The following is a 116,678-nucleotide window of genomic DNA, read 5'->3' on the forward strand; positions in this document are numbered from 1 at the left end:
ATCAGGGGATTTAATCTTTAAAGATGATTGTGTGATTCCCCCTAAGGCGCTTCGCCCCAATATTATTAAGTTAGCTCACGCAGGACACTTAGGGGAAACCTTAACTAAAAATAAAATAAGAGAAATGTTTTGGTGGCCTTATATGGATAGGCAAATTTCAGGATTTGTCAAACAATGTGTCATTTGCTCTAATTCTGATAAGACTCTTGTCACCAGTAAATGTGTACCTGTTAAATCTGAGTTTCCATCAAGACCATGGAACAAAGTAGCATTGGATATTTTGGGACCATATGATAATCTAGCTAGGTGCAAGATGTATATCATTGTACTTATTGATTACTTTTCTAAATGGGCAGAGGTCAAATGGATTGTCCAACCCACCACTGACAGTGTTATAAGATTTTTAAAAGAATGTTTTTTAAGGAGGGGTTACCATCTAGCATTGTCACCGACAATGGTAAACAGTTCACATCCTTTAAGTTTCAGGAATTAATGAAAGTCAATAATATTTTGCATTTAAAAACTTCGCTTTATGCTCCAAATATGAATGGCCTTGTGGAAAGATTTAATAGGGTTATTGTGGAGGCTGTACAATCGGCCATAATCAATAGGTTTAATGTCAAAGAATTTGTTGAAGAAAAGATTTGGGCATATCATTCGTCCCCCAATTTGACAACTGGGTTTTCACCATTTTCCATGCTCAAAGGGCGTGTTCCACGCACCACTTTATCCCCTTCTTGGTTGAGAAAAGAATTACCCATTACTGAACTTAGAAAAATGTATTTTGAGGCTAAAAGAAAAGTTGAGAAGAAAAATAAGGGAGAATTAGACAAAAATAATATTGATAATACTAAGGTGAAAATTGGGGATTTTGTCAGGATCAAACTTCCTTATCGAGTGAGAAAGGGTGAGTCAAAGTTTTCAAAAGCATTCAAGGTTGTATGTGTGGGAAAAACCTCAGTCAAGTTGAATAATGATTCATGGTGGAGTCTAAGCAGAGTTGCTAAAGTCACTAATAGTACTGAAAACCATGATCCTAATTCATATATGGATTTGTCCTCAGGGGTGATGAAGAACATTTGTATGGATAAATCGCAATACTTTTCTCTTTCAGATTTTGAACGTGACAGTAACACAGAAAGATCTCAGTTGACACCTGGTATTGTGGGTAATGAGGAGACTCCTATTGATTGCAATGAGGACTTTGAGATTATTGATTCCACTTTTGTGCCTATTGTGCTAAATGTCAATCAGCAGGATAATGTACAAGTCAAAGATTATGTCCATGAAAGAGTCAACAATGATAGTGTAGATCTTCCTAAAAGAGTATCTGTACTACCCAAAAAATATGCTCATTTTGTTTTGTGCTAAGTTATTTATTAATTAATTATGTTTATTATAATATTGAAGAGAGGAGATATGTAGTAGTTTGTAAAGTAGGCATGTTTTAAACAGTTCATAGGAATGTTATATTTATCCACATTTGTTTCATTTCCTTTTGTTTTATTTCCTCGTGCGTGCGTCTGTGCACGAGATCATTCCTTTGTATTCTATTTGGAATGCATTGTTTGATTTACGAGTCAGTTGCTTCTCTATGCTTGCTCCTGTCAACCAGCCTCTCCGTTGCTGGGAACTTTACTAAGAATAAACAAAACCTTTTTCCACCTTGCTTTTGGAATCTCATTACAACACTCTAGTCTCTTCTCAGCATCCTGCGATTCTGGTCAAAACACGTAATCTCCCTATTGCATAGATGACAAGTTTCCGAGGTCCATGCTTCATGTGCCGCTCCACTCCAGGTTTGTTCCTTTGAATTCTGGGACTTGAAGTCCTGTTTTATAATGTAATAAACAAGACTACGAGTCCCAGAATTCAAAGAAAAAAAATGGAATGGGTCAGTACATCACACATGGACCTGGGAAATTTGGAATAGCTGCTATTGCCTACAAAAACAAGAATGTGTCCTTGTGTAATGTAACTGGTGCTCATGTACATTACTCCAATACTTGCTGGTGGAGCTTGTGCTGTATAAAACTGCAAAAGGTAAAACATACTTTAAAGAGTAAATCCAAGAAGAAAGTATTTTAAAATGTGCTGTAGATACCGTAATGATCCCAAAGTTAAAATCAAAGTGCAGAAAGGCTGTGTTTAAAACGACTACATCAGATTTTCTATAAAGTTATTTTTAAGTATCATACCCAAAACTTAAAAAGTGAGCAAAGAGCCAGCATTTTTCTCTAGGGGAGGTATCAATCCTACTTGTGCCTACTGGAATAAATACACACTACATGCACTAGAACATATTTCTAATTAAACAACAGTTTTATTTATTATCAAGTCATTCTCAATCTCGGAAAGATTATTCACTCCAAGATGGCGGCGCCGCACAGTAGCGATTTACAGACGCGTCTTCGTCTCTACTTTCTGTCTTTATTGGCTAGCCTGATTCAAGTCCGCTTTCTTCCTCAATGGCGGCGTTGGAGGGAGTTGCACAAACACAAGACAGCCATGGCTGCTTTACTGCTGGGTGGATCAGAAAAGGGCAGTACGAAGGAGAGGCTGTTGTCCACGCTGGATGATCTGGAGGTGCTGTGTAGGTGAGTCACAACTGTTGTCTCAAGTTCAGAGATGAATGTATGGCTCCCCTTCTATGCAAGCATTTTCATTGTCTGCCATGAGATGCACTCACTGTAAAGTAGGCTTTGTCTGATGTATGGTTTGCCCCTGCTTAATAAACATACCTTAACGTTTACGCATACAGAGAAATAATTCAACTACGTAGTGTAATATTTGATATAATTAACATGCGTTTTACTCTTTTTAACTTTATAATTTGGCCACAATAGTTTTAGTGTATATTTTAATTGCACCCAGTGTAGATAATACCACTTATATTTAAACACAGTAACATCATATGTAGTCAAATTGTATTTTCCCTTCATTGTACGACGCAAAACTATTTATCCCGTTGTTTGGCAATGTCTTATGCGTTTGTTTTTTCTTTCGAGTCGATGTGTTAGTTGTGTGCTGTCTGGCTGCAAAATTTACTCTGTCGCGGATCAGTCGTCTTTTTGGGGCTAAATGGATCGCTGAAAGGGGTTGAATGAGAACAAATGTAAGATTTGTTTTCTCCTTCTCCTTCACCCTGCTCATTCGTTTTCCCTCGCTTGAGTATGGTGTCCTTGGCGAGCAGCACTTAGTGTGATACGGTTTCTAATACTTCACCTCACCTGTGTTCTCTGCTCCAGAGGTTGACTGCAGTCAAAATATCCTGGTGTTACCAAACTATTCACACATCTTTTGTCCAGTGCAAATTCTCGTACCGTCCCAGCACATTGACTAAATCTGGAGGCAATGTGCTGGGGCTCTCGTTGGTCACTAAGGTGCTGAATATCTATTAAAATCTTTAAGGTCAAATGGGTTTCTGACAATTTCATAACCGGCTTTCACTTAGGTTTCAGCTTGTCTGACGAAAACTTTGAAATGGAAATTGTTTCGCCAACTACGGGCTTAACTGGCGCTTATAATTGGATCTATCCTTCGGGAAAGCGTAACAGTTCCCTCAGAAGGTGTGTGTTTTTTTTTATTTTTTTTTTATCGTGCACCATTTGAACGGTGACCATGGTAATTTGTGTGTGTGTGTGTTTTTTTTTTCTATGCCATATGTAAGACGCCAAAGCCCCTCTTGAAGGTGATGTGCTGAATCATTCTAGGGTCTTCATTAAGGCCAGATTCAGAACTGCCAAGTCACCACATACGTATAGCATGTTTTGCATTTGTCAGTTTGTGACACTTTATCACAACATGAGCAAAGCATGTAATACTAATTATTGTTTTTGTTTTTTAATTTAATTACTGAGTCCCGGAAGGATGACTGCCTCGAACACGGCTGGGGTGACAGAAACCTAGCAAGAGGTACCCATGTTGGTGAGGCACAATGCTGTGGACATGTCTGGATTAACAAAAGCCTGGCCATAGGGCTGAGGAAACAGACAGCCTCCGACAAGACTTGTGTCCCACACTGGTCATTGGAGTTTGGGTCAAACAAGCGGTTGCAGGGTGTCTGTAACGGCTATGATAGCTCACTTGCAGATTCAAAAGGCTAATATTTATGCCTCAGTTCAGACAGTTCTCATGTAAGTTGTACTTTTTAAAACCAGAACCCTCTTGTAAAGGCAGTAGTTGAGTTGACAACCGCTTCTTCCTCACAGTCTCTTATTCCTTGGGGCCAGCGATACCATGCCCTCTTGGAGTCTACAGTCAACTTAAGAAGCACCAGGAATTCACCACCCTGCATTTAGGATGTCTCCATCTCCTTGACTTTAATTCTCAGTTTGGTTTTATGCGCTATTAATGGATGAATGGCGTACATGCTGTAGGTGCATTACATCCATAAAGATAACATTAAATGATGAGACTGCACAATTCTTGTCCCTCCCCTGTCAGTTACTGCACATTATCTAGTAAAAGTATATGTGAAAAAATGGTTACAAAAAGTTATGTTGGAATAGCATTTAGGTGGGAAGGTTAGCAAACTATTTCAAGGGGTAAACATTTTTTCTATAAAAATGAATGCTCTGCTTACTTTGTCATTTATGCTGTAACTTAACTGATCTGATAAATGCTAATCCTTATCAAAGTTGTGGCATGCCATATCCAGTTTCTACATGTATAGTTTATTTTTACCTCAATCAGACTGGTTTCCTCATATTTTACATCTTCAAGACCTCTGATACTGGAGAGTTTCCTGTTGGTCTGTTAAGCAGAGCTCATGCTGCTGGTGATTGAGTCGGCGCAGGGCTGGTATTGAATCTGAACTCCACTCCCCCCCCCCCCCAACCCCTTCCCTACGTTGCTTACCCAAGTATGAGCTGTTAATTTAGTCTGAGGTCTCTTGGAAGACCCGTCATTGTAATATTAAGTCTCTAATCGTAGCTGTAAAGTCCACTAATACTAGCATTACAATAATGTTTATCACATTGAAAGCGCATGGAGAAAACATCAAACTCCTGATGCACTATATGCTCTGAAAGAGCAACGAAGATACAAATATCAAGTTCTACTAACGTAGGCCAAATAATAAAAGCAAACATTACAAGGATTCAAAGAATCCAAAAACACTTTCAAATTATCAGACTTTTTTTTTTTTTAACAAACTTTATTGATTTTCCAGCATTCTGGTAATATAAAGGTAAAGACATTTCCTCACATTTAGGCGAGGCTAAGATATCAAATCAATTATCCGTAGCATCAGACATAATAATCACAACATAAGATATACAATCTTAGAAGTAGGATTGATGCCGTAAGAGATGTAGCACATCACCATATGTGACATCATTAAAGTATGTCTGTTGTGAACTATAATCTGAAGGTTTTTATTACCCCCACCCTCCTTGAACTAGACATCTCCCCTATGTGCACACCTCTGTAAAATGTATGCATCATGTAAAATAGACTTAGTAGTATCCAGTTATATCTCTGAGGTCCAGGAGCATCATGGTGTATAGATAGTTCCAGTATTAAACAATATGGTTCGTTCCCCCTGAGGTGTGACAGTCAGCGCTCCAGGAGTACAGTAATGTTGTGTATGCTAGGGTGTGTCCGTGTGCTAAAAGTTCATTTGCCATTAGAATCTTGAGCTTTAAAGAATTCCAGTAATGGTAATGGGGAATTCAAGGAGAAAGGCCTGTTCCTTTGTCTTGAAGCTCCTGGCCCAGATCCTCCTCCCATTTGACTCGTGGAGGTGTTAATGAGATCGATAGGTGCTCTTGGAAACCTCAATACAGCCGTCTGATCAGGTATCTACCATGGTATGCGTTAGCTGTAAAAACTCTTGTGTAGGTGGTTGCGCACCATTAGGATCTTAGTGTTGTTTGACGTATCATGTAATACTAGCGTGTGATAGAAATAAGGAGACTGGTAAGCAGTGGGTGTTAATAAAATCTGTATAGCTTATTAGGTTGTTTTCTCCAAATCATGCTCCAACTGTCATGACTCCACCCAGCTTCCTGGAGTACAGTCTTCTCATTGTAGCTATACCAGCGTATCAATAGGGGTATGTTTGGTGCATACGGTGTTGTTGATGCAGTGTATCATATGGCCACTTTCCAGTATGTGAGAGTGACTAGTAGCAATCGAGGGGCTGAGGGGGGCATGTCAGAGCCAGGGCAGATCATGGTGTGTTGCTTGCCTTGGTCTCACATAGCCTTTGTGTAGACAGTTTCTTGGAGGTTGCGTGCTGCTAGCCAGTAGGTGAGCCACTGTAACTGACCTGCTAGGAAACTGAATTTGAAGTCTGGAGCACCCATCCCTCCCCTGTCAGAGGGCAACTGTAATTTGGGGAGGCTAACCCTTCTACCATTACCCACACAAGGTCTGTCAGGAGAGTTCATAAAATAATTAAAAAAAAAAAAAAGCACATCACCATTTTAGCTAGTGCCAGCCAGCCTGCTACCGATAATGGTAGTGTGATCCAGAAATTAATTTGTGATCTAAAGGATGTAATCGCCCTTTGTAGGTTCCCCTAGGTTAGCTCTATTAGCATTCTACAAACCTGTAGTGGGTGCTCCTTGTATGGTTGCATCTCCAGAAGGTACGGTTGGTCCTGCATATGTATCCCCGAATGACAAAGCACATGACTTATCAGCATTGATGTGAAGGTTTGACAGTGTCACATAATCAGAAAATATCTGAACCACAGCAATTAGGTTAATGTGGAGATCCCTTGAATACAGGATCATATTATCAGCAAGTACTGATATGACATGCATCACAGGCCCTGTAGGTATCCTCCAATCAGGAGCTTCCTGCCTAATTCGCTGCACTAGCAATTCCAGAATTACAAATAATAACAGTGGGCAAACTTGCTTTGTGCAGCAAAATATGGGGTAGGAATCCAAAATGTATGCAGTGGTTCGTGCCCTTACTGTGGGAGAGGTATATAACGGTTTTACCCCTGTATGTAATTTGTAGGGATCCCAAGTCTGCCACAGGTTGCAAACATGTAGTCCCAATCCAATGCAACAGAAGCCTGACGGAGGTCTAAGGAGAGACATCCGGCCCATGGATAATGACCTCGAGCGGTATCCATGATGTGGTGTAGCCGACATATATTAGGGGGGTGTTACAGTTGGGGACAAATCCACATTGGTCCATATTTATAATTTTATGGAGCGGGGTAGGAGCCTGCGTGCAAGGATCTTACTCAAGATCTTGTGCTTGGTTCTTAGGATTGACCCTATTCTAAAGGGGGGCATATCTGTTGGGGCTTTACTGGGTTTCAATGTAGAGGTTACCAAGGCCTGTCTGGTAGTAAGTGGTGTACCCAAGGAGGTCTTATATAACCATTCCAATTGTAGGATCAGTCGATTAGTGTAAGTAGTGTGAAATTCAGGGAGACCATCCGTTCCCGGAGTTTTATTGTGTGCAAGGTCTTCAATGGCTTTGCAGATCCCACCAGTAGTCGGTGGGGCTCCGATGGTCTCTCTGACCGTGGCTTGTATCAGTGGCAGTCCTTTTAAGAAAGAGTGGATCACAAGGGAGCCAGGTGGAGGGGTGGCTTGGGGGAGCGGGGGCAGGGGGGGCGAGTACAGGTCTGCTTAAAAATCATAGAATGCTGTATTTATTCCGAGCTCTGTATTGAAGTTGGTCGTCTGTGGGGTGATAATATGGAGGATAGGAGTGGATAGGGCTGACTCTCTAAGTATTTGAGTTGCACGTATGCTCTATATTCTGAGACGCAGATGCTTGGGGAGCTCTGCATGATCGATTCTGGCTGCTTGTAACTCCAAGGAACACCACTCGTCCACTGCTGCTGCCCCCTTAGAGGGCCCAAGCTGTCCTTGACGCAAGCAAGCCCGAGGAGACTGTCTGACAGCCAACCACCATTGAGCCTATAGATGCCCCTCCTATCACCACTTTGAACGCCTCCCACTCCACTAATGGAGAGGATGCCGAATAGAATTTTCTGCAAAGTGAGTAGCTATTGCAGTAGTCAGGGTGTCTCGGAATGCTCCATCCTCCAAGAGCTGTGGTTGGCACCATGTGGGTATGTGTGTTGGCTCACGGCCCCAGAGCAGTGTCACCTCTAATGGGGTATGATCGAATAAGGTTTTCCTTGGGTACGTTGCATTTGTAATGTGGGTTTGGGGTGAGGTGTTGCATAGAATTCAGTTGAGTCGCAAATGTATAGCATTCCGGGGAGAGGAAAATAAAAAGTTTGTGCATGCCTTCGTTACGGTTACTCCAGACATCTGATAATTTCCAACTCTGTACCCGGTGCTGTGAAGCTTTAGCTTGTTTGATTGAACTGGTACCCTGAGGGTCGTGAGCGGTGTAGGTCCATGTCAAGGACTGCGTTAAAGTTTCCACCCGAGGATCAAGGGATATGCGTCCAGTCCACTAGGACAGAGGACAAGTGGGCTCGTAATATGACCGGGCATATATCCTTCCCAGCACCATAGGCATCCCATCCAGAGTAACCAGAGACGGGTTTAGCGGCCATGCACCTCAATTCGAGTATGTTGGGCCATAAACGGGACCCTTGGAGCAGACCCTCACCCCAACTTCTCACGCAAAGGCACAGTACGTGGTATGGAACATTTGACCTCCATTTTTTGGCACAACTTCAGGGCTTTATAAGTGGTGTGGTGAGCATCCTGTAGGTATACTATGCAAGTTTGTTGCCATTGTAGTTGGGCAAGTATCCTATATCATTTGTTTGGATCCCATACCCCAGACATTTCAGGTGAGTATGTTATAGTGGGGTGTAACAGACATTTCTGCTTAACATGTGAAAGTACAAGACATCATATATGTGCCAGCAGAGAGTAGCATAATATGCAATACATCAGCTGGGTCAATGTCACATTCAGTTAAACCTTATTAATCCTCAGTACAAGGTCCAGCGAGGGATACTTGTTCAACCAAACCGGTTTAAAAAAAAAAGTGCAAACATAACAATTCATGCGCTCACCTGTGGGGTGCTAAGGTTCGCCCAAGGCTCTGTATCCAAAAAAAAGCTAAACATATCTTGATAAGGGGGGGTGGGGTGGAAGAGGGCACCTAGTGTATGCTGGTCAGTAGTGGGGGGTCAACACAATAACAGCCTAGTAGCAAAGGAAGTAAATTACTCGTGCATTTGTTTCTCTGCGTGTAAGGCATCCTTGCAGTCCTGCATGTGGGAGTTCTCTCATTAGGGTGCCATGTCTTGCAGTCTTCAAGAAGGTGAAACTTCCCCCACCCCAGCAATCGAGGAGCTTCCATGGTTGTGGTTTTTACAAAGTCTCTATCCCAGTAGTTCCATGGCTGTTTGTGGAGTAATTGAAGGGAACAGCGCCATGCTGCCCTCCAAATCAGGGTTGGAAATACTGCTTGATGAGGAGGCAGTGCTGGCAGATGATTGATTATCCTTTAGGGAAGTCGCTGAAATGAGCTCAGGTTTCTGACCCTCCAAAACCTGTTGCAGCGCTAGGGCCACGCTCCCCACAACTGCTGGTCCAGTCAGCTTCATCTCATACGAGACAGTCACTGCGTCTTAGGCAGTGGGGACTGCAAATGTCCAGGTCTACGCAAATCTGGAAAATGTTGTTCCAACCAGTCCCATACTTCTTTCGGTACTTCAAACAAAGTTACTCCTTTGTTCATGGAGCTCCTTCAGTCTAGCTGTGAACATCAGGGCATAGGAGAAGCCCACCATGCGTAGCTGACTTTTCACTGCTTGGAAAGAGGGCCTCTGACTCTGGACTGAGATCATGTAGTCTGGAAACAGTGATTTTCTGAAGTTGTCCACCAGAATAGGCGCAGCTTCTTGCACACTGCTGAGAAAGGCATCTCAATTGCTGTAATTCAGGATCCAGGCCACTACCAGTCTCTGTGGTGATTTAGTAGGGAGAAGTGCCCTTTGTACTGCAAACAGCTCTGATAGACCAGACGGCGCCATTGTCGTTCCCTGCCAGTCCTCAATGTACTGTGTGGCACTGGGGCCTTCAATTCCCCTCAGCAGTCCGATAATCCGAACATTATTTTGGCATGCCCTTCCTCCAGCATCCTTTTCGTAGTCCTGTAAGATGTTAATTTATTGTTGGAGTTGCACGACAATGGAGGTGCATTCTGATTGCCAGGGTACAATGGTGGTATGGGTAGTCTCATTATTTTTAACTCTGTCCATTTGTGGTCATGTCTGAGGAGGCTGAGATCAGTAGTAATTGTTCCTATGCGTGGTACTGTGACCACTCTGGAAGTGCGTATTTCCTACAAGATGAAATCCAACTTGTCCTGCAGAGGACCCACACTTGTGGGGGGGTATACGGTCCCCTGTTGCCAACATGGAGGAGCCTTCTGAGGGGGTGGACTGAGATCTAGTATGATCTTAAGGGTCAGTAGATTTTCCTCTTGTGTGACCTATTTTGCTGAAGAATCTGTGGTTTTAGTTAAAGTGGCCATGGAATGTATTAATGGACTGTTTGCTTGTAGGACCGGCCTGGTCAGGGTTGGTTTGAATGTGGCCTCAGCACTGTCCAGTGTCCAAGTAGGAAAAGTGTTAATTAGTTCAAGCATATAGCAGTTCTGTGGGGTAAGCTTCACATGAGGGGATTCTCCAAAGTTGGTCCCAGTGAGATCCACCTGTGTTAATCAAGTGACACACTGGGCTGAGAGGGGGATAATCAAATGCCTCATCCACCACTCAGTGGTATTGTCACAGAGGGTAGTCTTCTTGGTTGTAGGATAAAATCTTTCGCTTGGGGTAAGGATGGCAGTAAATCTACCCTTCACCAGTCCCTTTTAATTATTACCAGCACATGTATGACATCCAAAGACTGTCTGAGCAAGGGAGGGCTCAGACTAGTTTCATAATTCCAGAAGGATAGGTGCTCACTGGAGCTGTTCTGCACTATGATGAGAGCATTGAGATAATATGGGACAGTGCCTTCTAGTCACTGTGTCCACAACAGGTATGTTCATCCCAGGGACATAAATCGTACTTTGTCGCGAGTTCTGGCTTCACCAGGGATTTTTCACGTGTTGGCAACTCCTCATTCTGTAGCTCGCATAGGTCCCAGCGAGCTCTCTGCCACAGCATGCTGTCCGTCTCTTACAGGAAGCCTCCAGGAGGTTCCTGATCATCGCTTTTGAGTCCCACTGTCACTCCTTCCCAGCTCGCAGAGGCCTCTTGCCTCCCTCTTGCCGCTCTGCGCTCCTCCCTCCACCACGCCGGTCACTCAGGCTCACCGCGGCGGTGCAGGTGAAGCATCATCTATTGTTCCTCTTGGAGGTGCTGTCTCAGCTCCACATTTCATTTCCCGCAGGTGAGAGCTCTAATCCACGGCAGCGTACAGGGTCAATGTTCAGTCCCCGGCCAGCCCCATAACTACAGCTGTCATTTTCTCGCTCCTTTTTTTCCGGGGCCAGCATCCCTCCAGGGACGCTCGGAAGAGTTCTTCCGCAGCGAGCAAAACTTTGGCATAGGTGGTAGCGCCTAGGGCTGGTACCAGACTGCTGCGGTGCCTTGGCTCGGTTTCACCATCACCAGCCTGTTGATCTTGAGTCCAGTCAGGGCGCAGGCAGGCCCATCGAGGTTGGCGTCTTCCCTGGTGGCATGCTGGGGGGCCGGTATCAGAAGTCCAATCTCATCTCTCCTGTTGTAATCAGTATTCAGGGTGCTCCTCTGTAGGTGGATTGTCCCCGTCAATGTCGGATATATGAGGATAGTCAGCCCCAGGCCTAGGAGCCTTCCGATTATATGGCTGCCATCTTCGGCTGTTGACCACGCCCCCTCAAACTATCAGACTTGGCATTAACCAACTTCTGAAGTGGATAATCTCAAGTTATAGTACAATAGCAACAAACTTTGCCAACTTATTTTGTGAAAGGACTCCACATGAGTATGTCACTTTGAAAAGGCACTGATTCATCTTCTCATTTGTCCATACGAAAAATAAACATTCCAAAATGTTAATCATTAAAGTTCCTCTTACAAATCTTAGTTCATTAAAACCCTCACCATGTGCTGATTACTGCATTCCATTACATCTGAATAAATCATAGGCCCAGGTTAAAGCCACCCTAATTCTCCATTCCCCAGTGGTAAAAAGCAAGTACCCTTTGTATAACTTGGGAAGATCACCCTTCTCTTAAAAACATATCTTTTTGACTTCGAAAATGTAAGACCTTAAGGCTTTCATTCCCTGGAAAGACCTTAGAAGAAGTTGTCTGATTAAACTTCTCTCATATTTTGGCCAGTAACTTAATGAAAATTTCCAGTTTGGACTTTGTCTTATGTTAGATCAAAACAGCACACCTCCGAAGACACTCTTTAATTACTAAATGAATGGGGTATCTGGTTTGTGGTGGTATTGGACTAATTGGCATCATTCAACACAATTGACTACTCATCCCTACGTCTTTTAATCCCTTTTCGCAGAATAGGGTGAAAGGCCACATTCTGACATGGTTCTGGTCATACTTAAAATCAAGATCACGCTTTGTAACAAGCATTGGCAATGCCAATAGGTCTTGGCTATTTGAGGTCTATTGGCTTTGTCAATTTTTTTATTTTAGCCATGTTGTATAGCAGCACAGTTGCTTGGCAGGAAAAAAAGTTCTTGTATGGCCTGCCGTGGTATGATTTGTCATTGTATGGTATGTTATTGTAAATTTTGGTATGGCTTGTCATTGTATAATGTAGTATGACCCAGCATTGTATAAAATGCTATGGCCTGTCGGTGCATGTTATGCTATGGCCTGTTAATGTTTATGTAAGAAAATTACTCTCTTTGCATGACCAACCCCAAAGTTTGGAACCAATGCTACTAGGCTTTTGACCGAGAGTGCAATGAAGCCAGTTAACCAGACCTCAGTGCTAGTGTTCTAACCATCTTAAAAAATATATGTTGACCTCGCTACCCCCAATTAGCATAACGTGACTTACTGCTAAGTCCCTAGTATATGGTAACGACGATACAGAGGGAATGTAAGTTATTGTCCATCCAGGGCTGAAGCAGTGATTGTGCCACCCTGTGTGTGACAAAGTACAAAATGGCTCCCAGCCTGCCACTGCAGCCTGGAAGAGCAGTTTTAACACTGCTAGTTAACGTGACCATTTAAACCAATAACAAAGCACCAACTTCCCTTAACAATATATTTCTCTCCTAAGAAGATATATCGAGCGTTAAGGCAGGAAGCTGTAAATTATTAGGTGGGGCGCATACTGTTATATGTCCTAACAGTAAAATGTCCAAATTGTTCTCTTACTTTGTCAAAGCTAGTAGCTCCATTGGCTAGTACAGAGTTACTGGATGAGATCTCAGTCCTGCTAACTTTTGAATGGGACTTCTAAAATAGGTACTTCAAGGTATCAAATTAATAGTGGCATTAAACATGACTCGATGACCAAGTCATATTAAATGTCACTTTTAAGGAAAAACAACTTTTAGAAAGCTGCACTCTGTTGCCCAGTTTAACCGGCAACCTTTCACAGTTACTGGCCACTAGATATCCTTCTGGGAGTAGTGTGAGCAACTGCGAGGCTCAGGAGCAATAGAGGCCTGCCACAGAGGAGGTGTTTCCTTCCCCCTGGAGGAAGCCACAAAAGGTGAGCAAAAGCAGAGCCTCAAAGGGGAAGCTGCCTTGGGTGGACAAATAGTGATCACACTAGAGTAGGTCTGCCCCTTTGTTCTGGTGATTGAGCTGGAGGCGGTAACAGAGAGGGAAAAACTGTTGAGTTGCCAAACAGTTTTTATTTTATTTTTCTCCTTCCTGTTGCGGTGTAGCCCAAATATAGCCATACCTCTAGGGTGAGCTACCAAGCTCCTAACAGCAAGGAAGGGGTCCGACATCTTGAGAGTGGGCAGAATAGTGCAGTGGGCATACATCTGGCACTTTGAACTCCAGATCATTTCTGGGCTAGAGAGAGGACTGAAGGACTGCCTTGCTGACCCCTGGACCTGGCAAGAGAGGCTCTGTGAACCGCTGGACTTTAACTGCCTCTCCTTGGGATAGCAAAGAGAGGATTGTGCCTGTGGTGCCTGGCTCATGAAAAAGTTGCTCTTGAGCCCCAGACCAAAGTAGTGATTGCAAGGGTCAATCATTTGACCCCCTGTTTAGAGCACCAGGGCCATAAAAGCTGAAGTTGCCCGTCCTGGCCAGTCAGTAGCCATTCACAAGCAATCACCGTTGACCACTGACCTGCAGCCTAGAAGACCTCCATTCCAGATTCAAAAGTTCATCTTTGTCTGACAGACTTGGAAGAGTTGCCAGAATGTTAATTGGTTGCCAAAGACAGACACTAGTTCTCTCTAAAGAATATCGCTGGATCTGATGTGACCAGAGATCAGTAGCCCATCTGCTTCTGGGCTTCTGCTGGCACTAAGAGGACTTTAAGGAACTCCAACCCCTGTGGCCAAAGTGACCCCACCTTACCAGTGGACCGAGTTACAACCTCCGAAACATCCCTGTCACCTGCACACCACTCAGCACATCTTTTATCATCTTGTAAGCTCTGCATTAGGACCGCTCCACTGAAATCTATGGCACTTTTTTATGTAAAGTGTGGGACCGGACTTGAGACTGCTTTGGTCACCAGGTAACTGTCCAATTACTCATTATTGCTCCCCTGACCTTCTCCCTGACGGAATGGTCACCTAACCCAGACCAGAGTAGTCAGACAGCGCTTTCAAGCTTTTCAAAAGTTTTCATACTTTACAATTACCAATGCTTGTTTGTGCTATGAGCTAAGGTTTTGGTTTTACGTTTTACTTAAAAATATATGTCCAGAACCCTCCATTGGATTTTTCCTCAGCATGGTGTCTAAAAAAAATAAATAAAATAAAAATAAAATCATAAAATATTGCCTATTTTTATAAATTAGTGTCTGATTTCTTTCATGTTGTAGGACTTTATTTTGTTGTTGTTTGGTGCTTCTAAATGCTTTACACTAGTTCATTTGCTTATGCCTTGCTACTCTAAGCCCCAGCTACCCAGGATTGAACAAGAGGTTTTACAAATGAACCTGAGTGGACCCAGACGGTTTTGTCGGTGTATTACATACTAAGGACGTACCACTGCACCATGTAATGCTCCATAATTCTCACAGTATAGTAAGAAACGTTATGATCTTTGTCATACTGTACACTTTTAGCTATGGGGAGAAGTCCTAGTGGTGCAGCCAAATGAGCTATGTACAATGTTATTTTTATACTAGAATGTTCTATCCAACCTGTAATTGTGCAAACATAAACCAAATCACATCCTGTGTTTTTTTTTTTTTTTTTTGCATAACACAGTTTAATTATGTCGAAAGCATCCTATAAATCATTAAATGTACCAAATATGCACTTTGTCACACACTAAATGATTTGTCCAAAGCCATTAATGTATTTTAAAATCATTGTTAAAAAGTTATGCTAGCAACCTGTGGGCTGCTGGTAGTGTTATGCTGCACCAGAGAATAGAAGGGGAGGGGATGAAACAAACACGAATGAGCACTGGAAACAAGGGGGAGATAGCAACAGGGCAGAGCAAAACCAGGAGCAAGTCAACCTAACAACGTATAGAACTTAAAATAAATAAATAAATAAAATGCTGCAGAAACAGAGCGGAATTGGAGAAAGGACACTCCCAAAAAAATAGGAGGCTGTACTTGGTCTGTGTTCAGGGGTGTGGAATTTAATAAATATCTACTTGTCCATGGGACAGGTTGCTTCTTAAATCTACTTGTCCCATTGGTGCCCTACAGTGCGGTGACAAAATATGGCAGCCATCTCATTATGTCAGTGCTCTGATAATAGCCTCTCTGATTATGCTAGGGCTACTACTATAGTTAGGCTTATATACTTTCAATTTCAATCCCTACTAAAGCAATTTCCTTATTTTGCCAACTTTCAGCAGATCTACATACAGGGGCTGGAGGAAGCAATAAGCAATCGTTTTAGGGCTGGCATGCCTTTGAGTCTGCAAACCTACTAACTTGAATGTTTTAAGGATTTTCACCAACTCTTCTCTAATCTTTTCCCATAATGAGAGAGGTTGGAAATGTACTCCTGACAAGGGCAGAAGTAGAAGTTCTTCCAGGGTTGGGAAAAAGTGGTTGGAGGGAAAGTGGGCTTGTAAACTCTCAATAGATTTTCACATGAGCAAATCTACACATGCATATTTGCTTGTGCTAAAATACAGTTCACAAACATTTTCTAGTAGTAGGATTTTGTGGTCTACTTCTGTAAGTTCTTGTGAATTTTCATGAAAGCCACTAATCAAGACATATACCATGGGTGCACTTTTGTGATTTTCTTTAAGATTGGGTCCCTAATTAGGTCTGGGGTTAACAAAGACATTTTGTTTTTATTAAACTTCTATTTCTCACTATCGTCTGGCTTACTATCAGCAATTGCATTCTTCTCTTCCACAAGGAGCATATTGGTACACAAAGCAGTTTTGTTCAGTGCCAGAAACCACTGTGGCAATCAGTGACGTAGCAAACTGCAGGTGTCTCCCCTTCAGAGATTAAGGAGGACCTCTCCTCCAGACTCACTCAGGGCAGGTGCTGTGCTGAGGGACTCACCGGAAGGGGGCTGCGGGGCCTTTGTTACTCCACTGGTTGCAATGTGTGCTTTTTGAGACCAAAGCTTTTTTTTTGCCAGAGTTTACCATAGTGAGGGCCTGGCAGCTCCCACAACATTTAAGTGTTACAAAAGCTATGTCAAAACAAGACATGCATTGGTGAAACCAAATAACTCACAAAAAAAATGTAGGATTGGTTGGCTTTGCCACTGCTTGTCTATTTTCATGCTTCTCATAATCTTGATGACAATGGTTACAGTGATTTTCCATTAGGAATATTTTTTGGAAATACTAGCTTCCATCAACACATATTACTAAATGACTCTTCAAAGAAATAGCACCTAAAATGTCATACTAGCAAAAGTGTGTGTGTGTGTGTGTGTGTGTGTGTGTGTGTTTTTTTTTGTGTTTTTTTTTTTTTTCCTGCTTGCATTTTTTCTGAACATTTTATTTTGAAAGCAAAGAATCATCACTCTAGCTCACAAGCTTCTGCCAACATTTGCATTTAATCAGAAAGCGTTCTGGGAGCATTATACGCAGACTCATATTGTTGAACTTCTCAAACCTGCGTACACTTTTTTTTTTTCTGGAACCACTGTTAGTAGTGCAGTGTGATCTTAAAACATTTATATACAGCACTCACCCTAATAATGAAGGCTTTTAATTAATGAACCATAAATGTAAGTTCAAACAGCATTAACATACAGACACACGTTACCTCAACTGCAGACAGTTCCGTTCTCTGCTGGCAGCCAAAGGGTTTGTGCTGCAGGGGGTTGGGCCTACGTGTCCAAGGACAAAACAAACTAGAAAACCTGTTACCCTTGACCCCAAACAATATGTCCTGGGCACCGGGCAATAGGAATTCCACGTCCCTGTATGCTCCAGGCATGGTGGAAAAACAGAAAGTGAAGCCAGCACACGTTGACCAAACAAGAGTCAGCAAATAAGACTGACATTGAAGCTAACCAATGGTACGCAATAGACAGGCTATAAGCCCCGTGTAAGTAAACAAAATGTCTTGCAAGTGATAGCTATGCGCTGTCAAGTGAAACCTGAAAATAGTCCTTCATTTCAGCCACATACCTACTAATTTGCAGTGCACCACAGGGTTCTGTGCTTTCCTCCATTAATTTATATGCTTACATTGAACCACTCGGTCACAAACAATACCAATTAATTCCTCACATTATCTGATCCATCTGGCATAATATATACTCTGAAAATCATTGTGAATAAGCAAATATAATGGATCATCTAATTGAACATGTTAAAACTAAAGTTGATCGTTTTGTAGGCCAAGGACCATGTAAGGGCGGGGTTCCAAACTGGGATCAAAATGTCTGTCCATGGCATCTTAGCCACACTCGAGCCCTCTACTGTCTTGTCTCTTGGCTTCATAATTGATCAAAAGTTAAAACAAGATTCAGCCCTTCTCCATCCTTAATAAACCTGCCTCGTTTTAAGACCACATTGGTAATATCAATCAACCTGTTTCTTTCCGTGGTACCAGAATTAATGTGCAAGCATTGGTAATATCACATCTAGGTGGCAGGAATGCACTGCTAGTTGCCTTCCAAAATCAGTCTTGCCATCTACAAAGGGATTCTCCTTACTGCTTGTCAAGTGTGAAAGTCACTAAGACATCGGACTATATCGCTCCCATTAGGTTGAACTATTTTGGCTTGAAGCCAGAATACACTTCAAAATGGCTTGTATTACCCAGAGTTCCTCTTCTCGGTTTACCCAGCAACTTGAATGACCAGCTCCACATTACAAGAGGAAATACAAAGACGCGAAATAAAGCAAACCTATTACTAGAAACCCATAATTACAAAAGATCCAAAACACTGAACCTACCTTTTTTTTTTTTTGTACATTTTTTTTTAAGCCTACAGTGCAATACTATGGAACCACCTATCGGCTGACATCAGCCTCGACCCTAATTTACTCTCTTTTCAGAAACATTTCTTTAAACTTATGGGTTCGTTTCCTGTGACTGTCAATGTCTGTTTTAAGTGCTACTTAGTAATCTTGCTTAGTCTTTGCTATGTAAATAACAAAGCAAATATTGTATGGTATGCTGAATGTAGAAAATAACCCTTAAGATCTCAAAATATTGGGTGTTTGTAGCCACCTCATTGCTGCTTAATATATGAACCATGAGTGTCTGAGTTTGTCCACCCATGATGCAAACTAGTTGCCTACCAATTTTTGTTCGGGCACACAGCTGGTTTACTTTTTTTTTTTTTTAAACCAGGTTTGTATTGCTCACTGTAACAAAAGGAAGTAGCTGACGACTTCATTTTTTGATGTGCGTATGCCTACCTGAATTAGATGATCCAATAACTTGGGGCCAGTGAAAGAGTGTTTACGGTCCAAAAAAGTGATTTTTTTGTTTTTGTTTTTTGAGGAGGTGAAGTATGGACAAATGAGGGGCTATTTTGCAAATGTTACATTTGGATTAGTGTACTTATGTGCTTCTGTGCACAAGAACCTTTCTGAACAGAATTGTTTGCCTAATATTTTCATATTGTTTTAAATCACTTTACTAATATATAGCATGGACATTATATTTTAGAGAACTCATTGAGATGTTGGCGCTTTCCAGAAACCAGAAATTGCCACAGTCTGGGGAGGAGAACCAGGTACTTTTGTAATGTGCATTTGAATATGATGGACCACAATCCCTCGTAGTTTAGCACGGTTTGTTCCTTCATGCAAACGGAAGCTAGCATTAGTTGATAAAATAATGTTTACAACGTTGAGTGGGGATTGTGAAATGCTTGTCGCCACCATTCTAGCACTACTACACATTCAAAAAAGAGATGTAACCCCTATGATGTGTACACACTGTTGTATTTATACACTACATGAGATGTTTTGCCCATGTTGGGGGAGTTAGGGGTAGAGGGTTGTCTTCTGTGATATGCCCATTAATGTGCCCCATCAGTCAAAACATTGAATTGCACGAGAAACCGCTCGGTGGGTTTGTGTTCAAGAGGTTGATTTGTGCATGCATCTAAAAAGATGTTTGTTAAATATAACCTGCTGTTGCTTTAGTAAAATGAAAAATTGTAAAGGGAGCCAACATACAACTCTTGAGTGGTACCATGTCCTTGAAGGAACAATGAATTGTTAAATGTTTGATACCATTTCTAGGTCCTAGAAATTGTGAAATTGGTTGTTGAAACAAAAACGTAGGAGAGGGTGTAAGTAGTTGGGATGGATGAAGTGTTGAATTACATAGTTGGTTAGGAAGTATTGAGACTGGGAGTGTATTTGTACTAATGTAAAAAAAGATCCATTATTAAATGTTGGAGTTTCAGAATGTTCGAGCAATCTGAATAATTGTGCATGTGGTTAAAAGGCAGGACGTGAATATTGTCCTAATGGTGTGTTGCAATTACGTAGTGCATTATGCAGTATTCTAATTATATCTGCAATTATTTACTATTATGATCACTGGTGGCATTATCTTTAAAGGAATAATTGGAGAAACCACAAAGATATTTTATGAAAAGTAGTGGCATACACATCATGATGTACCTAGAATGGAGTGGAATGTATTAAACTTTTTTAAAGTTGTTTGAACCTTTTAAATGAATTCCTAGATTGCACAAATCCTCTTACTTTTTTTTAAAATTAAGTTGGTAGTTATATAGATCCGTTTATAAATATATAATTATTTTTACTGGAAGGTTAGGTGTTGTGGAACGATTTCATTCTGGAGAACTTTTTCAACCCAGATGTTTGGTTTGTGTAAGAAACCAATCCAGATATTATGTTGATTAACCATAGTTTGTTGTACGACAGATCCTGGATTTACTTATTCAAAGAGATGGAGAGTTTCAAGAGTTAATGAAGTTGGCTTTTGAGCAAGGAAAAGTGCACGAGGAGATGCAGCTCTTACACAAAGAAGTGGAGAAGAGGGACAGTGACATTCAGCAGCTGCAGAAACAATTGAAAGATGCAGAGCACATGCTGGTAAGTTGAGCACAAGTGCCTATTGTATTTACTCTTTTTAACAAAAGTGAGATTTATTTTTAGGAAGGAGAAAGAATTTGTGAAATATCAATTTTTATGTTCAAAGTGTGATCCTTCTAAACAGGAGGAGTCTGCCAGTGCATCCCTATTCAGAGGTACTAAACTGTTCCATCCTCTTTCTGTGGTACCACAGAACATTGGTGCTGATATGAGACAAAACTTTGGAAAACAATTGTTTAGGAATGCAATACTATATATAAAAAGAACTTTACCTTTCCAGATGCAGGATTTATTTAAAGCCCGAAAGGCACAGATGCGCACTTTGAATCGAGCCTTAAGAGAATAAAGTTGAGCTCCCAAGGGCAGGCTCACAAAAGCCAGGAGCTTTTCCTCATCAAGTAACATGAAGGTGCTTTGGACAAACATGGTGTTGTATAATAGCATCTGTAGACAAATGTCCGTAAACAGATTGCTTTTCTGAAGTAAGTTGATAACTTGGCATCTACCATTGCTTGATAATAAAAAAAAAAGCTAGCTGCAGAATCACGTTTTGATATGCAGGGCTTGGACTAATTCACAAATAAATATTAGACAGACACATTTGTTTTCTTTTGCTGTAGTGGCTGCACATTTTTTCTTATAGTTGCACTAGTACCGCGCATTCATCATTTGAGCAGTGAATGGAGCACCCTTTTTCATGGTGTTTATTTTGTTCTCCTTTCAACCTCCAAAATGAGACCAGACCTCCTATAATAGATTGAATTTTCTCCTCTGTCTTTACTACTCCCAAGTGCCCCTTATGGGCTGTATCACTCTTAATGTGTGAACTACAAGGAGCCACCAGTCTACTGCCTCCTAAGACTAGACCGTCCACGGACAATTTCTTCTTTGACTGCCAACATGACTGAAGAACCTCTTCCATCTGTCCCTAGTATAGTGGAAGCAAGAGACCAAACCCTTGTTCTGAGCAACCTCATTTTGTATGCCTAGTCTGAGATTGTGTCTTCAGGTAAAAGGCTAACACCTCCAGCCAAACTGTATTCTCTTCATAAACACCCTCATTAAACTCCTCTCTACCTAATTTGATAAGTAGCACTATTTCGGACTCCAGTAGTGTGTTATGTATTGAATGTGTATACCTGCAACTCCACCACCTACTTCCTGATCCTGGATGAGACCAAACCAAACCTTTCACGGAAGAAAAAACTCTCTCAAAGGTTTATGATCTGTCCAAAAGGAGAAAACAGTATCTTAAAGAAAAACACTAAATTTCTGGGTGGCTCAGCAGACCGGCAATGCTTCCTTCTTCATTACAGAATAATTGACTTCTGCACACTGTAAGGCATATGTAGTAGTGCTTTTCTCACCCACATCCACTTGCAACAACACTGCACCCAACCCTTTAATGCTGTCATCCATAACTACCTTTGCCTCTTTCTGGAGAAATGGCCTTTATATCGGGTACCTCTCTGGTCAGATTTAACCATTTCAAATTCAATCATGTACTCCTTGCTTCACAAACAATCTTTGATGCACAAACAACTCCATATCTTATTGATCTTCCCTGTTAAGCTATGCAGAAAACAACGTTAAAATTCAACTGTGCCAAGAGACAAATTATCTCCTCTCCGTTGCTCAAAGTGCATAAACAACAAATGGGGGTCTACTAAATCCTGCTTGAATTTCATAACTTGCTTCATCACAGTATGAGCTTGCTACAATATTTTCTCTTTGCCAAAGAAATACTTGTCCATGTTTAGTATCAGTCTTCATCACCTTCTTAAGTTTTTCAAGCGCGCTCACTGTGCTTACGTCTGTTCGGGTCAAATACAAGATCTTCATCCTAGAAGCAGTGCACACCTTAATATTTCCCAAGACCGAAAACATGACTCTGGAAAACTGAGGTGACTGAAACAAGCAGAAAAGGCATCCTCACAAACTTGTACATCCCCCATGAGTGTTGCAAAAGCAATGAGATCTTGAGAATCAGGATGTATTCTAATGTGATGGTAGGCGGATGCCAGATCAAAGATAGTGAAATACCTTGCATTGGCTAATGTTGACCACATTTCAATGATTTTTGGCACAGTAAACTTATGAATAACAACCTCTTATTCAGGGTCCTGAGATCCCCCGCAGAGGTGTATTGGCGCACTATCCTTCCTAGGCAAATCAACCTGAACCAACTATTTAGTAACCTAAACAGGTAAGATCATACCAACCAACTCCAGTTTCTCCAACTTATCTGCACACTGCATCCTGAATGCTCAAAGGCATCCTTCTAACTCTAGAAATTAAGGGAATGGATCCAGCTTTTAGTATTATGTGGTGAACAACATTCTTTACACATTCTAATTTCCTACTGAAAATATCCGTAAACCTACTGCCAAAATCTTCACAACCTTCCACTATTTGTCACACAGTCACTTGTGTTTGACCATTAGGAGCAAGGGAAAACACCCAGATCCTTTTAACAGTGACAATCCAAAATGTTATCATCTTTGACACTTTATCCAAATTGTTATCATCTTTGACACTTTATCCAAATTACTCTTCCTGTACTCAATTGAACCCCAAAGTTAGCTCCAAAATGAAAAAGTCTGTACACAACCTCTGAATAACTTAGACTAGAGCAAGAGTTGAACATCTTGCTTAACAGTTTGTCCACCAACACAACATCTGTGGAATTGCCTGGATTTGTTTCACTCATTTACTAAACTATATCCTTGTGAGTCTCCTTCACTCCAAAATGTTTCAGCTTTCCATCTATGTTTGTTTCTGCAGCATTTCAAGAAGCGGCCTGTGCATCCACATGCTTCATACTGCACACTAAGCCAGACACTCCTTTCTGCTGGCCACATGAGCCACCTGGTCACATCAATAGCACTGATCCCTAAGCTTCACCATAGGCTTATAATAGAACTCGCTTCAGCCTTCACCAATTTCTTCCCTCAGTTCATCCACATAAAACTTTGTGTGCTCTTTCATTTTTGCTGTTGATCTAACCTTTTCTACTGGAAACTCCTGTCTTGATCCAAAGCTCTTTATGAATTCTGTGACTTTTGCATTTCAAGAGAAACTGGTTTCTAATGTGTTACTTGTGTAGCCCTCTAAATTTGCAGAAAGCTGTCAACTCTTGACCACTGTGATGTATTCTTCAGCTGACTCATTCTCACTTTGAATGCTGTGACCAAAAAGTAAACCTCTAAGGTAGTGCAGAAGAGTTTTTCTGAGTGCCCTTCTCATTGAGCCCTGACCTTCTTACTGGGTCAACTATGACAAGTTTTCCACAACGTCCTGGGTCTCTACACCTAGATGTGTAACAACAGTCCCAACCTCCTTTCTGTACTCCAGTTAGTATCACAGACTCTTGAATAATATTTTTTTTAAATTCTTCCACTTTGCCCGCCTAATGGGGGACCTGCCAGAATGGACCAAGAAGAATGGAGTGTCACATTCTGCATGTTGACTTACACTGAAAACTGCTGTGCCAACAGGAAAACTAGCTGAAGACAAACTAGAGCAGAAAGAAATGTAAATGGACTAAAATGGACAGTGGTCTAAACCCTTAAATATCCTTCATGCAGATGCCTTAAAAACAAATACTGGTGTCATCCACCCACACCCCCATCTCACCTCCCCAACCAACCACACTCTTTAGACCCCACACAGGCCACCGTAATTTGAGATTTTGTGATGCAACATGTTAGAACATAGATGGAGTAGTAAAATCTGAGACTGGTCGTATAAATGTCAATGTGCAATTTGAAGCTACTTTTTGTGACTTTTTTTTTTTTTTTTTTTTTTTTTTAGTACATCAGGTCTTAAATTCACTTCGTGTTGGAGCTTTAGGCACAGTTTGGCTAGTCAAATGTCATACAGTGTTACTAGTGGATCTGTTTGGGGCAACCCAAGAAACCTTCAAGTTCTGCTGCAGGGATCTCAGGACCTTTTGGTTTTCTTGTTGATGGAGGAAGCAATAGTTGCTGTTTTGAGAAGCTAAAGGATGGTCTCTGATATTTTCTGGGAGGAGAGGGCAAACACTTGGTGCCGTTCCTCAGAGGAGACTGAACTCTTTTTACTTTGGGAAACTCTTTGAGAATTGGTAATTATCCTTTGCCGTTAAAAGGATCATATTTTGATTCCGTTTGTCAAATACAGGAATTCTAGCTGTTCGAAGTTTGGGGCCTGTTCATTTTTGGGTTGGTCCCATCTGAGGGACCCAGTTCTAAACAGTTTTTGCATACCATGTTATTGTTTGCCAAACCGCCAGAATGTTTTGTAAATCTACTGCCTCTCTACTTGGTGCCATGAGAGCATATATAATTGAGCACCCTAGAGTAAAAACCCTATTGATTTCCTGGTACTTAATAAGTGGCTAGATAGATGGATTTCAGGGAGATTCCAAGCCTAGCTTCAGATGGGTGCCCGCAATGGGGTGAGGGGGTCTGGAATGGATGTTGGGGGTTCGGTGGTGGGGTTAGGGAGTTGGGGGAGGGAGTTGGAGTTGGAGTGGGTGAGGGATGGGGGTTGGAGAGGGTGTGGAGGTTTGGTAGGGTTGAGGGGGTTGGATGGCAGGGAGTTTTGGGGGTGAGGGGGAGTAGGGGTGAAGGGGTTGGGGGTATTTTCTGATGTTTGATAGTCCGACTGTGACATGAAAATCACAACATAGTTATCTATAACAAGGGCAGCCAACACGCCAACTATCAAGCTGTATTTGGAGAAATTAGGATAAATGATATTTAGTGTCTGCACTGTGTGAGACCCAATGGCTGTGGAATTAAATTCTTTCATCGTTATGTGAGACCAAATGGTAAACCAGATGACAGTAGAAGACAAGGAATAGTTAGACTGTGCATTTCCAACCAGAGTCTGATTCCTGGTTGGGTAACATGGAGAAATTTCAGCTACAAGATTTATTATCTGACTTTTCTTGCTTAGTCCACCATAGATCCCTCTATATTGTTTCAATAGTTGGTCACTTCTTCCATGTTGTCATACATTTGAAATATCAACTTTTTGTGGTAGTGTTAAGGGAAGGTAAAAGGGCTGTTGATATGCTGCCATAGTTGGAGTTCAGTGCTTACTGTTGCTCGTAGATCATTTCTCACTGACTTGGACAAAAGTCCTAACAAACATTAGGTAATTTTACATTTTGAGAACAAGGCATGAGCATTGTATTTGGAAGACCAATTCATCATTGTTTTTGTATTGTTGCTACAGTAGTTATGAAGTGGTAAATTGACAGTTCGCATTACTAATAATTAAACACATCTATACTAATTAAAGATTTTTTTGTTACTAGGCAACAGCTGTATACCAAGCGAAGGAGAAACTAAAATCAATAGATAAGGCAAGAAAAGGTCAGTGTCTTCTGTTTCAATTCCTAAACAAATGTTCAACTCTAAAGTATTTTTATTGCAATGTTCGCAGTGTTAAACATTCACTGACCATAATAATAAAACATTGTCCTATCCATCATGCCCACAGAGAGGGGTACAATATAAGGCCTGCCGCTGAGTTCCAAATCAGACTATATACAAACTAGTGTTCACTTTCCCACCCTGTTCTCCTGTCAACTGGGTGTATAAAGAGATTAAGTTCAGCACAGATTTCTTTAATATGAGAGTAGAAAGATAGACATACTGAAAACAAAGGATCAAAATAAACAATTTCGAACAGGAGGTTCCAGGTGGGCTAGCATAAAGCACATCTAACAGGTGGGAGGTCAGGTGACAGGAGCCGGGGAGTCGCCCCATTTCAGAGTATAGGTATGCAAACTGGGGCTCATTCACATCCACTGTACTAGGCAGCAGCACAACCAGGGCACGTCCAGTCACAATTGCAGGCAGCCAATTTCAGTGGCAATCACTTCCTAAAGCTTCTACGATATTAACAAGCCTTCTCTAGCAAGCCACTCCATCTTCATCTCCAGACCCTGAGCTACCAGAGGGTGAGCTGCTCTTGCTTTCGGGATGCTCAAATACATCCACCACTTCTGCCCAAAGAGGCACTATCGCTCTACTCTACAACCCCCGAACCTCCACCCTGCGGAGTGCTTGGTCCTCTGCGCGGGCTCGTCCCCTGACAGTGGCCTCCCACCAAGATACCACTGGACCAGCTGCTGACTTCCACGTTATAGCAATCTGCCTACTGGCCAGTATATGTGCTAAATCTAGAAAATGATTCCCCACTTTCTTGGGTTTTGTATGAGGAAGGATCCCAATAAGCATACTCCCAAGGTGCACGGCATAGTGCTGCTGAGCATCACATTCAACCTCTGCACCACAGAGGCCCAAAATTCCCCCGCATGAGCGAAGGTTCAGGTCATGTGACAAAATGTTGCCACTGCCAGCACAGAACAGGGGCAGCATTTAGTATTTCCCCCCCTTCTCCACCTCCCTCCTCCATATATTGCAGTGAGTTTCTTTGGGGTGAGGTAGGTCTGATGAAAGTCATTAAACTGAATGACTTTAAAACGAATATTCCACATGACTCTTCGGGTAAGCCAGTATCCTTTCCCATTCCTGGTTTGAAATGTCCCTTCCATTTACTCCACACCATTTCCATCTAAGGCTAACCAAAGACTTCCGTACCATCCTATTGAGGGTGCTATAAAGCCATTTCACGAGATGTCTACCCACTCCAAAAGACGACAAGAAATGCAAGATATGCATATGGGGATTGTCCACTCCTGCCTTCCAGAGTGCCGCAAGGTCTGAGATAATGCCTTGTATGTAAGGAACTGTCAGGGGGGTAAGCCATGCACCTCAATAAGTACATCCAAAGGCATCAGTGTGGAGGCCTCGTAACAGGCTGCCACTGTCACCAGCCCCTCTTCCATCCAAGTCACCAGCAATGCTGCCGAGAAAGCCGTGGGAGGGTCCCCATGTGGAAGCCCCATCAGTGGGAGTGTGTGTGTGGGAGGTATACAACGGACTTCTCAGTGTCAACCAGACACATCGACCCCAGTAGCAGAGCGCTGTGGCCAGGAGTGGGCCATCTCTCATCCCCTTACCAGGCACCTGCTGCAAAAACTGGGCCAGTAGTGATCCCTGGTTAGGCACACGACCTAAGGAGTTTTCTCAGTTCAGCCAAGTTCGCACCGTCCAGCCACTGTGTGATCCCTCTGCCCGGTAATGATCCAGACACTCTCAAGCATCTGCGTGGTTCAGGAAGATGTGGGTGTTTTTCTTCCAACAAAACCTGCAGCTTAGCAGGGGACAAGAGGGTGTACCTCAGTCCCGCCTCCCGCAGCTCCTGTTTAAACTACTGTCAACCTCCAAGGAGGATGCTCTTTTAGCCTGCATTGTCGCGGTGAACTCCAAGAACATGGTCGCAATATCAATTCGGAAGGGACTGCCTGTAAATGCCTTCTGAGCAGCGTTTTAGTCATGATGATGTAGCATATTGGCCACCACTGCTGTCGGTGGCTGTACGTTTGAGGGCAAAGAATGAACTAAGTTCAGCAGGGGCCACCTGGGTTTTAATCCAGTTTTCCAAATAGGCAACCATATTGCTGCCTTCTGGACCCTTGAGCAGCTCCATGCTCCACATATTGTTGGGCTGATTGTGACCCTCGGAGTCCTCCACTCTAGTTTCCAGGATCTTCGTCTCCTTTGTGAAATCTGCCATTTGTTACTGTAGGGACTTATGCGCTGGCCGGAGCTCCCAAACAGTCACAGCTGTCTCCTTGACCTTGCCCTCCAGAATCTTGTCCAATGTCCTCTGTACTGCAGGAGAAACCTGTCTCTTACGAGTCCCAGGCAGTGGGCCCTCTGATGGGGCCACTGCCTGTGGCCATGCCAGGGTCTTTCAATCTCAATTTGACCATCCCCAAACCCACCACAGGCCTCCTCTCAGGAAACCGCTGGTCAGTTCACTCCTCAGGGGCCCAGGTTTGGCCTTCAGCCAAGGGGTAGTGGGGAGTGGTCCCCACAGTCCTCATTCACAGCTGACCAGGTCCTTAGTCGTCCGTGCCACCTCTAAGGTGCCAATAGCAACCTGCCACTTGGTAGCCATATTGGGTAGCAGGCTTCGTTTTCCAGTCCATTGCTGGTCGTTGATCCACGCCCCAAACTCTCCCTGATGCCCCTTCAAAGCACCAACATGGTTCGGGGGGGAGTGAGTGAACATTTTCGCAGGTACGCACAAGACCCCATCGGGCTCAGCCCTTCATCCAGACCTTAGGCCCCATATTTACCATCTCAAGGCTCCTGGGTGCTGAACTGCACCCTGCAAATCACTGAAATCAAGCCTCCCTCACTTTTCACAGGCAAACAGGGCCCCCAGGGCATCCCCAGGTCAGGAAGCGCGAAGACTAAGCCAACAAAGTCACTGCCGGTCCCGGCTCGCCTTCCAAGCTCAAGCCACAGGAGCTGTATCAACTGTATCTGCACCCAGGTGCCGAACCACACCCCTTTAAACACCTTGAGCAAGCCTGTCTCCCCCAACAGACAAACGGGCCCCCCAGGGTGCTCCCAAGCTGGCCATCACTCAGAAAACACCATCAGAGGTACCGCTGGGCACTACCCTCTGATCTTCTGCCATATACTGCTCAGGAAATGGACCCCAAACTCCTCTTGTTGGGCCTTACTCATGGGCCGCACCTCACTGACCCGGTGTGCTGCACCAAGCCTTGCAGCACAAGCCGGGTGAGCCTACCACTTCTGTGGGGCTGCTGATTACTGCCGCACAGCTTCTTGTGGTGGCTGCCAGACTCCAAGCTCGTTGAGCCGGGCGCTCAGTGCACAGTGTGTCCGCCCTAAGGCCCCTCCTGTAGCTGCTTTTTAGTTGGGCAACCCAACCGCTATATCACTGCAGCAAAAAATGTCATGTAAACTGAGTGGCCACTCATTTATCATTTTTAATGTGTTGCTAAATAAAAGTACAGCAGATGTTTGAACGGGCATGCTTGCTTTGAAGAGCAACCATGTTCTACATTTTTTGAAGTTTTTGTTACAGCTCACTCTGCCAAAGTGCAAGACCTCTTATTTTACAGTGGTACAAAACTTTACCCTACTGGTAAAGTGCAATAATGCTATCATTTTCTGAGCTAAAGGCCTAACTAGTTTACCTTGTTTGTTTTGCCAGTGGGAACGATGGAAAATGGTGTTTAAAATTTTCATTCACTATTATCATGATTCCTTCTTAGTCAGATGAAATTAATACTTTTTTTCAGGAAAGCTATATTTAATTGTTCAATGGCTATGCAGTAATTGTACTTTTGATGCTTAGTCTTTGTTTACAGATGTGGGATCCAGGCTGGGAACTCTGCTAAAATGTTGCCACCTTTTGCTTTTTTGTGCATCATAGATCTCGATCATGTGCTTGCAGTTTTATTTTTGTAATTCTAGCATCCCTAAAATGAGTACAGATTTTGAGATGCTTGCAGTATTCTACTTCTGAATTTTTAATGTATTGGCAGCTACCTGCAATTACATTTTTATATTTTAGTTTTGAAATACATTTTTTTTTTTTTCCCCCAGCTTAATGGGTACAGGGGCGTTGACTTTGTAGGCGCTAAGGAGGAAAGACAGTTGTTTACAAAAGCAATTTTCTTGGCCTTGTGGGCATGCTACTTATTGGTTTATATTATGAGTAAATCTGCACTTAGCATATAAAGTAAGATTTGTGTCGAGAGAGCAGATGGATCTAAATGCCAAAAAGGCATGTCCTTGTTTTGACTTCATTAAAACTCATTCTTCCACTCGCCGAACAATGTCATCTCAAAGCTTCTCTTTAATAAAATAATATACCTAGCTTTCCAACTTTTCTGTCATGTTGTATGTGAATACAGGTGACAGTTTAAGAGGACCAGTGATTGGGCTTCACCTCTTCTAATCTTCGAGAAGCTCTTGGCTTGCTTTTATTTGCTGCACAAACTGCTGAACATTTCCCAAACTAGTTCACCTCTCTAGCTTCCGTCCAAGACTGATGGCCCCCCATGATCCTGTTGCCAAGTAATTTGGCCTGATCATGAATTAGGTTCCCCACTTGTTTTAGATTTGTTTGACACTTTCTCCAGGTGGTAGTTGAAGATGGTTGTAAATGTACGATACGCACCTATAGGAAGCACTTTTCATATTGTGGGATATCTCATTTGGCAAAATCAGTCTTGCCTCTGCATCTTGGATGAGACCAGCTGAAGTGGCAAAGATATAGAGGGAAATTCTTGATTTAATAGATCTGAAGACTTCTGAAATGCATTAATACTAAATGCAGTCTGTTAATTGAACATAAAGCATTCATGGTGTTAATTACCTTACGGGATAAGGCATTCGATTCACAATAAATCACTTGAGCCTTATAGTAGATACCTTTTCTGTATAAAAATGTTTAATCTTTTTTTTTCTTCCCCCAGGGGCTATTTCTTCTGAAGAACTAATCAAATATGCTCATCGAATTAGTGCAAGCAACGCTGTGTGTGCTCCTCTAACATGGGTACCAGGTAACGTTCATACTCTTACTACAACATTCTGTTTAAAGTATTGGTGGATTGCTTCACAAAACATTAATGGATTCTGGTGGTAGTGCAAACCAGGAATGTTCTTTAAGTTGAGCACAAAAAACTGCTTATTTCTTCCTTTGTAAGGCATGAAAGGGGGGGGGGGTTGAGAATAGATTCTTGGTGTTAAGATTGTTTTGTAGTCTTCACCTCAAAGTGACACTTGCCTCTCAATGTCTGTATTTCAAGACTGCCTTAAAAAGGAGGTAAGAGGACCATGATGACCCTTCCAGTAACATGCTGTTTGATAAATGGTTAAGAAGGTACTGGTCCTTAACTACTATGCTGCAAACAAGTTCAGCACTTTGTACTTGCTATGCTTCACTAAAGACTTCCTTAAGAGTGAAACTTGTGTTTTGAGGTTAAGAAAATGAAACATTGAAGAAATTAATCCTTATCAAGCTATGTTCACATGAAGAATTGCTACCTGTAAAGATGGATCACTTTGACCAGAATGCATTGGAAGGGCTATTCAGTTGTGTTTTACTTGAACCCACAAATGAACGCTAATGGCAAATGGCCGTCCTGTTTTGATTGAGGCATTATGGAGGTTGTTGAAATTTTACTTCTATTACCAAAGCTGCCCTGCTATCAGCATTGCATGTAGGATGAGCATCACTCTGATGGTACCAGGAACCCCATCTGTACTTCACCTTCGAAAGTGGCACTTGCACACAATGTCTTTGCACAGTTGTCTGTGTCTACACCTATTGGAGTGGGACTGCCATTTTGGTTAACAGTTTAGTCGTTGGGGAAAGAAATAAAAAGGAGGGCTGGCACTACCACACTGATGGCGCGCCAAAGGCAAGCCCGTCTGCGCCCCTCCACGTTCCGGTCACACTCAGTGCAACCCATGCTGCCTGTAATGCCATAGATACCAAGATCACTTACACTAAGGATCATGTGGTAAGATTGAGTAAGATCATGCTTGACTACCCTTCTTTCTTTAACATTAGTGATATAAGATCAGGGTTGTGGGCTTTAGAAGTGCTTGCCAATACAAAGCAATCTGATTTTTCTTTTCAAAATGATGAAACAAAACCTATGTCACAGGCACCTGAGAAGTTGCTTGAAACGTACAATGAGCAAAACCTATTGAGTCAGTAAGGCTGATTTAGTCAACATGGATAAACTATCATTTGTAAAAAAAAAAGTGGGAAGCAAGACTCCCCAGATTCCCTTGAAGTAAGCATTAGACATGCCTTTCTCAAATGTGGTCTAGTCAACGCTAGATCTCTGGTAAAACACTCTACAGAAATTAGCCTGCTATTGGAGTCAGAAGAATTAGATTATTTGTTTATTACAGAGACCTGGACCACCACAGAATCTGTGGCAGATTTAGATAAGGCCTGTCCAGTAGGCTTTAAAGCTATACATAAACCACGTTGGACCAAAAAGGGAGAGGGAGTAGTCCTTCTCTATCACAGGTGAGACTTTTGTGACAATGGTGGATAATACGGAGAGTATAGCAGTAATCGGCCTTCTTTCTTAGATCAAAGAGAGGTAGTGTTTTTGCCAGGGCACTAGGCTACAGGCCCCCCTGACTCACCGATTCCCGCGCCTCCATTCTTTTTACAGAGGTCATATCCGACTTGGCCCTGGCGCATGCCAACTTTGTTATGTTAAGTGATTTTAACCTTTGGACTGATGAGGAACGATCTGTCTTGGGAAAAGAGCTGTGAACTGTGAGTGAGATTGCAGGTCTCTAACAATTTGTCCACGGTCCTACTCATCAAGGTGGTTGTACACTGGATCTTATTTTTGCTACTGAAAATGTAATCACGGTTAATAATATTTCTCCATTGTGTTGGACTAATTAATTTCCTTCCACCTATTTATGCATGAACCCGGTCATCTGCTGAAGGCATCTAGCTCAGTCACTCAACTGAGCCTCGCAGAAATTAGTGAAAGCTCAACAGGGTTTGATTTTTCAAACACTTGATTCTAAGGATTCTATTGAGATTACCTGTAAAACATTTAATGACGAAATCACTATTAAATTGGATGAATGTATTCCCTTTGCCCAACTAACACCCAGGAAGTGACCTACTGCACCATGGTTCAATGAGTCGTTACAGGCTGCTACACTGATTTGTATGCAAATTAAAAGAAAATGGAAAGGTTACACAGGTGTGGATAAGCTAGAGCTGAAGACAGCTTTGAGCAAATATAAAAAGGAGAAAAGGGAGGTGAGGGCAGAATAGTACACCAATTCTATTCTAACAGCACCCAACAGTGCAAAAAAGAGGTTTAATACACTACATGAGATATCCAAGCCCCAATGCTTGAATAATAATAATATTGTCCCTTTGCAGAGTTATGTGAGAGTAAGATTGCATAAATTATAGAGGATATTGCTTCTAAATCGGACAAGGAAAAATCTTGTTTGTGAGGTACCTTCTTTGCCATCATTTCCTGTGCTGAGGATATGGCATTGCAACAGTAGAAAAAGATGGTAGTAAGAACGGATTGTCAACTGGACTGTTTTGAACCAATCTCAGAGGAAAACTTCCTTAATATTGCCATGACCACTATGTCAGGATTCCCTTTAGACCTGCTGCTTTCCAGACAGTGGAAGAAATGGGCTGAAGAGCTTTTTCCGCCATTGAGGGCACTTTGTAATTTATTGCCAAGAACAGAAGAGGTTCCTAGAATTTGGGAAAAGGCTATGGTCTCTTCTCTATTGGAAAAAAACTTCAGCAGATCCTGCCATTTTGAGTAATTTTAGGCCTGTGTCTCTCCTTCTCTTCCCAGTGAGGATTCTGGAGCGGTACGTTGGCGTTCTGTCACGCTATTTGGAAGATCACTCTATTTTGGAGGCAGAACAATTCTGCTTTAGGCCCAGTCATGGTACTGAGACAGCCCTTCTAAGTGCAATGGACGAGCTATGTAGGAGAGAAGATAATGATCAGGCTGTCATTGGTGTTTGACCTGTCTGTGGCGTTTGATAAATTAACCATGAGACTCTTCCAACAAGGATAGAGTCCTGTGGCTTAAGTGGTATGGTACTAAGATGGATGCGCTCTTATTTACAGGAACGGAGGCAGGTGGTACCTTGCCCCCGTATTTCTTGGAATTTAGAAGGCTTTAACAAGGGGTACCACAAGGGTCGCCATTAAGTCCAATCCTATTTAATGTTTACATGAAGCCTATAATCACTTTAATGAAAACCCACAGCATTTTGGTTATAAATTAAGCTGATGAGACAATTGATCTTGTCACTTAAACAACAGGATGCGATTTCCTCCTTTCAATCCTGCATGCTTAATATTGTGGAATGGATGGATGGATGCTAACTCTTCAGAACTAAATGGGGAGAAAACAGAATTTCTTTGTGCCCCAGGCAAGGGTTCAATTCCACTACCCTCAAACTTCTGGCCTCTTCCTACGGAAATTGAGATGAGTTCCTCGGAAGCTGTGCGAAATTTGGAAGTTATGTTTGCCCATCTCTTTTTGGAGAAGCATGTGACTAAAGTGGCAGGTTGTTGCTTTGCCGTACTGCGCGGTCTCAAAGATATTTTCAGTACTACCGATACAAGCCAGGTCTTCAATCACCAGAAGTATCATACTCTGCCGTTTCGACTATTGTAATGCCATCCTTTTGGGTGCACCAGATTTTATGGTTAAACTCCTGAGTTCAGTCGGGTGCCGCTAAATTAGAACTAAATAGACCCCGTAGATCCTCAACATCTAGTGCTCTTAAGGAGTTGCACTGGCTCCCCATAGACCAGATGTGTTTTCTTAAAGCAATGTGCCTGGTGTTTAAGGCACTACAGGGGAAGGGCCCAGTACCCCTTCAAAGCAAACTGCAAAGGAGCATTTCTTTGCAGTTTGCTTTGAAGGGGTATTCAGAGCAAACTGCAAAGATATGTTCCAGCTAGAATGCTGTGCTCTGCTACGGCCAACTTGGTGTAGCCTTTTAAATTCTGAAGAGCTTGTAATGGGGATGGGGTTGAGCTTTCTCTTTTAAAGTCGCTCAACTGCAGAATTTGCTGCCAGCTACTCTGAGAGCGGAGTCTGAGCTGCTGGAATTTCGAAAAGCTCTGAGGACTTAGCTGTTTCCTAATTAGACCTTGTCTCGGACCTGGCTTTTCTTTGATGTTGCTGACCTTTTTCCTCCTTTCCCCTTTGTTCTTCAGTTAGTCACTTCAGTGCCAGGATACCAGTCATGGTCACAGATGTGCTTTACAAATATTAGAAATTAATAAATGTCTGTTGTTTGGGACATATTTTCAAAGGTGATAAGAGAGGTATGATGCCCAGCTTTTCCAACACCTAGGAGTCATGGGCAAATGCATTGTGACCCATTCTGCTGAAAAAGCACACACTGCACATCCAAATATGTGGTTTTGAATGCACAGACGTGGCTTATGAGTATCTTTTCTGAGGAGTGTGTATTGCATGTTTTTTTCCTGAGTCACTTGTGAGACATTATTTTAACCTCTCAGGCGCAATACAAAAGTATTATTCATTCGATAATTAAATGTTCTAAAACAGTCTTTGTCACATTAGAAAGAATTACTACATAAAAAGGTACAACTTGTATAATAAAAATGCCTCTGCACACGCACCCAAAATCATAATTTCGTTTTACATTGAAACATGTTTTTTTTAAATGTTGTCAAATGAGTGGCGGTGGGAGGACGGCGCGATAGCTGTATCTATCTCTGTGATACCAGTTTCTCCCTGCTTTAAGGGCTTAAGATCAAAATAACACAAACACCAGCTTAGAAATAAGCATTTCTATGCTGTGCACACATCAATAAGGGCAGCTGTATACCCGCAATTTACCCACCAATACTCCAGCTGTTTAAAACATTCAGTCTATATTAATATTTTACACATATCATTGTTAAAGAGACCAATCTGACCATTATAAGTCACATGAAGAGTTAATTTAGAACACAAATAGCAAATGTCGCTCAAAATCTAATACTAGCAGCAACATTAAGAAGCCATCATGTGAAGGCATTCTGATCTCACAGTATCATAAAGTAAGTGAAACGACAAATGGCACTCAACCAACAGACCATAAACTAGTATTGAGAATAACCAAAACCATCTTAGACATTAACAAATAAAATGTAGGCAATAGCATCCTGTTTGTTTTAGGTGAATTACAGGATTGAAACTCAAACAGAAGAGGAATCGCAGGGCATTCCTGGAGGGATACTTTACTTGCCTCACTGTCTTTAATTAAATCTCAGATTTTCTCTTTACTGAAGCTAGGAAAATCCCTATTTTATTAAAGGACAATGAGACAGTACAGTGCCTACAGAGGACTTAGGCTGACTTATTCACAAGTGGTTTAATGTACAAGATACTCCAGTTCGCTCCCAGAGACCATTTGTATCCCTAAGAAAATCCTCTAGCTTTGAAGCAGCAAGCAGAGCCTCTGGAGGCCATAGCTCCGGCAGAGAAATTGTATCTGAAACTAAGCCAGGGTAGTGCAAAGACTGGTATATGGGGGCTTCTAAAAGGGAAGAAGGAGCTGGAGTGAAGAAAAGAAGTACCAGAAATTCTTGAAGACAGGAGACACGACGCGTTCCGCGAGGCTTCCGAACGTGGACAGAGTGGGCTATAATAGAAACCCCAACATTTCCTTGGATATAGCTAAAATCGAGTAGCACGACTAATTAGGAGTAGAACCAACAAAGGAAGAGGACATTAATTCGGAAGGTTGGATATTAATCATAGCGTTAAAGTGTTGCCAGTGCCCCCTGACAGTCCTGAAGAGGCCTTGAGTGCTAGGCCGAAACACGTCGACATCTCTTTAATGGAATCAAGGGCTTGGAATTATAATGTATTGAGACGCATAAATGGGTGAACACTACACAATACCTATCCAAAAAAACATCTAGGTATTGTTCAGCTGGGTGTAAGTTCCTTGGTTACCATTTGATATTAGATCACATTGTGAATTGTGTTATAGTGACTATTTGTTCAAGCTTTTAAGACGGGCACACCTTTTTTTGTATTTTTTGTATTATTTGTTTGTATCATTGTCATGATTTTTGTTATATGAGAATGCTTTATGAACATGTATTTATGTTTTATATGTCAGATGTAAATATTTGTATGTAGACTTGTGTATAGAGATAGAGACAGATTTCTCTCCAATGAGTCTGATGCCGCATTGCTGTGAATTGATTAAATAAATAAGGGCAAATAATTTACCCCCTGTAACCAAGAGTTAATATTGGGTATTAGAAATTAGGATTGAATTCGTCCCTTGCCTGCTAACTGTTGTGAATTTCTTCCAGTCTTCAGTGGCAGACTGGGAGCCATGTTTCACCTTGTCCCACTCAAGGTGGCACAGCAAGTGTTGCAATCCCTGAGGGAACATTCTAACTTACAGGTCTTGGGTACCTATAAGTATGATCATTTATGCCAATTGGGTATAAGCCATACACTACTTGAGGGTCAGCACATATGCACTGAGTCCTAATTAGCAGGCTCATTACTTAAGTATCTAGAACTCAAAATGGGGGTGGGTGGAGTGGAGTATGACGAGGGGTAAATCTACAGAAGTCTATTTCCTTACACCTGGGATGAAGGGCAAATGGTGTGAGCCATAAGGATAAAATGGGGACCAGTTCTGAAGGAAGGCATCTGTCACTGAAGCTTCTAGGTCCTGGTGCCAACTCAAAAAGTCTGGAAGCTTGAGAGTTCAGATGGGAAGCTAAGAGGGCTGTCTAGAAGACCCAGAAGGGTGAGACAGTGAAAAATATTTTGGTCCAGCATCCAATTGGATAATTACTAGAGATGTCTGGAGAAGCAGTCTGCAATGGAGTAGGAGGGGGGAATTTACTCTATTGTGTCTTAGAGGTTGTTGTGGAGCCAGTGTTCTCAGAGATTGCTGAAGAGATCTGTGGTTGATGAGACTTTTGATAACGAAGGTGCCAGTGAGGAGCTGTAGAGCATTAAAGCGAAGCACTTTCTCTGAAGTTGAACGAAAGCCTCCAGTCAAAGTGCCAGATTTGGCATCCCAGACCGATCAACTGGTGTCTGAGTTGATGATCAAATCTGGGGAAGAACCAAAGATGGGATTGCTATTCCAGGCTTCATGATGAGCAGCCACCACTTAAGTTGTGCACAGGATTCAGTATCTTAACGAGATGTGGTCTGAGATCCTGTGAACAAGGTGGGAGTCAAACATTTAAAAGGTCAATAGTGAAGAGGGACTGCAAAAAAATGCCTTGGATCGAGGTAGCAAAAAGCTGATCAAGTCCTAGGGATTGTCTGAGGTAAGGAACATGCTGCCACAGTCGACCTTAGTTCCCTATTGAGGCATATTTACTTTCTGGGAAATTTGAGCCCACAAGAGACGGTCTGTTCTGAACCACAGTCTTCTACCTGGGCAGAAGACTTCTCAAAATGTATGAAAAAGCCGAGGTTGTGAAGGGGAAAAAGTAACTGGCAATTGGTGCTTTACCAGGATGGTGTCTAGATAGATAATGAGATAAACCACTAAACACCCCTCTGCCCCAGACTCACCGCGGTCCCATGTGAGTCAGGAAAATTGAACTTATGAAAGATGCGAGCAAGGGGGTTGCACCTTGTGAACCACATCTGCAACTTCTTGTTCTACCATGGGAGATTCTGCTGAGGGAAGAGGAAGGGGCGGTGGGAGGATCCTAAAAGTCTGTGGTAGGAGGAGGCGGTCTGTAGGATCCAAAGGGCGGAAGGTATTTTGCACCAGTGTGTGTGTAGAATTCGGCAATATTATCCCCAATGGGAGGAAGAGGAAAGAAAGATGGAGGAGATGCACCTACCTTGGTTTGGCAGAGGTTGGCTTGATTGATCACCTGCACAGGACTGTCATGGGCTCTGGCAAACAGGTTGAAGGTAAAATATAGGAGGAGTTATAGTGTGTGTAAAGTACGATGGCTGGAAAACTGATCCCTGTTGCAGCTGGACTATCACCCCCAAACATCATCGTTTGAGGAAATAAGGGGATGTTGAAAAAACTGTCCGCATGTTGAACTGGGGAGGTAATGATTAAGACTCATTTAGAGCTAGACTTGCTAGAAATCTCTCCAAAGAGAAGGCCGCCTGTGAGATTTGGAATAGGATCAGCTCTCAATTCTGTCAATTTAGGATCAATACCAAATGGATTGCACAGAATCATTCTGAAGGGATGAAAGCATGAGTGTTCCCCAGAAAATTCATGGGCCACCCAGAGAAAACGTTCAGATTCACATCTGACAAATGCCACAGCTGTTCAGGGACATCTAGGAGTCGGATTAGCAGGTCCTTCTTACTCAAGGTGTGGTCTTAGCAATGCCTAAAGGCACATCTGAAGTGGAAAATATCTTGCCTGAAATGAAAGGGTGGGGGCATTCTAACATAGGGTCTGAAAAAGTTGTTTTCTCTAGTATGATGGAGAATCATTGGCAGAATAAGTTGGCCATGTGTGGAGAGGAGAACCGGTTCTCGGAATCTGGATTTCTGTTTGGTGGGGTCAAACGTGTTTCCCCAAAAAGGCCCTGAGTAGAGAGGTTTTGGATGTGAAAATAACGTTATAAGTCTGTAACAAGAACACAAACCCCACAGTGTCATGGGAACAAGAGCCAAAGTCAATGTTATTGTTGTTGCTAGACAGTGAAGCTGTTACAGCCATCACCATCCCTAGCTTTGGCCTGAGAAAGGTGGAAATGCTCATTTTCAAAGATGAGCGCTGTGTTGTCTAATGGAGCAGTATTCTGGAGTACAAGAAAACTTTTCTCCGTTATTTTACCCTCTGTTCTGCCCCTCTTTTAAAACACCCACTCTTTACTTTCCAGTGCACCAAGGGCAGTCACGTAGATAGGCGCTATAGGTGTTGAATCACAAAGGGGATCGCCATCCATGCCGCCGAAATGGGAAAAGGAAACAAAATAAGCAGAGACAGTGTCACAGAGCAGAGAGATGGAAAGGTGTTTGCATGTAAATAAAGCTGGACACACAGAGACCCTTGCTTTCAACTACAGCACATTGACACTGCGATTGGTGCGGCGGTCAACCTGGTACCTAGAGTCAAGATCGTGCATTCAGGAAAGAACACATGCACATAGTCACACGCCACATACACTAAGAAGAGGAAAAAACACTTACATCGATAATCACACGCAGCACTAGTTTCCTGTCCTTCCCAGGTCTGGACAGTCTTGAGAGGGACAGGCAACAAGGGGTGACCCTGTGCCTTTCACCTGAAGAGGGCTCAAGCGGATCCCTTGTAACAGGGTAGGACCCTACTATCTTGCCACTCTTAATCCCTGGTCCTCATACACATTACCTGGACCCTTCTGGCCTGCTGATTACCACTGTCCCCGGTGGGTAGGATAGAACTGTGGACTTACCGGCCTTTGTCTGTTCCCGTCACGGCAGCCCCCACAGACAGTGCACCAGGCAATCCTACTTCTGACACTAGTAAATTGTCATGGAACTGACCCTGAGTGTAATCAGAATCTCGCCGGTTCAACCTGAGCACTAGCCAATCATCTACAGGCAAAGTGTCTGTTAAAAAGCGTCATAAGTTTATTGCATTGTACAATGTGGTGTAATACACTCAGCATAGGTCTTAGAGCATCACACAGAGTGCTTCGTTGAGCATGTATTTATACACTTTTTGCAGGTTACATATGATGGGCAGGAATGTTCAAGAAGACAGTCCGAGCATAAATCAAACCTATGTTAGGAAAAAGAGTAACAGAGATGGGCTCTGGCATTTTCCTGTAACCCTTGAGAGACCCTTGAGCCTGCTATTCGTCTTATCTGATTAAACCACATTCCAAGCAGTCCTACACCTGCTGAACCCTTCGGTCCGAGGCAGGCAGAGAGGAGCACCTGCAGATGTGTGCATAGTCAAAGGCTGAATAGGTCACAGTAACAATAGTTCAGTCAAGAGTTCAACAGTCTCACTGTAACAGGGTCCAGAAGTTCATTACACAGGAGTTTGATACTTCATTTGATTTTTCCCTCTCTATGCTATGTGGGGAAAGAATATATGGAGTACACCTGATGTCTTGGACTGTTACTTTATACGTCTCTTCATAAGTCCACTAAGTTTAATTTCCTTGCCTGGTTCAGTAGTTGCTTAGTAAGAGTGTACATGGAACCCAGCTTTAGCGATATTCTGTCCAGTACCCTAGACAGAACACAGTTCATAGCACTCACCCAAATCACTGGGATATCATTGAACAGCCACATCAAATAATTCAGATGTTTCTCCTGTCTATATGCTATCCCATAACCTTTTTCATAAACAAGTGTTTTCTTGTAATCATTTTTACTGCCATTCCAGATATGGTTAATCTGTCTGTTTTTTAATTTTGTAAAGAGTGGGAGTTAAATTGGCAACCAATGCACATTTTTATCCTTGTATCTTTCAGGAGTACATAATTAGCGGTAACACAGTACCCACCTTTGGTTAGGCAGGAAAGGCGGTCTGTACAAGGACCGTTTTGTGTTCAGAGCGAGGAGTGGGTCGATGGTGAAGCATGCCATCTTGTGTGGGTGAAGGCATTTCATAATTTCAAAATAGTCTTTTGGTAGTTTAAACTCCCTACCAGCCTAAAGTTTCTCTGATATTTGTACTCTTTCTTGTAATTAGAGGGGATCTGGATTTGGTGGTGGGTACAAGGCTATGGAAGGGGAACTAGCAAAACAGCATGTGGCATATCTGAGACAATCTACCAAGAAGAGTGATAGACATTGTAAAAGCCAAATGTTAGACTGCTAATGGTCTTATCCATATCTAAATCCCAGTGGCGATTACCACTGGGTATTTATAGTCAGGATAATATTTCCATAGGAAAAGCATCTTTGGTTTTGCTAATAACTTTGGCACTGTTTTTTATCCACCTCAGCTCCTTCTTGGAAAGTGTCAGGGTGATCCATTTGGGGGGGGAAGGGAGGAGTACAACTGAACTGAACTACAGCTAAAACAGCGGAGCTGGGTTACACCAGATATTACACAACAGAACATTTGGTGTAAATCTGTTCATTAGTTTTCGAGAAACTAAGGTTTAAAAAACAAAGGTATTTCACTCTGCAGAGGATCTGCAGATCCAACAGTTTAAAAGATTTGGTCTGATTGGCTGGAGATGTGGAGGCAGCCAATTTATGATTTGGGGACTTAGTCCACTGTCCTGAGAAAAAGGGTTTAAGGGGGCAGTGTTGGGATACCCTTTCACCTTAGTCCTGGTGGGGTGGTCCTAGAGGGACACTTCTGGGACCAAAAACATAATCTTTTAAAATAGTTTTGAGCAAAGTAGAGGAGAATTGGCTGCAAAATTAATAGCCAGCTCATATAAAAAAAAAAAAAAAAAGTGGTAGGGGCGGTTGTTCTCCCTCTCCCTGAGCCTCCTTGAGGCCCTTTGGACCTGACCTCAAGGAGAGTAAATTCATTTGATAAGCAGAGGGGATGTTGGCCCCCTCTGCTTATTTTCCACCCCCCTCCAGAATCCTTGATGTCCCAGGAACTCCATTTCCTGAGGCCAAGTTAAAAATAGAGAGGGTGTGTTCCACCCTTCCCAAGTCCATCCCCTGGGACTGGAAATTTAATAATGTGGACGGGAACGTGTCCCCTCCAACCCTGCTCCCACCCCCTTTTCTTTTATTTCTTGAGCTTTGTTAAAGCCCCAGGGAACCCATGCCTGGGGTGAGTATTTTAATTAATTATATTTATCTTTAATTTTTACAGTTTTTAAATAGCGCGGACACGATCTGAAGCTATTGGAGCACTTTACATGATCACCAGTTAAATTACACAAGGACGCATTCATTTTTTTGTAAGTACAGGGTGGAATTAAGTGATTTTCACAGAATCGTAGGATGTGGAGCCGCCGCTCAGACTCTAACCTTGTTCCCCAGGTTCCAAACTCGGCATCCTCTCCATAATAAGAAAAGGTGGGGAGGGCACGTAGCCCCTCTCCCTGAGCCAGACTATGAACTTTGAGACCCTGTCCTCTGGGGCAAGCTCAGTAACAATTTCCCAGGGACCTCATCCTTTGGGACGCAAAAGCAGTGGCAGATGAGTATAATAAGCTGCCAACTCAAGCTTCTCCCTGCCCACTCTCTTGTGGGCAGGGAGACATAGAAGTGCTTTCACCTAGCAGGAACAAAAGAAAAGCTGCATCTGTAGGGTGTCAGCAATGCCAGGATGGGTGCTGGCAGGGGCGCTCCCCCTGCACCCTCAACCTGGAAAATGCTGTGGAATGTCATCATCATCACCAAACAGACTTTATTCGACTTTCAGCAAGTCATAAAAGTATCAAATAGTAACACACGATAAATAGATAAAAAATAATAATAATAAAATAAATAATAATAGAAAAAAGTTATAGTACACATCCTTAATTTATCCAAATACAAATATTTAAAACCTTGATAAATTTAAGCCAATACACCCATGAATTTCCTTACAATTAATTCTAAATAGTAAGGAATTTGCCAAAAATTCCTGACATTCCAATAAAATTAGGCCAATGCGCCCATAGACTTCCTTACAGTCAGTACTACACATAGAAAATTTGCCAAAATTCCACACATTTCAATAGAGGATAAAATCTGTAAACTAAAACACGCATCACGACACTGACGCAAATTAGTCGATCTTAAAAAAAGGCAATAAAATACATTTTCTTTGTTTATCATAGAATTTACAGAAGAGGACCACGTGCATTGTAGATTGGTCTGCCTTCACATTAGAGGCATGCTATTAGGGTTGTACTCCAGTCATTCATGGTCGGAAAGGTTACTAAACGATGGAAAGTATCTAAACGTAATCTTGTAAGGACAAATCGATGTCGAGGGTTTATCACACTTGCTAGATAAGGCTGCACCGTGTCCGTAGACAAGATTAGTTGATTAGACATGACACTAGTTTTTTTTTTTTTTGATTCAGCTTCCCGTCTCTGTTCTTCCAGGTGCTTCAATGTCAAGGCCCTCAGTTCTCTCCTGGTTATTTTTTTCCAGTGATTGTGGGTTTAAGTAATAGTCTTTGCAACCCATATTTCCAAATAAGGTCATAATGTATCTCAACCAGGGGACTCTGAGCGAGTGTTTAGCCTCATACAATCAGATAGAATGGCCTTGTTTAGTCCAGTATGCTTGGAGGTCCACACTTTGTGCCATAGTAATAATGGCTGTATCTTTATCAAGTCAACTACAAAGGGGACCCCTAATTCTGCATGGCTAATGTATGATGAAGTGCTATTTGGTACCATTAGCAAGTATCTGAGGAAATCATTCTCCACTGTCTGAATCGAATTACAATTGGTATACCCCCAAATACCTGCTCCATACATAGCAGCCGAGATGCACTTCGCTTTATAGATCTTTACCATATTCGGCGGGGTAATCCTCCCACCCCCACCCCCCCATCACCCCCCCCCCCCCCCCCCCCCCCCCCCCCCCAGCCTTTTAAAAAAAATCTTCAAGGCCGCCGTTGTTTTAATGATCTGATCTTTTTTTGTTTTCACACAGTGTGCCCAAGTACCCTGTTTATCAAACATTATACCCAAATATGAGAAAGTACAAGCTATCTCCACCTTGTCCTCATGGATAGTAGTGTAATAGGTCTTACCCAGTTTCCTGCCACAGTTCATTATAAAAGTTTTTGAACGGTTGACTAAGTCCCAAATCTGTCATGAAGATTATGCAAGTGGTTAGGAGTTTTTGAAGGGCTAACGGTGTCCTAGCCATAAGTACTGCATCGTCTGCGTAAAGGAGTGCGGGGACAGCACAATTACCTATTTGGGGAAGGTCTTTACATTTGCTTGTCAATTCACATTCTAAGTTGTTTATATATAATGAAAACGAGTGGAGCGAGAACACAGCCTTGGCGCACCCCTCTATGTATACCAAAAGGCCTAGTACATTCCCCTCTCATCCCATACCTTACTCTTGCTCTACACCCTGTATACAAGTCCCGTATAAAATGAACTATTGTTGATTCGACCCCCATGCTTGTTAAAATGTCCCATAACTTCTCATGTAAAACGCAGTCAAATGCTGAGGATAAATCTATGAAGGCTAGGTACAGATTGCCCTCTCTGATCTTTGTATACTTCCCCACTAAAATACTTAAATTCAGGCCCTGTTCCACTGTACCTAGTCCTGTGCGGAAGCCATACTGCACTGGAGATAAGATGTCGTTTCCTTCTGCCCATATTTGAAGTCTGTTTAAAATTATTCTCCCCACTAGTTTAGCTGATGTGTCAAGCAGGGAGATTGGCCTATAGCAAGCTGGATTAAGGCGGTCGCCTTTTTTGTATATAGGGATGATAATAGAATCTCGCCACGTCGATGGAGGGCCTTGTGTACAAAAGGCCCTCAATACCTGTGTCAATAGAGGGCCCCATAGATGCGCATTTACTTTGTATAAATCTATTGGGACGCCATCGGGGCCCGGTGCTTTCCCCACTTTACTTATATTTATGGCTTCCACTACCTCCTCTAAGCTAAACGGAGGTATTACAGCTAGACGTGGGCCTTCCTGGGAATCTGGAGCCTTTAAAGATCTCTGTCACTAGGTTGACAATATATCTTAGAGAAATACATGATCCAGTCCTCTTCGGAAATTGCAATTTCCATTCTAGGGGTATCTCTATTGCCTAGCACAGGAGTATTTATTATTTTCCAGAAGAGGATGTTATCTTTCGCAAGGCTAGCTTTGTGTAGGTTTTCCCATAAGTTTTCTCTCAGGGCAGATTTCCTCTTTTTTATGGCTGTCTTGTATGCCTGTTTACAGATACGTATTTCAGTCGGGCATCTTGTAGGGGCGCTTAGGGCTTTTTTTTAATCTCGTGTGAGCTTTCGTGCAATCCTGGTCAAACCAGCCGCTTTCCCTTTTTTTTTTCCCCTGCCTTTCCCGGCCTAATAGTGAGGGCTTCTTTCACGCCTTGCGTTATCTGCAGAAAAGCACTTAAGCATTTTCCTGGAGCCGTGTCCTCACTAACGCAGTCTAGGAACGCTTGATTGTGTTCACATAATAGGTGTTTTAGTAAGACCTGTGAATCTATCTGAGACCATCTCAGTGTATATCCATTACCCGGGGCTAATACAAAGTCATTTACCGTCATGGCCTTTCCATCTTTAGCCTGTATGACGGAGGTTAATGAGAGTTCCAGACTCTGAGGGAAGTGATTGCTTATTGCGATATCATGAATTGTATGGTTAATAAAATAATGTGCAAAATGGGTTGGCATTAAGACATAATCGATCACCGTGTCAGTGCCCCTTCCGTTAAAAGTTGGTTTAAACAATGGTTCTTTAAAATGTAAATCATTTACAAAAGACAGGTTGTGTTTTTGGGCCACTGAATTCATTGCATCTCCTTGGATAGTATGTGAAAAATGAGGCCTTGAGCCAGTATCTTCGGTGTCCCAACCGCACACCTTTCCCGTGAGTTCCTTACAGAGATGGACATTAAAATCACCGCCCCATATAATAAAAGTCTTGCGTCTATTATTTGCACATATTTTCTCTAGGTCCTCTCCCATCTCTCTTAACATTTTTAAAACTTCTCTGTGGAATGTCTTGGGTGGGCCTCTGCACACACAGCTCCTTTGTGGTCTATTGGGCTGCTTAAAGGGGGGAGAAATGGCTCAGGAGCTCCCCCCACAGCTGCCAATCAAAATGAAACGACTTGGGGGACACCCAAAAAATAGATTATAAAAATGAAGAAATTAATAATACATGAGCAGCAAGAGCCGCTTATTTTTGATATACTGCGCCTTGTAAGGAGCACCCCATAATGGCCTGCAAGGGCTTTTTAAACATATTTTAGAAGCCTGTTGGTGGTGTCTGTAGCAGGTTTTTATTATTATTTTATTTTTTTATTTTGTGTGTTGTGCGGGGTTGCAGTGAGTGCAGCAGCTCTCCAGGAACATAAAGGTACATCTTCCAAGCCATAAGATGGCCACAGGAGAGCCTACCATATTTTTTAAAAGCACTTGAAGCTGGAGCAGCATGCCGCTCAGCTGGATTGAAGTGCTCCTTTGTTTTGGGTTCTGTGGCTGCACTTCATGTCCTGAGAAAAGTTAAAAGAAAAACTCGGACATGTGTGATATGTGGCTTTTTTTTTTTTTTTTTTAGCCTTTTATTAATTATTTTTTATAATCCGTTATTAAATATTGCAATGCATGAATTTATATAATGTAGATTGGATCATAATTACTGGTGATTTTGTGTCAAAGATAATAGCCCTGCTTTATAAATGGTAATATGCTGCTCCCTTCATAAAGCTAATAGGTCCACTTTTTAGGGGTAAGCGCTCTGGCCCCTGTGATGATCTCTCTGTGGGCTTTTAACCATGCACATGTCATACCCATTACTTTCATTGGTTTGTGGGCTTGCCTTTAAAAAATCGCTTGATTTAATCAGTGAAAGGCATGCATACGTCATGCCTTTTCTGGTGTTTAGCCCTCCTCGACAGCACCAGTAAATGAAAAAGCCTTGTATGTTTTCAGTAGTTTAATTTCCTAAGCAGCATGATCTCGTCCGACAGTAGTCAAGCACTTTGCATGACATCGACCCTGTTAGGTAGATAATTGCACTTTTGCAGGTTACATGGATAATTGCATAACTGCTGATAAGTTTGACTGTGAGCGAACTTCTGTTTCTTTTCGTGTGCTCCTTCACACTCCTGCTCATGGCATGTCGCTTTAAATCGACTTTTTTTATAAATGCAACGCCTTTATCATGTGTGTAGGAGGCTGGACTGGCTTGTAGTGAGTACCAAGGGGTACTTGCACCTTGCACCAGGCCCAGTTATCCCTTATTAGTGTATAGGGTGTCTAGCAGCTTAGGCTGATAGATAATGGTAGCTTAGCAGAGCAGCTTAGGCTGAACTAGGAGACGTGTGAAGCTACTACAGTACCACTTAGTGTCATATGCACAATATCATAAGAAAACACAATACACAGTTATACTAAAAATAAAGGTACTTTATTTTTATGACAATATGCCAAAGTATCTTAGAGTGTACCCTCAGTGAGAGGATAGGAAATATACACAAGATATATATACACAATAGCAAAAATATGCAGTATAGTCTTAGAAAACAGTGCAAACAATGTATAGTTACAATAGGATGCAATGGGGAAACATAGGGATAGGGGCAACACAAACCATATACTCCAGAAGTGGAATGCGAACCACGAATGGACCCCAAACCTATGTGACCTTGTAGAGGGTCGCTGGGACTATTAGAAAATAGTGAGAGTTAGAAAAATAACCCTCCCCAAGACCCTGAAAAGTGAGTGCAAAGTGCACTAAAGTTCCCCTAAGGACAAAAGTCGTGTTAGAGGAATAATGCAGGAAAGACACAAACCAGCAATGCAACAACTGTGGATTTCCAATCTAGGGTACCTGTGGAACAAGGGGACCAAGTCCAAAAGTCACAAGCAAGTCGGAGATGGGCAGATGCCCAGGAAATGCCAGCTGCGGGTGCAAAGAAGCTTCTACTGGACAGAAGAAGCTGAGGTTTCTGCAGGAACGAAAAGGGCTAGAGACTTCCCCTTTGGTGGACGGATCCCTCTCGCCGTGGAGAGTCGTGCAGAAGTGTTTTCCCGCCGAAAGAACGCCAACAAGCCTTGCTAGCTGCAAATCGTGCGTTTGGCGTTTTTGGACGCTGCTGGGGCCCAGGAGGTCGCAAATTGGACCTGAAGAGAGAGGGGACGTCGAGCAAGACAAAGAGCCCTCACTGAAGCAGGTAGCACCCGGAGAAGTGCCAGAAACAGGCACTACGAGGATGCGTGAAACGGTGCTCGCCGAAGTTGCACAAAGGAGTCCCACGTCGCCGGAGACCAACTTAGAAAGTCGTGCAATGCAGGTTAGAGTGCCGTGGACCCAGGCTTGGCTGTGCACAAAGGATTTCCGCCGGAAGTGCACAGGGGCCGGAGTAGCTGCAAAGTCGCGGTTCCCAGCAATGCAGCCCAGCGAGGTGAGGCAAGGACTTACCTCCACCAAACTTGGACTGAAGAGTCACTGGACTGTGGGGGTCACTTGGACAGAGTCGCTGGATTCGAGGGACCTCGCTCGTCGTGCTGAGAGGAGACCCAAGGGACCGGTAATGCAGCTTTTTGGTGCCTGCGGTTGCAGGGGGAAGATTCCGTCGACCCACGGGAGATTTCTTCGGAGCTTCTGGTGCAGAGAGGAGGCAGGCTACCCCCACAGCATGCACAAGCAGGAAAACAGTCGAGAAGGCGGCAGGATCAGCGTTACAGAGTTGCAGTAGTCGTCTTTGCTACTATGTTGCAGGTTTGCAGGCTTCCAGCGCGGTCAGCAGTCGATTCCTTATCAGAAGGTGAGGAGGGAGATGCAGAGGAACTCGGATGAGCTCTTGCATTCGTTATCTGAAGTTTCCCCAGAGACAGAGACCCTAAATAGCCAGAAAAGAGGGTTTGGCTACCTAGGAGAGAGGATAGGCTACTAACACCTGAAGGAGCCTATCAGCAGGAGTCTCTGACGTCACCTGGTGGCACTGGCCACTCAGAGCAGTCCAGTGTGCCAGCAGCACCTCTGTTTCCAAGATGGCAGAGGTCTGGAGCACACTGGAGGAGCTCTGGACACCTCCCAGGGGAGGTGCAGGTCAGGGGAGTGGTCACTCCCCTTTCCTTTGTCCAGTTTCGCGCCAGAGCAGGGCTAAGGGGTCCCCTGAACCGGTGTAGACTGGCTTATGCAGAATTGGGCACCTCTGTGCCCAACAAAGCATTTCCCGAGGCTGGGGGAGGCTACTCCTCCCCTGCCTTCACACCATTTTCCAAAGGGAGAGGGTGTCACACCCTCTCTCAGAGGAAGTTCTTTGTTCTGCCATCCTGGGCCAGGCCTGGCTGGACCCCAGGAGGGCAGCTGCCTGTCTGAGGGGTTGGCAGCAGCAGCAGCTGCAGTGAAAACCCCAGGAAGGGCAGTTTGGCAGTACCAGGGTCTGTGCTACAGACCACTGGGATCATGGGATTGTGCCAACTATGCCAGGATGGCATAGAGGGGGCAATTCCATGATCATAGACATGTTACATGGCCATATTCGGAGTTACCATTGTGAAGCTACATATAGGTAGTGACCTATATGTAGTGCACGCGTGTAATGGTGTCCCCGCACTCACAAAGTTCAGGGAATTGGCTCTGAACAATGTGGGGGCACCTTGGCTAGTGCCAGGGTGCCCACACACTAAGTAACTTTGCACCTAACCTTTACCAGGTAAAGGTTAGACATATAGGTGACTTATAAGTTACTTAAGTGCAGTGTAAAATGGCTGTGAAATAACGTGGACGTTATTTCACTCAGGCTGCAGTGGCAGGCCTGTGTAAGAATTGTCAGAGCTCCCTATGGGTGGCAAAAGAAATGCTGCAGCCCATAGGGATCTCCTGGAACCCCAATACCCTGGGTACCTCAGTACCATATACTAGGGAATTATAAGGGTGTTCCAGTAAGCCAATGTAAATTGGTAAAAATGGTCACTAGCCTGTTAGTGACAATTTGGAAAGAAATGAGAGAGCATAACCACTGAGGTTCTGATTAGCAGAGCCTCAGTGAGACAGTTAGTCACTACACAGGTAACACATTCAGGCACACTTATGAGCACTGGGGCCCTGGGTTACCAGGGTCCCAGTGACACATACAACTAAAACAACATATATACAGTGAAAAATGGGGGTAACATGCCAGGCAAGATGGTACTTTCCTACAATGTGGTAGTACTATGCGTGAATTCCACAATATAAGGACACGTGATATCCTCAACGTAATGCGCTGAGACCTACGAACAATCCTTCCACAGGCACTCTCCTTCACAGAGCCTGCTCCTGGGCAGTCCACGCCTGTGATGGCATTTATCAGCCGGTCAGTAGATGCCAGTCTTAATTACTTCCGAGGCATAAACCTGCTATAATGCAAACTCTGTGGCTGTCAGGACAATGAGCAAGGCCCCGCCGACCCTGTAACTAAGGGCATTGACTTGAGTCAACTGTATGCGGAGTACTGCGTCATTCTGCAAGGCCACCAGGTGGAGGGTTGGCATCGACTTTGAGTGACTACTGTGCAAGAGACTGATGCATGCAATGTACAATAAATCCGACATCTCACGTGCTACAAATGACTCATTTTTACAACTTCATTTCCTATAGATCTTCGTTTGCATCAATAAACAGAAAACGCCCTCTCATTGCAGATATATAAATATGCATCTGAGTCAATGTGCCTCAATTAATTCAGTAGTATTCCAGTGCATAGCATATATTTACTGACATCATTTCGGCGACTGGAAATATAAAATTTAAAGTCATAGCGCACCACAAACTGCAGGTCCGCTTCAGCACACGCTGCACACTAGCCATCTTCTTCACATGCGTAGTCATATAGCAGTTGATTTCTTTTCATCTCTGCCTAATAATAATCAGGACTTATTGCCGTTTGCCCTCTCTTACTAGCTACTGGAGGTGACAGGTGTCAGTTTAAATGAATGGTTTCCATTTGGCCTTCTCACATTGTCCATATCATGCGTTCCTCAGTTCAGACCATCTGCTTGGAAGATTGGTCAATCAAGGTAATCGAAAGTGAAATATGGGAATTGGAAAATGCTTTACAGTACAAACGCCTTCCCTCTGCATGGTTTGTGTATAGCATTCTCATTACGCACCCTCTCTGCAAACAGCTTGGTTAGAACATATTTTTTGTTTAGAAATCCATGAATGAAAATAACCTCATTTTAACTTCAATTTTGATATGATTTAATGCCCACGGAATGTCGTTCTGCCTGTCCTGTATGAACAGAAAGCAAATACAAATTTGATTTCCTTTTACTACAAACAAGTCCTCGCACACAGCTATCGTGGCTATTTCAGGACCTGCCATGTTACACAAATATTTACTTAAGAGATCTGTTCAGCAATTGGAGGGGATTTGGCTAACTACCAGAGCTGCCGAATTTGGACCCGGAATTTCGGATTTGAGGCTTGGTGCAGGCTCAGCTTCCTGCGATTCTGGGCAAATCGCTTAAATAAGCACATGAAACACAAAAAACATGAGGGTTCATGTGTAATGTAACTGGTACTCATAGTGCTCCAACACTTTCGGGTTGATTGCACAGAATATGTAATTAAAAAATAAAAGACCTGGCTACTCCCTGTCCCCTGCTGTGGAAAGTCTATTTAAAAAATGTATCAACCTCTCTGTAACCTGTGGGAGGGTCCCAGAGACTCTTAGATTAGAATTGGTGACACTTCTGCTTGAAAATTCACATTCTTTTCTAGAAGGTTTCATAAACTATGAGCCAATCTAAACTCCACCTGTTGAGCAGATGGCTATTGTATAACGCCAACCTTTCATAAAGATGAGCACTGTGCAGAACAGTTCAGACAGATTTCAGTCTAACTCGTAGTAGCAGATAAGTCATTACTGCAACTCCAGATGATTTAAGACTGGAGGTGAAAGTGGATGGTGTTGGGGCAATCAATTTACACAATCTATCCATGGCTTTCGAAAGAGTCAACCACATCATTCTCCTAATAACTAGGCTTCTCTACATTGATATTTCATGCTCAGCCTTGTTTTGGAGAAACTTTTTTTATTTATTTTTTTAATCAGTATTTTTAGGGTTGAGCATGCAAGCGCTCTGGCCTGTTGCAATCTCTCTGTAGGCTTTTAACCTTGCCCATGTCATGCCCATCACTTTCGCTGGCTCATGGGCTTGCCTTTTAAGTCACTTGATTTAATTAGTGAAAGGCATGCATATGTCTTTACTTTTCTGGTGTTTAGCCCTCCTTGAGCACACCAGCCAACCACTGAAAACATACGAGGCTCCATGTTTTCTGCATGGTTTCTGGACTACCTTTTCTTTTTATTTGCTATGCAGCACGATCTTGCTGGACAGTAATCGAGCACTTTGCATGACTATCAGTTTAATTCTATTGTTTACCCTAGCGTTCCTTGGTGAATTCAAGGTTTTACACAGCACGATTGCGCTCGTTTATTTATTATTTATGGAACCCCATCCCTGCCCAGCCCTCCCCTTGTTTAAAGGTACTAAAGTTCTGCAGGGAGAGAGCTCTAACTCAAGCAAATGCAAGACACATTGCATTTTAAATGCTTAAGTTTTGGTGAGTCTGTTAGTCAGCCTTAAAATGACACCCTTTATGTTATGCAAATATAAAGTGGTACACTGTTCCGAATAAGAGGAAAGAAAAGGAGTCCTGAAATTCAGGAGCAATGGTCCTCACACACCTTGGTTGGTGTCATGCTTCATCATCGGACAGCTCCTCGTCAGACCGGCGCTGCAATGTCTGACGGGCACCCCCCGAGGGGGGGCTCTTTGCCGGAGATCTTTTTATATATTCGATGATGCCGTGGGACCTAATATGGATCTGAGAAAAGAACAAATCCACAAGAGAGAGAAAGATAAGGATAAAATTGGCTCAAATCCCTCACTCAATGATTTATTGTTTGCTATTGGGAGATGGTCAAAAATAAAAAAATGTAGGGAGTGGAAACAGAGGTAATGCTCGGACACTCACACAAAACATTTAAGAAACGAGGATGGTGGAAATAATCCACTCCTCATTAGTATGCGGTCGACATGTTTCGCGTCTGTGATGGTCCAACAGGATCCAGTGACGCTTCTTCAGGACCTACTAAATCAAGAAATCACTCTCAAAATATCAATATACCTATACTCCTGCTGACTATCGTACACAGTCAAGGCGTCATCAGTCACTTACTGAGGTCAAGCCGGACTGGCTTCTCTTTCCTACTAGTCACCCCTCTTTACTGAAAGAACAGGTTCCATGGGATCACGTTGGCCTCTTGCCTGGCTTACCGAAAATTTTTCAAGTAGCCGAAGTCCTCCGTAGCACCTACCCTGGGGTTCGCGGTCCCGGATGTGATCGTAGCCCAGGGACCGGCGAGTTTAAATATAACGCGTAATAGGCGCATATGTCTCACTAGGCTCACTATTAGTGGCCATTTACCATTTTAAGATGGCCGACACGAACTTAAAATGGTAAATGGCCACTAATAGTGAGCCTAGTGAGACATACGCGCCTATTACGCGTTATATTTAAACTCGCCGGTCCCTGGGCTACGATCACATCCGGGACCGCGAACCCCAGGGTAGGTGCTACGGAGGACTTCGGCTACTTGAAAAATTTTCGGTAAGCCAGGCAAGAGGCCAACGTGATCCCATGGAACCTGTTCTTTCAGTAAAGAGGGGTGACTAGTAGGAAAGAGAAGCCAGTCCGGCTTGACCTCAGTAAGTGACTGATGACGCCTTGACTGTGTACGATAGTCAGCAGGAGTATAGGTATATTGATATTTTGAGAGTGATTTCTTGATTTAGTAGGTCCTGAAGAAGCGTCACTGGATCCTGTTGGACCATCACAGACGCGAAACATGTCGACCGCATACTAATGAGGAGTGGATTATTTCCACCATCCTCGTTTCTTAAATGTTTTGTGTGAGTGTCCGAGCATTACCTCTGTTTCCACTCCCTACATTTTTTTATTTTTGACCATCTCCCAATAGCAAACAATAAATCATTGAGTGAGGGATTTGAGCCAATTTTATCCTTATCTTTCTCTCTCTTGTGGATTTGTTCTTTTCTCAGATCCATATTAGGTCCCACGGCATCATCGAATATATAAAAAGATCTCCGGCAAAGAGCCCCCCCTCGGGGGGTGCCCGTCAGACATTGCAGCGCCGGTCTGACGAGGAGCTGTCCGATGATGAAGCATGACACCAACCAAGGTGTGTGAGGACCATTGCTCCTGAATTTCAGGACTCCTTTTCTTTCCTCTTATTCGGAACAGTGTACCACTTTATATTTGCATACTATTGGGAGAACGTACACTGGACCGCCCAATTCTCCTTTTCCCCCCCCCCCCCCCCCCCCCTTGTGTTTTGAACCCTTTATGTTATAACATCATATAAGGGTGCCCACCTGCAGGTGTTTGGGCACCTTTTGGGCGGGGCCAGGCCCTGCATCCAAATTCATGCGGCACACAGCTTTGGGGGGGGGGGGGGGGGGACTGATGGCACATGGGGGAGTGGTTGGGTGCAGGTCCACAGGCTGTGTATGGCAGCATTCTCTGACACCATTGATGGCAACACTGCAACATCTAAAATTGCATCATTGGCCTTGCTGCCACAATGATCTTCCCATATTTTAAACGACAAGTTAAAATTGTTTGTACAGATTGTAATAGTATTTTTCCCACCACTTCTAATCCTACCACTAGTTTAATCCAGGAGTAATTTTAAGAGGCTGATATTTCCAGGTCGCCCATGAAAATCTTGATGGCCACATGATTTAGGGCAATGACTGATGCAGATAAACCTGTTCTGAATTGGAATAGAAGTTGAAATACAGCCACTTTTTTTTTTTTTTTTTTAATTTAAATCATTGTCAGCTTCCAGTTCCTGCTTACATATTCTGCCTAGATAATAGAAAACATTGTTTTGTAACGTGTTTTTATTTTTTATTTTGAGTTCATGTTGTGGCTGTAGTTCTATGTATAAAATGTAATATTTATAATTTCTGTAGCAAACTGGATCAGTATCATTCGGTTACATTTTCTCGTACTCTGACCATGTACATTTGAAAATTGTACATAGTCATTTTTCTTTCAACATGTATGTATACATCTACATAGCTACGTAATTGCCCTTAGCCAAGTGTAGTCTTCATTGCTAGATTGTGTTGTGGGTAGGTGAATTCATTCACATTAATGTGGTTCCAGTTGAGTTCATTAACCTAAATGGACCTGGGGCATGTATCATTTGTGGGGGAATGTACAAAAAAAGTGATGGATTTGTGACTGTTTTGGCACATAATTTATTGAACTACAGATCTCCAAGCATATTGTGATGACTGACAGCTGGACGTAATGTAGACGTTCTTTCCACCTTTTTCATGCTTTGAAATCTGCTTGACTTTGTGTTATTTCTACCTGTGTTTAATTTATTAAAGGCCAGAAATGTGTATTCTTTGGCATGATGGAACATGAGTGGAATATAAAAAGATACCTCCCTTTGAGACAAATATTATTTTGTTTTTAGGTGATCCTCGCAGACCCTATCCTACAGATCTGGAGATGAGGAGTGGCTTGCTCGGAACAATGAGCAACCTCCCCACAAATGGAGTTAACGGACACCTACCAGGAGATGCGCTTGCAGCAGGCAGACTTCCAGGTAAGAAAATATGCCAGGTGCTCCTGGACTGAAAACTGTTTACTTGTACTCACTCTAATATTTTCCCTTGGTTTCTCTTGTGACTCTTTACTTTCAATTACTGATACTTTTTCAGGATTTTAACTATCCTGGGACCTTCATTGTTCTCAGTTTAGGATTGTTTGGTCGGTAACATCGTTGTCTTAATTTTTCCCCTCCAGGCTACTAGAATCCCAGTGTTTGTGACCCTCTGCTTGTTCTCAAGCTGCTTCAGCAATGTATCACTCTGGCTTTTAACCTCCTTTTCTAGATTGGCGACTTCTGACTGGAGTCAGTTGACCTTCATGGAAGTTGATTGGGCTCTGTCCTCCATTTGTTTGACTTTAATCTGAACTGTAGCAGCTGGCTCCTTTAGTTAATAAAATTTTGGATTCAGGAGGGGTGTGCTCATTTTGTCAACTGTAGTATTCTGTAGCACTTTTGTCAAGTTGGGTCATGATGGTACATCATCCCATGGCAATGTCTAAGTTGACCACTCCTCTGTGCCTGGTTGAGATCCTTTTAGGAATTAAAGGAATCCTTTTTTTTGCCCCCTTACCTCTTCTTGGGATAAGGCTTTGTGTTTTGCTGGTGGTTTGAGACTTGAACCAGAAGCCCCATATCGCTCAAAGAAGACCTCAATCCCGTACTTTGATTTTAAAATCACTGTATAGAAAGAATAAGGCATCGAAGAATAACTTTTCATAGTTCCAGACAATTTCCCTGATGCAGATGTTGCCCAAATGCTTTTCTTCAGGGTTGGGGAACATTACTTCCTGCTTTCTCTCTAATTCTCTTAATTCATTGAACAGTGACTCAACTCCAGGGTGATACATATTGCCCCATTTTGGTCTCTTTTATAATATTACACATTAATACTCCTGTTAGAGGAGTATTTTGCCTGATTTTGCAGGTTCTAATCTCAGACCAAGTACATGGATGAGGTAGGACGGAGAGTGCTGATTCTTCAACCCTCCCTTCCATTGCGGAACCTGAATATGATTCTTAGTAAAAAGAATAGACCAGGAAGCAATACAAAATCAAACTGAGATTGGTTCTGCTACTGGGCAGGGGAGGTTCTTCTCATAGCTTCCATTAGTATTTTGTCCTTTAATACCTATTTGAATACTACTGATCACTATTGTTATCCATTAGCTACTGTGGTCTGTTTAAATACTTCTAATGACATTTCCTTTTTAACTTGGATGCTTTAACCTTTCTTGAATGGCCTAGCTCCTCAAGGAATTTAAGTATATTCCCGACGTCTGATGCACACGTATTTTGAACCACTTCTTCATGTGACTTTAGTAATAAAACGCTGTGCAGATCAAAGGAAAACTTCCATTTTCTTCTAAGAATAAATTAATTGTTTACATGGACATGATGGTCTTTCAGGTGGTACCTTCCTTTGTTCTAGCAGTTTCTTCTTAATAGGGAGATCAGATTTATTGTACTTCTTACATCTCATGCTAGCACATTTGAGGAAACTTTACATAATGTTGATGTTTTTAGAGCTCCAGATGTCTATCTTGAAAAGACCAAACATTCAGAATTTGAGGACTGCTTGTGATTTATGATTGGTTTATGCCAACCAGTAAGGCAGCTAAGCACACCAATGTAAATACTTGAACAATCTCTACACCAGTCATATCACCTTAGAGACATTGAGGTTCCGCAGAGATTTTCCACTTTTTCACAAGAGCAACCACACCTTAGTGACTAAGATACTAAACTCTAAAAATGGAGATTTGTCTTTAGAGTGAATGTACAAGTTAACTGAAGAAATTATTACCAAACAGCTAAGCTGATTGGATGGCTGGGTTAGAATGTCAGGGCTGTCTGTCACTGGACCAAGACTGAGTGAAACATCAAAAAGAGGGAGTGGTGAGAAAGGCTGCACAGATCAGAATGGGGTTACCAGGCTGTGTAGGATTCCATTTCACGCGTTACTGGGTGAAGATTGTTTTGGGGGTATAGTGGGAAGGGGGTTTCTGGTCCTTGGTCAGTGAAAATGAGGACCTTCTTTTGGTTTAAATGCCGTTGGCTGGTGAAGTCTCTTCATCAGCATTACCGAGGCTAAGTGAGAGCTTGATGTTTGCACAAATGGATTGTGGTAAATGTAGTGAATGATAACTCACCTGGTCAGATTGTGTGCTGGTGTGCCAGGCAGAGTGCTCCCTCTCCCCTTTTTTGAATGGCTGCGAGTTATTGGACAAAGGAGCTCTAGGATGCTCCTGTGCTCTGGGAGTGGTATAGAAACCTGAGAAGGCTGATCAGCATTGTTAGTGCCTCCAGTGTTCACTTGGGACCCTGTACTGAAGGACAGCAGTGCTGAAACACCTCTAGAGATCCACGGCACTGGCTGCACCAACAATGGTGACTACTAAAACCTTTCTGCTAAAGTGGGTGTTATCATCTACTACAATGCACCTTGGCGAATTGTGTGCTGGTATGGCAGGCTGTGTGCTCCCTCCCCTTTTTTTCATTCAAATCTGAGTTTATGAAATAAACATCCTTTTCATGTGGCAATGGTTTACATATATAGGGAAGCACTGACCAAAACCTATACATGTAGAGCAACAAAGATTGTTTGTTCTGAGGGCTGATGTGACAAAGCACAAAGTGGGAATCCACTCCAAATGTTATAAGTTGGACAACGTTTTATCCGCTTTGCGGGATTATTGATATTTACGTAAACATTTTATTTAGATGTTTTAGTGCTAATGAATTAATATGTATTTGTACTGTTTGGGAATATTAGTAATGTAAGCCTGTTTGACTACTGCGGCCTTTCCCCATTATGGTAAATAAGGTTGATGTGGGGACCTCTGAGAACTTTACAGATAACTAATTTACTACTGCATGATTTCACATTGAGATTCCACATTTTATAGCCATGTGTTCATGCCACTTAAACTCACTGTATATGAGTTAGTTGTCCTCTTCTGTTTCACTACAGAATCTACGTTGCGAATGACATTTGCAGTTACACAATATAAATTGTTCCCCACATTGGGTGATACCGCTCATATGTTGGGCTCTGTTGGCACATGAACACAAGCTACAGACCTCCAAAAATTGTAGTGTTTGTTCTTCGTTCCTAAGCAGCTGTGAAAGAGTGCAAGGTCTAGAGTATAGTCATCACTTTTCCTGTCCGTATCATGTTGCTGCATTTTTAAGGTAATCTCCTACCCGTTAGTAATATGTGCCAGTGAGCAATTTTTATTGTAATAAAGTCAACCTTACCGCATCGTCGGAATTAAAACAAACTAACGTGTGTGTGCTTTCTTTAAGATGTACTGGCTCCGCAGTATCCGTGGCAGTCAAGTGATATGTCCATGAATATGCTGCCTCCGAGTCACAGCAACGACTTCCTGTTGGATCCACCAGGGCATAACAAGGAGAACGAAGACGACGTTGAAGTTATGTCAACAGATTCTTCAAGCAGCAGCAGCGACTCAGATTAGAAACCACTGAACAAAAACTGCAGAATCTACTTACAGCTTACATTTTAGGAGTCAACAACGAGTTGGTTTAAAAAAAAAAAAAAAAAAAATCGGATTCAGACTTCTTGTTGAGCCTTAAATTTGAGTTACAATATGGCATGTACTCATCTGACAGTGTTACTTAATTTGCAAGGTTGTCTCTGCACTTAGCTGAACAAAGGTTTATGAATATTCAACTTGAGACGTTAACATGTTTTAACAAACCTAAATAGCTTTAATAACGTGGTGGTGATAAACACAGTATTAAGTAAAAAGGTAGGCTTGCAAAATTAAAAATCTGATCGCACACTGTGTGGGCAGCTCTTTGACAGTGTTGCGTGTTGTTTTTAACAATCTAGCTTCTAGCAGCTGTTGAAGCGGCTACTGTTGTATATTTTCTGTTTGATACTCCCAGGTTTATTTGTAGATATATTTTTTTAAATGAAAAAAAACGTTCTTGAATTCTGTTAAGTGACTTTTATACTATGGCATAGTAATAAAGTCAATGATTGAATGTGTTAGTGTTCCGCTATCGAATTCCATCCTTCTACAAAGCAACTATAAAGGTAATATGAAACATTTATTGTTGAAATTACTTTTTCACATATCGATACAATTGACAGAAGAAACTTAATTTTTTTGTAAAATGAATGAAATATATATTGTAAATAAAACAAACTTTTCCATAAGTGTTCTTCTCTACTGTTCTAATTATTGCTGCACTCTCCCCAAGTTTGCTTTACTATAATTTTACAGTTCCAGGAGTTTATACTTCTTTCAGACCTCACCACCACCTTTTACCTTCCCGTGTTTTATTGTGATTGGCAGTATATTGTCCCTTGAGCTTTATAGCAGTTGTTCTGCAGTATGTGTAACATTGAACGCATCAAACATAATTACAAAGTAATAATCACATTGTAGATGTGATCAGAGATGGTACCATCACTGACCTCTTGCAGGTAATTGCAAACTGAGGAATAGTTGGGTCTGTGGAAAGTTAAGGATCTAAGTACCACAGCTTGCACATTTTAGGATTTGACAAACTTTCACCTCAATGAGGATTTAACTAAGTTTAATTTATTATTGTAAACCATGTAGTTTATACTGCTCCCAAAATCATCAATGGCTTTTTTTATTTTTTTTAAAGGCAGAAATATACTCTGTAGGGTGCCCTTTTCTTACAATCGAAGTACAGAATTTGACATTTAGAACTTTGTCAGTCCCATGCAAAGATGATTCTTACCAAACATTTATACATGGCTTAGACATGAAATTAATTTTAAAGCTAGTGGAACTGATTTAACATCAAAGAAAAGACAAATCCATCCTAATAAATACTGATTTTGAACCGTTTAGTGCTATTTGTATTAAAACGCCTTAATCCATAAGGTCTCATAAACTGCAACCTTCTAGTGAGACTGGTTCTCTGCAATTACATCATTCTACTATGTGGTACTGTTTTATAGGACCACTTGACTTTCCAGAGGCTACTTGCGGTAGCTGATCACTTGAACAATGATCATACTTTTTTAAAATAAAAAGCCGGGCCTTTAATTCACATTGAACTCTATATCGGTCTGATCCCTTGCAGAGGACCTCTGGAAGATTATGCCTGGAAGTTGTGGCCTGAATGGATCAAAACAAGGTCACCAAGTACTTCTTCCCAAAATGACAGCTCCATAGAAGATCATTGAATGTACAGCATAATGATAGCTTGAAAATGTATCTTTGAAATCAAGTAGGAAAAGTACAGTGCCTTATCGTTGCACATACATTTAATCTGATTTTGCTGTATATCTGTCAATCAGTGGGTGGGTGAGAGGGCATGATTAGGGATTTATGTGGACTTCTGAATCAGACTGTAACCACTGATCTGCATAGTTCTGAAGTTTTTGTATCTTGAGAATTTTGTTTAAGAAAACCTTATTCAAGAATATTATAGCACTCCTGTAGGTATTAACAAGGCTGTAAATGAGCATCAAACTGTCCTTGGCAGGGGTGAAGCCACAATTTAAAATTTGAGGTATAACGACCAAGTGCCTAAGGTCCGTACCAGGGATTGGAGAAACTTGCATATCGAGACTTGAGATGGCTTTTCCGTTACATTGTTGTGCAGTGTTCCCTGATCCATGTTGGAACCTTCCTTCTGAACTTCCCTTTGCTAAATTGGTATTTGGTGCTGGTTGTTGGAGTCGAGTGATCTTGGTGAAAACTGTTCACTATACAATAAATATACTATACAAACCATGTCTTAATGGCGGTGGTGACCAGTTTAATGCCGCACAGAGGACAGCGTCTGTGTTGCCACTTCGGACTGTTGTTACCATCATGAACTGTAAATAATCTACTCGGGTGTGCTGTGAACATCGGATCAGTCTCTTTGAACAAGCCCTCCTTCGGCTTGCCACAGGCTGCGGTACCTGTAGGCACTGAATGTGCCACCCGTGAAGCGCACCTTGCAGTTATGTGCTGTCATTCAGTGAGATGCCTGAATGATTCCTCTGTGATGAAAGAAGCTCTACGTAATAATCACCTGTGAACAATGCCACCTTAGATTGTATTGTTCTGTAAGGAATTATTCATTTGTCCAAGGCGAGTGACTTACTTCCCTTCAGAAAGTCTCCAGAACGAGCCTGTCCTTCAAGGAACACAATACTTGAAGAAATCTTTACTGTAACTGCACTCTTCCTTCGATGGTGATGGTGATTCTCGAGGTGTATCCTAGTGAATCGGGTGCCTTTCTGGTAATGCTGATTCTGTGGGCAGAGCTTTTTTTTTTTTTTTCCTTTTCCATTCAGCACTGTCTCTTTGGAAATCTCTGTATGTGTTCGCCTTTCCAGTAAGGTAAAGCTGATCCTGCAGAGGAAAAAAATGATTGCAACACACACTTTGTAGATATTGCAATGGCATGTCATCTGAGGCGGTCTCTTCTGCTAGCCCCCGCATCTGATTGAAGAAATCTATTATCTGCATTGCGTTCGTGGGCAGTGTGATCTTGCATACAGTAACATTACACTGCTGTATAAAGGTACAAAATAATGACTTTCTCTTGCAGTCAGCTTCATTTCACTGTACCCACTTGACAGAATCCTTAACAATGTAGCAATCCTGGCCACCATAATCTTCTAGTCCTTGAGTCTAGAAGTGGAGAAAAACATTACATGCATTAAGTTCACATGGAAAATATGTTTTCCTTCTCTTGCAGGCTGCTTCTCTTTAAAATATACTGACCTTCTATAGCAAGGATTGTACCTTTTGTGAGTTACCTATCAGCCAATATAACTTGGTGTCAGTAGTATTCTATTCCTATACTACATTAACTTGAGCGTGGCTGGAGCTGGCATGTCCCGGCGCCCCTCTTTACCAGGTGTTTCTGGTGAATTTTTTTTTTTTTTTTACCTACAAGGAATGGTTAATTTGAATATTTTCTATACCCTGTCGATGAATAGAAATGTAGTCTGTTGACCTACAGTCAGAACTAGTTAGATGAAGTAGGGTGAACTTAGTGATGTCTGTTAAAGGCTCTTGAAGGAGTTGGAAGAAGATTTTTGGGGCGGGGTTAAGATAAATACAGCAGAGACACACATTTTTGGCCTCACCCATGGAAATATAAAAAGGTTTTAAACTATATTGCTGTACTTGGAGATCTCTCCGTGACATTCAAATTTGGAACGTGCGTCTCTCCCATAAGACACCACTTGGTCATATATACCATCAAACCGTACATTCAAGAAAAACTGCTTGGGCTAGCAAAATACATTTTCTGCTACAGTTAAATCAGATGGTTTGGCCAATACTACTTTTGTTTTTTTACCCATAAATGCAGTATGGAGAGAATAAGCAGGTCTAGTGACACTTAAGGTGTTGGTATATAGAACACACATACAACTGGAACAAGTGATTGCGCGTTCTTAGGGCCACAGAGTAGCTAATGTGGTTACTTTTCAAAAAGGAAGGTCGACTGAAATGCTGTGTGTGAGAGCAACTTCAGATTATATTGTGAGTGCATTAGCATGCTGAATCTTCCCCCTTTCCTTTTATACATTCAGGAAAATTACAAGCATGAAAAAAATACGAATGTTTGTTACAACATCGGGAAAATGTTCTTGAGCATTATCTGATCAAACTGAATAGTACTTGCAGAACTTAAAAGGGCACAGGTGCTAATGGTATGGGTGTGTTTCCCCTAGGGAGGGAGAAGGCCCTACATTAAGTAATAATTAAAATATACAGGAAACCGTCCACAGAGCGGCTAATCTCATTTGTTATTACAGTCAATATGCTTTTACCACAAAGTTGTCTCTTAGCGTCGGTCATCCATTACTTGTTATGAAAGTAACTTAAGTGGTGATTCTTATGGGTTTTTTAATTTCATTTTTCATTACAAGTTTCCTTTCTGATCTATACCAAGAGGTTGTTCAAACAGCGAACACCAAGATGTCTGTGTGATGAGTTTACATAAGATTTGGCTAATCTATTTTCCTCAGTTGTGGCAGAGGATCTAAAATGATTGTTTGATTTTATTGATTGAATACTAAGAGACGGTTCCTCCAAAATATTTATGAAATACAAAAGCACGTGTATTTCGCTCTGGCCTCCACCAGGAAGTAGTTTTGCGTTTTACATGCTGAGGCCATGCGATTAATTTCCTTTATACTCCCTGTAAGAAAAGCATTTTGAAGGATCAGTATCTTTGTATTGTAATATACCGCTTCCTACGTCTACATGGGGTGTGACGCGCTTGCCTACATGAGTAGCACTATATACTCTGTGGTTGAAAGTTTCTTTCTTTTGATCCTGTATGGAAAGTGTTTCTGTGTTGTGTGTGAGGGCAACTGAGGTGCAGTTATGTTATGGGATGCAGCGTTTAGCAGTATGATGAATGAACACGTGTGAGGGCTAGGCATGCAGTTTATAGTTTTTAGTAAGCTGGCAACTCTGCAGATCCCTCTGTGGTATTTCTAATGTTCATAGTCTACCTGGTTACTGCACTGGGATACCAGTTGTGGGACTGGTGAACGAAATTAAAAACCTCAGTTGGCCAGCAGTATGTGGCAGATGTCTTGTTATTCAATGCCTGATAAGGTTCAGTTGGTGATGGGTACTTTGTTTGCTGTGGACTAGTACAATACGGCTGATGGGCATGCCACTTCGCAGTTTTGTCTTATGTGAATGTAAGGGTGCCAAGCAGTAAGGGGATTTTTATGCGGTCTGTGTGAACTACAATAAACTGGCCAGGTGGTGATTATGGTATTGCTATCACTGTAGGTTATATATTGTATTTGTATTGTAATCGCATTTATATATCGCTTACAACCCCATACAAGGAGGTGTAGTGCTTTATGCTGGGCAGCACCCTGTCCCAGAAGCCAAAGTTGGTGGGTGGTTTTAGTTTATTGTTGGTTCTTGGGATTAGTTTTATGCACTTAAAACGCTATACACTTACCTCAGCTTCAATGTGGTAGATTAAATTAATTGGAGTTAGCTGTGATTTTTAGTGGGGCTGGGGTATCTGGGTTTTATGCAATGGTTTGTAATAATAAATGAGCCAGAACAGATAAGGTGGTGTTAAAATGCAGGGGTATACATTTTCAAGCAGAAGTTGTCATTTTTCAAAAGAGGCGTGTGGATTTCAAACCGATAAAATCATAGGGGTTAAGGCAAAACATACATGTGACTTGGTGTAGGCCCTGCTCAGAGGAAGTCCTTCAAAGTCACTTTACAACCTGCACAGGAGGCCTTGCTCAAACTTCATCTCATCTCTGCCTGTGGCTGGGATGGACGCCGCAGGCGCCAGGAGGCGCGTATCAAGGGCCAGTTGGCCCCACTGCGCGGGACACACTTTACTAACTGCAGGGGAGGCCTTGCTCAAACTTCATCTTCCATCTCTGCCCACAGCCGAGACAGACGCCGCGAGCACCAGGGGGTGCAAATCAAGGGGCAGTCGGCCTGTCATCACCTGGAAGAGGCTTGGCTGCGACACACATCTAATGCTCACAGTTTCCTGGCACACTTAGTAAGGCTAGTAAGTGATGCCCTGTTTATTAACTATATACCATTTTGTTGCCTTTCATTTGGCGTTGGGAAGTGGAGATATTTGGGTGGAGTCTGAGATTTATTTTGCTCCCCTCCTTGACATCCTGGTGAAATATGGGGAAACGGAAAGCAGCAGCGGCTCATGTTAATCCTAAAGGGAACAGTATATATGATGGCTTTTTACAGAGTACTGTTGGAGCTTAAGAAAGGAAGATTGAGTCGCCTGAACGACGGCTTTCTACTGTGGCCTCCTTGGTGAGCTCTCTTCTGCCGCCCTGCCCCCGTGCCTTTACCCCCAAACTACCTCAAGGTTGGGACAGCAGCAGGTTGTGACGGGTGATAGGAGAGGTTGGGTCTTAACTCCCCAGACCCTTCTCTGCCCGTTACCCCTTTGGACCTAATCAACCCCACAGCGGGCACACTTGGGAACTCGGCCTCCAAAGGAAAAATTAACAGTGACAAACCCCCAAACAGCAAGCATGCATGCACAGTAGAACTTATAAGCCTGGTAATAGAAAGGAGGGGCGAAGAGGCTCGGGGGGGTTTCAGTCCGCTCATCTGAACTTTTAACAGCAGCTAGAGGAGGTGATAGCAAAGAGATTATGTCCAATTGGAAAATTACCTAAGAGGTATTGAGGAGAACTTGAAGAAAGTTGTACGATTGCTCACCAATGACTCACTGTCTAAAACTCCTCTCCCTCAGATGCAGTCCCCGATTAGCTCTACTTCGGCTGGGAGCAGATTGGAGTTTCTTCTTTTTTCCAACAGAACATCCGTGTGTTTGGAGACTCAGTGTAGAGCTAACCACAGTATTGCAATCCCAGATTTGCCACAAATGTGCATGGGGCTGTTCCCTCTGGGTTAGTCAAAGAGCAGTGCCTACTGATCAGTTCAGCTCACAATGGGCCAAGAGGTGGAGGGACTGATCAGGGGAGTACCGGAGGCCAAAGGGCTGCTAATAGCTAGAGATCAGATAACAGCAAAAGTGGGCGTGAATTACTTCATCCTCCGCCGGAGGCTAGTCCCCTGGTGGCAATCATCACAAATGTCCCTATCCTCCAGTCAAATTATTTGGAATCATTTACTGATCCTAAAAACAAGGTCCTACATTGGTTACAGATAAATGCTAAATTTCCATATTTCTTGGCGCCTGCATTATTAGTGTGAGGTTGGCTTGCTGTGCAAACAATGTGAGGGGGATTGTGTTGTGATAAATTGTGATTTTCCCCCTTGACTTTTAATAAGGTTTTCTCTAATTTCTGTAAGTCTGGTCTGACACACAGGTCTTTCTCTGTGCGACTTGCAATTTTTTTTTTTTACCCACGACCAGGTACCTCCCCAAGCACCAGAGGCCAAGTAGGCGATTTATTCCTCCACATAACTGTCCATCGGAGGGTTTTATCTCCATTGTCTGACGTAGATTGACTCAAAGGCCGAGAGAACCAGAGCTCACCATGCCCTCCACTGAACCCTTCCTCCATAGAGGTGATGGGTTCAGTTGTAGGCCCACTCGAATTTTGTGATTATTGCCCTGAGATGGAGTTTAATGAACTGTCCCTTCCACGTATAGACCATGCTACAAGAGTTTTTGGGTATCTGAGGGTAGGGTGCCCTCTAGCAGGCCCTTGGGGGTGGGGCTACTAATTTGGCTTAGTGGAATCCTTAAGTGCAAAGCTAAAGAAATGGACCTGGGTTGTGCTGATATTCGGGGTTTAATTTATCTTCCTATAAAGAGCATCCACTTCTGTTGATTAATCTCTGCAATATATTTACCAGATGCGCTAGAGCTTATTATGTGTTGATTGCAGGAGATTTCAGCACCACTTTTGAACCCTTCCACTGGCCCAGGAGCTTTACTGGGAAGAGGACTGCCTATGGGGGGAAACCTGAAATTAGCCTTGTCCAATAAGTGTAGAATGACCAGGGCTGCACTACAGGCCGTTGACATCACTTAAGCACACAGCCTTCGGGCTTGTAATGGTCGCTCTTGCTCAGACCCCAATTCAGACTCAACCTTCAGACGTGGGATGTGTAGGAGCAGTCTTGACTATCTGTTACTGGAAATTCGATTGTGGGGCCATATGCATATGCAAGATATAGTGGTTGTGGAGCACACAAAGTGATCATGATCCACTGATTCTGTTAAAAACCTGATCCCCCGCCATTGAGGCCTCTGACCCCAGGGATTGTGTTCAACATCTCACAGTGACGACTAACAAACAGAATGTTAAGTGGAAGGTGGTTGATTCCTCCCCATGTATCACTGTGACCCTGTATCAACTGCTGGTAATTCACATGGAATTTATACTCCACCATGGGCTTGATCACGAGAACATGGTAGTTGAGCATTTAAAATTATATGATTATAATTTATTAAAGATCTCACAGGCAAGACTGGGCCTAAGCAAACTGGTGGGTGGTACACCAAATCTTTCAGTGAAGCCAAATACAAACTTTTGAGGGCTTTCAAAGTGGGGGGAACAGATGGTTGATTAAGCAATCTAGAACAAGCTATAGACTGGAGTTGTCCCAGGCTCGGAGATATTGGGAGGAGCATCGCTGGGAAGCACTTTTGGAAGCAGCGAGATGTAATGACCGCTGGAAGGTTTTGGAAGTGGTATCAAGCGATTGCGGGATGTTCCAGACTCTGATAAGGTTGTCAATTCTACCTGTTGAATGAGTTGATCTCTTTGGTTCACTTTATTCTGGGGGAGAAGAGTTTGGTCTTGGAGAGGCGAGTGTTTTCTGTGAGGCGAGCAATCCGGTGCTTGAGTTCACCCTGCCAGAAACTTCGGTGGCTGTAAATTCTCCTAAATGGGAGCCCCTGGACTCGACAAAACACCGGGCAACCTTTACAAGTCTAATCCCGATATTCGGGTGCTGTATATTAACATGTAGTGCAGTTGCTTCTGGTGCATCCATTCCCCATACCTGGAAGGAGGCAAAAGTTGTCCCTCTTTTTAAAAAGGGCAACCCTAGTAATCCTGCCAATTTTTGTGTGATTGATAACCTCCAAAAGATCTTTGCTAAACAGATTCTGGAGCGGCTGGTTGAGTGGATTGAAGAGAACGGGGCCATCTCACATTTGCAGGCTGGATTCAGAATTGCAGTTAGTGCAGTGGTTCAAGTTCTGAGATTTGTAACAAACAGATGGAAGACAGTGGACATTAGTAGAGGGAATTTATATGTTGCTTTTACTGATCTCCAAGCAGCTTTTGGCCTGGTTCAAAGAGGCAAGCTGTGGGGCATCTTGAAGAGAATGGGCGTACCTCCTGAATTGCTTAATTTAATCATCTGCCTACATGAAGGCACATACGCACTAATCAGATGTGGTAATAATGGCGTACTATCAGAACCAGTTAAAGTCGCGAGGGGGTGCAGCAAGGCTGTGTTTTGGCCCCACCACCATCTTCCTTTTATACATCAACAACTGCATTGAGTACCTAACCAATTGTGTCAATGATTTTTCTTGTTTGGATGGCCAGAAAATACTGGGGCTGTTTTATGCAGACGATAACCTCATCCTGACGATATTGCGAAGGGAACTCCGGAATTTAGTCGTCAATTTTTGTTTGATCCGTAAAGACTATGGGCTCGAGCTTAACGCAGGGAAAACAAAATTGATGGTTTGCAGCCCCAGGAAGAAAAAGGTGAATGTCAGAATTTTGATTAATTTTGACAATTTAGAAAGAATCACTGAGACTGATTATTTGAGGGTAAGATTAATGGACTCTAGTAGGTAACCTGGGCATATCAGTAAAAGCTTTCATATAATCTGGGGGGAGTGTGTGTGTGTGTGTGTGTGTGTGTGTGTGTGTGTGTGTGTGTGTGTGTGTGTGTGTGTGTGTGTGTGTGTGTATATGTGTGTATATGTAGAAAGTCCGGAAGGCCAAAACTACTGTAAGCTACCCCCCTTATTAAACCCTGTAATGGGAAATGTATAAGGCACAGGTTAGGGGAACTGCGCGGAATGGCGTGGAACTGTGGGGTTCTAGCAACCAGATCACCCTTTTAGTTAAGGAAAATAATTCTTAAGAAGCATTACTGGATTGGGCAAGGGCACTCTTTGGTACATTTATGATTAGATCTTGGGCTGTTTACTATCTCAGACCACGCAGCCCTGAAGCCCCTGCTTTATTGGATTCGCCTCTGGAAGAAAACTGAATTGGAACCTTATAGGGAGGGCATTAAGGATATACTGAGGCACCCAGATGTCTTGAAGGTCAGCTGGCTGCGTGGAAATGAAATCAATTTGGGTAGAACTAGGTTTCCCCCAGTTTTGGGATAATCTCGAAGCAATCACAGCCAATGCACCTTTTCTCATTAAGCAGATGTTTTGGAAGAGGGTTAATGCCCGAGCTCTCCAGATGAGTGCAAAGGTCCGGCTGACAAGTGATTTTTGTCCATTAAGCAGGTTCCAGTTGCTGAACCTTTTATGGATCTGATCAGACCTGCCAGTGTCCGTTCTTTGTTTTTACAGTTTAGATACGGCACATTACCTGTGGATGCTTTTATCGCCCGGCGGCTTCCGAATGGTCCTGGTGATACCAAGTGTAAACTTTGCTTGATCAGTGAAGAAACAGATGAACACTTCCTTTTCTTCTGCCCTAAATGCATAGTTGCAAGGAAAAAGTGGATAGTGCCTTTATGCCAAAATGCATCACTTTTCTGGGCGTGCTAGTGCCTCTAGGGATTGTAAAAGTGAGCCATCTCCAGTATAGTACCAGCTATCTCCAAATATATTTTTGCTGCCTGACTTATCTGCCGTACAGCACTTAAGGCCCTTAGTAGAGATGACCTGAGGGATGGGTCACTCTAGCTTAATTTTTCCATGCCCATCAGCATAGACCAGAGCTTGAGAGTCCATAAGCTGCTGCAGCCTTGGTTCTCCATAAATTAATCAGTGCTGATTATTTCTGATCACTTATGATAGGCTTCATGCTCAGATGTATTATGCGTTATGTGGGCTTAACTGCTGGAGGCCTTCCGAGATGTTTGTATTATTAATCACAAGAATCAATGGATGATTTTAATGTTTTTTTATGATAGTTTTATTCTCCAGTTTGAGTATTTGATGATTTTAACAAATGTTTTGAGTCTATATCTATGTACATGTATATTTTTTGCAACAATTAACTATTGCTGTGTGTCTTTTATGGTCACGATTGGCCGAAATAAATAAATTCGTACTTCGTCATTCAAAAGAAAAAGGCAAGGCAATAATTGGACATTTTAAGTTAAGGTCAGTTTTCAAATTGGCATTATCCTGTTAGCAGACATATGCAGAACTGCTCATTGTCTTCTATTCACACATTTAACATATACAACTGAGTAGAAGCATATTATTCTTAAATCTATTTTCCAGGCATCTTCTGTCTCTGCAAGCAAGCCATCAATTAAGCGGTCTAAGTGCTGTTCTTTTTGTATTGTGATTTTGTAAATCTATCCATTGAAGTAGGAATGCACAAAATATACGAGTTAATAACAGGTGCGAGTCGTTATTATGCAGGATGTAGCATTTCCACAGCAGAAAAGGAGTGATAGTGATGCAGTCAGGTATAGGTACACTGTCACGTAGGTAGAAAGGTAGGGGATCTAACTGAGGGTAATGTGCTGATAAACATGTGGGGGCATATTTATACTCTGTTTGCGCCGTTTTTTTTTTACGCAAATCCGACGCAAAGCTAATTCCATATTTATACTTTGACGCTAGACCCGTCTAGCGTCAAAATTCTTGGAGTTTGCGTAATTTTTTAGCGTGGACACCTACCTTGCGTTAATGAGATGCAGGGTAGGCGTTTCCATGCTAAAAATGACTCTAAGGCCTTAAAAAATGACGTGCAGCCGCATTTGCGTCCTTTTTTAACGCCTGGTCAGGGCAGGCGTTAAGGGATCTGTGGGCTCGGAAGGAGCCCAGAGGTGCCCTCCCATGCCCCCAGGGACACCCCCTGCCACCCTCGCCAACCCCTGGAGGACACCCATGGATGGGGGGGGACCCATCTCAGGTAAGTACAGGTAAGTATTTTTTTAAAACATTTTAAGGGGCATAGGGGGGCCTAACTTGGGCCCCCCTACATGCCACTGTGCCCAATGGCCATGCCCAGGGGGCAGAAGTCCCCTGGGCATGGCCATTGGGCAGTGGGGCATGACTCCTGTCTTTGCTAAGACAGGAGTCATTTCCATGGTGGTTGTGCGTCATAAAATGACGCGAGTCAGGTTAGCGTCCACATTTTTGACTCTAACCTGACTTGCACCATTTTTTGACGCACAACCCCCATTATTCCCTACGCCAGCGCTGCCTGGTTCGCGTCATTTTTTTTTACGCTCACCAGGCAGCAGCGCCGGCTACCGTCATTCCATAAATATGACGCCCGGCTGGTGCGTTGGAATGGGGTTAGCCCGCGTTAAAAAAAAATGTACGCAAAACTGCGTTAGCGCAGTTTTGCGTCAAAAAGTATAAATATGGCCTGTGGTGTCCAAAAGACGCCTGACTCTTCGGCACGCACGTATGTCTGACCATGGCAGGGTAGGAGGTCGCACTAGCAGAGCGACTATGGTGTGGGCTAAATTTGGCGACATGAGAATGGGGGAACAAAGGGTGGGGGGGGATATGGGGGAAGAGAGGAGGTGAGTCTGTCTTGGTGTCAGGTGTGCAACGAGATATCCAGGGCAAGTGGCATATCTGGATCTTGGGGCGGGAGGGGGGGTGAGGGGAAATCTTGGGTTCCCTGATCCAGGACGGTGGACAGCTGGACTAGCGCGAGCGAGCCTGGGGTTGGTGTGTCACCTCTAAGCGGTCTAGCAAGGCATCCCACTTATGTGATATCAGGGAGTTCCTGCTAGTCATCAGCTTAGAGGGCGATGTCCTCCACCGTTGCTCACTCCTGCATCAACAGGGTCCAGATGAGCGGCCGGGCGGACTCTGCAACTTCCATGCCCACGTAATTCCCTGTTTAGCAAATAGTAGTGCCAGGTCCATGAACCGGGTGACCATTCTGTTCTTTTGAGGGCGTGGTAATAGGCCTAGTGTGCATGCACCCGAGGCGTGTAGTGTGGCAACCCCAGTGATGCTGGAGAGATGATCAGTGACAAACGACCAGTAGGTAGTTAACATAAGACAGGGCCACAGCATATGCATGAAGTCTGCGTCCTTGTGCAAGCATAGGGGGCAGGATGCATCAGTACGATGGAATAAACCTTTGATCTGTACAGGGGTGAGGTACGCCCTGTGTAGAGTTAAGAATTGTATCAATTTAAAACATGCATTCCGGGAAACAGCAGTAGGACAAGCCAAGTGGTGTCCCATTCTTTGTTGCTGATCACTCTGGCTAGGTTCTTGCTCCACCTGTCTCATAGTGCTGGGAGAAAAGGACAAGTCCGCACACGGAGCGCCTTAGTGAACTACATTATCAAATGGCGTCCTCTGCTTGGACGAAGTACGTTTTGGAGCATCCGGTGCATGCTCAGTTCAGAATGTAGCTGTCCCTATCATGTTCGTAAGGTGTGTATGATGGAGTTGTACGTGAGGAGTTGTCTTGAGGAGACCTGTCTGGTCACTCAGATCTGCAAATGGAACAAGCACAGCATCCGAGTAGAAATCGTCCAAGGAGTAGAGGCCCGCTTCATACCAAGGGGTGGCTGCCAATTCCATGAGATGCGCCTGTCCCCTGGGTGTGCCCAGTAGTGGGAGTAAGGGAGCAACGTATCACCACGGATAGAGGACTCATAGGTGGAATGGGAGCACAAATTTAAGAGGGTGAAAAAAGTGTAGCAGACGTTCCAATGTCCACAGAGGAAATGAAAAAGTCACTAAGTCCCGCTCAGCAAGCCAACGTGACATCCACAGCAATTAGGCAGCAAGGTAACAGTGCTCGAAGTTAGGTGCCCCCAGCTCACGCCTGTTCGCCAGCAAGCTCAATTTCAATAGTGCCACGCTGCAGCACTTGCCATGCCAGATGAGGCTGCTGAGCAGGTGCTCCAATGTGATGAAGGACTAGCATAGGTAGATCGTGGTGTTGACAAAGTAATACAGTTAGCGAGGGAGCAACACAGTCTTGGACAATGCAATGCCCACCACTGATAGTGGGAGCAATGTCCAGAAAGATTTGTCCACACAGGGAGGACACCACCCAATGCACACTGCCATTTGCCAGTGTTTCCATGTCTTAATAGATCCGGATACCGAGATAGCAAATCATGTCTGGTTGCCATTGTATTAGCTGCTCGCCCAGCTGAAGGGCAGGGTCCACTGCCCAGTCTGACAGCGGTAAGAGACAAGACTTAAGCAGGTGACCTGTAGGCCTGAGGCAGCGGCAAGCAGGTGCTCAATCTCTGGCAGGGGTACGGAAATATCACGCATACAGCGAGGCTGCGTGCACCCCGTCTCCCAGCAAGATTCCTCATTCTTGTCCTTGTGTCTTCAATGTATGCGCCAGTGGTTTCATAACCAGCAAAAAAAGGAAGAGGCGGGAAGTGGGCAGCCCTGACGGGTGCTGCGGCCTATAACGATGGGATCAGATATAATCAGCCCGTCTTAAAACGGGCCAGAGGCACAGTTCATAGGATTTTGAGGAGACCAAGCATTTGGGCCCCAGACCAAATCTAGCTACGACAGCAAATAAGTAGCTCCACTCCAAGAAGTCAAAGGCCTTTTCCAGATCCAGCATCAGGCAGGCCACCTGAGGCCAACGGCTTGGTGCCTGCTCCTGTACCCTGAAGAGGCAGCATAGATTCAGAGATATGCTACACCCAGGGACAAAGCTGTTCTGATCCTTGTGAACCAGCTGTAGGGGTCACCTTAGCGAGCCGGCCTGCCAAAATTTAGCATCCGCATCTAACATCACCAGTGGTCGGTAGGAGGCGAGGTTGGTTGGGGGTCACGTCACAACTTGGGTATGGAGATAATCAATGCCTCCTGATGAGATTGAGAGAAACAGAAGCACAAAAGAGTTTCATTGCACAGGATCAGTTGGTGGAGGGGAGGGGGGGGGAATCAGCAACATGGTGTATGTTTTGTGAAACTCTTGAGGGTGCCCATCAGGGCCCAGAGTATTTCCAGATGTAGGGCATTGTATGACCTTGTGGATCTTGAAGGGGGTAATGTCCACATTGAGGTCCAGTGCTTGGTCAGGTGGGACCTGCAGTAGGGTTACCCCAGACAGAAAAGCCTTGATAGCAGTCACTGACGTGTAGAGGCCCTCGTAATGGCCAGTGAAGGCCATGTGTATCTCGCTTTGTGTATGTGACTCCATGGCTGAAGGCACTTTAATGGGCAGAATAGGGTGTTGTGAGTTTTCCAGCAAGATTAAACAGGCTAGTACAGCACCTGACTTCTCAGCACCAGCATGAGTCTGCGCTGAGTGCGCAGCGTAGTTGAGGCAACTCAGATGCTCTGAGTGGTGTGTTCCCGGCATGCCCAAGCAGAGCCGGTGTCTGCCCCCCCTTGTCGAGGAGACGGCCAGTGTCTCGAATCGTAGAAATCCCTGTTCAACTTTTATGATGTCCCGATCCAGCTGTTTTTGCATACCTGCAACTGCATCCATGTAACGTCCCCTGATATTGACTGTGAACGTGTCCCATTCAGGACGACATAGTGCCTACATTTGTTTCAAAGTATTTCGTGCAGGAGGTGCACAGACTGCTGCGTCCTCAAGAGTCTCTGGGTGAAAGCACCAGGTTGATATAGAAGAGGGTGTCTTGTCCCAGCCAACCTGCACATATTGGGGGTTGTGGTCCAAGTGGGTCTGTCCCAGATTTGTAGCACATGTGTAGCAAACTCTGTAGAACAAACAGTTCAGTTGAGCTGTACATAGAGGTCATGCGGGCGGTAAAAAAAATGAATACACCCTGTCCCACGCATGGTGTTGATGCCAAATATCTACCAACGCCTAGCGGTGTAACCAGGTGCTTGGCACTGGAGTGCATGGGGGAGTGAGGAATTAGTGGATAGTACCTGTCCAGTGTTGTGTTTAATATGCTGTCAGCAGCCAGGGAATACCCCCAAATGCCAGTCCAGGAAGGCAGAATATATCATGTCTAGAAAAAGGCATCACCCCTCAAGTGTGCCCACCACAAATGGATAGCGACCATCCAGGTCTATGGCTCAATAGGTGGCCTTGAAGGGAGTCCCTACTCACACCCAGATCAGCACACCCCTTACATAAAAGAAGATTGTCGAGTATACCTGGCCCTTCCAGAGACGAAGTAGGTGAGTGGACTCTGCCTGTGTGTGATGTGTCTCCTGTTAAAGTGCTATGTTGGCACCTCTGCAAGTTGTCATAGTTGGACTCTTGCTCCTAGGCGAGACTGCTGGTTTATGGATGACAGCACTTTTGTTTGTAGGTGGCTGAGTCACTCCTACCACAAGTCGCAACTGTCTGCCCAACCCTCCTGGCTCACAAGCAGTACCTCACCAAAAACCCAAACAGTAAAAGGTGAGTTCTGGCAGCCTTACACTGCGCAGTACAGTGGAGCTCACCATATGAAGTATAAAGCACATGTAACCTGTGTCAAAATTGAGTATTTTAAATCTGAATAAATAACATGAGTTAATCCACTATTAATGGAATGATTGGTCAAGGAAACAGGAAATAAAAACAGGTGTTCATTCCTCCATTAATCTAAACCACAATACACCATATATTACTATAGAAATAGAGTTTTTTTTATAAAATAAATAAATATAGAGAATAAAAATACAAACAATCATATACACTTATAACAGACATAATATAAAAATACAAGACAGAAACAACATGAACGTATAAGACATAATAAATATACAGATCTCTCAAATTACAAATGTTCAAAAGGAAGGGGTCAAATGATATAAAATCCAACCCCCTCGTAGAAGAACTCCAGCCTAGTAGCACTTCAGCCGACACGTGTTTCATCCACAAATGGACTTTTTCAAGGCTGATCAATCACAATGAAAAAACAATAAATTAGTTACAACAAATTACATAATAATGTAGTTATTTTCAATTTTTAAAATTCATTATTATAGCCCCTATGAGCTATGAAAGATCTCAGAAAGTGTGACCCAAGACAAACACAAAAAAAAAAAGGGAAGAACACCCAATATCTCACACCAAATCGTTACTAACAAAGTATAAGTGATGTGGTGCACAACCTATAAAGTCTTGTGTCAATTAATGCACCCAGAGTGTGTAAAATCAAATTAGTAGGAAGCAAGACATTCACAGTTATATTCGTCAAGATTCTTTTGAGAGTGGACCTCCAATAATGTAATAATTACCAGGGCCCAAAATGAATGTAGGTGATTGTACCCTGAGGGCCATGCACAATAAATACCTTTAGGAAGTTGCTCACTGAATCCAGCGTGGATGCAATGCTTTAGCGTTGGGAACGCTTGCTTTGGTGGCAGACTCGAAGGCCAGCACCGGGGAAACAACAATAATGCATTTCCCTCGAGCAAGTGACCTCTCCTTAATGACAGCCATCTGTGCAGCAGTCAGAATTTCTACTGTGGGTGTAAAGCATTTTCCTGCACTGGGATATAAATGTGATTTATATGCTATGGGCACAGTGTCGCCCTCATTAAAGGTGACATAAGTGAACCCAATGGCACTAGCAATTATTCTGATGACTAAATGTGTTTTGTTGTCGTGTGTGTGTGTAAGTGATTTGCTTCTAGCATGTCTTGCTGCCATCCTCTAAGGATGTTTGTGTGTTCTACTGTCCAGTGTGTGCTTGAGAAATCTGGGCAAATTAAATCAGAGGGGTTTGATGCGTTCTGCATAATCTGGAATGCAAGTTCTGCCAAAGTTAAAGAAACTAAGTAGACTGCAGTTTCTTGATAGTATTTGGTGACTGGAGTTGAGCACATTTTTCTAAAAAGTGCGGGGCTAGGCTCTTGCCCTCGTTTGATAGCTCGTATCCCGGAACAATACACTGAGCAAAGGCTCATTTGTAACAAATGATTTGTAGCAAAGAACGATCCGATCAACCCTGCAAAGATGAATGTTGAGGTCATCATCTGTGGGACATATGTCATCCACATCAGGACAAAGCCTTAGGATCAATATCATGCAATATTTATGTTACACAGGCTGAGAACAACCCTGGGTTGTTCTTATAGCCCAGGGGCAAACGGCAAAACAGTTTTATTTTTTGTGCCAAATAAGAATGCACTCAGGTCCCAACTTTCATGCGCTCGTTTTGGCAGGAAAAACCGTTGAAAATGTCCAAGGTTGTTTCATATTTTTTACGCACTATGGGGCATATTTAAGACCCCCTAGCGCCATCTACTGATGTGTTAGCGTCATTTTTTTTACGCTGTTTCGTTATACGGCGAAAATCCCTGTGCCATATTTACAAGATCTGATAGGTATCACATGGTAGGGGAAACCCTTATCCCACCCTAAGTGGTTGCGGTATAGCCCAGTTAACAGCTTAGGCTTCTTTTACCACTTCCAGAACAAGATCTGAGAAAGAAGGCAAAATTACATCTTCCCCATGTGGGTGCTTACGGACATGTTCGGGTGGCCAGTCTCTTTCTGCCCATAGGGTATCACAATTAAGTTCATCCCAAAAATTATACTAATAGTGCACTCTGTCTCTCTCAATTTGGATGTTTAAATCATAAACCCTGTCGGGTGGGAGAACCCGCCTGTCCGCAGTCTCGACTGCAAGAAATTAGTTAGTTGCTGTCGCAACCAGATGATCTTTCAGACTCTGGTGACATAATATGACTTCTGCTGCGTTGTCTAGCAGGATCACTGCCCACGTCTTGTTCTTCAGCAATGTTCTCAAGTTTGCTGGCATGTTTTATTGAAATTGCTGCCACCTTTTTCTTTTTAAATTGTGGATTTTGTTGTGGGGATTTGTCTTCTTTCTTGTCTGAAGACCGCTGTAAACCTTTCTTCTGCTTCATGTTGTCAGGCCCACTCGCTCACTACATCTATGCAGTGTGTCCTGAAAGGAACGAGAGGAACATGAATCAGCATATCTGTCAGGAGCCTTGAAAGTTTCTCTATTTCTGAGATTATATCTTCTTTTGGAGCTTTTCAGATGTGGAAAGTCTGCTCTCTGACTTTGTCTTTCTTTATTTTGTTTTTGTTTATCCCAGCATCTTTTTAGAAACGTCTTATACTTGTTTAGTACCGTCCTTAGGGGTGGTACTCTGAATTTCAGGCTTCTTCATCTGGACTCCCAAACTGTCCCTTCCTATACTAGTATAGGTGTCGGAAATCATTTTCGCTAGTTGACACTCCTGTTCCGGCTGTGGAATCTCCCGGAGCCACTGGCGTATAACCAACTCTACCGCTTCCCGTTTAATGTTACTGAGTTTTGCTGAGGAGACTGTGTCGAAGTTACGCACCATTTACATCCCTTGGAGCAGCCTCGTGCAAATTTTGAATTTGTTTCAACACCACTTCCTGTAAATTGGCAAGTGTTGGTGTACTATGCGTGGTAGTGTAAATTGCAGCAAAGATTGTACCCCATGTGGTGCAGCAGTCCACTGAGGGAAGCATTCCGAATGGCAAGCACATTGTGAGAATTCTATGTTTATCTTGGGCTCCCATATGGGGAAACACTACTTCCAGCTGGTTAGTTTTTTGTGCTATCCAGAACGGAATCTTCTCACGCTCTGTGGGCGCTTTGCCCATGATAGAATTTATCGTTTTTGGGTTAATCCGTGACCAGCTGATGCAGCCCGTTCTGGGGCCGTGTTCAAGGTCCACATAGCAAATTGTACTAATCGTCTGCAAAATTGTACTAGCTCATTGTAAAGTGTGCGCACATCAGCTATTTGCAGTGCCTGTACACCAGGATGTGGCCTGTACGTGGCAAACGTGGACCTAATCTCACGGGTTGTATTACATGTGGTACAGTGCCACTGAACCAATTTTGATGTGCTTGATAGGAAAGGGGTATCTCTAGATACTGATATGCTCGGTACAGCTGCAGTAAATTTGCCTTTTTTTGTGTGAAATGTATATATTGTTTCATCTTCTTCAGGAAAGGTGACCCAGGAATAGAATGTTTTTGTTTGGTAAGCTTCATGAGCTTCCACGATAAATATGACATCCCCACCCTCATCTGTTAAGCCATGGGCTATTAGATGTTGTGTTAATGTGTTTCTGACATTTTCTGGAATGTGTATGGCTTTAGCCATGTTGAATAATGGGTGCAGAGATGGAACAGCAAATGGGAAGAAATACTTTTAAGAGTTCAAGCTTGAACAGCCTTCAGCCTGGTTAGGTGCTCCCTATTCAGCTGAGAAGGATTATCCATAAGACCACAAACGTCTCCGTTTAATGGCACTTAGGATTCCTGATGTGTGTGAGACTGAGATACTCACGATATCTGTAAATTAGTGTCAAACCACCATAGTTGGTGGTGCCATGTCATATTTGGACTCTCGCTCCTTAGCAAGACTGCTGGTTTAGGGATAACAGCATTTTTGTTTATAGGCGATGGAGTCACTCCTACAACAAGTCAAAATTGTCGGTCCAACCCTCCTGGCTCACAAGCACTACCTCACCAAAATCCCAGACAGTAAAAGGTGAGTTCTGGCAGCCTTATACATGGACTCTTAAGTTGCAACATCTCAGGGGAGTCATGGTGGAACATATGTTACCCTTTTCTCACTTTAGCAATAAGCCTCAATCACACACAGGCAATGAAGGAGATGCAGGAAAGTTTTCAATAGATGTATTGAAAAGACTGCAATCTACCATAAAATGCATGAGCTGCAATGATTAGGATAACGAACAATAAAAGAGGCATGATTGTGAAGATGAGAGTCGTGTATACAAAGACCCCCCCACCATCTTGCAATAAACATGCATTCCTAGCATAGAGAACCTAATTCCTAACCTAATGAGAGCTAGGTATGATAAACCTAATCTGCCAGTACCATGTCCTTGAGAGGAGCCCCCAACTCTGGTTACCTTGTTATGAGGCATCTAGGTCAGACTCCATGGTGACACGAAGGCTGAGTTCTGCAGCAAGGTGACGTGCAGCGTAGATGGCATCTGGAAGGAATTCCTCTGATAACCTTGTGTGTGTGAGATGTATTTATACAGCTCATTTAGGACCCCTCATGCAGGTATGTTCCCAAACAATTGATAAGGAGTCAGACTTGTGCCGGCAATTATGTGAACAATCTCCAATAAGTGTACATTATGTTCCCGCTACAAGTAAGTGAGAAAGGGACATGATGTGAATACCTACATACATCACTTGATTATGACGCTGATAGTGACGCCTACATAGAGTGCCACTGATAATGCAAATCAAAACATTTCTCTAACTATAAACAATAGCAGCCATCTTAAAAGAAATAATAAAATAAATGGTTTAAAACAGAGCAAGCTATCTAGGTTAAAAGTCACTAGGTGATGGGGCACAGGCCTGCAAGCCAAAAGGCTTACCTAACCGCCTGAGGGTGATGTCGGAGTCCATGTTGCTATTGGCCGCTTGTATAGATGCTGCAGCCTCCAAAGCTCACTGCCGCTCCCGAATGACCTATTCCAGATCGAGAGGTCGTGGAGACTCTCGACGGTGTGGAGCCCCGGGCGTGGGCATGCTCATCAGTGCTGAGGCACAGCTTTTAGTCCTTTGCTAGCGGTGTGGAGCCCCGGGCGTGGGCATGCTCATCAGTGCTGAGGCACAGCTTTTAGTCCTTTGCTAGCGGTGTGGAGCCCCGGGAGTGGGCATGCTCATCAGTGCTGAGGCACAGCTTTTAGTCCTTTGCTAGCAGTGGGGCAGGTTGCACCGTCGCCCTCATGTCTCTTCGCCCAGTCCCGTGGCGCCTCTGGTTCAGTGAAGAAAGGTTTCCCATTGAGGATTGCTCCCAAGCGGGCAGAGAAGAGCAGTGAGTACTGAGTATGGAGTTCTTGCAGGTTGCACTTAACGTGTTAGAATGTAGCTCTCTGAGGCTGCACTGTCAGAGTCTACCATCAGTGGTCCTGCCGCCCTGGCTGCTCGGATAGTGGTGTCTGTCTCGGAAGTGCAGAAGTTTGGGAACCACAGGACATTGAAGAAAGCCTGGCAGGGGCCATCGGTCAGATCCTCCGAGTGCCCATTTGATGGATTAGAAAGGTGACAAGATACCAGGAGGGGTGAAAGATCATAGCCATTCTTCCATGTATGACACTGCATCTTTGCCTTCTGCGGTGTCACGGAGGCAAACAACGCGCAGGTTGCTTATCCGTGAACAGCCCTCTAAATTGTTTGCCTGGGCATTCAGGTATTTAACTTGCTCCTGCAGCATTTGTAAAGTCTTGTGGGTGCCCTCTGCTGCGGGTTGGGGTCAGCTAGTTTGCGCTCGATACCAGCCACTTTGCTAGTTTTTTGTGGTGGTCGTGGAGGATGTCGAATTCCACCACCAGGGAGCTGATCTTGTTTTCCATAGAGACACGCAAGCTTTCAATCACCTCCAGCACTACGTCCAGTTTGTCTCTTGGGCGCTAGGCTGGGAGGCGAGGTCATTGGCCATCCGGCAGGAGTAGCAGAGACTGGTATGTCCGGCAGCTCTTTGTAGTGTGGAGCGTATAGCACCTCCCGACTCTTTTTCGTTGTGCAGGTCCACAGAGGGATTGTGAAGCGGATCAGGGATTGCTGTTAATTGGTATTAGGTTCCAGGGCGTGGCTCCAATGCCCCTCTGCAACCTCTTGGTGTGCTAGTCTTTGGCCTTCCCCCACCTCTGCTAGTTCACGAGTCAGGGGGGCAGAGAGAAAAGTTCATGTTACCCTTCATGGGTGAGGAAAAGGGTGGCCTAGGTCCAATGTCTATGCACCTCTTTCACCATTCAGTGCAGGCAATAGGCCCCACCTCCTGCACCCCCCACCACTGTGCTTGTGTCAGCCCATGCTCTGCTCACCTCAGGGCAAGGTGTCTGCTAGCCCGTCCGGGCACCCAGCCTCTCGTTGCCGATCCTGAATCAGGGAGGCATAGGCCGCACACATGGGCCCGCTGCTCAAGGCCATCCCTTCGCCCCAGGACCTGACCCTCCATTCCGCGTGGGGGACAGCTCCTCCCGCAGTTCGTTTGCGGGTCCCCGCTCCTCTCACCTCGCAGGCAGGATGTTTGTTGGGCTATCCAGACACCTTGTCGCCCACCCCTCGAGATATTAAGGTGGAGGCCGTACACCCAGGCCACCGCTCGGGGCCTCTCCTTAGGCCTATTGTAGGAAGTTGGCTCTGTATGCACTATTTCAAAGTAAGGAATAGTATGCACAGAGTCCAAGGGTTTCCCTTAGAGGTAAGATAGTGGCAAAAAGAGATAATACTAATGCTCTATTTTGTGGTAGTGTGGTCGAGCAGTAGGCTTATCCAAGGAGTAGTGTTAAGCATTTGTTGTACATACACACAGGCAATAAATGAGGAACACACACTCAGAGACAAATCCAGCCAATAGGTTTTGTTATAGAAAAATATATTTTCTTAGTTTATTTTAAGAACCACAGGTTCAAATTCTACATGTAATATCTCATTTGAAAGGTATTGCAGGTAAGTACTTTAGGAACTTTGAATAAATACAGTAGCATATATACTTTTCACATAAAACACAAATAGCTGTTTTAAAAGTGGACACAGTGCAATTTTCACAGTTCCTGGGGGAGGTAAGTTATTGTTAGTTGTAACAGGTATGTAAATCACTTACAAGTCTCAGGTTTGGGTCCAAGGTAGCCCACCGTTGGGGGTTCAGAGTAACCCCAAAGTTACCACACCAGCAGCTCAGGGCCGGTCAGGTGCAGAGGTCAAAGAGGTGCCCAAAACACATAGGCTTCAATGGAGAGAAGGGGGTGCCCCGGTTCCAGTCTACCAGCAGGTAAGTACCCGCGTCTTCGGAGGGCAGACCAGGGGGGTTTTGTAGGGCACCGGGGGGGACACAAGTCAGCACAAATAGTACACCCTCAGCAGCGCGGGGGCGGCCGGGTGCAGTGTGCAAACACGCGTCGGGTTTTCAATGAGACCAAGGGGTCTCTTCAGCGATGCAGGCAAGGGGGGGGGCTCCTCGGGGTAGCCACCACCTGGGCACGGGAGAGGGCCTCCTGGGGGTCACTCCTGCACTGAAGTTCCGTTCCTTCAGGTGCTGGGGGCTGCAGGTGCAGGGTCTTTTCCAGCCGTCGGGATTTCAGAGTCAGGCAGTCGCGGTCAGGGGGAGCCTGGGGATTCCCTCTGCAGGCGTCGCTGTGGCGGCTCAGGGGGGACAACTTTGGTTACTCACGGTCTTGGAGTCACCGGAGGGTCCTCCCTGAGGTGTTGGTTCTCCACCAGTCGAGTCGGGGTCGCCGGGTGCAGTGTTGCAAGTCTCACGCTTCTTGCAGGGAGTTGCAGGGGTCTTTAAATCTGCTCCTTTGAAACAAAGTTGCAGTCTTTTTGGAGCAGGGCCGCTGTCCTCGGGAGTTTCTTGTCTTTCTTGAAGCAGGGCAGTCCTCTGAGGATTCAGAGGTCGCTGGTCCTTTGGAAAGCGTCGCTGGAGCAGGTTTCTTTGGAAGGCAGGAGACAGGCCGGTAGGACTGGGGCCAAAGCAGTTGGTGTCTTCTGTTCTTCCTCTGCAGGGGTTTTTCAGCTCAGCAGTCCTCTTCTTCTTGTAGTTTCAGGAATCTAAATTCTTAGGTTCAGGGAAGCCCTTAAATACTAAATTTAAGGGCGTGTTTAGGTCTGGGGGATTAGTAGCCAATGGCTACTAGCCCTGAGGGTGGGTACACCCTCTTTGTGCCTCCTCCCAAGGGGAGGGGGTCACATTCCTATCCCTATTGGGGGAATCCTCCTTCTACAAGATGGAGGATTTCTAAAAGTCAGAGTCACCTCAGCTCAGGACACCTTAGGGGCTGTCCTGACTGGCCAGTGACTCCTCCTTGTTTTTCTCATTATCTCTCCTGGACTTGCCCCCAAAAGTGGGGGCTGTGTCCAGGGGGCGGGCATCTCCACTAGCTGGAGTGCCCTGGGGCATTGTAACACGAAGCTTGAGCCTTTGAAGCTCACTGCTAGGTGTTACAGTTCCTGCAGGGGGGAGGTGTGAAGCACCTCCATCCAGAGCAGGATTTGTTTCTGTCCTCAGAGGGCACAAAGGCTCTCACCGCATGAGGTCAGAAACTCGTCTCTCAGCAGCAGGCTGGCACAGACCAGTCAGTCCTGCACTGAACAATTGGGTAAAATACAGGGGGCATCTCTAAGATGCTCTCTGTGTGCATTTTTTAATAAATCCAACACTGGCATCAGTGTGGGTTTATTATTCTGAGAAGTTTGATACTAAACTTCCCAGTATTCAGAGTAGCCATTATGGAGCTGTGGAGTTTGTTTTTGACAGACTCCCAGACCATATACTCTTATGGCTACCCTGCACTTACAATGTCTAAGGTTTTGCTTAGACACTGTAGGGGCATAGTGCTCATGCACTGGTGCCCTCACCTATGGTATAGGGCACCCTGCCTTAGGGCTGTAAGGCCTACTAGAGGGGTGACTTATCTATACTGCATAGGCAATGTGAGGTTGGCATGGCACCCTGAGGGGAGTGCCATGTCGACTTACTCGTTTTGTTCTCATCAGCACACACAAGCTGGCAAGCAGTGTGTCTGTGCTGAGTGAGGGGTCCCCAGGGTGGCATAAGATATGCTGCAGCCCTTAGAGACCTTCCCTGGCATCAGGGCCCTTGGTACCAGGGGTACCAGTTACAAGGGACTTACCTGGATGCCAGGGTGTGCCAATTGTGGAATCAAAAGTACATTTTAGGTGAAAGAACACTGGTGCTGGGGCCTGGTTAGCAGGGTCCCAGCACACTTCTCAGTCAAGTCAGCATCATTATCAGGCAAAAAGTGGGGGGTAACTGCAACAGGGAGCCATTTCTTTACACAAGCCCCCCTCCCCCAGCCCACAGGCCAGGAGACTCAGCCAAAGCTGGGAGAGTCTTCCTAGTCTGTCAGGCGAGGAAGAGTAGAGGAAATAGGCTGGTTTGTTGCAGGGCCTACACTGCCTTACATCCTCCTGTCCAGGTCATTCCCTCTGGGGAACTGACCCACTTCCACAGTGATAGGACCTAATCTGAACTGCCTCTTGTCTGTGCTTTTAATGTCTTCTCCCATTCTCTCTATTTTGGGGTTAGAGGTATCCACCTCTGCTAATCTTATCTTAGCCAGGGTCACCCCTAGCTTACCCAAAGAGGTTACCCAGAGCTGGAGTAACCCCACCATGACCAACAGGGTCAGGGGGCCTAACTTGCTATTTGGCATGGGGTCTGACCACCATGCCAAGGATAGTGCAGCCATAAAGGCTAACACCCAGCAGAGGCCACTGACAGCTGTCAGTGCCCAGAACCACACCTTTAGCTCTTCACCTACAAGGGAAGGGGCTAAGTTACAGGCTTCTTTGGGTTCAGGGTGCCTGTCTGCTGTATTAGAGTGGGGGGTTACCACATCTTGTACTAAACACCCTTCTTCCACTCTTTCTTCTGTTAGCTGAGGAGCCACCCACTCAGGCTTAACAGTTGCCTGACTAGCCAGGACTTCTTGTGGGTCAGGTTGGACTTTATCAGAGCCACTTTTGGAGTTCTCCCCTACTGGAGCAGAATCTCCTTGGCTTGCTGGAACCTTGGCTAAAGGTTGTCCACCCTTCCTACACTGTTTTCTTTTCTTTTTCTTCTGGGGCCTGCTTGCAGTTACTGCAGGGGCAGGACCTCCAGAATCCTTGGGAGAGGACTGGCACTGGACCAGTTCCTCTCTTGGGCTCTGACTAACCTCTGGGTAGTCATTTCCAAGGAGACAATCAAGGGGGAGGTCTGTACTGACTACCACCCTTCTCCAGCTAAAAGTCCCACCCACTTATATGGGCACAAAAGCCACAGGCCTATCAGTGACCCTGTCTGGGCTAACTCTTACTCTGGCCATCTCACCTGGGATGTACTGGTTTGAGAACACCAGCCTGTCATGCACAATAGTTTGACTGGCACAAGTGTCTCTCAGGGCAGTGGCTGGGATTCCATTCACCAGTAGGTGGTGGAAGTGTCTACTTCCCTCTGGAATCTCCAACTCACCTGTTGGGCCCTTTTTCCAGTTGAAGGCTATGAAGACCTCCTCATCTGAGGAGTCATCCCCAATGGCTACACTGGTTACCCCGGAGATTTTGCTAGGGGGTTTGTTTTTGGGACAAAAAGTGTCCTTGGTGTGGTGCCCTGTCTGTCTACAGTTCTGGCACCATGCCTTAGTGGCATCCCAGTTCTTACCCTGGTACCCACCTTTGTTTTGGGTTGTGTCTTGGGACCCCCCCCACCTGGTCTGGTTTTTGGGGGCCTACAGAGGACTCTTTTTCTTTATTTCTAGTGTCACCCACTTTCTCCTGAGGAGGTTTTGTAACCCCTTTCTTTTGGTCACCCCCCGTGGAAGTTTTGGTTACCCTAGTCTTGACCCAGTGGTCTGCCTTCTTTCCCAATTCTTGGGGAGAAATTGGACCTAGGTCTACCAGATACTGATGCAACTTTTCATTGAAGCAGTTACTTAAAATGTGTTCTTTCATAAACAAATTATAAAGCCCAACATAGTCATGCACTTCATTTCCAGTTACCCAACCATCCAGTGTTTTCACTGAGTAGTCAACAAAATCAACCCAGGTCTGGCTCGAGGATTTTTGAGCCCCCCTGAACCTAATCCTGTACTCCTCAGTGGAGAATTCAAAGCCCTCAATCAGGGTTCCCTTCATGAGGTCATAGGACTCTACATCTTTTCCAGAGAGTGTGAGGAGTCTATCCCTACACTTTCCAGTGAACATTTCCCAAAGGAGAGCACCCCAGTGAGATTTGCTTACTTTTCTGGTTACACAAGCCCTCTCAAAAGCTGTGAACCATTTGGTGATGTCATCACCACCTTCATATTTAGTTACAATCCCTTTAGGGATTTTCAACATGTCAGGAGAATCTCTGACCCTATTTATGTTGCTGCCACCATTGATGGGTCCTAGGCCCATCTCTTTGCTTTCCCTTTCTATGGTTAGGATCTGTCTTTCCAGAGCCAATCTCTTGGCCATCCTGGCTAATTGGATGTCCTCTTCACTGGGGCTATCCTCAGTGATTTCAGAGATGTTGGTCTCTCCTGTGAGGGAAACAGCATCTCTGACTATTATGTTTGGAGTCAGGGCTTGAGCAGCCCTGTTCTCCCTAAGTAGGACTGGAGGGGGGGAATTGCCCTCCAAGTCACTATCTTCATCCTCTGTGTTGCCATCCTCAGAGGGGTTGGCTCTTTCAAACTCTGCCAAAAGCTCCTGGAGCTGTAGTTTGGAAGGTCTGGGGCCCATTGTTATTTTCTTTATTTTACAGAGTGACCTTAGCTCCCTCATCTTAAGATGGAGGTAAGGGGTGGTGTCGAGTTCCACCACATTCATCTCTGTACTAGACATTATGCTTCTAAAAGTTGGAATACTTTTTAAGAATCTAAAACTAGTTCTAGGTTCTAATTCAAACTTTCACAAACTTTTAAACTCTAAAAGAAATGCTAAACAGGATATAACACAAGGCCCTAGCAGGTCTTCTAAGAATTTAGAAAAATAGTTCAAATTGCAAAAATCAATTTCTAATGACAATTTTTGGAATTTGTCGTGTGATCAGGTATTGGCTGAGTAGTCCAGCAAATGCAAAGTCTTGTACCCCACCGCTGATCCACCAATGTAGGAAGTTGGCTCTGTATGCACTATTTCAAAGTAAGGAATAGTATGCACAGAGTCCAAGGGTTCCCCTTAGAGGTAAGATAGTGGCAAAAAGAGATAATACTAATGCTCTATTTTGTGGTAGTGTGGTCGAGCAGTAGGCTTATCCAAGGAGTAGTGTTAAGCATTTGTTGTACATACACACAGGCAATAAATGAGGAACACACACTCAGAGACAAATCCAGCCAATAGGTTTTGTTATAGAAAAATATCTTTTCTTAGTTTATTTTAAGAACCACAGGTTCAAATTCTACATGTAATATCTCATTTGAAAGGTATTGCAGGTACGTACTTTAGGAACTTTGAATAATTACAGTAGCATATATACTTTTCACATAAAACACAAATAGCTGTTTTAAAAGTGGACACAGTGCAATTTTCACAGTTCCTGGGGGAGGTAAGTTATTGTTAGTTTTAACAGGTAAGTAAATCACTTACAAGTCTCAGGTTTGGGTCCAAGGTAGCCCACCGTTGGGGGATCAGAGCAACCACAAAGTTACCACACCAGCAGCTCAGGGCCGGTCAGGTGCAGAGGTCAAAGAGGTGCCCAAAACAAATAGGCTTCAATGGAGAAGGGGGTGCCCCGGTTCCAGTCTGCCAGCAGGTAAGTACCCGCGTCTTCGGAGGGTAGACCAGGGGGGTTTTGTAGGGCACCGGGGGGGGGACACAAGTCAGCACAAAAAGTACACCCTCAGCAGCGCGGGGCGGCCGGGTGCAGTATGCAAACACGTGTCGGGTTTTTTAATGGTTTTCAATGAGACCAAGGGGTCTCTTCAGCGATGCAGGCAGGCAAGGGGGGGGGGCTCCTCGGGGTAGCCACCACCTGGGCACGGGAGAGGGCCTCCTGGGCGTCACTCCTGCACTGAAGTTCCGTTCCTTCAGGTGCTGGGGGCTGCGGGTGCAGGGTCTTTTCCAGCCGTCAGGATTTCAGAGTCAGGCAGTCGCGGTCAGGGGGAGCCTGGGGATTCCCTCTGCAGGCGTCGCTGTGGGGGATCAGGGGGGACACCTTTGGTTACTCACGGTCTTGGAGTCGCCGGAGGGTCCTCCCTGACGTGTTGGTTCTCCACCAGTCGAGTCGGGGTCGCCGGGTGCAGTGTTCCAAGTCTCACGCTTCTTGCGGGGAGTTGCAGGGGTCTTTAAATCTGCTCCTTCGAAACAAAGTTGCAGTCTTTTTGGAGCAGGGCCGCTGTCCTCGGGAGTTTCTTGTCTTTCTTGAAGCAGGGCAGTCCTCTGAGGATTCAGAGGTCGCTGGTCCTTTGGAAAGCGTCGCTGGAGCAGGTTTCTTTGGAAGGCAGGAGACAGGCCGGTAGGACTGGGGCCAAAGCAGTTGGTGTCTTCTGTTCTTCCTCTGCAGGGGTTTTTCAGCTCAGCAGTCCTCTTCTTCTTGTAGTTTCAGGAATCTAAATTCTTAGGTTCAGGGAAGCCCTTAAATACTAAATTTAAGGGCATGTTTAGGTCTGGGGGGTTAGTAGCCAATGGCTACTAGCCCTGAGGGTGGGTACACCCTCTTTGTGCCTCCTCCCAAGGGGAGGGGGTCACATTCCTATCCCTATTGGGGGAATCCTCCTTCTACAAGATGGAGGATTTCTAAAAGTCAGAGTCACCTCAGCTCAGGACACCTTAGGGGCTGTCCTGACTGGCCAGTGACTCCTCCTTGTTTTTCTCATTATCTCTCCTGGACTTGCCCCCAAAAGTGGGGGCTGTGTCCAGGGGGCGGGCATCTCCACTAGCTGGAGTGCCCTGGGGCATTGTAACACGAAGCTTGAGCCTTTGAAGCTCACTGCTAGGTGTTACAGTTCCTGCAGGGGGGGGGGTGTGAAGCACCTCCACCCAGAGCAGGCTTTGTTTCTGTCCTCAGAGGGCACAAAGGCTCTCACCGCATGAGGTCAGAAACTCGTCTCTCAGCAGCAGGCTGGCACAGACCAGTCAGTCCTGCACTGAACAATTGGGTAAAATACAGGGGGCATCTCTAAGATGCTCTCTGTGTGCATTTTTTAATAAATCCAACACTGGCATCAGTGTGGGTTTATTATTCTGAGAAGTTTGATACTAAACTTCCCAGAATTCAGTGTAGCCATTATGGAGCTGTGGAGTTTGTTTTTGACAGACTCCCAGACCATATACTCTTATGGCTACCCTGCACTTACAATGTCTAAGGTTTTGCTTAGACACTGTAGGGGCATAGTGCTCATGCACTGGTGCCCTCACCTATGGTATAGGGCACCCTGCCTTAGGGCTGTAAGGCCTACTAGAGGGGTGACTTATCTATACTGCATAGGCAATGTGAGGTTGGCATGGCACCCTGAGGGGAGTGCCATGTCGACTTACTCGTTTTGTTCTCATCAGCACACACAAGCTGGCAAGCAGTGTCTGTGCTGAGTGAGGGGTCCCCAGGGTGGCATAAGATATGCTGCAGCCCTTAGAGACCTTCCCTGGCATCAGGGCCCTTGGTACCAGGGGTACCAGTTACAAGGGACTTACCTGGATGCCAGGGTGTGCCAATTGTGGAATCAAAAGTACATTTTAGGTGAAAGAACACTGGTGCTGGGGCCTGGTTAGCAGGGTCCCAGCACACTTCTCAGTCAAGTCAGCATCATTATCAGGCAAAAAGTGGGGGGTAACTGCAACAGGGAGCCATTTCTTTACACAAGCCCCCCTCCCCCAGCCCACAGGCCAGGAGACTCAGCCAAAGCTGGGAGAGTCTTCCTAGTCTGTCAGGCGAGGAAGAGTAGAGGAAATAGGCTGGTTTGTTGCAGGGCCTACACTGCCTTACATCCTCCTGTCCAGGTCATTCCCTCTGGGGAACTGACCCACTTCCACAGTGATAGGACCTAATCTGAACTGCCTCTTGTCTGTGCTTTTAATGTCTTCTCCCATTCTCTCTATTTTGGGGTTAGAGGTATCCACCTCTGCTAATCTTATCTTAGCCAGGGTCACCCCTAGCTTACCCAAAGAGGTTACCCAGAGCTGGAGTAACCCCACCATGACCAAGAGGGTCAGGGGGCCTAACTTGCTATTTGGCATGGGGTCTGACCACCATGCCAAGGATAGTGCAGCCATAAAGGCTAACACCCAGCAGAGGCCACTGACAGCTGTCAGTGCCCAGAACCACACCTTTAGCTCTTCACCTACAAGGGAAGGGGCTAAGTTACAGGCTTCTTTGGGTTCAGGGTGCCTGTCTGCTGTATTAGAGTGGGGGGTTACCACATCTTGTACTAAACACCCTTCTTCCACTCTTTCTTCTGTTAGCTGAGGAGCCACCCACTCAGGCTTAACAGTTGCCTGACTAGCCAGGACTTCTTGTGGGTCAGGTTGGACTTTATCAGAGCCACTTTTGGAGTTCTCCCCTACTGGAGCAGAATCTCCTTGGCTTGCTGGAACCTTGGCTAAAGGTTGTCCACCCTTCCTACACTGTTTTCTTTTCTTTTTCTTCTGGGGCCTGCTTGCAGTTACTGCAGGGGCAGGACCTCCAGAATCCTTGGGAGAGGACTGGCACTGGACCAGTTCCTCTCTTGGGCTCTGACTAACCTCTGGGTAGTCATTTCCAAGGAGACAATCAAGGGGGAGGTCTGTACTGACTACCACCCTTCTCCAGCTAAACGTCCCACCCACTTATATGGGCACAAAAGCCACAGGCCTATCAGTGACCCTGTCTGGGCTAACTCTTACTCTGGCCATCTCACCTGGGATGTACTGGTTTGAGAACACCAGCCTGTCATGCACAATAGTGTGACTGGCACAAGTGTCTCTCAGGGCAGTGGCTGGGATTCCATTCACCAGTAGGTGGTGGAAGTGTCTACTTCCCTCTGGAATCTCCAACTCACCTGTTGGGCCCTTTTTCCAGTTGAAGGCTATGAAGACCTCCTCATCTGAGGAGTCATCCCCAATGGCTACACTGGTTACCCCGGAGATTTTGCTAGGGGGTTTGTTTTTGGGACAAAAAGTGTCCTTGGTGTGGTGCCCTGTCTGTCTACAGTTCTGGCACCATGCCTTAGTGGCATCCCAGTTCTTACCCTGGTACCCACCTTTGTTTTGGGTTGTGTCTTGGGACCCCCCCCACCTGGTCTGGTTTTTGGGGGCCTACAGAGGACTCTTTTTCTTTATTTCTAGTGTCACCCACTTTCTCCTGAGGTTTTGTAACCCCTTTCTTTTGGTCACCCCCCGTGGAAGTTTTGGTTACCCTAGTCTTGACCCAGTGGTCTGCCTTCTTTCCCAATTCTTGGGGAGAAATTGGACCTAGGTCTACCAGATACTGATGCAACTTTTCATTGAAGCAGTTACTTAAAATGTGTTCTTTCATAAACAAATTATAAAGCCCAACATAGTCATGCACTTCATTTCCAGTTACCCAACCATCCAGTGTTTTCACTGAGTAGTCAACAAAATCAACCCAGGTCTGGCTCGAGGATTTTTGAGCCCCCCTGAACCTAATCCTGTACTCCTCAGTGGAGAATTCAAAGCCCTCAATCAGGGTTCCCTTCATGAGGTCATAGGACTCTACATCTTTTCCAGAGAGTGTGAGGAGTCTATCCCTACACTTTCCAGTGAACATTTCCCAAAGGAGAGCACCCCAGTGAGATTTGCTTACTTTTCTGGTTACACAAGCCCTCTCAAAAGCTGTGAACCATTTGGTGATGTCATCACCACCTTCATATTTAGTTACAATCCCTTTAGGGATTTTCAACATGTCAGGAGAATCTCTGACCCTATTTATGTTGCTGCCACCATTGATGGGTCCTAGGCCCATCTCTTTTCTTTCCCTTTCTATGGTTAGGATCTGTCTTTCCAGAGCCAATCTCTTGGCCATCCTGGCTAATTGGATGTCCTCTTCACTGGGGCTATCCTCAGTGATTTCAGAGATGTTGGTCTCTCCTGTGAGGGAAACAGCATCTCTGACTATTATGTTTGGAGTCAGGGCTTGAGCAGCCCTGTTCTCCCTAAGTAGGACTGGAGGGGGGGAATTGCCCTCCAAGTCACTATCTTCATCCTCTGTGTTGCCATCCTCAGAGGGGTTGGCTCTTTCAAACTCTGCCAAAAGCTCCTGGAGCTGTAGTTTGGAAGGTCTGGGGCCCATTGTTATTTTCTTTATTTTACAGAGAGACCTTAGCTCCCTCATCTTAAGATGGAGGTAAGGGGTGGTGTCGAGTTCCACCACATTCATCTCTGTACTAGACATTATGCTTCTAAAAGTTGGAATACTTTTTAAGAATCTAAAACTAGTTCTAGGTTCTAATTCAAACTTTCACAAACTTTTAAACTCTAAAAGAAATGCTAAACAGGATATAACACAAGGCCCTAGCAGGTCTTCTAAGAATTTAAAAAAATAGTTCAAATTGCAAAAATCAATTTCTAATGACAATTTTTGGAATTTGTCGTGTGATCAGGTATTGGCTGAGTAGTCCAGCAAATGCAAAGTCTTGTACCCCACCGCTGATCCACCAATGTAGGAAGTTGGCTCTGTATGCACTATTTCAAAGTAAGGAATAGTATGAACAGAGTCCAAGGGTTCCCCTTAGAGGTAAGATAGTGGCAAAAAGAGATAATACTAATGCTCTATTTTGTGGTAGTGTGGTCGAGCAGTAGGCTTATCCAAGGAGTAGTGTTAAGCATTTGTTGTACATACACACAGGCAATAAATGAGGAACACACACTCAGAGACAAATCCAGCCAATAGGTTTTGTTATAGAAAAATATCTTTTCTTAGTTTATTTTAAGAACCACAGGTTCAAATTCTACATGTAATATCTCATTTGAAAGGTATTGCAGGTACGTACTTTAGGAACTTTGAATAATTACAGTAGCATATATACTTTTCACATAAAACACAAATAGCTGTTTTAAAAGTGGACACAGTGCAATTTTCACAGTTCCTGGGGGAGGTAAGTTATTGTTAGTTTTAACAGGTAAGTAAATCACTTACAAGTCTCAGGTTTGGGTCCAAGGTAGCCCACCGTTGGGGGATCAGAGCAACCACAAAGTTACCACACCAGCAGCTCAGGGCCGGTCAGGTGCAGAGGTCAAAGAGGTGCCCAAAACAAATAGGCTTCAATGGAGAAGGGGGTGCCCCGGTTCCAGTCTGCCAGAAGGTAAGTACCCGCGTCTTCGGAGGGTAGACCAGGGGGGTTTTGTAGGGCACCGGGGGGGGGGGGACACAAGTCAGCACAAAAAGTACACCCTCAGCAGCGCGGGGCGGCCGGGTGCAGTGTGCAAACACGCGTCAGGTTTTTTAATGGTTTTCAATGAGACCAAGGGGTCTCTTCAGCGATGCAGGCAGGCAAGGGGGGGGGGGGCTCCTCGGGGTAGCCACCACCTGGGCACGGGAGAGGGCCTCCTGGGGGTCACTCCTGCAATGAAGTTCCGTTCCTTCAGGTGCTGGGGGCTGCGGGTGCAGGGTCTTTTCCAGCCGTCAGGATTTCAGAGTCAGGCAGTCGCGGTCAGGGGGAGCCTGGGGATTCCCTCTGCAGGCGTCGCTGTGGGGGATCAGGGGGGACAACTTTGGTTACTCACGGTCTTGGAGTCGCCGGAGGGTCCTCCCTGAGGTGTTGGTTCTCCACCAGTCGAGTCGGGGTCGCCGGGTGCAGTGTTCCAAGTCTCACGCTTCTTGCGGGGAGTTGCAGGGGTCTTTAAATCTGCTCCTTCGAAACAAAGTTGCAGTCTTTTTGGAGCAGGGCCGCTGTCCTCGGGAGTTTCTTGTCTTTCTTGAAGCAGGGCAGTCCTCTGAGGATTCAGAGGTCGCTGGTCCTTTGGAAAGCGTCGCTGGAGCAGGTTTCTTTGGAAGGCAGGAGACAGGCCGGTAGGACTGGGGCCAAAGCAGTTGGTGTCTTCTGTTCTTCCTCTGCAGGGGTTTTTCAGCTCAGCAGTCCTCTTCTTCTTGTAGTTTCAGGAATCTAAATTCTTAGGTTCAGGGAAGCCCTTAAATACTAAATTTAAGGGCATGTTTAGGTCTGGGGGGTTAGTAGCCAATGGCTACTAGCCCTGAGGGTGGGTACACCCTCTTTGTGCCTCCTCCCAAGGGGAGGGGGTCACATTCCTATCCCTATTGGGGGAATCCTCCTTCTACAAGATGGAGGATTTCTAAAAGTCAGAGTCACCTCAGCTCAGGACACCTTAGGGGCTGTCCTGATTGGCCAGTGACTCCTCCTTGTTTTTCTCATTATCTCTCCTGGACTTGCCGCCAAAAGTGGGGGCTGTGTCCAGGGGGCGAGCATCTCCACTAGCTGGAGTGCCCTGGGGCATTGTAACACGAAGCTTGAGCCTTTGAAGCTCACTGCTAGGTGTTACAGTTCCTGCAGGTGGGAGGTGTGAAGCACCTCCACCCAGAGCAGGCTTTGTTTCTGTCCTCAGAGGGCACAAAGGCTCTCACCGCATGAGGTCAGAAACTCGTCTCTCAGCAGCAGGCTGGCACAGACCAGTCAGTCCTGCACTGAACAATTGGGTAAAATACAGGGGGAATCTCTAAGATGCTCTGTGTGTGCATTTTTTAATAAATCCAACACTGGCATCAGTGTGGGTTTATTATTCTGAGAAGTTTGATACTAAACTTCCCAGTATTCAGAGTAGCCATTATGGAGCTGTGGAGTTCGTTTTTGACAGACTCCCAGACCATATACTCTTATGGCTACCCTGCACTTACAATGTCTAAGGTTTTGCTTAGACACTGTAGGGGCATAGTGCTCATGCACTGGTGCCCTCACCTATGGTATAGGGCGCCCTGCCTTAGGGCTGTAAGGCCTACTAGAGGGGTGACTTATCTATAATGCATAGGCAATGTGAGGTTGGCATGGCACCCTGAGGGGAGTGCCATGTCGACTTACTCGTTTTGTTCTCATCAGCACACACAAGCTGGCAAGCAGTGTGTCTGTGCTGAGTGAGGGGTCCCCAGGGTGGCATAAGATATGCTGCAGCCCTTAGAGACCTTCCATGGCATCAGGGCCCTTGGTACCAGGGGTACCAGTTACAAGGGACTTACCTGGATGCCAGGGTGTGCCAATTGTGGAATCAAAAGTACATTTTAGGTGAAAGACCACTGGTGCTGGGGCCTGGTTAGCAGGGTCCCAGCACACTTCTCAGTCAAGTCAGCATCAGTATCAGGCAAAAAGTGGGGGGTAACTGCAACAGGGAGCCATTTCTTTACACCTATGGTCCGGTGCTCGCAGCCAGTAGTTTTGGGATTTTGTTCGGCTGGGCCAATGGGGTTTGTCTTCCACCCGTTCGCAGAACTGGGTGAAGGAGGAGGATGTGTGCGGCAACCACCAGGCTGACAGGCATTAGCAGGCCGCTGCCCAGAAGCCCAGGTAAAGTCAGTCTACCATCTTTGGCTGCCAAGCCTCTCCCCCTTTCGTGATCTACAAGAAACAGAAAGTATTATTTATGTGTAACAATCTGTTTGGAACTTGTAGTGTCATTGGAGACAATTTTTTCATAGTCCAGTCTTGCGTTCAATAGAGCACCCGTTATAAGCCCATTAACTTTAGTTGCAATGAAGTTTTTTTTTTTTTTTTTTTTTAAACACACACTTTATGTGGCATATGGTGTTTATAAACTGTATTTTTGAACTGAGACTGAAGGGTTTCCTGCCTCTGGTGAGAGGACTGCACGGAGCCATCCTCTGCAAGGACTTGTGCGGAGGATGGCACGGAGCCGTCCTCCACACACAAACGGATAAGACGAACAAGTTACTTACCTTTGGTAACAAATTATCTGGTAGAGACTCTATCTAGCTGCAGATTCCTTACCTTAGAATTCCCTGGCGTCAGCTTCGGATCCAGAATTTTTCTGCTGAGCAGTAACCTGCGCGCACAGTCAGGTGGCGTCGTTCGGATCCACGTGCGTTGTCCAACTCCACGTGGCGTCGTCAGCATCATTGGAGTCGTCTGTGACGTCACGGTCTTCTATATAGGCACCACCCCGGCATGCGTACGTCAGTTCTTTTCCACAACTTCCCAAGCCAGAAGCGCAGTCATGGAAGAACCAACTTTTAGCTCTTTTTTTTCTTTCTGATTGTCTAAACAAAAAGTCATGCCCTGGAGAAAGGGTAAAAATCTGAATAACATATCCGCAGAGCAGGGAGGCTTGGGTGGGTGTAAGGACTACCTTATCAGGATATATCATGAGATACGGCAGTTTCGATGATAAAGCCTGCATCTCACTCACTCTCCCGGCAGATGTGATCGGCACTAAGAAGGCTCTTTTAATAGTGAGCAGCCAGAGAGGACAGTTATGTAAAGGCTCAAAAGGAGCACACATTAGAAAAGTGAGCACTAGATTAAGGTCCCACTGGGGCATAACAAAAGGCATAGGTGGAAACATATGTACAAGGCCTTTTAAGAATCTCTGTACAATAGGAGACTTAAAGACTGATGATCAGGCAAACGAAGAAAAGCTGATAAGGCAGAAAGATGGCCCTTAAGAGTCCCTAAGGAGGAACCCTGTTGGGCAAGTGACAGAATGAACAGAAGGATATTAGAAAGAGAAGGATCAATAGACCTCTCTGTACAATATGATACAAAACGTTTCCAATGGCAGGCATAAATCGACTTAGCAGAGGGATGCCTGACTACCAGAATGACATCACAGACCTCGGGAGACTCCAACGCGCAATACTGCTGACATTGCTCGTTCTCTTTGGAGGTGAACAGATCTAACCAAGTCGCTCCCCACTGCTGAAAGAGTCCTTACGCCACCTCCGAATGGAGACACCATTTGTGATCCGCTAAGCATCGCTGGCTGAGTTTGTCCGCCCTGGCGTTCAGAGAACCTGCCAGGTGTTGAACCACCAGGGTTATGCCCTGATGTGCCAGCCATGGCCAGAGACATAGAACCTCTTGAGAAAGTCCACGACCCCACACCACCCTGCTTGTTGCAGTACCACATTGCGGTAGTGTTGTCCATGAACACCTGCTCTACCTTCCCTTTCACAACAGGAAGAAATGCCTTTAATGCTAGTCGGATCGCCCAAAGCTCCAACAAGTTGATATGGAGCCCGTATTCCGCTGGAGACCAAAGACCCCTGATCTACACCTCTCCCTGATGGCCGCCCCATCCCAGAAGTGACGCATTTGTCACTACTGTGAGATCTGGTTGGGGAAGGGAGAGGAGTCTGCCTGTGACCCAATCGCAGTTCACTAACCACCACTGCAGATCCTTTGCAGTTCCCTCCGAGATCTGAACCACGTCGGAAAGATTTCCCTGATGCTGTGCCCATTGGAACTTCAGTTCCCACTGCAGAGACCTTATATGCCAACTGGCATGTTTGACCAATAGGATGCAGGAGGCCATGAGTCCCAACAGCCTCAGAGTCTGTCTCACCGAAATCCAGGATAGAGGCCAAAACATCGTTATCATAACCTGAATATCCTGGACTCGCTGCTTGGGAGGATAGGCCCGATACTGCGCTGTGTCCCGAACAGCCCCAATGAAAGTGAGCTTCTGAGAGCGACTCAGGTGTGACTTCGGCCCATTTATGGTGAACCCCAGCAAGTGCAAGAGGTTCGCTGTCGTCTGGAGGTGGGTGACGAGAGCCTGTGGCGTTGGAGTGTTCAACAGCCAATCGTCTAGGTAGGGGAAGACTGAAATCCCTAACTTGCGCAGATGAGCTGCCACCACGCCATCACTTTCGTGAACACCCAAGGGGCATTGGCGAGACCGAAAGGGAGCACGGTAAACTGAAAGTGCTCGTGGCACACCTTGAACCACAATTAACGCCTGTGGGCGGGCAGGATGGGAATGTGAAAATACGCATCCTGCAAATCCAACACTACCATCCAGTCTTCTTGGCATAGGGCAGACAAGACCTGAGCAAGAGTGAGCATCTTGAATTTCTCCTTTTTGAGGAAGAGATTGACGTCCCTTAAATCCAGGATAGGGTGAAGGCCCTTGTTCTATTTGGGAATCAAAAAGTAGCAGGAATAACAACCACTGCCTACTTCTAACATCGGGATCCTTTCTTTGGCTCCCTTTGCCAAGAGAGACGTAACTTCCTCACGAAACAAAACCAAATGATTCCCCATCAGCTGTTCCTTTACTAGAGGGATGGAGGGAGGGAAAGACTGGAAGGGGAGGGAATAGCCCTTCCTATGATCTGCAAGACCCATTTGTCCGATGTGATGGATTGCCAGTGAGGGAGATGAAATCGAATCCTTCCTCCAAATGGACAGACATGGTCTTGCAGAACCACACTAGGAGGGCTTGGGCGCTGCGGAAGAGCGGGGTGTGTGTGGTGGCCGACCTCTGGCTAGACCCTCTGGGTCTGACGGTACCACGACCTCTTCCTCGCATGAGATGCTGTGAAGCTGGTGGACGGTGGCTAACTTGTGGCTGGTGTGATACCGTGCCCCTTCCGAAGCCTCAAAAGGGACGCTAGACAGACTGCTGATGAGTCGGCGCTGAAAGGCCCAAGGATCTGGCCGTAGCTTTAGAATCCTTCAAGTCGTGGTCCTTTTCCAGGCAATAAAGACATACCTGGTCAGGATCCGTAAGTGCGATGGCATGTACCACATGGTCTGAATCCCGTCTTCCTCGAAGACATCGTTCAGACAATCGAAAAAACGTAAACAAAATAGTCGAAAAAAGGGTAGCTCTTTCTGGATCTGCGCTTAACCGGTGCAGAAGGAAAAAGAACTGACGTACGGCGCTGGGGTGGTGCCTATTTAGAAGGCTGTGACGTCACAGACAACTCCGACGACACATGCGCATCCGAACGACGCCACCCGACAGCGCCTGCAGTGTACTGCTCAGTGGAAAAATTCCAGATTCAAAGTGGATGCCAGGGAATTCTAAGGTAAGGAATCTGCAGCTAGAAGTCTCTATCAGATAATAGTATTTTGTGGTCTTTCCAGGACTTTTTGTTTGTGCAATTATTGGAGTTTTGGTAACACCCAGAATTTTCAGTGGTCCCAGGGGAATTGTAGTGCCACTGCAGCTCCCACAATGTGTGTGTGTTTTTTTAATTTTTTAATGAAAAAAAAAACCCCTTATAGAATGCACAGACACGTGGTAGTATGATAGAACTAGGACTATATAGATAATGAGTGTAAGAGAGTGTTGGCTACTGAAAAAGATACCTTTTCAGTGCCTTAAGAAAGGATACATGGTTAGAAAAAGGGCAAAGTAAAATAGTGAGGAAATTCCATAATTTACAGGATATGGCTGTAAAGTCTCTGCCTCTTAGTCGTGTGCCTCTAAAACGGGGACTGTGACTAACCTCTCCAGAATAGACATGAGGGTCAGTGCCTTGATAATTGTTCATGACTTCCTGCCAGTGCAATGGACAGCTGGATGAACCAGATATAGAGACTTACATTAAATTCTCTGTCCACTTGCAACCAGTGTAACTTGTGAAGGTAGTTGGTTACATACTTGTTTCTTTGCATTGCATAAACTAGTGTCACTACCGTGTTATGAATTAGAAGTAGTCTTAGCAGGGAGCCCTAAATAACAGGCATTAGAATAGTAAAGTCTAGACAGGATCAATGTAACTACCACAGTGATTTCATCCAGTACGGAATCAGAGGGAGAATCTTTGGCAGAGGTTTTTATTGGAAAATGCCTGCAGCTGTAACTGTACCAATCTGCTTTTTTAATAGGTCTATGTCAAGTTGAAAGCCCAGATTTTGGACCACAATACCAGGACAGGGACGGGCACCCAACTGGCTTGGCCAGAAAACAGTCCTCCATAGGTGTTCTGGAGTGCAAATTAAAACCTTTGGAGGGCATGTTAAAACCTCAAGCTTGTTAGTGTTTAGGTTTAACATTTTCCATGATCATCCATGTTTGGAGTTTCTCCCTAAGGACAGTCTAATGTGAACAAAATCTTTGTGTCATCAGCAAATGACATACAGCCCAAGCCAAAAAATCTAATGATGTTAAAGAGGGGCCTCATCCAGTGATGTAATGCAAAATGATGACCCCCCCCGAGAATGAGATGAGGGACCCCAGCGTCTCACAGATCACACAGATATTCATTGGCCTTGGGCTCAGTGGAGGCCCCATGAACAGCTGCAGCGCCTCCCCCCTCCTTTCAGAGGCTGTTTTGTAACGCAGAGTGGCTTTCCCAAGTATTTATTTCTTATTCCATGCCATTGAATGAATTCTGCAAGGCATGCAATGGCTGGGATTAGAGGGTGAGGGGGCCCCATACAAAACAAGAAACCCTGATGGGGCCACCCGCGCTGCAAGGGTCTACGTTACACCCATGGCCTCATATTGATGTTAAATGGAATAGGTGATGGGGATGATCCATGTGGAACATCATACATGACCAAGTAGGAGATGGATCAAAAGGTGGAGAAAAATAACTAACCAGCCATGTAGTGAATAAAACTGAAGAGAACCAGGAGACAGAGCCACACACTCCAAATACAGCCAATTGGTCCAACAGAATGGGTTATCAACTGTCTCAAACGTGTATTAAGGTCTAATAACATAAGTACGATGGGATGACCAGCATCCAAGTTTATTCTAAAGTCACTGAAAACTGGAAGAAGGGCAATTTCTGTGCTCATATCTGGGTGGAAGCTGACCTGAGCTCCATCAAGAAGTTTGTGATTTTCTCTATGGTCAGAGAGCCACTGGGTTACAGCAACCATTTTTGGAACCTTGTTGTGTAATGATGTGGGGTTGGGATTTCCAGAACCATAGCGCATCCAAGGTCCCTGCCACTCAGGCCTCTTTAAATACTGGGGCCACATGTGCTTCTGTATGGTGTATTGATTTGGTTATTTTATGTCTTATGTGCCTTGACTTGCCAGGGTGACACTTCCCTAAGGACCAGAGCTCAAAGAGCACATTAACGTCACCATGGTTTGTCCCCTTCAGTTCATTTTTGAAATAACCCCTGCTTTTTACATCAGATTTAATGTTTGTGTCTTTCTGATTATTAAAATTCATTATTTTTGGTTTGGGAATTTTAGTCAACAGTCAAGTAGAATGAGAGGGAATTTGGAAAAAGTAAAAATGCCAATCAGCGAGAAATTTAAAACTCTAATTGGGCTCAGATTATTTATCTGGGATTTTCAGTGTAACACAAAATTACTGTATGACACTACCTAAGCACTAATCCTCACTGCTGATCACCAATGTAAGAATTTGGGTTACTGAATGAGGGGTCTAAAACCCCACTCAAACAGGAACCACAACACTTGTCAAGGTGAAGCCACAAGCAATCCGAAATTAACCTGTGCTCAACCCTCTGACAGTTTGACACACAGCAGTTTGGCTTAATTTAGAGGCAATGTGTAAAGTATGTATGCAGCACTTCGAACAGTAATAAAGTGAAGTGAAAACACAATACAAGAAAATTCCCACAACAATTTAGAAAAAGAGTATTTTAATAAACAAAACAAGCCCCAAACTTCAAAAATCCATTCAGTAATACTGGAGATATTCAAGTTTAAAGATTTAAGTGAAAATAGAGCTAAAAGGCACAAAGCGCCAACTGTGGGTGGATCTCTGGTCACACTCAATCGGGCCAAAGTCATAAGTTCAGGCCAACTGCGATGGAGCATGGACCGGCTACAGGGACCCAGTTAGGTCTGCTGAACAAGAGTAACTTAAACCTTGGTTTGCAAACAGTTGCTGAGTCCTTCGTCGAGGATAAGTTGCGCAGATGAGGCGATGCAAGGTCTTGTTTCAAAGATGCATCACACAGTGCTGGTTCCAAGAACCTGCAATGTAAGGTCCTGTGCTGTTGACAAGGAGGCTTGCAATGCGAAGTCCTGTGTGGAGGATCTGGCGCACACCAGCTGGTTCCAAAGAAGCTGTGAGGAAGAGTCCTGCGTTGTTGTCGAGGCTGCCATTGATAAGAGGCTTACGAAGGGAGGGCATGCATTGCGCAGCAGTGGTTCCGATTGGGCTGTGTGCTGCAATACAAAGTCCTTGCATCAGGGAAAGTCAACACAGCAGAGGCAATGCATACGTTCTGCTCTGGGTTGAGCTGTGCAGCACAAGGGATGAATTGGTTCTGCTGGATCCACAGATGGGCTGGCAGTGCACCTTCAGCTCCACTTCCAAGGGTCCAAGACTGGGCTGGCCCCACTTGGCAGGGTAGGACTCACAGATGGCACAGTCCAGGTGCTGGGGCTAAGGTTATTAGAGTCTTCTGTCTCTGAGGCTCCAACTAGCCTGTTAGAGTAACTTTGAGTCAACCAATGCAGTCCAGTCCTTCTCACAAAGGCAAGGCTTTCAGCAGAACAGCAGCCCTTCTTCCAGGCAGAGACTACCGGTCTAAAAGTGTACTGAAAAGCTGGGGTCTGAGGTCCAACATTTATACCTGGTGCCCAATTTGAAGTGGAAGAAGCATCTAGAGGTTTCCACCCCCTTCCCCTAGATGTCAGGCAGCCCCTTCCTTCCTGGCCCCAGCTTTTTTGGGTTCACGAAACACCAGTATCAAACCCATTGAAGGAGTGCTCAGGCAGAACCTTTATGATGTGTAAGTTTGGGAGGTGACAGCTCCTCCCCTCATCAACTCAGAGTGGCCCATCCTGCCAACATATATCTTTCATTTGTCTCACTTGACTGGAAGCAATACACAAAAACCAACTGCCACCCACACCTAGACATATGATCCAGGATCAGGCTGCAGGCACCAAATGGTTAGAACAAGAAAATGCCAGCTTTCTAAAAGAGCCATTTTCAAAACTGTAATTAAAAATCACCATTAAAGAGGGCTTTAAAGTAGAATTTTTTAGACACCAAACTCAACTTGTACACCTGCTCCCAATTGGAAGTTACAGCTTACTAAAAGTAACAAGGTAATGCCAATGTTATCCTATGGGATAAATAAGCCTTGCAATAGCGGAAAATGACTTTAGGAGTCTTAAACTTGAGTCACCGAAGCTTACCTCTCCTCCCCTCCATCTCAATTATCTCCCTCTCTCTACACAGAATTTAACAACACATCTTAGCAACCCCCCCTCAAACAACTTCTTTCTCTCTAAATGCACACCATTTCGCTCCCAAGGCAGCTTCTTCATCTCCCTTCCATGAAAATCTGCTCTTTTAATGATCTTAACTTTGCCCTTTACAGTCTCTCTGCAGCAACAATCTCCAGTCTATTTCTACACCCTTCAACTTTCCCCTCCCCTTTTTGTAACTTATCCTCACCTGTTCACATCTGTGTACATGACAGGTTAGCTGCTCTGCATAAAGGCGATAAGGAAATTACCAATACTATCTTTTATCATTGCTGCTCAGTCACCCCAATCCAGGGCACAACTGTGCCCAGAATTACAGCTCATCAGGGAAGGCTCCGTTTCAAACCTGTGCATTTAATCTATTTATTCAAAATCGTACCCTTTACCTCAGGCTTCTTCCTTAAGTGATCAGTCCATCGCCTTGAATACTTTGTTGAGAAAAGTTGACTCCCTGTATAATACTATTGTTATTTTAGAAAGGGGCATATCCAAACACTTGATGGTTGGAACTCACTCAGAGCATCACTTTTTTTTACGCCACTACGCTAACCAGTTACCTCGTCCTTGTAGAGCTGTACCTGTACTTCTCCCTAGTGAGATTATGCGCAAGCTTTACAGACCAACTCTGTGGTCTTAAATGCAGAAAATGTTTCCTTAAATGCCACTACGACTCCTGAGCATCAGCGAATTCCCAACTCATATAGGATACCTATTCCAGTAAAACCTCTGTGTAGTCCTTTTCCTAAGAGAAAAGTTGAACTGAAAAATATGACAGAGATTTCAATTGATTTATATGCCTGTGAGTTCACTTCTTCCACCTTACGGTGCTTGCTTCAAAACTGCTGATCAGCAGCAAAATGCTACATTCAGATACATGACACATTAGGTGACATGAACCTCAATCTTAGGATACTGATCAAACCAATGTTCACTGAAGTCTCTCAAATGATCTTGGACTTCCTTCTACATTTTGATTACTCCATTTTACTTCTAGATACAAAGATAAGAGTGGGGGTGGAGTGTCCTTGATCTATCGTAACTCCATACCACTTCAGGTCTTCACACTCACTGGAACTTTTCAGTACCTTACAGTTAAACTCATCACCACCAAAGCCACAATAATAAATATCATTGTTTACACTATTGCAAAAAATGCCTTCATGGGAGACTTCATGGACTACATGACTTCACCACTTAGGCTTTCCAACAATGATCACATCTGTGTTAGTGACTTCAGTCTCCACTGGTGCAATCCTAATGACAGTTCATCCTCTCTGGTCACCACCATTTTGCGTGAAACTGGCTTTATCAAGCACTCCATGAACCACACAAACATAAAATGTTCCACTCTGGATTTAATTATTGCAGAAGGCAATTCCATCTCTGTCAAAGGGGCCTGGTCAGATCAACATCAGATTACCCTCTCCGTGTCCTTTTGTATAAATACAACTTTGGGACAATCAAAGTGCCAGAAAAGGTTGGTCAGGAATGTGAGTAACTCTGACACTAGTGCCCCTGACTCCAAATTTGCGATGCATCTTTCCTGGTTTCCAGAAAAGCAAGATGTGAATGGTGGTCTGTCGGAAACGCTGCGGCTCTACTGAGAGAGAAAACAATCAAATATAAAAGTTCTACTTCCTGGTACATCAAGGACTTGAATGATGAGAAACAAACAACTGCAACTGACGGCACACTCTTGGCATCCTAATCCGTCCAAAGCTATACTGGAGCACCTCCCTGCTTAAAAAAATGTCATACCAAAACGATATTTTCCAAGCCAAATTCACATCCATTAAAGTTCACATTGAATTTGCTAAAAATAGACCAAACAAGCTCTTCGAGCTCGTTTATTTAATTCACTGGATTGATTTGACTCTTAAACTTTCTTAGCTACTCTTTATTCGTGGTTGAGCTAATGAAATCTTTTGGCTTCGTTCTAGACTATCCTCTCAATCACTACAAACATCACAATCTGACGAGCACAAGTTATAAACTTCCATTGACTCGTAGGACAAAACTATTCCTGCCTTCGTTGTCAATAGTATTCCTAAAATTCAGCATGTCCCGTTTCAAACTTCATTGCATCCTGGAGTTCATCTAGTCTCTGGCAGTGGACGTTCTGAACACATTGTCCATGTAGTGTTTTCATAATACTGGCAACCCCATTGAGAGAGGAGCAACATAGAACCTGCTATACTTTTTTTTAAAGTAACTCTTAGATTCTGACCAGTCTATGTGACCTCAGAAACTCTGTCTCTGGGGGCGGTTTCCTTTTCCACATTTCAAGTTTCCCTTGCTGTAAATCAGTGTCTTCAGTAGGAAAGTACACTAAATCAGTAGTTCACTCAATGAGTTCCTAGAGCGTGGAATGTGATTCTGCCTCCCATTTTCATCATTACATTTGTATCCTCTTTCAAATTAGAACTTACATTTTTTCTACTTGATCAATGGCTCCTTCTTCCTCTTGATATCCATGACTTTGTCTGGTTCTTTTGTGGTGTCAAACCTATGTGGAAGTTGGGTTATCGGTTTGTTCTGGTCTCTATTTTCTCAGATTGAATAACTGCATTGTTATTTGTAAATATATATCTTGTAATGGTACTGCTATAGATGTGTTTTAATAATTGCATTTTGCAAGGATTAAATTGTAGGAGGATGAGGAGTCAATCAATCAGATATTTGTAAAGCGCAACTCACCCGGGGGATCTCAAGGCGCTGATGGAGGGATGCAGATCAGTCAAAGAGCAAGGTCGTGAGGTCCTTCCTGAACTGAGCCAGCAAGGGGAACTGCCTGAGGTGAAGCGGCACAATGTTCCAGGGCTGCACGGCAAGGTAGGCGAACGATTTTCGTCCAGCTGTGTTGTTCTGGATCCTAGGGGTGGTGTCAAGGGCCAGTTGAGCAGAGCAGAGCTGCCTGGGGTGTGCATAAAAGGAGAGGCAGTGGTTGAGGTAGGCAGGTCCGATGTTGTGAAGTGCCTTTTAAGCGTGTGTCAGGAGTTTGAAAGTGATGCATTTGTTGACAGGGAGCCAGTGTGGATCTCTCAGGTGGGAGATGTGGATGTGGCAGGGGATGTCCAGGATGTGTCTGGCCGTGGGGTTCTGTATTCTCTGGAATCTTGTTTGGAGTTTCTTGTTAATGCAGGCATAGAGTGGGTTTACGTAGTCGAGTTTACTGCTGACGAGTGCAAGGATAACAGTTTTTCTCAAGTCAAGCCTTTTGAAAATGTTCTGGAGCAGGTGGAGCGTGAGGAAGCACAAGGATGAAACAGCGTTGACTTAGCGGGCCACAGGCAGCGAGGAAGCGAGACTGATGCCGAGGGTGCGTGCATGATCTGTGGGAGATGGGGTAGATCCGAGGACTGTGGGCCACCAGAAGTCGTTCCAGGCGGTTGGGGCCGAGGATGAGGATCTCAATCTTATCGGAGTTGAGTCTGAGGCAGCTGTCTTTCATCCAGTCGGTGACTGCCTGCATTCCATTGTGAAAGTTGCTTTTGGCTGCTGATGGTTTGTTGGTGAGGGAAAGAATTAGCTGTTTCGTCGATAAATAAGACGATCCTGGGCCCGTGGTGTCTGACAATCTTGGCGAGCAGGGTCGTGTAGATATTGAAGATGGTGGGGCTCAGAGAGGAGCCCCAAGGTACTCACAGCTGGTTTCCACCTGTTTTGAGATGAATGGTGGGAGCCGGACTCTCTAGGTTCTAGTGGTAGGGAGGGAGCAGATTCACTCCATGGCTTTGCTATGTATGCCGGCGTTGTGCAGTCAGGTGCACAAGGTGGTGTGGGAGACGGTGTCGAATGCAGCGGAGAGGTTGAGGAGGATGAGGTCAGCTGTTTCACCATGGTCCAATAGAGTGCGGATGTCATCCATGGCTGCTAGGAGTGCAGTTTTGGTGCTGTGGTTGCACCTGAATCAGAATTGGGAGGGATGTAGGATGTGGTTTGTTTCAATGTACTTGTTGAGCTGTGTTGATCGCTTTTTCGATTACTTGGCTGGAAAAGGGAGCAGTGAGATTGGTCTGTAGTTTTTCCAGCTCCGTCGGGTCTGCGGAGGGCTTCTTCAGTAGGGGGTTTATCTCTGCGTGTTTCCAGTCATCTGGGAAGGTGGCAGTCTCGATGGAGCAGTTGATGGTACGGCATAGTTCGGGTGTGATGGTGGCGCCGGCTCAGTTGAAGATGTGGTGGGGACGTGAGTCTGAGGGCACCCCAGAGTGGATGGAACTTGTTAGAAATGGAGTCTCTAGTTGGAAGAGGTATACACCCTTGTCCAAGTACGGACCACAAGCCTAGTCAGGGTAAGTCATACACAATCCAAATTACTCTCTGGTAGCTTGGCACTGAGCAGTCAGGCTTAACTTAGAAGGCATGTGTAAAATATCTGTGCAATAAATCATACAGTAACACAATGAAAACACTACAAAAATACACCACAAAGGTTCAGAAAACTAGATAATATTTATAGGAAAAAAAATAAGGTCAAAACGATAGAGATTCAATAGGCACAAGTTGAAATATCACTTTTGCAGGTCTAAAAAGTCTAAAATCTTAGAAATCAACAGTTCTATTGATTACACAAAGTACCTCGTTTGCGTCAAAAATAACACGCATGGAGGACATGCATGGAAAAATATGGTGTGCATCAGATTTTCCGACGCAGCACAGATGATGCGTAGTTTCTTTCCACGGTGGAAGGGGGTTGCGTCGTTTTTTGGCACGCAGTCTTGGTTCCTCACTGCGATGCAGGGATCTTTTTGACGCCCAGGGACGATGCAGAGAAATCCTAGGCGCACGTCACAGGCGCTGCGTCAATCTGGTAGGGTGATGCGTCAAATTTTCTGTCACACAGCAGGCGCTGCATCGATTTTCCATTGGGGTATCGGCTGTGTTGTTCCAGTTTGGCTGTGCGTTGATCCAGTAGGGCTGTGCATAAAATTTTCTGTCTCAAGCCAGGCGCTGCGTCGACTTTCCACTCTGGAAGTCGGGTTGCATCATTCCATTTCGGCTGTATGGCGATTTCTCGGTCACAAGGCAGGCTTTGCCTCATTTCTGGCAGGGAGTGCGTCGATTTTCGGCACACAAGGAGTTTCCTGAAGAGATGAAGTCTTTTTGGTCCTAAGGCTTCAGAAAACAGGAGGCAAGCTCAATCCAAGCCGTTGGAGAGCACTTCTCAGCAAAGTCAGAGGTCAGCAGGGCAACAACAGGGAAGCAGTTCTTCTCAGCAAAGCAGTCCAGATGAGTCCTCAGGGCAGCCAGGCAGTTCCTCTTGGCAGGTTGCAGGTTCAGAAGTGTCTGAGTTGGTGGGGTCAAAGACCAAGTTTATATACCCAAAAATGCCTTTAAAGTGGGGGAGACTTCAAAGTGTGGTTTTGAAGTGCACAAGTTCCCCTTTCAGTACAAGTCTGTCCACCAAGGTCCTAGTAGTAGGGGGTTTGGCAGGCCATTGTGTGAGGGCAGGCCACAAGCCTTTGAAATGTGAGGGCAGGCCACAAGCCTTTGAAATGCAAGTGTCAGGCCCTCCACCCTTCTAGCCCAGGAAAACCCATTCAGTATGAAGATAAGTGCAGGTGTGACCGAGTGTCCTGTGTTTGTGGTGGTCTGGGTGAAAGGCACAAGGAAGCTGTCAATCAGCCCAGCCCAGACGTTGATTGGAGACAGACTGTAAGGTACTTTCTAAAAGTGGCATTTCTAAAATAGTAATATAAAATCCAACCTCACCAATAAGCAGGATTTTCTATTACTATTCCGCCCATACTACATATGACCTGGTTACCCCTTTCTCCTCAGGATCTACCACTCAAACAGTATATGAGGGTAGTCCTAATGCCATCCTATGAATGGAGCAGACATCACAGTAGTAGTTAACAAATTTAGGAGTTTTACACTACCAGGACGTATAAAACACACATGTACATGTCCTGCCTTTTACCTACATAGCACCCTGCCCTATGGGTTACCTAGAGCCTACCTCAGGGGTGACACACGTAGACAAAGGGGAGTTTTTAAGGCTTGGTAAGTAAAGTACTTTTAAATGCCAAGTCGAAGTGGCAGTAACTGCACATACAGACCTTGCAATGACAGGCCTGAGACATGATTAAGGGGCTACTTATGTGGGTAGCACAATCAGTGCTGCGGCCCACTAGTAGCATTCAATTTACAGGCCCTGGGCACATGCAGTGCACTTTACTAGGGACTTACCAGTAGATCAAATATGCCAATTGGAAATGAACCAATGTTACCATGTTTAAGGGTGAGAGAATATGCACTTTAGCAGTGGTAAAGTGTGCAGAGTCCTAAAACCAGCAAAAACAGTGTCAGAAAAGTGGAGGGAGGAAGACAAAGTTGGGGGATGACCACCCTAAGGCTGTCAGGTCTAACAGAACTCATGAGCTTTAGGGTGTCTTCTCGGGGGAGGAGGGTCCAGTGGTTCTGGGTCGGTGGGAGTTGGAGTCCGTGGTAGTGCTGGTGGGCAGGGGGAGGATTGGGGCAGGTCTTGTGAATCCTTCATAGATGTCCTGGATTTTTCGGTGAAAGAAGGTGGCAAGGTTGTTGCAGAAGTCTTGGACGGGGGGATGTCTGTGGTGTCCGAGCCGGGTTTCGTGAATTCTTTGACTATGGTGAAGAGTTACTTGCTGTTGTGTGCATTGGTGGTGATGCGCTCCTGAATGGCAGATTTTGTAGCTGATGTGATGGGCTGGTAGTGCGATGTGACAGCATCTTTGAAGGCTTTGTGGTCTGTCGTGCTCTTGCTGCTTCTCCACTTTTTCTTGAGTTGTCTCCAGGAGCTCTTTGATTCTTGAAGGTCGGGGTAGAACCAGCTGGGTTTTCCAGGGGGGCTAGAGTGTTGGCCCAGTCGGTGATCCATTGGTGGAGGTTGTGATCCAAGGCATTGGCGTCCGTGGTGGGGAGAGGCGGACAGCTGGGCTTTGGTGACCTTGATCTAGTTTCTGTAAGGGGGGCAGTGGGCATGGTGCCATTCAGTGGTTTAATGAAGAAAAAACGGACGCAGTGGTGGTTGGTCCAGTGGAGGTTGGAGGTGCGTGAGAAGGAGATGTTGTTTCCGGTGGAAAATACAGGGTCGAGGGTGTATCCTGCTGAGTGTGTGGGGAGGTTGACCAGTTGTTTGAGCCCGAGGGTGGCGAGGTTTTCAATGAGGGTTGAGGTGTTCGGGTCGCTGCAGTTGTCAAGGTGAAAACTGAGGTCACTAAGGAGAATGTAGTCCGTTGAGTGAGGGCATAGGGAGCGATGAGGTCAGCTTCACTGAAAGGGGAGTGAGGTCTGGGCGGGGGGCCAGTAGATGAGGGAGAGTGGAGTGGAGTGGGGTAGAATGAGGGTAGATTGTAGTGGGGTGGAGTGATGTAGAGCGGGGTACATTGGGGTGGAGTGGGATAGATTGTGGAGGATTAGATTGGAGTAGAGTGGAGTGGAGTAGATTGGTATGAGGCAGATAGTGATGGAGTGTAGTGGAGCGAGGGTAGATTGGGATAGAGAAGGATAGATGTCAGATGAGTGGGGTCGTTCAGAGCGGGGTAGACTGGGGTTGAGTGCACAAGTGTAGATTGCACTGAAGTGGAGTGGGATAGATTGTTGTGGTGTGGGGTAGATTGTTGTAGAGTAATGTAGATTGGAGTGGAGTATATTGGATTGGGGTAGAATCAAATGGAGTGTGGTAGATTGAGTGCAGTCGATTATGTGTATAGGAGTACAGTAGGGTTGAGTGGAGTGATTTAGATCGGAGTGGGGTGGATTGGGGTAGATCTGGGTGGTTTGGGGTGGGATAGATTAAGTGGAATGGGGTACATTGGAATGAACTAGGGTAGAGTGGACTGGATTGGAATGAGCTAAATCGGAGTGGGGTAGCTTGGAGTGGGGTGGAATGGGGTAGATTGGGATAGAGTGGCTTAGGGTGGAGTGGGTTAGACTGGAGTAGAGTAAGGTGGCGTGGGGTAGATGGGATTGGGGTAGACTGTAGTGGAGTAAACTAGAGTGAAGTAGAGTCGTTTGGAGTAAGGTGGAGTAGTTTGGAGTGGGGTAGACCAGAGTGGATTGGAGTGCTGTACAATGGGAGTGTGGTAGATTAGGTGGAGTGGAGTGCAGTGGGGTAGCTACTTCAAGAGTCCATGGCACACATGCAGTCACATGGACTGCTTTAATAGTCTGTGTCATTTATTTGTTCTTGTAAAAGGAAGCACCTAACTGCAAAACAAATGAAGCAACCCAAAGGTTGCAAAAACAAAGTGGCAAACAAAAAAGCAACATAGAACAAAGTCAAAGGTAGAACAAAACGTCCATCAGAAAAACATTGCTAAAAAAATAAAAAATAATACAATACCAGGAATTACAGCACAAGCAGTGGAAGGACACACAATAAATGAAATCAACTGGTACTTGGTCTATGCTCCAGAAAAATATAAATAGCGTGAGATATATGGTAGCCAATTATGAGGCAAGTGAAAAGATTAACAATGAAGCCAGCAAATGGTAATTAATGGCCAAGTGTTATATAATACAATACACTGTTCCAAAAAGATAAAGAAAGAAAAAGAGAATACTAGGGAGTCCTAATTAATAGGAGCAAGAGTCCTCACACACCCTATTGGGTGTCATGCTTCATCATCGGACGGCTCCTCGTCAGACCGGCGCTGCAATGTCTGACGGACGAAGGGGGGCTCTTTGCCGGAGATCTTTTCTCGATGATGCCACAGAACCCAATTATGGGTCCGAAGGGAGAGAGGAGAGATCAATAGAAAATAAAATTGGCTCAGAACCCTCACTAAATGTTCATTTATTCATTGATGTTGAGTAATGGCCAAGATTAAAAAATATAACAAGGGAGTGAGATAGAGATAATGCTCAAACACTCACTCGAAACTTGATAAGGCGTGGAGGAAGTCAGTAGTTACCAGACATTCCTCGAGATGAGGTCGACATGTTTCGCGTCTCTTTCGGTCCACAAGGATCCTATGACGCTTTTTCAGGACCTAGTATATCATTACACTTCTCCAACCAAAAAGGACAAAATGGACTCCTGCACTCTGATACTCTCAGTCAAGACGTCAACAGTCACTTACACGAGTTCTCTTTGACCCGGACTTGCTGTTCCTATTAATCACCCTAGAGATATATAGAAAAGAGGTTAACACTGCATAGCTTCTTCACCAACAATTCATCGTCATAATGATTGCACAATCAAATCGATCAAGCAAAAATAAAAGTTAAAAGTGGCAAACTGTGCAACACTAAGTGGTAATGTGGATGGTAGCAAACCCATGCTGAATAAGTGCAGGAGAGCTTACCATCCCAAGTCGAGAACGGGCTTCATGGGATCACGCAGGCTTGTAGCCAGGTTTACAAAAACTCTGATCATGAAATTAAAAGAGAGACAAACAAAGAAACACACACCTCTGTTATCATATAACTAAGAACTTAATTCACATTGAGGCAGAGAGTGTTCAAAATCTGAAAAAAACTCATCAAATCAATTACACTACAACTATAGAAAACACACTAGCCCACCCTTAATGCAGTCGTCAGTACTGATAATAATCATAAGACACATAAGATCACTAAACAGCCATGACTTGATGTGTATGAAGATTATTTTAGAAGTGAAGATCCTCACTTGAACTCCACAGCAAGTGATAAGTAGTAACGTTAAGGGAATGCAATGGTCTGGAACATGCACTCAATATGCCAATATCGTATAACAAAAGTCAGTTAGTCTGTGGATCACGGTAGAATGTTGTTATCTAGTAGTATGGGAGAGCCCGGTTCTTAATCTGAACCCTGGGCATCTCCCATCGAAACTAACACGTCACCAAGCATGTAAATCACAGATCGCGAGCTTCGGGATCCGTGCCGTTAACTTCTCATGCAAGTAGTGTAAAATAAAGGAGAGAGCGGCACGATCGTGAAAAACAAAACAAAAACAAACACAGGTCGATGGCACTTACTTTATGCAAACCGGTGTGGAGTATGTCACTTACCCCTGGCCGCGCTCCCGAACGTACAGGGAGCCGCTCGCCAAGGGGTATAAATAACGCGAGTCCAGAGCACGCGAACAGCATTGGCTGTTCTCATTGCCAGGCAACTAAAACACGTGCGGCAGACCAGAGCCATAGCGTGTAATAGTAGAAATGGAGAAAGGGAACCTCAGATTCCATTTCTACTACAAGATGCGTGGCGGCTATCTTAAGCTGATGCTAAATGTCAAGTAATTCATAGGTCGGCAATCACCCAATGGGTGTAAATGAAATTAAAAGCGCTGAAAAACAGGGTAACTTGTAATTTTAAGTATATCAGTCATCAAAAATATATTGTAAAAATTGGTGAATCAACATGATGATGCGCTGCCATTTGACTCCTAAGGCAATCCTGATATAAATAATACAGGCTCCAACATCAACCCTGGTAAAAAAAAAGTAGGAGGTTGCCACTATAGGTGGATAGCTATCAGGCCATAAGAGTGCTTAAAGGGAAAGGTTAAACCAAGGTATATCATCATTTAACCCTTGGAGATGAGTGTTAAATCTATAAACCCAGCGCTGTTCAAGTTCAAAGAGTGGTCGGGTCTCTTTCTGTACGCATGTCTGTAGTACAACCCACCACATGTCATCTGGAGTATGGTTAGCTTCTATGAAATGAATACTCAGTTTGGTTGTGGCACGTCCACAACGAATGTTGCTACGGTGTTCATTTATCCTTACTTTGACTGCTCTTGTAGTCATCCCTACATACCACAAATTGCAAGGGCAGGTGATCAGGTAAATGCAATTGCGAGTATTGCAATTGGTATGTTTCATCAATCGCCATGTCATTATAGGTTCTAAATCAAGGATATCTATCCGTTTAGTGAGTGAACACACATTACAATTTCCACACGGAAAATGGCCCTTAACTAGGGGAAGATCCCACAGGGACCTTTGTCTGGTAGGGGTAATGAGAGATCTCGGTCGGGTGTGGACCAACATATCTTTAATATTTGTGGTCCTTTTGAAAGCAAAATGTGGTTTCGAAATACTCCCGCATCCACTGCAAAGAACAGCCCATCTTTTGTTGATTATCTTCTTGACAGTATTCGATAATGGCGTAAACGTAGATACGCAAGTCAGTTTAGTTTCTGAAGGTTTAGGGGTCAACTGTAATAATAAGTCCCTGTCACTATACTTAGCTCGTTTATAGGCCGTATTTATCACTCTGTTAGGATAGTGACGGTCATACAATGTGCTCTGGAGGTCAGAAGCTTGAGTATCAAATGAATGCAAATTGCTACAATTCCGTTGTAGGCGCAAAAACTGCCCATATGGCAAATTGTCTCTGAGTGCTTTGGGGTGATGGCTATCATACAGCAATAAGCTGTTACGGTCTGTAGTTTTATGATAAGTACAAGTCTTAAGTTTACCTTCCTCAATACTAATCACTAAATCTAGAAATGGAATCTTGGTGGTTGAAACCGTCGATGTGAAATTCAAAAAGGAGTCCAAACCATTAACCCATGTTGTGAAGTTGTCTACCTCTGAGATAGACCCGTGCCAGATAACCAAAATGTCGTCAATATACCGACGCCATAATTTGATATTGTCAAAAAAAGGGTTGGAATCTGGCAAAATAAAACTTTTTTCAAAGTCGTACATATACATACAAGCTAGACTTGGGGCAAAGGTACTGCCCATTGAAGTGCCTCGAATCTGGTGGAGGAGCTTGTCTTCGAATTGAAAAAAGTTTTTTGTCATGGCTAAGCTAGCACAATGCATTATGAAATGAACCGGGGTTGCTGAATCCAATCTTGCAGATAGGAGGGATGTCTCAACTACCTTTAGTGTAGCCTCTTGCGGAATGTTAGTATATAATGCCTCAATATCTAGGGTGATGAGAGCATGCACGTTAACTGTAGAGTTAATAGACTCAATAAGATTAAGGACATCTTTTGTGTCCCTCAGGTAAGTCATTGATTGTAGTACAAGAGGCCGCAGAAAGAAATCACAAAATATGGATAAGGGTTCGAGGACAGATCCAATCCCTGAAACTATGGGGCGACCTGGGGGCAGAGTCCTTCCTTTATGAATCTTCGGGAGACAGTAGAAGTAAGGAGTGCGAGGATTCACAGTATCCAGAAATTCTGCTTCTTTCTGTGATATCCAGGAATTCCCACAAGCTTCCTCTATCATTCCTCTGATCTCAATTTGTAATCTGGCTGTGGGATTGTGGTCAATCTGAGCATAATAGGTAGAGTCACCCATGAGTCGTAAGCATTCCTGTCTGTAATCTTCTGTATTCATTACAACTATAGCCCCACCCTCATCTGCTGGTTTTATGATAATGTTAGTGTCAGCTGCCAAATCTTT

The 116,678-nt window shown here is 44.4% G+C and overlaps 1 protein-coding gene across 1 annotated transcript; it reads left to right on the forward strand.

Annotated features, from left to right (window-relative positions):
- Positions 1-2,445: 2,445 nt before the first annotated feature.
- Positions 2,446-60,414, forward strand: MED4 (mediator complex subunit 4). Its single transcript, XM_069205383.1, has 7 exons — positions 2,446-2,597; positions 19,139-19,205; positions 20,374-20,544; positions 25,850-25,907; positions 30,908-30,994; positions 56,091-56,222; positions 59,535-60,414. Exons 1-7 carry the CDS (start codon positions 2,509-2,511, stop codon positions 59,705-59,707), a joined length of 777 nt encoding a protein of 258 aa, XP_069061484.1. The 5' UTR covers positions 2,446-2,508; the 3' UTR covers positions 59,708-60,414.
- The last annotated feature ends 56,264 nt before the right edge of the window (positions 60,415-116,678 follow it).

This window comes from Pleurodeles waltl, chromosome 8, assembly GCF_031143425.1.
Source record: "Pleurodeles waltl isolate 20211129_DDA chromosome 8, aPleWal1.hap1.20221129, whole genome shotgun sequence".
Taxonomy (NCBI): domain Eukaryota; kingdom Metazoa; phylum Chordata; class Amphibia; order Caudata; family Salamandridae; genus Pleurodeles; species Pleurodeles waltl.

Excerpts from the sequence above, each read along its gene's own strand:
- MED4 (XM_069205383.1), top strand. The coding sequence starts at position 2,509 with ATGGCTGCTTTACTGCTGGGTGGATCAGAAAAGGGCAGTACGAAGGAG. Across the intron at positions 19,206-20,373 it reads AGTCTGGGGAGGAGAACCAG|ATCCTGGATTTACTTATTCA; the intron begins GTACTTTTGTAA and ends GTTGTACGACAG. Across the intron at positions 25,908-30,907 it reads AATAGATAAGGCAAGAAAAG|GGGCTATTTCTTCTGAAGAA; the intron begins GTCAGTGTCTTC and ends TTCTTCCCCCAG.